The sequence below is a fragment of the Chamaea fasciata genome, unplaced genomic scaffold, assembly GCF_029207755.1.
Source record: "Chamaea fasciata isolate MVZ Bird 193981 ecotype frontalis unplaced genomic scaffold, bChaFas1.0.hap1 SCAF_10, whole genome shotgun sequence".
NCBI lineage: Eukaryota > Metazoa > Chordata > Aves > Passeriformes > Sylviidae > Chamaea > Chamaea fasciata.
In genome coordinates, this window is record NW_027094095.1 from 13581042 (window position 1) to 13725220 (window position 144179).

The 144179-nt window shown below is 39.0% G+C and overlaps 6 protein-coding genes across 14 annotated transcripts in view; 5 read left to right on the top strand and 1 right to left on the bottom strand.

The window, feature by feature from the left end:
* Nucleotides 1-1906: 1906 nt before the first annotated feature.
* Nucleotides 1907-21822, top strand: DPH5 (diphthamide biosynthesis 5). Its single transcript, XM_066192351.1, is given in 9 exon segments — nucleotides 1907-2094; nucleotides 2096-2230; nucleotides 2232-2379; nucleotides 5463-5587; nucleotides 8845-8953; nucleotides 18266-18386; nucleotides 19306-19345; nucleotides 20388-20491; nucleotides 21391-21822. Coding segments are annotated over 9 exon segments (1194 nt in total). The 3' UTR covers nucleotides 21615-21822.
* Nucleotides 21823-23847: 2025 nt separating this feature from the next.
* Nucleotides 23848-49478, bottom strand: SLC30A7 (solute carrier family 30 member 7). The gene is made up of 11 exons (XM_066192352.1): nucleotides 49360-49478; nucleotides 49103-49204; nucleotides 44910-45023; nucleotides 43392-43479; nucleotides 41597-41723; nucleotides 40496-40645; nucleotides 38897-38947; nucleotides 36863-36998; nucleotides 29133-29223; nucleotides 28090-28239; nucleotides 23848-27286 (listed from the first exon to the last, which is right to left on the bottom strand). Exons 1-11 carry the CDS (start codon nucleotides 49437-49439, stop codon nucleotides 27239-27241), a joined length of 1137 nt encoding a protein of 378 aa, XP_066048449.1. The 5' UTR covers nucleotides 49440-49478; the 3' UTR covers nucleotides 23848-27238.
* A 134-nt stretch (nucleotides 49479-49612) lies between these two features.
* Nucleotides 49613-58791, top strand: EXTL2 (exostosin like glycosyltransferase 2). 7 transcript variants are annotated; one of them, XR_010722443.1, is made up of 6 exons: nucleotides 49613-50104; nucleotides 51763-51834; nucleotides 53755-54182; nucleotides 54725-54825; nucleotides 55544-55614; nucleotides 56198-56214. XR_010722443.1 is itself a non-coding variant. In XM_066192358.1 (6 exons), exons 4-6 carry the CDS (start codon nucleotides 53789-53791, stop codon nucleotides 56687-56689), a joined length of 957 nt encoding a protein of 318 aa, XP_066048455.1. In that variant the 5' UTR covers nucleotides 49613-50104; nucleotides 51763-51834; nucleotides 53384-53467; nucleotides 53755-53788; the 3' UTR covers nucleotides 56690-58791. The 7 variants fall into 7 exon arrangements, 5 of the variants coding, with proteins under 5 accessions (XP_066048455.1, XP_066048450.1, XP_066048451.1 ...); XR_010722444.1 differs by having other exon boundaries at nucleotides 54735-54825; XM_066192358.1 differs by lacking the exon at nucleotides 54725-54825 and adding an exon at nucleotides 53384-53467 and having other exon boundaries at nucleotides 56198-58791.
* Nucleotides 58792-61460: 2669 nt separating this feature from the next.
* CDC14A (cell division cycle 14A) lies at nucleotides 61461-111641 on the top strand. Of its 3 annotated transcripts, XM_066192359.1 has the most exons (16): nucleotides 61463-61875; nucleotides 62264-62354; nucleotides 71435-71510; nucleotides 78009-78101; nucleotides 80338-80417; nucleotides 85541-85607; nucleotides 87716-87778; nucleotides 90353-90440; nucleotides 92014-92244; nucleotides 94351-94489; nucleotides 97078-97234; nucleotides 97874-97986; nucleotides 99039-99086; nucleotides 100104-100232; nucleotides 101150-101468; nucleotides 109830-111641. In XM_066192359.1, the coding sequence occupies exons 1-16, from the start codon at nucleotides 61770-61772 to the stop codon at nucleotides 109857-109859; spliced, it is 1830 nt and encodes a 609-aa protein (XP_066048456.1). In that variant the 5' UTR covers nucleotides 61463-61769; the 3' UTR covers nucleotides 109860-111641. The 3 variants fall into 3 exon arrangements, with proteins under 3 accessions (XP_066048457.1, XP_066048456.1, XP_066048458.1); XM_066192360.1 differs by lacking the exon at nucleotides 101150-101468 and having other exon boundaries at nucleotides 61461-61875; XM_066192361.1 differs by lacking the exons at nucleotides 61463-61875; nucleotides 71435-71510 and having other exon boundaries at nucleotides 62268-62354.
* A 2437-nt stretch (nucleotides 111642-114078) lies between these two features.
* GPR88 (G protein-coupled receptor 88) lies at nucleotides 114079-115834 on the top strand. Its single transcript, XM_066193107.1, has one exon. The coding sequence runs from the start codon at nucleotides 114764-114766 to the stop codon at nucleotides 115832-115834; it is 1071 nt and encodes a 356-aa protein (XP_066049204.1). The 5' UTR covers nucleotides 114079-114763.
* A 20614-nt stretch (nucleotides 115835-136448) lies between these two features.
* Nucleotides 136449-144179, top strand: part of VCAM1 (vascular cell adhesion molecule 1) — a 21456-nt gene continuing 13725 nt past the window's right edge. Inside the window, exon 1 of the mRNA XM_066192366.1 lies at nucleotides 136449-143352. The gene's annotated coding sequence lies outside the window, so the exon portion shown is untranslated. The remainder of the gene's footprint in view (nucleotides 143353-144179) is intronic.

Sequence of the window (144179 nt, forward strand, 5' to 3'; positions counted from 1 at the left end):
AAACCACCATCACAAATACCTTTTCATTACTGAAGCTTGAACAGGAAGAAGAGATATTTTTGACAGAATGCTATTCCAGGGTGTTGTTGCACTCTCTTCAGTAACATGTTCTGGCCAAGAAACACATAACCTGTCTTCTAATTCAGCTCTCAGGTACTACAAAAGGGGTTTCATCACCTTGGAATAACTTGCAAAGCTATCTGAGCTGCCTTCCAGGTGACACAATTGGAGAGTTGAAACCATCTTTATGCATATTTAGCATATTTATCTCTCTGAAGCTTTCAGAAAAGTTCTCTAGCAACAGAGGCAATATCTGTATCTATTAAAGTTGTCTTTGAGGGACCAGGTAACAATTATGTCTGCATGTTTAGAGGGGTAAGAAATGACAAATCTTAAATCTTGCAGGAAAAGCATTCTCATTTAAGAAAGTTTGCCTCTACATCATACCCAAGTAAATTTTTTGCACTGCAAATATTAGTTAATACAGTAAGACTGTAACAAAAATAAGGCATTAATGTGGAAAAGAGAAGTTAACTGAGAACAGCTACCATAAAGATCCCATTGTGCTGCATATGTTGGGGTGCATATTGTGGTATTTACAGCTTGACCACAAATGCAAGCAGGGCAAGTCTTCACCTATTTTTCTCCCTTCTTTTCTTAAATTCTCAGCATTTTGCAGCATATTCCAAGGGTTCCTTAAAACGACCTGACTGCTTCCTATCTATGACACAATCCTCAAAGATCTGTAGACTGTGTAAAGCAGTATGCAAAGTGTTACTCCAGCAAGATAAGTAAGTGACATCAAAGAACCAAAGCCTGCTCATGACAACACCACCACTGTAAGTCAAGAGAAGTTCTTTGAAAGTTAAGAGAAGTTCCTGGAAAGCCATACCTGGCAGAAGTTACTGGGCCAGAAAAGTTCAAACTTGATTTTCTTGTATGCCACTATCCATTTACTGTGGTATGAATTCAGGAGTAATAAGAGACTGCTCAGAACTTTCCAATACAGCAAAAGGACAGGGAGCAGCTACTGTGGAGAGTACAAAGGAGTCTTTGTGCATGTCTACTTTCTAGTCAGTTTACTCTTCCCATAACCCAAGAAAGGTATTACACCCTCCAATAAAAAGGTGGTTCTGTAGACAGCCTGACACACAGTTCAGCGTATTCTGAAACAATGGACATAAGACAACAGAGTCCGTTCTCTAAAAAAGACTAGTTACATAATGTGTTCTTTAATTTGAATTTAAAAAATCTCCAAGAAAAGTATATTGGCAGTAAGAGTTACAGGCCAAAATGATCAACCAAAACACAAAAGAAAAAAAAGAAAAAAGTAAGTTTTGAACGACATAAGCCATTTGCTCACTACATAGTGACTGTGTAAGAGACAGCAGCATCAAATACTCATCATCATCAAGCACTATTCCCTTGTGCTTCATAGATGCTGAGATTCCTACACAGGATCCCAGTTCAACAGGTGCAGTAAGGTGAATTCTGTCAGGAGAGTCTGCTCTAAAGAAAAGTCTGCTCCCAAGCCTGGTAAGAAAACACACCCAAACCCAAGCACGGCACATAGCCCCGGGTGAGGTGGGAGGGGAGCGGCTCGCAGCACACCGCCAGCGCTCCCCAGCAGGCCTGGCTGGTCCGTTTGGCAGGAGCACGAAGCTTCACCGGGAACACCGGGGCTCTCGGAGGAGCACCGGCCCGCCCGGCCCAGCGCGGGCAGCTGGGCAGGAGGCTCCGCTCCGGGCTGCCCCGAGGCCAGTCCGGCTGCGGGCCAGGGGCAGCGCCGAACCGGCCGAGCCGGCCAGGCCGGGCCCCGGGGTGCCCCCCGCCCTGTCACAGCGCCTCTGGCAGGGAGGCGGGCTCTGGACGGGCCCGCCACCACTTACCGAGCCCCAGCACCGGGATGCTGTGGCCGCTGGCGACCGGCACCGCGGGGACACCGCCCGGAGCGGGCCTGCCCGCCGCTGCCATAACCCGCCTGCGGCCCGGGACTACAACTCCCGGCCGCCCCTGCGCCCCGACCGCGCCGCGGGCAGCCGGGAGCCGGGCGAGAGGAGCCGGGAAGCGGGGAGCCGGGAGCCGGGCGAGAGGAGCCGGGAAGCGGGGAGCCGGGAAGCCGGGGGCCGGGCTGTCCCCGGAGCTGCGGCCGGGTCCCGGCGAGCGGTGGGGCGTGCGGAGCCCCGGCTGTCCGCGCTTCCGTTTCCCTGCCCGGGCCGGTGTTGGCTCGGGCGCTGCCCCAGCATGCTGTACCTGGTGGGGCTGGGCCTGGGGGATGCCAAGGACATCACGGTGAAGGGGCTGGAGGCCGTGCGGCGCTGCCGCAGGGTGTACCTGGAGGCCTACACGTCCGTGCTCACCGTGGGCAAGGAAGCTCTGGTAGGTCTGGCCGCAGGGCCCGAGGCCTCCGGTGCCGGGGCCGTGTGGGGCTGGGGGGTCCGTGGGAGAAATCAGCGGTGCCCGCTCTCGGGAGAAATGTACGTGACCTTCACGTACTGTGTTTTATAGGAGAACTTCTTCTGCTACCTTGCAAGAAGACTGCAGCAAAAATAAAATGTTCCTTTCTACCAACTGTTGGCACTAGTTTTCATCTCAAAACCTACCAATATGTGCAGACCGTGACATACTGGAGGATTTGGTTAGAAAGTGTCTAATCTGTTGAAAAACACAAAAAATAAACCCCAGAAGTCATACCAGAAAAATACATGTTTTGAAGGCCTACGCCTCTGTATCAGCCTGAGGTGTTATGGCATGCCTGCTGGGAATGACAATTTGATTGTCTCACGTTTCCACGTGGGCCAAGCTGCCTGAGCATGTTGGCATTCCCAGAACAGGCACAGTCAGAGATGGGCTGGTGGACAATGGGGAGATAAAGTTTCCATCATGGGAGACAAGGGTAGTAAAAATGAGCAAATTGTAACTCTGAGGACGGTCATAGAAGGATGACGTTTAATGCTGAAATAATACCAAAAAATAGCATAGCTGCCCACAGACCAGAGATGTTGCCTCTGAATAAGCTGATGCTCTCTGAGTCTTGGGTGCTGTATGGCCACAGTGTACCTGTATGCAGAGCTGCATGTACATAGAGCATGTGAGACTTTCAGCTTGTAATCAGCATTTCACGGTTTCCATGTAGAGGGTAGGCTAGAATGCTTGGAGCATCTCTGGCCTATCTGCTGTGTGAAGACATGCTCTGTGGTTTATGTTTCTTTTCAGTGCATTGAAGTCTAAATTGTAGTCAGTCCGTTCAAAACAAAAGGTTCTTCTCTGTGGTTGTTTGATAGTTGGAAAACTGCTAAATGGAAAGCATCACTTGGAGATTTTTACTTTTCAAAATGAGCATTTGCTATCAAAAGAAAAATTAATGGATTCCTATCCATCTGAAAATAAAACACTGAATGGCAGGAAAATGCTAACAATTTTTGATGTGGTTATTTTGGATTTTCTTGTCATATATTTCTTACTGCTTTAAGTCTTTTGCAAACCTTGAAATGCCAAAGATGAGATAACTGGGGAAAAAAGATCAATAAAAACAAAGTAAAAATGTTGTCTTACCTAAAACACCTAAGAGGGAATATAGGAGTTAATAACCAAGTAAGTGTTTATAATACAGCCTGGTTTACATACAAGTGACAGTGCTGAATAGTTTATTTACTGATCTGAAGGTCAGTCTCTCCTAAGTGCCACGAAAAATTAGATGAAAACTCTCAGGAAGTAAAGAGCACATCTTTGCTTGCAGAGACTTCCCAGAAATCCTCCTGTCTTGATGGTATTAAAATCAGGTCATAAGATTCAAATGGCAAGGCTTGCTTGTTTATTGGCTTGGCCTAAAATGTTTGTTTAAAGTTACTTGATGTTGACCATCCAAGTTGGCCCTGAGTTTGGTGAAAGACCTGTTTGGACCCGGTAACCTCCCAGTGAGCCCAGATATTACTTTTTATGTATTCTCTACTTAGCATGCTTTGATTAGCATTGTGGAGCAGTCTCAAAGCATGCAAATAGATTCCCTTGGATGAAGGCAAGCTGTGTGTTCCTGGGACTGCACCCAGTCTGTTCTGGAGCATGCGTTTGCTCACAGCGCTGGGCCAAAGGCAGCCTGCTGCAATGGCAGCTCGTGGAAAGGGATGTGTGGTGTTGTTATGGAGTGCTCTCCCCTTCTGCTGATGTGCATCTGGGCTGAGGTGATGAAAACCTAGTGCAAACCTGTGGGGCGTCAAAATTTGCCGTAGTTGGCTTAGTACAGATCTCTGCATTGCTCCAGGGTGACTGCCAATGGTTCCGAATCACAGATGCAAGATTTGCTTACACATTTATTTGGTCCCCTCTCTGGCGAATCTGTACAGGTTGCGGTCTGTTTCACAAGGAAAATAATATCCTGATTTTATGGAGTTAGGAAAACCTACCCTAAAACGGGCAGAAACTCATATTTAGGAAAGGGAACTTGGTAACAGAAGTCCCATACCTGTTACTCTTACTATGGGATGGATTTTTTTATGGAAGCACCACTCCACTTCTGTACAGGTATGATAGTTACTCTTATCAATTCACTGTTCTGAAGTCAGAGAAAAACCTTTCTGGGCAGTTTTATCAATTTATTAATATTTGTAATACCACATGTAATTGCTTACTACTACTTAGAACAAAAATACCTTTCTTGGTCTTAGCCCTGGAAAAAAACTTTAATCATGTAAAGAGCATGTAAAATACATGGTGACACAACATGGCAGATGTTTTCAGTGTGATCAGACAACATGTTCTAGAACTAACTGAAGTTTCATTTACATGTGCGAAGTTGATTCTGGAAATTTAAAACATTTAAAATGTACAAAGAGACACAATGATTACTGAGGTGCTGAAGAAAAATTAAGGACATGATCAAATACATGTTTACCTGTATACTTGGTAAAGTACTTCTTAAAGAGAACTCAAGATGAAGGATTAATATGAAGTCATTCCTTAGATGTGGTTAGCTAAAACGTACTAAGGAAAAATCTGAGAGAACAGGTTGTGGTGTAGCTAGTGAGGTATTTTTATCTGGTTTGGTGCCAGTATTGTAAGTAGCCTAAGACCTGTGCTCAGGCTGTGAGAGGAGATGCCTTACAGCAGCAGGCTAAATTAACTCTGCCTGGAGTCCACCCAGGTACCCTCAGTGTGCAGGTGTGGCTGAGCTGCTTTAGGTGCAGCTCCTCAACTGACACAGAAAGCATGGAAAACCAAGTCAGTATCAGGAGAAAGTTCACATTCACTATTTTTTATCAGCTCAGGAGCTGCTTTATGGAAAGCTCAGGTGTTCTTGCAAGCAGAGGTGAGGTTCTCCAAGACATGGGGCAGGCTGCTGTGGAGAATAAGGAAGTTACCCGTTCCAGTGTCCATTGGCTGTGTTCCTCAGCGAGCTCCCAGAGAGATACAAAAACATTCCAAAGTGTCTTATTTTCATGTTTTTTATTAATTTCAATTTCTAGGAAGAATTTTATGGAAAAGAACTGATTTTGGCTGACCGAGAAATGGTGGAACAAGATGCAGATACCCTTTTAAAAGAAGCTGATGTTTGTGACATCGCATTTCTTGTGGTTGGTGATCCTTTTGGGTAAGACAGCAATGCTTTAATTATTGCTGTAGCTTCACCACTCCTTTTTTTCCAATAGGAAGAAGCCAACTCTGCAACTGTAATTCTTTATAAGGAAATTGATTTTCAGACCAGAAACACTTTTTATGTCTGTATATTCCTTATTGTATTAAACATATACTTACAGTTGTCTTCACTTTATCTTGCTTTAGAGTTTCCTTGCCCAGATGTCCATTATAGATAGGAATGTGGACCCTCCAGGATTTATGAATCTCCTTATGCAGATACTTATAATTTCATTTATCATTTTATTCTCTGTGCTACCTTTTATAACAAATGCTTTGCCTCATGATTTGTCTGCTAACAGAAGAAATTCTATATTATCACATAAATAAGAAATGTGCTGTTTTAGGGGAATATTCTTTTTGTTCCTATTTGTACTTATAAACTGCAGCATTTATACTCAGTTGTTTTAGAATCAATACAGATTATTTGTTGTATCATCTGCTTTAATATATGCTAGGTTTTAAAATCACTTATGTCGTTATAAATGTCTTCTCATGTTGGTTTATTAGGTCTTTTGTTTCCACTTTTTATTCCTGCTGGAAATACAGTCTTTTTCTATGAGCAGAAGGATCTCCTTCTGTCTCTTTGGTCAGGCATCATCAATCTGTAATGTCAAGCCATGCAGAAGAGCTTTTCGTCTCCAGCTGGTGATGCAAGATTTATACCACAGTGTTAAGGGGCACAAGAAAAATGAAATCTGAGCACCTTATTTGTGAGGGAAAAAATGGAGTTTATGAAAAAAGGAGCAATGTGCACATCTGTCAAAAGCGGATAATTTATGTAATAAATTAATACAGGTTGAAGGCAATTGGCAAGAGAATATTATATTAAACTAATTAGGGGCACATGACCCTGTATTTCAGAAATGTTAATTATACTTGCAGTCCATAGTTACATTAAAACTGACATTCATGCAGATCGTGGAGCCATGTTACCTGTACCCTTGTGCTCTGCTCCACTGACTGATACAAGTACACAAGATGAAATAAACAAACTACATGGACTGAAATGTAGCTGCTACTTGTAAGCAGTACTCTGATCTGCCTCAGTTATCATTAGTTTCAATGTCAAAATACTTCACTTCTGGTCAACATACTACATAACGGTTAAAAACTACCCTTTTTTTGGAATGATTTGCTTCTCTCTAAATGTTTATGTTCTTAGCTCTTACTAGAGCAGCTAGAACTGCTTCTGTGCTCACAAAGAACCCTAAGGATTTAGGAGCTTGTGAGGTTGCTAGGACAGAGTACTGAATGTTTCTGTCCTAAGAGAGGCCAGAGGGCAGGAGGATAGAAGCCACTTAGCTGGTCACAAACTTTCAAGTATATTTGCAGGTGAGCAGAGTACTTGGCAGCCACAGGAAATGCCAGGTGTTGGTGGTTAATGGTTAAAGCAATAAAGCAGGCTGTGCCCTGTCATCCTCACTGTTCTCTGCAAGTTTTTATCTGTGTATGTGGTAACACCCATGGATGTGCTACAAGAGCCTGACAACTTTAGTAGTACAGTGGAAAATCCACCACTCTAGGCTGGTGTTAATATTCATATTATTGCTACCCATAAAACTTAATGTCTGTGTCAGTGACAGAAAGTACTGCTGTAGTTTTGGCTGTGGAGGGATGATTCCATGAAACTTTTCCTGGTATTAGCTGAATGCTCATAAGGGCGCTTCTGCCCTTAGCTACAGTCATTATAGACAGATCTACTGGGGGAAAAAAAAGTACTGGCTGCAGCAAATTTCAGTGAATAAAGCCAGCTGATCCCTTGGTCAGTATTAGCATAACCACAAAATCCTCCAGTGCTCCTTGTCCTTTGTTTGTGCAGGGAATAACACAGCGCTGTAAAACCAATCTCCTCTTCTCTTAGAGTAGACGTTCTTAAATCACCTTTGCTTCTGGAAGTCAGGAGCAATGTTTGTGTAGTAACTAAAGTATTGGCTCAGATCACTTTACTGCCTTCTCCTAGGTCTAGGATCCTGTTTGTTTAAGGGTTTCAGATTTCCCAAATTCACATTCCTCATTTTTTTTTTCTTCCACTGAAATTGATTTCTTTTTTAAAATATTGATCTTTACAGCCTTGCCAGCTGCTGCCGCATTTGTGTTCCAGTCTGAAGCACCTGATCTGCTGACTGGGTGCTGGTCAAACACACAGCATCGAAATTATCAGGCTAAAACCAGGGGAATTCTGCTAGAGTAACTGAACAAGGCCAGGGTGAAAGCAATTTTCCTAGTTCATTGTTCTGATGGCCATATGTTGTTTCTTTCCTTTCTTCTTTGGAATGGCTACACAGAAGTGTGTGGTATGTCTTGGGAATGGGATGTCTAAGGTCATTGATCAGGTTTGATAAATTTAGGCAAGGGTAGGTGCATTTTCATATTTCACATACAAATAAGCATACATACAAGCAAAATACATATGTAAACATTGTTGCAGTTCAATTATTTGCTCAATCTGTGTGTACTGACCATTTTAGAAGGGCTCCAATCTCAACTGCTAACTGCAAACCCAGTAATTCTTGCAGCAGTCAATTACTGCAAGGTGTTTATTGAGCCTTAGACCTGGAGCTCTGTTTGAAACTACAATATTCTTAACTCTTTCTGAATAAACTTGATCACTCAGATTTAGGCATTGTTAATTTAAGTAATCTGGGTTAAATATTATGAAAATTGATTCAGTCTAAGGCTGTTTTTTCTAAGTAAATGTGTAGTTCACCTCTGTCTGTTCAGAGTTCTTGTCTGTGCGTGGGCTTTCCTGGCACACACTGGTGCAGACGGGAGAGGGCCTGGCTGTGCAGCCAGTAATGAAATCCTGGAGTTTTGTGGAAGTTTGTGCCAAACAGAGTTGGCAGTTCAAGGCATGTTCAACAGACACCTGCAGAAGACAAAGGATACATGGAAATTTCCTTTTCAAGTACTTGCCAAGGCTACTTTACAAAGTAACAGTTGTAATAGTGTTACAGTTTTAAAGATGCCAGAAAGCGGCAAAGAGCTGTACCATGCTGAGGTTGCGGACATTTCAGCTGGGGAGGATGACATATGGAAGCCTTACTGGAGTTTTTATTTTCCTGTAACCACTAGGATATTGTTGCCATTTTGCCACCTCTGCATTGTCCTTGTTGTGAAGGGTTTAGTTTTATTTCAAAACAAACTATAGTGCTAGTAACACTTGGTAACATCATGTTTTCAATGTTTAATTCTTTCCTTTTCTTGCCACAGGGCCACAACACACAGTGATTTAGTGTTACGTGCAGTAAAATTGGGGATTCCTTACAAGGTCATTCATAATGCTTCAATAATGAATGCAGTGGGCTGCTGTGGTTTACAGGTAATATTTTTGTGTGTACATATGTTATTTTACAAGTGCTAAGCTTAGAATTGGTGAGCTCTTCAACTGCTGTGGCAGTGCATGTTGCAATCCCAACTTTGAAGATCTGCACCAACTGCACACTTAATGTTACAATTTTTTAACACTTCCTTTTAGCATGCCACATGTCAGCAAAAGCTTCTTTTGATGAGCTCATATGAAAATGAATAGTAACACTTGTGTTCTTCTCTGCTTTCTGACTTCCTTCTGCCCCAGGAGCCTTGGGTGTTTAAAGCTATTTTACAGATAAAGTTTTGCTCATGTAGGCTTCCTTCTACTACTGATGGTAGCATCAGGTATCAGGTAATACTTGATGTTTATTCTTAAATAAGGTTGTTACCCTGTAGAGAACTATGCTGATCTTGTCATATAAGAAATACATGCACAAGGCTGCATATATGTCCAACTCAGATCATAACTAATTCCAAAGTCTTGAATATGGTGCACTCTTTCTCTAATAAATTTGATCTGTCCCCACATTCTGCCCATGTGATGAGGGAGGAGAGATTTGCCTAGCCAAGGACTTGTAAAACAAATGACAGTTTTTGTGCATCTTGAATGGCTAAAGTAGAAAAGGCCTACTGTTCCCCAAGAAAATACTTCCTTTTACACGTGTAGGTCCATTATTACTTTTACTGCATGAAAGATATTGTGGCAGTGTATCAATCATAACTGATCACATATTAATGAGATGATGCTTCCCCCTCTTGTTTTCATTCATCACTCTAACATAGAAGCTGCCCTCCCAAGGTTCAGAATGGTTCCCTGTGTATGTAACCCCTAAACCAAGTTCCCGCTTTATGAAAGCCAAAAGCAAGCACAGGAATGTAAATGTACTACAGACAAGTTGGGGGTTTGAACAATAACTTTCCATCACTGGAGGAGGAATTCTTTCCTAGCAGTACACAAAAGAACACAATTTATTTTAATTTCAGCAAGCGCCTGGTACCTTCAAATTTCCACTGACTAACTCAAATACTCCAAACTCCATTCAAATAATAATGCTGGCCAACAGCAGAAAATCTGTTGTGATGAGTTTGGGTATTATGTTTGGTTTTGATCAGAAATCTGAGTGCCCTCTTTGACCTGGCTCAAAACCAATGCACTGACACCTGTCCCGTTAGCTGATGCTAAATGGAATGCTGCACATCATTCACACTCTTTATAATTCTTCTTGTGAGCACTTTCTTAGTGATACCTGCCTATTGCTGCAAGACTTGGGCAAAATTGTCTTTTAGGAAGGAAATAGGCTTCTTGGTGTCTAAAATCTACATGTACAGCAGACAGAGAGCAGCTGTCGCCCGACTGCACCTACTGGGGTGGGCAAAACAAGAGTTGTGGCTGGGGCTCACCCTTCCCCTTTTGACTTGATGGTGGTGCCAAGTTTGCTTCTGCTGTCAGGCTGTTGACAAGTAGTTTCCACTACTTGCTGTCTTTTTTACTGTTCTCTGACATTCATTAGGAAGGAAGATGCAAGGCCCAAACAGTTTTTAAAGTTTTCTGGAAGTTTGCCTCCCCCACAATTCAGCCAGGCATAGGAAGGAGGAGTACAGAACTTTTAGGTTAGTTGGAAACCTAATGTGAGTATACTATAAACAGTCCATAAGGTTATTCACATATGCAGAGTTTTGAAGATTAGATTGCTGTTTCCTTATCCTATGCTGAAGGGAGCAGACCATAAAGGAAATGTGATGTTATTAACTCTGGCATTAGTCCCCTTTTCCATTCTGGCTTGGGAGGGGCGGCCTTCTCCTAAGTCAACATTCCTGTTGTCATATAAGGCATTTTAGGAAATGGTGATTGTGTTACCAGGCAGAATGTAACCAGTTGTATGTTTAATTCTTGATTGCTCCTTACTGGCATGAACAGCAAGTGAGGTGTATCTTACAAAAATACAGCCTTTGATTAGCTTGAGTTGTGTTGGAAGTTTATAATTTCTTTCAAAAGCCTTTGAGTTTATGACTGTCTCCTGCCATCAATTTAGTTTTGGAGTTACTGTGTCTCAAATTGTAAAGTTCCTGTCTGGTATAGGAGGGATTCCTCTTTTGCTTCACCACAGAAAAGGCTTTGCTTTTTTTTCTTGTTTTAATCTGATTGTGATACAAACTCTCTCTCTTTCTTAGTAGAGAAAAACAGGAAACACCTTTATACGCCGTTCAGAGAGCCATGTGCGTAGTGAGCTGGAACTGCTGATTAGGCCGTCAGTGAAATGCAGCTACAGCACAGTCTGGTCACAAAAGAGCCTCTCTGGTCAACAGAGCAGTGTTTCTGTGCAGCCAACAACACTCTGGTACTGTGCAGTTTTCCTGTACAGTGATTCAGTGAAGTTGGTAGAGCATCAGTGATGGTTTGTTACCTTCATTCCATAGCTGTAGTTCTTGCCAAATAATAAAGAGGGCTGCATATCTAATTAAAAGTCCTTTATTTGAATTATCTTACTCATGTAACAGAATTAGCAAAGCTCTTTTGGAAAACTGCAAAAAGAGTGGGGTTTTAATTTTGAAAATTTAACTTCTTGGAAGCTCTCAGAGATTGATTAACTGTGATGGGACAGTATAATTTAGCAAAGTGGTAGTGTGACTGTGCATAAGGCTCTGTGACTTGCTGTGCCTCTCTTACACTGTTTTTGCTGTGCTTCACTGTACCAGATTTTTTCTTTCCAAGGCTGAAGAAGCTGTTTTCCCTTAAAAACAAATGAATATGATTATGGTAGAGAAGCCAAGAAAAGTGCTCCTGTGTCAGTGCCTCTTAGCATGTTCTCTGCAGGTTCACCTCCCTTGTCTGGAGTCTGCCATGTGGGTGTGTTTGTCACTCTGACTGTTTGTTGTAGTGGGGCACAACCACCAGTGAGAACAGTCAGGCACTTTGATATCTGCACAGACTGCCAGGGGTGGACAGGCTTTACCTGTGCTCCCCGCTCTCAGTTTTTCAGAACAGGGCTGACTGCTAAGGCTTTTAGCAGTAGAATAAAGAGGCAGGAGACTGAGGATCTCTAATTTGCATATTTCTCCTTCCTTTCTAATGTGCATGACACCTGGGTTGGTTTGGGAAGGTCACTGGCCAGAGTGGTGCTCTAAGGACAAAATTCTCTCTGACCCAGTGCTGGTAATGTGTCTTTGAGGTAGAACTATTGCTGGTGAAACACATCCAGAAGATTCTGCAGCATGCTGACCTGTGGTGCATGTGAAGGAATGATGCAACTTGAAATGGCTTGAGATCACAGCATCAACATAAAGAGAAAAGATTGAGAACTGAAGTGCAAAGCTGGAGGCAAGTCACAGGGTGAGATAAAAGGCTAAAATGAGATGCTCATTTCTGAGTGGCACTCGTTTTGAAAGCATTTGGTTGGGTAGCTAGGAAAAAAACATGTTATAGCAAAGAGCTGCCTTTGTTTTAAGATGTACCCACTTTCCACCTGAATAGCTTCAGAACAAACATCTGCATGTGCCCTTCTTTCTTTCAGTGACGCATCTCGGGTTTTTTACTTGCAGTCCACTTAATTCTTGTAAGACAATTACAGTTATAATAACAAATAGCTTTTCTGCTAGCAGGTGATCACTTAAATGCAAAAGCAATGCTTACTGTGTTATTTTTGAGTTTCTACTAAACAGGTGAGTACATTTCCAGTGTCAAGTTGAAAAATACTACTTAAAGATGAAGCTGAAGGATGCTGTCATTAATTACTGTGCTCATAGTATAGTCAAATAGAAAACCTGCAGTGACTGCAGGAGTGGAGCCTCTGAGTCCCACCCCCTCTGTGTGCCTTAATCTTCAAAAACACTCTTTGCTCCAACAGGAGGGACTTTACACAAAATGACTGTTAAATTGTTTTTCCATCACTGATTTTTTTTCAGTTACTGCCAGCTTCTGAGCCTTTAAGAAGTTAGTATTCATTTCTCAAGCCAGTTAAAGGTTAAATCAGTGCTAGTCACACTTCTTCATTATTCACCATTGCTGTCCAACTTAGTGCCATTTGTCTCCAGCAAACATGACCTAGAAACATCTATTTAATCAGGTTTGGGGTTTTGTTTATTTTTTTTTTCTTTTAGATATCTTCATTCCATATAAGTAACCTGAGTCACCTTCAGGGCAGGAAGGAAACATTGCTTGATATTGATGGAAAGACTCTTAGAAGGTTTTTAAAGATAAGGTGACATTACCTTGAGGGACAAATCCCCTCCTATTCAAGTTTGCTTTCTCAGTATTTTGATAGCTGAATTTTGTTCTGCTTGTGGAGTGGCTGTTTCCTAAGCAGATCCAAGAGGCAGCCAAAGCAAAATATGCTTGTCCCTTCAACTGATTTGATGTGATCTGTCTCAGCTGCCTTCTGAAGACTGCAGTGACATGGAGTGGGTTTCCCTCAATCAAATGTGTTTTCTTCACAGTTCCTTTTTCTCTGGCATGTACTAAGGGGACTGGAAGTTTTTAGGACAGCTGGGCCAATCTCTTGGCTTGCAGTACACAAAGGAGTCAAAGCCACATATATGTGAATGGTAAAACATTTCAGTTTCATATGGAGGTTCTCATGAGAGGCATTTGAAGTTGCCAAAAGCCTGTGATACTAAATAAGGTAGTGTAAAGAGCTAGAGCTAGGCTTGTGGTTGATTCATATGACCAATTCCAAGCAAAAACAAAGATTGAGTGATTCCTGCTACCTCTTTGTTGACAATCACACTACTTCTTAAGCTGCTATCAAGCAACAATATATAATACAGAGAACAGTAGAAGCCCTTTTATTTGATGCATATGGTCCGGAGGGTTGTTAACAAGTTAGGGAGAATAAAGGGAAAATCCTGACTCAGGTTCCTTATCTTTGAGGATGGACATTCCATAGCATCACATCAGAACCCCTATGACAAAGATAAAGTATGTCGTAGCTTTTCTGAGTGTGCTGATTGGGATCTATTGGGCAGTAACCTGGGATAATGCAAAGTGCTCTGCAGCCTCTAAATCCTTTGAGCAATAGTCTTAGGAGAAAAAGCCTGTTAGTTCCTACCAGTGGCTTGTGATTAGGCTGAGAAGAATCTGAATTTCCATAACTCGCCTGTGCTGTGAGAGCTATCTGCAGTGTAACCTGTGACCAGAACATAGCTCCGTGGCATTTCAGCCCTACAGGGTCTCAGGTGTTTGGTTGTGTATGGTGGCAGGTCTGAAGAATGCAGTAACTCCTTTTTTTGGGGAAGAATCCCAGATATGTGACCAGCTCTGAAGCTATTTGAAATGTTAGAAAAGGAGGTAGGTTCATAAGTGAAAAATTGCTGTGTCACCATTGAAGCTGATACAGCAATAATTCTGGTAAAGATGCTGTAAAAATAGATGTCTGTGTTTTGAAATGTTTGCTTCTTGGTTTCTCTGCAGCTGTTGGCTAACTGACCTTTAATATTATTTTGTGTCTTCTCTCCTGCTTGCTTTAGTACTTTTTAGAGGGGATGGTGGATCTTCCTTTTTTAATTTCCCTATTTAGTCTCAGCTTGTTCCGTCTTTTGTGCCCTAAATTTTTGTGGTGATTAACCACACCACTATTTCAAGTGAGGACAATTGATCAGGACAGTTTCAGATATCTGATATCATTCAGACTGGTCTTTAACAAAGTAGCTCAGCACTTCCATTGGAATTCCACTTTCATGAAGACTTTCCAAGGTGAAATCACAGTACAGCACCTTTTCGTTCACAGTTCATTCTGGCCTCTCAATTTGAAATCAATTCTGCTTGTATAAACAAGAAGTAAAATAAGAAATACCATTAATAGAAGGGTTAGAATACTAACAGAAATGAAGCACCCAAAGTTGTCAATCATTCTTTCATATCATGTGTGTAAATAAAATAGGAAGGTGTATCTTTTTCTGAGGTGATGTAACTGTGAGTTGAAGAACAGCTTTCTGCAGTATTTGGTGAGGCAGAAAACTCTAGCAGCAGGGCATTGCCTCAGAGTAGAGAGTTCTGGCTTCCTTTGCTGACCCGAGCTATTGCATTGCTAAATTTGAGTGCACAAAGTTTTGCTTAAGCCAGTTACTACTTGGGGGGAGGGTGCAGAGAAAGGGGTATTTCCAAAGACTGAGGTCTTTCAAAATTACCTTTTGAAAGTTTTCTGGTTTTGAGCAGAAGTTTGCTTTCCAAGCTGAAAACACAAAGTATCTGTCCAACCATTTCACTGCACCCCTTTGAAATTCTGGCAATTGTGCCTGACAGAATGTAGGCACTCTAACAAATCTGCTGCTCAGTGCAAGTGCAATGCCTGAGATGTTTGGGCTTGTAAAGAACACACATTGCCCACTCCTAAACCCCACCTGCTTCATGTAGAGTGCAGCACACACAAGTTTGCTGTGAAATTTCATTTGCTGTTGCCTCTTTAGAGCTGTGCCAGCCACTGTACAGCCTGATCCTGTCTCTGCAAACACACAGAGCTCATCTTCTTACTGAACTTGGGAACAGTCTCGAAGCATGGCAGTCATCCTTAGTTGTCTTGTAACACTCCTTGGATGTCAGACAGTCTGTTTCAGTGGAAAGCATGATTCCTGGAATTTTGGGACCCTCTTCGGCCTTTTATGGTTGGTGGAAAGAATGCTTTTTCATTTCAGTGGGTTTTGTCTTTAGTGGAGCTGCAGTCTTCTGTAACTCCTGAATCCTTAGGACAGTAGTGCAATTCTTGGCATTTACTGCTCTCTGTGCTGCAAGGCTTTTCTTGAAAGTCAAATACTTCATGCATGAGTTCAAGAGGTTGAAATTAGAACACAGCAGAGGAAACTAAATTAGGAACAAATTGAATTCTGCATGAGGTACAGGGAGAGCGTTTAAAGTGTAAGTTCTGATACGGTCATGTGTTCCTTCTTTAATGCAAGCTTGCCCTGATGTAGAGCAGTTCCTTTATTTGCTTAAATGTCACACATCTGCAGAGACCAAATACTGGATGAGAAAGAAATATTGGTTTGTGTCTGTAGAAGCGTTTGTAAGGTAACTGGTTATAAGTATTCAAGCACAATAGAGGTATCAACTTACTACTTCAGTTCCTCAGCATTTAGCTTGATGGTGTACCAGGGACTTTCCAAAGTAGTATTCCCCCTTTTTTAATTTTAAGTAAAAATATGTGTGCATTAATCCTAGGAAATCTGTTCTTCACAAGTTTAGTTAGTAGAAGGATGTAAACTGCAAAAGCACTTCTAGGAGGTTATTAAAATATGTCCCACTCTTATCTTACTGGTGTAGAAACTACTTCTATGCTTTCCAGGTGCTAAGAAAAGGGGTGTAATTTTTTGAGATTGTAAGTACAGTTTTCTGTGGTATCAATACTTCATGAAGGTGTTCTGAAGGTATTTCTACTGAATAGTCAGGCAATTTCCAACAAAAATGTTTCACCCTTTTTTGACATCCAGGCTTCAGTATTAATGCAAAACCCAGTAAACAAAGGGCAGATCAGTGAATGACTGGCAGGGCTTGTACAAAAAAGGATAACTTGCTTAACTTCTTGTTGGCAAAGAGGCTGGAGAATCTTTGTAATGAGTAATGGAAAAGAGAACGATAACAATCGGAACAAGCATGGTAGGGTATGAAGTTGAATGTCCAACTCATTCATAACATGTGGCAGAGTGGTTTAGGAGTTCTAATTCCCAACAAAATACCTCTCAGATAATAGTATTTTTCCCATTTCTTCACATCCTTTCCTTTCCTAAAGGGCAGAGGGAAGTTTTTCTTCCTTGGGTTATCAGAATACCAATGGGACAAGGTAAGATTTAAGGTTAATTGAGAACACTTTCTGTCCTGAACAAAGACTGCTGCTTTAGGGAAGTGGCTGCAGTGGTTTCAGGTGCTGATGGGAAGCACTTAGGTTGGTGTCAGACATTGCAGCACTTGTGGAAGATTGCAGGAATGCTTCCAGGGAGATTCAAGGTATCTTACTCCCAGATGCTCTAACAGTGAAGGGGAGAAAGAAAAACTTCTTGTACTAATAGTTTTTCTACAGATTTGGTACAAAATGGGAACGAGTTCTAGGCAGCCACATGAAAAACAGGCAAAGCATAGTTTGATTTTTTCCCCTCATTTTCTAGAACAGCCTTGAAATAGCTAGTAAGTTACATCAGGAGCAACTTAATTGGTTCAACCTGTATTTACTTTACTGGAAGAACCTTTAGGTTGTGAAATGTACACAGTATGTTCTTGTCCTTGTGCTAGAGTGAAATACTTAAAAGAGGAAATGTTTTCAGTTATATTCCAGGAGTCTTTGAATAAATTTTATCAGCATGAATGGTTAAAATTTGAGCTTTTGAAGGTAAACCTGTTTCTGCTGTGATTGAAGTTCTGCTCTACCAGCATAAAGGAGTTAAAGCCACAGCCTAATGCCACAGTAACAGAAGAATGTATAGGGGAATCCCCACATGGCACAGGGCTGCCAGAGCTGCTTCTACACTGGGTCCTCTGCCAAAGCATACATAGTGCCTTTGTCTCCTGTTGTGGGCTTGGAAAAGCAGTTTTTTCTTCCAGGAGTACAGAGAAAGTGGGAAGGGTAGTCCATGTAGCTGCTGTTTCTCTGGTGGGCTTGAGCAGACAGAATATTGGCAAGCTGTAAAATCCATCTGGGGTGGCCCCATTCCAGAGCTAAACAGACCAAAAGTGATGCATGGTTTTCCCCTGTTTCAGGGCAAAAACTACTTCCAAGCCAAATACTGCCTTAAGTTACATATGACTTTCACTTTTGCATCACCAGAGACGATTGGCAAGACTGTTGCTTCAAATGTCTTCATCAAGATGAGGGATTTACACTAAGGAATGTGTTAAGACTGAGAATAGAGTCAGTGAGTGTGCCTGACACAGAATCTGCTAGTAGCATTCTGCTAGCAATATTTTTACCATATGTGCATAGACCATGTTGTACCTCTCTGCTTCGTGCACAATCTGTCTTCAGATCTTCATATCCACTGTCTCCTTAGACTGTAACTTCTTTTGTCTGCTGGAGCTTCCATCTGCAGCATTTTAATATAAACACTACTGTATCAGTAGAATCAAAACATTGAATTATGGCATTATTCAAAGCTGTCTAACCTTAACCAAAGTAAGAAATAACAAATAATAATTTTGGTAATCTTACAAAGTTTTTGCCTTTAAAAGGACTTCAGAATTAAGTAACAATAGAAAGTTTATTTAAAGTTACTAATTATGCATTGTTAAAGTTACTGCAGTAAAATTTTTACAGGGAGTTAATGTCTTGGTCTTTAACATTATTGCATGCTCTTATTTTTTCTTATTGCACAGGTGTTTTACTGCATTTTCTCTGTTTTACAGTTGTACAATTTTGGAGAAACGGTTTCCATAGTGTTCTGGACAGATACTTGGAAGCCAGAGAGCTTCTTTGACAAGATTGAGAAGAACAGGCAGAACGGCATGCACACCCTGTGCTTGCTAGGTGAGCAGCAGCCACTCTCCTGCCTTTTAGTCTATGTATTGAGTGTTTACCCAACTGACCCGATCACCAGATAAGCAAATGTGACATTACAATGGTTTGTGCTGATAAACTTCTGAACTGAAAGTGACTTCATGGACGTAGAAGCAATTTGGAAAACTGGGCACTTAAAATCTTGGGGTTTTGCATTTTAACCCCTTTCATCTGAGTCACTTCGGTTTAGAAGTTGATTATGTAACAAGGAATACTTATTCAAAGTTAAAATGTATCCAGCTTTCAGCATGATAGTTTGGGGGTGGGGGGCATTTGAATACGGGTAACATTTGAATTCCTCTTGGAAAGATTATGGTCAGTTTGTTTCATAAAATTGCAGCTATGAGGACAGAGTCTTACCTACCTGACCCCTTCTCTATTTCAGTTTTGCCCAAATCCTTTTTTTTTTTTTTCCCATAACAGAAGCTTGTTCTAAATTTTGATTGGGACAGGAAGGAAGTGCTAACGAAAGTCAGGTTCCTGCATGGCAGTGATGTAATCAGTGTCGAGCAGTCAGACTGTTTCACCTTCTGTGATGTAATGTGCTCATAATTTAAGAGTAGTCCCATTGAACTGGTGTGCTCAAATGTGCTAGTATTTACTTATTTTATGGTACAAATATGACTATTTGTATATTTACCAGGGTTTTTATTTGGCTGTGTTGCTCTGGAATCTGTTGTTGGGTAAAATCACGTGCATAAAGTCATTGCAAAGGATTTTGAAATTAACTAACAGATGAAACAGTACAGTGTGATCCATATTCTAATAGCTAAATATAATAGTATTATAATATTAATAATAGCTAAAATGTTGTTAAAGCTTTACCTACATAGAAAACTAAGTAGGACACTTGTAGGGAACCTGTGTTTTAATGTGTTTTGTTCTACAGATATTAAAGTGAAGGAGCAGTCTCTGGAGAATCTCATGAAGTGAGTCACCATTTTGAAAATGCATAGAAACACACAGTGCCCATACAAAGGTTTTTTTGTACAAGCAAAAAAGGTTCTTTTCCCCTAATCTTATACTGATTTTACCTGCCTTCTCCTCTCGTGCTTCTTGATGGCCACTGTCTTTTGCTTCTTACAAGGAGTGAAACTCTTTTGTTCCTTGCAATAGGGTCTGGCTTTATTTACAGTAACTGAATGGAGTTGCAGCAGAACATGATCTTTTTTTGTGAGAAGCACTAAGTCAGAAAGGGGTAGGCTTTCCTCTTGGTGAATGAGATGTTATTTCTCTACTGTTCTGTCACCTCCTGAAACAGATTAATACCTGAAACAGTGTTCTAAATTCATTCTTCTGTACACTGGCTGGAACAGTGCAAAGTGCAGAGTACATAAAACCCTTCTTAAAGAGTTAAATAAGCAATATGCAGAAAATACTCTTATCCTCATTTAACTGTATTCAAAAAGCTTTTGCCACATCTTACTCATCTCTGCAATCTGTATGTTTTGACAGTGGTGAATATAAATGGCTCCTTTATACACATGCTGTAACTGGTCTAAATTACCATTTGTGAAGTCTCACAGTATCATTGAGGTTTGTTTATTCTGGAGGTTCAAAATAAAATCTGTTTGACTGAACCCACAGTTGGCAAAGAAAGCAGCATTTAAGAATATATTTCTAGTCTGTAATCATCTGTCTACAGGGCATTTAACAGAAAAACAGTTGTATGCCCTTGATTTAAGTCTAATGCATCCTTCAAGAGTAGCTGCAAAACCTGCATCTTCCTTCTAGCAGCTGAATTTGCTTTTAGGATCTAAATGATCTGGCAGCTGGAGCCCAGCTGTTTCACAGGTGTGGTGAGAGCACAACAGATTTCTGTATTCTTTAAAAATTTCACTTGAGCCTGGGAGCCTAGACCTGTTTAAGTTCAACCTGCTGGCCTACAGGTCTCTTGAAATAAGCTGTAGGATTGCTGGGGATAACAAAATGGGTTATATGTGAATTTTTTTTGCTTTTCCTTCCCTGCAGAGGAAGAAAGATTTATGAGCCACCACGCTACATGAGTGTGAATCAAGCTGCCGAACAGCTTCTTGCCATTATTCAAAACAGAAGGCTCCAAGGAGAAAAACCAGGTATGACTGCACTGCTTCTGTCCGCTACCACCCCTCTCCAGTCACACCTCTTGATAAGCCTCTGAACTCCCTTCCTCTGACTCCCAGAATTCTGCTCTGCAGTGGATTTGGGCTGCCTTAAATCCTGGTCACGAGCTGGATTTGGCCAAGCTTGAGCACAGCACAGTTCAGTGAGCATCCATGAAGGTGCACTGATGGCTCCAGTCAAAGCCTCCATCTGGAAACCCTGCATTGTTTCTATCCATGTGGAACTGTAAGCTCTTTGAGCCATTAGAGTTGCAGGAGGCAGAAGGATTCTGAGCATTTTAGATCAGTCAAGCTTCAAAAAAATCTCAGCTCTGTTTTACTTAGACTGGTCACACTCTGCTCTATGTGAACACCAGCAGGAACCTAGGTTAACCCAAAGGTGCAGAACTGTGATTGTCACCTTGAAGTCTTAATACTAGTCAAGTGCAAACTGTGAAATATCTATTGAGACCAAGGGTAAAATCACGAGGGTAAAAGGGTAATAAAGATGATAAAGGGTAAAAGCTAATAAAGATGATGCAGCTGTGTCACAGAATATTTTTCTAACAAATTCAGCTAGGTCTACTCCTCATTTAAAAAGTTTATTCCTTCAATACTGTTAGAATGAAAATCCCTTAATTTTCTCCTTTACATAGAATGAATCAGAAGCAGCAGTTTCCTCAAAGTGAACACAATTCCTGAATGAATTATTCTTTATGAACATCTTTATGCTTTATTTTCTTTTAAAAGCAAGTTTCTTTCTAGGCCACTCCAGTAATTTAATAATTGGAGCTTTAAGAAAGCAGTGTTAAGGTTTAAGCATTTTGAGTACTTTTTCCCTTATGTGAGGACCATTAGTCAATAAATTAAACATTTGATCTTCTTTCTTACAGGAATTACTGAAAACACAATTTGTGTTGGCCTTGCTCGTGTGGGTGCTCCAGATGAGAAGATTGCTTCAGGCACACTACAGGAGATGTCCACTGTGGAATTGGGTGCTCCACTACATTCCTTAATTGTTACAGGCACTATGCATCCTCTGGAACTGGAAATGCTTAAACTTTTCTCTGTAGATAGTTCCAGTTTTGAAAATAATGCATGTCAAAGGACTACTTAAATAAAAATGAGGCATTTACATTTTTATTCCATCTTTAATTCCATACCAGCATAAAAACTTGTCTAACTGTAGTTAGACTCTGTATTGCTTCAGAGGACAACGCTGCAGGAACATGGACCTGCTTTTACCTGAGGCTGCAAACTGCACCTGCTGCTATCAGCTCCTAACCTGCAGATACCTCAGAAACTTCTAAACCTTTGATTCAGGTCACTGACATCCACACCAGTCTTGGGCTGCTGACTAGGATGAGAAGAGTACCAGGTATCTGTGTGGCATCACTTGCTGTACTGCATTAACCAAACCTACTGCATAGATTGTTGCAAGTGCATTAGCTGTTAAATTTTGCCTTTCAACTTTGCAGAAACGCAGTTCTCTTACCAATGGAAAACATTAGTGTGCAAAACCTGTTAGGTGTGTGTCCATCTTTGCCTTGGGGGAGTAAATACAGACAGATGAGAATGCTCTAAACCGGTTTCCCTTCGGACAGCTGGTGACAGAGGGCGAGAAGCTGCACAGAATTTTGTTGCAACTTAAAATAGAATTGCATTTCTTCATATGTTAATGCTAGCATCTATGAAGGGCTAGACTCAACTGCGGCAACCACAATTAACCTCAAGCCAAGTCTCAGCAAACAGACTGCAAGAATTCTCTTTAAAATCAGCTTGTAGATGATGGTGGTTGCTATTTCAACTATTCTTCACAGTATGATGAAAACAAAGCAGACCTGTATGCGTATTTTTTTTTTAAACTGAAGATTTATTGGAAAGAAATTTGGTCCTATATCCTTTCAGCAATATAGGATATTTAACATTTTATATAGACTGTATTCAAGTAGAAAAGATTACATTAAAAATTTCTTAATATTGCACTTGGGACAAGCCGTGGCTAAGCTACTAACATTAGCATTCCAGAACAAAATCATACATAGTCTTCAGAATTTTAGTGAGCTGCCTTGTGTTACCTGCAAGATTTCTTCACAGGCACCTTTGACACACTTTGCTATTCAACTGAAGCTCACTGCTAAGAGTAATTCCTTAATTTAAGCTGTATGCTACCAGGAACGATTTTGGCAATTGCTTCATTCACATTATTTCACACTGCAGCCAAGATACTGTAGCTATTCACTTAACTCTTGTACAAGATCCCAGCATTCATGTGAGAGGCTCCAATGCACATGGGAGGTGAAATACCCAGCTCTTTTTACACATTATTTCCGCCAAATTACCACATAGGCAGGAACCTTTTGTGGCTCACTGAAACAGACAAGTAGGTTGAGCACTGTTTGCACCCAGCAAGACTCAGTCTTTGCATGCCAGGCATAGCATGCTTGGCATCGCTTCACATTATAGCAGTGTCTGGCCAAGGAAGTCCCCACAGGGATGGGCATTGCAACAAAGCCTCCACAGGGGACAAATCCCAAAAGGAACCCCAGCAAGCTGCAGATAGGGATTTTCACAGAAGTGTAAAGGAGGAATTAACTACTGAGTCAGTATTGAGGATCAGAGAGATTATTAAAAAAAAAAAAAAAAAAAGAAACAAAAATCCTGCTTAAAGGGATGGGATAATCAAGAATCATAGCAATCTGATGGCTGCTGCAGAAAACATGATAGGGTTTAATTATTAACTAAAATTGTTGCTCTGAACTGGTATTTAAAGATTTCGTGTCATGAAGAAAGATAAGGGTTTGCATTTTATAAAAGCATGCAACTGAAAATCTGCACTGTGCAACTGCAACTGAAATCTGCACTGTGAAAGAAAAGCCATGGACTTTACAATTTGTTTGCACACTATGTGCAGATGATGGAAAACTGCAGTTCAGCAGCAGATTCTCTCCTCTTGTATCTTGTTTACATTCCCAGAAGAGGTTCACTTACAATGAGAAACCATTAATTTTCCTCCACCTTTAAACCCAGCTTTACTTCTTTAAAAAAAAGTAAATTAAGAATGTTAAATCACTAAGGTCCATTTTTTTAATAGCAGCAGCTTCAATTTTTGTGTAAAAATAGTGTCAGCAGCTTTTACTAATGATGCAACTAAACTTTCGCTTTAGTAGGCATTATTACATAAAAAGCAGAGTAGTTTATTTACTTTTCATCTTCGCTTAGCAAATCACACGAGTAACTCAGCTCTCTGTAGGGGCCCTCCTGATGAAAGGAGCCAGTCTGTCCAGAGCTGTACACTCACCAGATTGGCCTATAAAGGACCAGTCCTTATTGTGCATATTCATAAGAGGAGTTTTCTTCCACAGTTGTTTAGCACAAAAAACATTGAGGCATTTTAATACAGACACTCTGTAACATTTGTTTTATCTTCTTAAATTGCTGTAGGTGTGGTAAAAATCATGCATTTTGCAGGCTCGGTCTTCAGAACAATAGTGCTGCAAGTTACTGGTTTCAGTCACAGAAAAAAATAACCCACAAAGACAGAGCAGTAACTCCATGGTAAATATCGGCTACATGAAAACATGAGGAAACCACACTTTGAAAACTTGATTCAAAATTCAGAAGTGGATACCAGGAAGCTGAGTGTTAGCACGTGATCCGCAGACATTGACTCATCTCTGGATGTCCATCATTCACACAAGTCTTGGTTTAAATCATGCCTTGCATCTCCAGTCAAGTGTCAATAGCCAAGTGTTACATAAGCAGCCAGTGTTCAGTAATTAGCAAAACACAAATAATGGTGATTTGGCTCTCAGGATAAGGAAAGCTGCCCTTTTGCTTTCTACTGCATGGGTTGTACTGTCCTAAAACCTGAGTGAGTATCCCCTTAGGAGGTGAAAAAAATCAAATGTCCCTCATTCACTGACACACTACATGTGACTGCGTAGAATTTTGTGATGCTTATCCTTTTTCAGAAAGCCTAAAAAGTCTATTTTGAATGTGACTTCCTCACACTATCCCCAATTATATTTGACAAATGATACATTTCTTAGTATAAAAGTTTAAACATAATGAAGTGCTATCTTCCTTGGCTAGAAAACTCAGACTTGAACATATGCTTCCAATAATCAGCTAAATCATAATAAGCAAAACATTTATCAAAAGTTATTAAAATCGTTGTATAATAGTAACAGGTTTATAGGCTTTTTCATTTCCCATATTAAAAATTTGGTAGATGTACGTTTAAAAGAACACCATCATCACCATCAAACAAACAGCCCCTCTGCCAGGTTCTCACTTGGAAACAAATAGTAACAGTTGTCTTTTCATTAAAAAACTAAAATAGCAGCCAAGCTCAGCAACTTGGGCAGCACTAGAGTATTTCAACAAGTCCTGGAACAATCAGTCCTGAAACATGCTGGTGTAAAGATGACTTAAACCAAAGCCTGCTCTTGGATCATGACACAATTGCAATGGATCTGTCTGGTGCTTGCCTTTAAAGTTATATCAACCAATCTTCTCTAGCCTCAAATAGCAGTAATAGTAACTACTAAAAAATGAGGAAGTCCTGCTGGCAGCCAGCAAGCAGCAGTCTATATGCACCACACTACAAAACAGAACCTCCACCCTATAATCACGACCGGATTTTCACCCCCGTGTCTGTGAGCACACATGCACGTGGTATCTTTAAACTGCAGCACTCAAATCTGCTCTGCGGATTCCTGCACCCCAGCCTGTGCTGTGAAACTTCCATCTTCCAGTCAGCAACTCAGTGCCTGGCACAGCATCTGCCAGGTGGGACAGGGAGAGAGCCCAGCAGAGTGCCAGGCTGGAGGCCAGGAAAGAGAGATGTGGAAGGTGCAGCTGCTGGGCGGGCACTCTGCCCTGCGTCCCCAGGGAAAGCAAACAGGATTGGAAATGGCAATGGAAGAGACAGCAAAGATTAAAAACAATATTGTAGGTAGCTTTGTTCTGCCATTTTTTTTGCACCCAGTTTCCAGTTCCAAGCACAAGAGTACAGCCCCGAGATTTGGACAAAATCAGCATTCACGTTTCAGTATCTCAACTGGGAAATTCAGGAACCACCACCAAATCTGGCAAGTGTGTTTTCACATAAAAAGAAATCAGGTGTTAGACAGGAACAACAGAATGAATGCAAGAAACTCTTCATTTCTGTGATGGGTTCAACAATATCAGTGGCAAACAAACCATTTCTGCAGATCAATCTTCAGTAATTTCATAGTGCCTAGCACTTACTATACAGACACTGTCAGCTTCTCAAGGCCTTGATTTTACTATTACCTCTGACAGGTACCAAAATAAACATAAAATCCATACCAGTCAGTGGCAGCTATGATTTCTCAGAAAAATGTCTGTTTACCTTTTTACGTCGCCATGTTCTATTTGTAAAATGTCTCTTAAAAAGTCTTCCATTACTAAGTGAACTACTGCAGCATAGTGGAACTATCATCTGTAATACCAAACACAGCAGATTGCTTTTGAAAGTGACACTCAGATATCTGAGTAAAATGATTACAAATGCTAGAAAATGTATGACAGAAGAATGTTTCTGAAAAAAAAACCAATCCAACAACCCCTACTGCACTGAGAACTTTCTCCCCTGTGAAAACAAACAAGGCTACAGTAAAATAGTCAAAGGTGTAAGATTTGTCAGTCTGGGAAAAGCGTAAGCTGAAACAGCATGAAAAGGGGTCCTTATTTCCATTTCGGGTAGAACTGCCAGAAACAACTGTTTTCAATATTTGGAAAGGCAAAATTTGAACTTCATCACTTTAATAAAAATTATAACAACCTATTAAAATCAAGGAGACTTAAGCTTTCACAATCTCAGGATTTAGTTTTTTCCACCACATAATTTGGAAAATAAAGAACTTCAAGCATTGCTTCCATCACCAGCATTTTCCTTCAACTACCCATCGTTTAAGTGACTGAACATGAGCAGCATCATGTAATGTCTCATTACTCTCCACAGTATGAAGAGACCAAGAATTGGAGTTAAATCCAATATTTGGACTAAAGTAATTTTCACAAGATATGTGCAACAAAATACCCAGCTTGTCTCAGAAGCAAGTCTCTTCACAACAGCTTTGTCTTTTACATTTAGAATTTTTCTGTCTGGTAAGATGCAAATATAATGGAAGTCTAACATCTACACAACCCCCCCGCATACATCACTAGTAAATAATCAGACTGCATACAAGATTATTTGTAAAAGTAATAAAACCCTTTGATGCTCCATATTTATGCTGGCAAATAGCTGTCCTGATATAAAAGGCACTTTGAAAACCCAATATGGTTTGGTTCATTAAGTTTGCAAAGTACAAACAATTGTACAAACATACAATTATATTGAAGCATGTCAGCCATTGTGACATTGTCTACAAAACAAGTTTCCAATTGCCGATAACACTGGTTTTATGGGAATGAGCAGTGGTTTCAGCAGCTTTACTGAAGACATGACAGGGTTTCCAGTACCACAATCTTATTAAGTAAAAACCCTCAAAAACGTACAAGTTTAGGGGCCCCCAAAAAAACAAGACCGAAAGTCCATAACATTCATTCAATATTTACTCCTTAGAAGTGAACTCCCTCTGTAGCCCGAGGGCAGAAATCTATTCAATTGATTCCAGATGTGGTGCAGGCAGGCTCTGTCTCAAGAAGTGTTGTTACACCAGTACAGTACTGAAAACTTTGGTCCAACAGCACCATTCCAGAAATTGACTACATGGCTGCAACATCAATCTGTATGTAAAGCTGCCTTACTCCTGCCTGTGGAAAAGGGAAGAAGGGTTAAAAACGCTGTAAAGCCAAAGCAGTTTCCTGTCCTGAGCATCAGCCCACATCAGTAAGTGACCTAGCAAAAAGCCTTAACATCTTATTTTTCTGTAATTCATCTCCACATTTAGCACATCACTCAGAATACCAGATGAGTAAGGAGTTCTTCACACAGTCAAGTGCACACACATAATGATGTATTAACATTAGCTTTGCCACATTACCTCTTCTGATTCATCCTAAATAACGGCCACATGTGAAGCTGCACAAAAGCAATTCTTACTTTCTTTTGTGCCAGTTAAAATTCCTGAAAATCAAGCTGCTTGAAGAACTGTCAGTTTAAAATGCTAAGCACAAGAGCGTAACATGGGACTTGTGGTTTCAAACCAGTTCTACATTATGAATCTATCCAGAAAGCCGTCACACGTGCAAGCTGCCAATGCAGTGAAAAGCCTGAGCAGGTCTAGTCCACGGTGAGAAACTCTATCCCAAGAGAAGCCTCATCTGCTTTCTTAGTTCCTTATAGGTCAATATAGATCAACCCCATTTGATAAACCTGAGACAATTATATCTGTTATTTCCATAAAGTGGCATAAAAAACTAATGCAGAGAGGTAGAGTAATTCCACCTACACAACTGAGTATTTTGAAATTGTTCGATACAGCTGGAGCAGGGAAGCTTTTCAAAACAGGTACCAAACTCAGAAATACTTAACCTTTCTTGATAAGAATAACAGTATCACATCACATAACAAACAATTTACACCTTGAGATGTGATTTCCACTGGTAAGACATACCTGAGTAAAAATATTGTGAGTCTGGCTTAGAATCCACCTTCCATCAGCATCAGGAGCTACTAATAACTTCAAAGTCCCTATGTAAACATCAGTACAGAGGGTCCAGAAGTGTGGATCATGTAAACTGTAGACCCCTTGCAACTGCTGCACCTAAAAATAGAGGCAAACTTTAGAAAGTGTATTTCAGAAAATATTTGTCTGTACTATGGTTTTTTACAGAAAGTATTATAAAAGCCAATGCATTCTTCTAGTTCACTGTGCATTCTTTCTTATTACTATCTCAGTTATTGTAAGGAAGATGAAAACGTGGATTTGCGTCTGTTGCAATTTTCTGTATGTGTTGTGATTTTGTACCCTGCTGCATTTACATTCTACATATATTTTAGTGAAACCATTTCTGAAAATAGAGGTGTTCATGAGAGAAAAGTCAGTTATTGGATTTGAGATGGCATCCAGTTAAAACTGCCCTTTTAGCAAATGTGCAAATTTTGCCATGAAACAATTAGTGAGATTCCAACTTTTACAAATACATTCATTTACAATTTTGTGAGGGCTTAGATGTGTCCTGACAATCCCTTTTCTTTTCCTCTTTCCCCTTCCAGCAAACCCTCCATGTGATGATTACAACCTGTAACTCCCAAGGAAAGGCAGCACTCCTTCAAGTGCATTGTAATAACTTTGCAAAGGCACTTCATGGCATGCTAATAGAAAAATTAAATAGAACAGGTCAAGTCCAGAGTAATCCTTGCATTCATACAAATACACTTCCAACATTAGTATAAGCACAAAGCACTTTGGGAGGAATAGCTTCAGGATCTGCTTTTCTGAACTAACAGAGGAAATTTTTAAAACACAAACTGAGATGAAGCTACGTGCAGTTCAGGACTCTGGGACAGTATTAATTAAACTGGTACCTCCAGTTGTGTATTCTAAGTTACCTTTGACTGCACTACTGGAAAAACATCATAAAATATCCTCATACACACAGCTGAGGCTCAGTCAGTCAGCAGCCTGATGAGAGCAAAAACAGCGGAAGAGCTCACCCTCTGGTAGCACTGAGGCAGGGCATTTTCCAGGGAAGGAGGAGTTCGCTGCATCAAAATCCCAATGGACTCTTTCAAAAGTGGAACAATACTAGAAAGACGAAAGGAAATTAGCTATTATTACATTTTCAAAAGGTGCAAGGAGCAATCTAAGATTCTTTAATGCTGAGAAATTTTTCTTTAGTTCTTCCACCAGAAGCTGAGAAAATCACCATGCAAACCCCATACAGAAAATGAAAGGATTGACAAACTTGCTATGGTGTCCTATCAAAGAAAAGATTATTTCTCCTCCATGGTTTCCAGAGTCAACTGGTGGTCAGTCACAAAGGATTAATAGTTTAATCACAGGATTTGAGGTGAAATCTCTTGGTGTCTTGGAAGTTATATAACAAAGCAGCTGCATAGCCCAAAACCAACTTTAATGGCAAATCATTCACAACCAACCATAAAAACACTCAAATGAAATAGGGTTTGCTTTTGCGTTTGGTTTAAGGCGTATTTTTCTTATGAACTAAGATAATAATGGGGTAATCATAAAACAAAATTAGTGTGGAACAGTCCAGCTACAACAGAGTTATTTTGTCAGAAACACAGAACTTGGCATATTCTTGAAGTGAACTAAGTGTAGGGCCTCATCCAAGCTCAAGGGTTAAACATTTGGAAACAATTAGAGGTTCCCTCCTGGCCAAATGGTCTTGTTTAATCAGCAAACTAAGGAGACATTTAATACCCTTTTTTACTTTATTACTTTTTGTTTTTTAATAAAACCAGGAGACCACTAAGCCTATACCCTGAAGCTACCACTAATAGGTTATACTCTTACCAAGTATTCAGCATGGTGATTTTTTTTGTTTAGGAGCAGTGCATCCTGTCTGGATCAGTAGAGCATTCTAAAATTTTCAGGTGGATGACAAATATGTGTACCCCAACAGCAAAGCCTAAATAGCAATTTAATTTCAAGAGCATACACATCACGCAACATTCCAAAAGTGATTATACATTTGAGAAACTGTTCACTCAGAGTTCAGCACTGGCATTGCAGCTGCAGTACATGCAGTTATGGGATTAAAAGCACACCTGAAACATTTGCAAGAGATTAACTGGACCAGTTGTTAAAAGACACTGCAGGACCTTTGTTTAAAATCTCATGAGGTGATGTGGAATGCATGGCACAGACCAGCTGTGTACTTGCAGATGTGAACAAATGACCTAATCCTTTTTAAAGAAGTGTTTCCATTTGAACATGGGGCAGTGCTGGCTAATGCTCAGCTCACTCCCTGGCTAAACCTTGGCCAGGGTGGGAGGGAGCGAGAGGCTGCGTGACTCTTGTCTAATGAACCCCTGGAAAAACCACCACTCTAAAATTAAGTCTTCTTGCAGGCACAATGGTTGTTCCAGCCAAATTCACTGCCCTGGTGCTCTCCAGCACATGGCCTCCCACGTTCGCACTGCCACCAAGGCATCGGTTCAGAAATAGGAAGAAGCAATTAGGGGCAAGCAGGAGTTGCCTAAACTAGACCTGTCACCAAGACAAACATTTAGCAATGTAATAACTGTCAATCTGTCTAAAGGAAGCTTAATTGGAGTGTCACATTCTACAGTGGATTACAGAAGTTTAGGGAAAAAAGGTTCTCTTATTAATGGACCCATCTCACTAAATAATGTCCATGTCACAAGCATTACATCAAAGGGAGCTGGAGCTGCCAACACACCCCACTGGTGAATTGATTTCAGTTTAACTCCCTATTTAAAATGCAGGTTTGCATCTTAATAAAAACCTTGAAAGACCAATACACAAGTTCAGGATGCAAAGTGAATGCAAGAATTTTGAACGCTACTCCATGCCCATAAATTTAACAAGGCCTCTCTAGCATATGCATCTAAAGGTTCCAAAAACCACACACATAGAGGCTGCATACTCTTCCCCAGGGAAACAACTAAGGGAATAGAGAATGTAGTAGTCTGCCTTTTTATTGAAACATACCACTAAGAGTGAGAAAAGCCATGAGAGAAAGCTAACAGAAATGTGTAATTTGTACAACTTATTTAAAATTTGTACAACACTATTTAATAAAACAGATATACATCATTACGGAAGAGAAATTAATTGTAACGTAGATTTGAAGAGACAGTCTATGAAACAAGAACATCTTAAAAGTCCAAAGGATAGAGGTAAATCAGGATGTGGTTTGATACTGTTGATGAAAGTTGAAGCTTATCCCAGGTCACACCTTCTTCTCTTAGAGCCAGTGTTCAGAAACAAAGTTTATCATTTGCAAAGCTGAAAAGCCAAAAGACAGCTGCAGTGATGTGACAGGCCCTCACAAATGCTGTTCAGAGCAAAAGCAGCTATGGATGCCTCTCTGCATCCTAAGGGATACTAACTCACAAGGTATCTTACTGTAAGCTAAAGTGAACCGAAAAAACAACAGAATCCAGTTTCGTGATGCCTGATGTTTTCCATTGTTTCATGCATACTACTGAAGTACAAAACCTTTAATTTAAAAACCAGAAGTCCACAGAGTATGCTCTTTTCTCAAACATTAACTAAAACCAGTATTACTTAATCACTAGGAGGCACTAGAAATATCCGTTCCAATTCACGTGACTGAAGAAAACATAAGAAAACATTTTAAAGATGACAAAACCAAGCTGGCTGAAAATAAAGTTAGAGATTTTCACCAAGCTTTCTCTTATTTTCGGCTAAGTCATTAGTGGAAAAAAAAAAAAGAAGTGGCTGCCTCCACAGCAACTATTGCACTGGTGCCTTCCCCTTCTTGTTTGTTTGAATTTATAAGATTATTGAGGAAAACAAATAACACTGAATTCTTGCCAAGTGGAAAGCTTTCTCATGCATAAGCAGTCAGTAAGCTTTCCTATTAAAGCAGACAATTCCATTGCTTTCTCATTATCAAGCCTTAAATCTAAAATACTACGCTCTTTTACAGCACATCACATTTGCACATACACTGTTACAGAAGAAGTGGAAGGCGTTCAAACAAATCAAAACAAACTAACGACATAAATCTGATAAATCCAGCCTGCCACTACTACACATGGATTGATTAAAAATTAAGAGCGAAAGCATCAGAGTCTTATTTAACCTGCATCACAGTCAGATAACACTCATGCCCATTGCAGTGCCATCCTGTTTATGCCACTGTTTTTGTAGGCATAGCCAGCAAGACCCCGGCATTGTCATGACCTTGGACTGTGAAGCTGAGAACAACTCTGGGGGAAGAACCCTTTAGACCGGCATCGCACTCAGAGCGCAGCAGGAAATTCATTCAGTGCTCTCAGCACTACAGAAAATAGGGGGTGATCCTGACAGGTTTTGTGGAAGGTAAACAAACATTGCTAAGGAACAAGATCAGCTAGGGTTCTTCAAATACCACAGCTCAAAATCTACAGCCAATTTTCCAGATTCTGGGGTTTTTTCCCAGCCACCATCCATATCCGCAGTGTGAAGACTGCTGGCCTATTTCAGAACTTTAATAAAATTTTTTTATTAGGCAACAGCAGTTTTAATCAGACTGCAAGCTTTGCTCAAGACAAGGAGCACAGGTTTAACATTTGCTTTACTGATTTTGAATTCTTTGTTCTCCTAACAATGTAGCACCTTGATTCTCAGGCAAGGCTGGCAGGTACCAGTACCCTGTAAATAAAGGTAGTGCTTGACATTTAGCAATAATTTCTTAAAATAACACAACAACAAACACACTAGTTTGGAGGAGTTTTGCTGTAGAAAATTCCTTCTGAATCTTAATGAATGCAGCATTTAATTTTAAAAAAGTAATTTTTTTTATACTGCTATGCTCCAAACATGAAAGGCCTCAAAGGTTACTGGCACACCCTCCCTCAAAGCTCTTTCGTATTATATCATGTTCAAACAGCTCAAGGTTTTATGCAAAAAATTATATAACCCATGGAAACAACTTCACTGAATGACTGAAGTAAATTGCCTCATTTCTTTGACCACTTAATATGCAGTCTGCATGCTCTGTGCAATCTAGTATCAGATTTAGTCTACTGTGCCTTTCTAGAAACATGTGGGTCTAATAGTGGTTTAGGACAAACTTGATTTGTACCAGAGCTGTGGCTTTTGCATGGTGACTAGTTTCACATAGCTGACTGAAATACTAAAATTGCTTCAACATTTTAGAATAAGGCTTAGAATACTAAGGTTAAAAACTAAAGGAGTATTTAGTTTTAAACATTAAAAGCAGTATAGAGACTTGGGAAATTGTTTACTGATTCAAGGCACACATAATTATGTGGACAACACTTTTGAAAAAACTTGAAGAGTGTCAGCCTAAACTACAATGAAATAGTCAAGCTTTTGTTAAAAAAAATTTAAGTGCTGGTATAGCAGACTTGTCTATTTTAAGCCTGCTCTATTTATGCTTTACTTGCATGAGACAGTACAGAGTAATCAAGGAAAGAGTCATTAGATATTAGTGGCTGCATCCAGGAAAATTCAAATCCCACACAGGATTTTCATTGTCAGTCAGAATGTTCTGTGCTAACTCATGAGGAGTTAGGCAGAGAATGTCACCCTACAGCACCCTTAGCCAAGGATCAGGGGAGCAACAGAGCAACTGTGTCAGCAGCTGACAATTTGCACTGATTAGAGATGTTGTCTACAAGAAGGCTCAACCATTTGATTTAAAAGCACTGCTTGACTTCTCTGAAGAAGCACTGCTTAACCCTTCTGCACATGCACAACGCAGAACAGCTACAAAGTGGAGTCTGTAGAGCTTTACACTGCACCAGTGAGCTTTTTAGTCATCTTATACAGGTATTTTTGTGATTTCTTTGGCAAGTGTGGCCATCATTTCAGAAACCTGAAGATCCACTAATAGGAGCAGGCAATCCTCAAATAAACCAGAGAGAGCTGCCCAACACTGAAGCAAGCAAACACTCAATATAAAATGAATGAACAGTTATCTCACATAGACACAAGCAATCCTGGATTAAAAGCAATGGTTTTCCTCTGCATTCCCATGCAATAGCTTTGATATTCTATCACCAGACATAGTTCCATAAAAGGCAAAAAGGATTTCTGTTCTGCCTTTATTCCTTCTTTGTGTACAAAAGTATCATAGAAAGAATAGATATTTAAAAACAAAAACAAACCCCCAAACAAAACCTAACTAAAACAAAACCCCACAACAACAAAACACCCTAACAAAACAACAGAGAAACAGAAGTCCTGGATCTAACCTACCCCCTACTCATACCCTACAGACTCTGTAAGTCAAACTCAGCCCATTAAGCAATACCTCGGAGGATACAGTTCTAATTAGGGCCAAGTCCCCAAAAACCATTAAAACTTTTGAACAACTGGCTTTTGCATCTCTGGCACAAAACTGTGCTTCTTTATTACAGCCACAAAGATCCTGATTACAGAACACATCCTGATTTTTAAACACACATGAATGGGGTCTGCTTGTTGGGGCACACACATACTCTTACTCCACTTTACCTTACCTTGGTTTAACAGTAAGAGGGACACAAACAAAATCGACAAATATTCATTTGAAACAGAAGACAGTTATGTAATCTGAAGCCAAATTTACCCCAAAATTATTTATCAAGGTTTCAAATTGGCCCACAGAAACTGACAACAACTCCTGTACTAGAAATTGAACATCCCAGTCCTTCCCACCTCAAACCCACAAGTATCCCATGAGCGACAGACAATTAAAAAAACCAAAACAAACAAACCCCAAACGCCAAATATCCAGCCCCTGCCTCACCCTCGAACTAGACACAGCTCTTGCCATTTTCAATTTAAAGTATTTCTGCAAAGTTATTCCCCTCAAATTCAAATTTCACAGAACTTCAGTAGCATTTTTCTCTGGGTTAGATCTAGGTAACTTTAAAAGATGAAGTACAAAACTGTTATATATCCTGGCAAGCATCACCTGGGCTCCCATATTACTGTTACAGAAGACGGCTGTAGAGGAAAATGTGAAAACCCTTTAGCACTAATTCTTAAACGACACTTCAAACACAGCATAGTGAAGAGTAAGGCAAAATTAACAGTGGTTTTATGTCCAGAAGTGTAAATGAAGATTACTAAAGTCTAACACCACAAAAAGGGACTCAAGTTCTCAACAGCCACCTGAAAATGCCAGTAATCTTATTTATGATTTTAAAGTGCATTTCAAGCAAAACCATCAATAGTTAAGTCTGTTGGACTGCTTAGAAAACAAATAAAATACCAACACAAAACCACCCAACCCTGCAATTAGTGTTTGCTCCACTGATGTGCCAGGATGTGTCAGTTGGCAAGAAATGCAGGCCTGCTTCTATCAACTATGATGCAGCTGACTGCACTGATAGCAGAATTATTCTACTGATCATTTATAGCATTGTGGACCAACAAAATAGTGTTACAGGCTGAAGTCTGGGACCAGATCAAAAGACACATCCAATAGTGAACTTCTCCAGCATTTTCAGCATAGAACAGGGGTCTCAAATGTTCCTTCTACCTGTGCTAGAAAACCTATAAACAGCATTAGTATGACACCTCTATTATGGCATTCAGTGTTATTTCAACTGCTGTATGAATGGAAGAAAAAAATTAATTGCCATCCATGTGGTATTTTCTGCTGCACTCTTTAAGCTGGACCCTTAAAATACAGTGTACGGAAACAGTGTTTTACTCAGCTATCACCTCTGCCTCAGCAGTAGTTTCTTCCTCCTTGGAAACTTGCACATTTTCTTTCCCATTTTTTGAGATTTCAGTACTAGAAATAGTTTGTAAGAATTTGTCGTTTATGAAATCTCAGAAAGTTGAAGTCAAAGTCTCCAAAGGTTAAAGTGGTAATTTGATGGTGATTTCTAGCAGAGACATTTCTGTGGGCGTTGTGTCTGAAGCCTGCTGCCCTGCTTTGACTAACAGGGAGATTCACATCAATAATCCTGTGAATGCTGCCATGCACAAGCCATAAACATGCCATACATGGTATGAGCAGCAGTAGCTGCAGTTCATCAGATGACACTCAGCACTACTGAACAAAGGTGTTCAGTTCTTAGGTTGTAACTGGAGTTGTGGCACACTGCCCTATGGCACCATTGAAACTGCTGCCAAAAAAAAAGCCTCATAACACCACTGAATGAAATATTTGCTTGACCAGTCTAATTCAAATAGCTTCACATTCACAGTGATCTTGGTAAGAAACAATTGTGAAATCCAGAAGTACATGAAGCATTTCTATCAGCTCTAACAGGAATAAGGACGTCTCAGAGTGCAAAGGAAAAGACAATTCTTGTCAAGATAAGAAAACAAAATTAAAACCCAGCAGCCTTGATTTGTCAAGGACAAGGGCACATCCTGTGCCAGCAGTCTCAACTGTGTTGCCCTGAAACCATTCTGCTCCATTTACTGGAGTGCATTGGTTTATATAAGCATGTACTAAATACAGAGATGAAGCTTTCTACAGTTTGAACCTGAAAGACATTTTTGTAGTATTATGCAAAGAAGGACAAAACACACAGATTTAAGAGTGAAAGTTGTAGCTGTAGCAAAAGGAAAGAAAGATAACTCATGTAAGAGCTCACCAGAATGGCTGCACAGAACAGAGGTATAACACACCACTCTTGGAAAAAAAGGAGATGTTGTAAGTCATTAGCATAACAAACCCCCTTTTTCTTCTGAGCTGCAATTTCTGCTGTAACTAGCATCAAAAATCCTACCAAATACCAGTGACAGCAACACTTACCTTACACCTATAAGTAGTGCTATCAGCATTGAACAAATAGGATCTGCTATCATTAGACCATAGTTCTGCATCAGTAGAGCAGATATGATTACACCAATACTTCCCAGCGTGTCTGCCACAATGTGCAGAAATACACCTGTAAGAGATCAAGTGATGCCATTACAACTTGCTATTCTTAAAGCTAATGGAGCATTTCAGAGATGTTTTACAAAAAGGAGTTTCAAGAACTAGATAATATGATCTATACTTTTTAAATTTGTGGTCAGATTTGGGTCAAACACACAAAGATGTTAATGTAGGATACGGGTCATTTGAAGAATTTCTTCATTCTGTTATGCACTTAGCAGTAATGGGTATTTCATATCAAGGCTATTAACTTGAACAGTGATTAACAGCTACAGCTGGACTTTGTTCAGTACAGAAACTCATATTCCCTGACGTCTACAGTAGTGAGTTCTGTATAAGATGGACAGACTGTTAACAGAAACAGTTCTGTAAAGCTTTGACACGTGCTAATGTTTAATTGACACCACTATCTAGAAGTTATTTGGCAAAGAAATCCAAGACAAATCGTTTTGAGAATTAAACAATACTGTAGACATCAAAAGCCTTACTCTTATTCTGAAGAGTAACACTGCCTTCAAGTACAAAGAAATACATACTTTGCAGCTAGTCAAAGTTTAGCCTTTGGAGCTCTCTGCTGGCAGTGACTGGAAGTCATTCACAAACCGTTTTTTGAATGCAATTCTCCAGACAGGTAATCCCCTCTTGTAAAAGCAACACACGACTATAAAGCAGCTCTTGGAGGATTTCTCCAAGTCTACATTTGTACTGGGGCAGAGCTGGGTTCCTACACAGCAGCCTGCATCAAGGCCTTCTGTTTCTCACGATCCCACAGGAGGAAGGCTGGGGTGGACAAGATGCTGGGAGGGCACACAGCCAGGCCAGCTGATCCAAAGGGAGCAGAGGGACATTTCATACCATCCAACACCACACTCCCCAAGAACACTGGAGTGCTGCCTTTCCCAAATAGCTGCTGCTCAGCCTTCCCTGGGCACTGATCTGCTGGTGGGATGTGATTGCTTGTGAGTGATTGTCTTGATGGTGACTGTCTTTGCATCACTCGGTGGGGTTTTTCCCTCAGTATTGAAAAATTAAAATACAATCAGGTATTTTTAATATGCTTCGATTAAAATGAGTCTTTCATGAAAAGACAGATATCAAAAAAGATATTTCAAATATCTTCAACTGAAGTACTGAATACACATATACACAATATAGTGTACTGTAAATCCTGGAAGAACTTGTAAGTGTTCCTTCTCAAGGACTACAAACAAGCCAGAAAAATCATCTGATAAGAAAAAACCCTATGTATATTTGGGTATGCCAAATAATTACTACCTCTTACATCTCATAATTGTCTCCCTTTAACTTCTGAACATTTAAAAAAGCAAAATTAAACCAATAAACAGCCAATCAAAGCTCAAAACCAACATCTAAATTATCCATAATTAATGCTCAGGAGATCAGAGACTCCAACACTACTTCAAGAAATTTAGATGCATTACCATCTGCTCTAAACCAACTCTAAGAGCTTGATGAAATGCAAGTTTTAAGCTCAGGTACTCTTTAATAACTATATCAATCTGCATTATATCAATCTGCATCTTCATGTTCCAGAATATATATTGCAATTAGGCTCCTTAGGTTTCTGCTTTTAACCACTCTTTCCTAGTTTTTCATCGATTTTTCAGCATCAAACAGAAGCTGAAGACCAGCTTTTGGGATGCCTCTTCTAAATGGTGTTGACACTGCATTACATTTAGACTTCTGTGAATGTCTCAACACCTAATCATGCACAGGATACAGCAGAGCTGTTTACAGGGGGAATGAAATTTTAAAAAAAAAAAAAATAGCACCTTTGAGAAAAACGTGGCATTTATCCAGAGGAACCCTCTAAAACAGATGTGTGACAGACCCAGGCAGGCAGACTGCGATAAAACCAATAAACCATCATACTTATTCTTATCCTACCTTGTAAAATCTGTTTGCTGGACCCAGGCATTACTTCAAGGGAATGGTCATCTGTGAAGACAATTATTGACATATTAACCTAGACAAAGGTTCTCTCTAGTGATTCTTCTGTTACTATCTTCCTTTCAGCAATGTCTTGGACAGACAGGCTGCTCACAATCACCAGCTTTTAGTCAACCTACTGTTTTTTAATGCAGGAATTAAGTTAAAAGTCTTAAAATGTTCTTTTTAAAATATAACATCACTTTACACAATAGATTTCTACATAGGTATTTACAAAAATAAATGATCTACATTTGTTCTTAATTACAACAAACGGAGAGGTAAGACCTTTTATATAGCAAAGTAAGGTCCCTCAAGAACCCAAGTTATGAATGCAAGTGAGAAGAGTAGGTTCAAATAAATTTGCTAACCAGAAATACTTCACTTAAGCAAGCATTTATACCTAATGTAAAAAATGAGGATAAGACTTGGAGAATGAACAAGTAAGTAAAAAATCTCATCCAAGCAGATTAATGCCACCATAGCATTAATCTGAAAGCTATTTTAAGAAAAACTTGTTAAAGGATAGCAAAAGGCTTCTAGTGAAGATATACAATAATTAACACAACAGCTGATTTGAATATCAAACTGCACAAGACACATAGCTACATTCACTGGTCTACAAGGGTGGGGGTCTGTGGAAGGCAAGGAAGAGGCAGAAGCAAGGAGCTCCTGCTTTCCAACCAAATTTCAGGAGAACTACTGGAAAATAAATGCCAATTTTCTAAGAATAGCAAGGAAGGGACAAGTAAATACTTTTATACTGTTTGTCACCTCCTGTCTGCCAGTTCCCACACTATTCCTGCTCTGAATGTGCACATTTTGGGTCGTGTCAGATCTCAGTTTATGGCTTAGGCAGGAAGGACTGATGACCCTGCACTACCACAATGCTTTCATTTGCATTGTTTCAAATAGGTGGCACCTACACAAACTCTTCTCCCATAGTGAAGGCTACTGACCATATTTTACATGAATGTCTCTTCTCAGATTGTTTGCCTTCATAGAAAAGATTCAGCATAGCTAACATAACAAGTATCTTTTCCACAACCATCTTAAAACAGATTACAACTACTCAAAATACGTAATGTCTTCTTTGAGATCACAAACCAAGTACAACTAACAAGTACCCAAAGTTCACTGGTTTATTTTTTCTAGCATCTTGAGCCGTAAAATTATACAAATGGAGAACTGTAGCAAAACAGCTCAACTTTGTAAATTGATTTTATTGAAAAAATTGAAACAAGGCACTTGATAACTAATTTCACCATATTGCAATAGCATAGAGCCCTTCCACCTTTTGCCAACACACATTATAGTGTACACTCAAAAACCAAAGGTAAAGCAAAATCTTTAAAAACTAACATTGAAATTACTGCAAGTGAAACTCAAAATGAGTCACAAAACACAGTGGTGGCAGAGAATACCAGATATTTAATGAAGCTACTTCCACGTATGATCACAACAAGCTGACAACACGCGCTTTTTATTTCTCAGTAAGTTATTAATTAGGGATTTAGAGTGAGTCAGGAAGGTCTATGATATCAACTCAGTACTTACCATGACAATAATCCTGACCATGAGAGTGTCCATGGCCGTGACCATGAGAGTGTCCATGGGAATGTTTATGTTCATGGCTGTGTCCATGATCTCCGTGACTGTGCCCATGGCTGAGACCACCATTGAACAGGGAATGGCTGTGCTCATGCCCTATAAGCAAACAGCACCATCAGAGTGAATTTATGAATACGTAAATGAGGAATAAAGATACATTTGTTTCTCAGCTACTCAAAACCTTTTAGGTTTCATCTTTTAGGTTATCTTAAGGTATGGCTTTAAATAAAGAACTTAACACAAGGTGTGTCATCTACAGCTCTGCTAAGCAGACATATCATATATATATATAAACATAAAATACACGAGGTTTGAGAAGTCAAGTGCTTTTATACATTCCCACTTCTGAGACCTGTTGTGCTAGACTTCTAGTACAATTTGAAAAATGTACACTCCATTAGATATAAGCACTTTAAAAATAGCTGTTTTAAGAAAGCAGAAATTGACTGTCATTTGCAATTAAAAATTCAAGCTTGGATTGCTGCTTAAAGACAAAAGACTATGCTCTTCCACCATTTTATAGGTTAAGTTTATATGTTAAGTTCAAAGAGAGACCCACAGGCTTTGCAGAAAAAGCCCCAGAGTGTTTACCATGTGTATTTAGGCAAATAAATTCTGCATTTCGATTCAAAAGACACTAAGTTGAGAAGCACCTGAAGCAGAATCATTTCACGCTTAAAATTTGGTTCAAATACTGTTTTAAAATTTTCCAGCCAGAACCTTGCTTATGCCCAGCTTAAATTTGCCCAAAACAATGCTCTGCAAATCTCTTTCAATAAGGTGCAGGAGAGTGCATGAACTCCAGAAAGCAGCTTCTGGACTCCTAAGTGCTCCAGTTAATGGATATTAACGTGAGAAGTACAACAGTGGCATACCAGGGCTGGTAATAAAATACACAAGTCAACAGAGCAAGAGGTTACACACACATTTGGCTAAGATTGCCATTAACAGGACATCAAATGTAGTACTGGGGTTCTCACTGGGGCATAATAAAGCCCTGGAATAAGGCTGCCAAGAAAGGAAACAATACTGGAAGTTACATCCTACCAGAGCCGTGTGAGTGCCCATGACCTCCATGCTGAAAAACAAATATTCCTATAAGATTTACAATGAATCCTAGTATAGAAACAGGAAGAAGTCTCTCATGATGCACATCAGGAGGCTCAAGTGCTCTCTAGAACAAAACAAAACAAAAAAGAAATAAACAAACCAAAAGCAAATGTAGAGTTTTACAATCCCTTTACATTATTAAAAGGCACCACAAAATTACTTAGTTACAGAAACATTCTCATACATCACATATATATATATATATATGTGTATATATAGACATAATTAAAAATTACTCAGGACTTTCAGTTTTTGGGATGATACACAGACCAATTTTCAGTGTCTGTAAATAAAGTTCAATTATTAAAGCTGTGAAACTTCAGTAGAATATTCTGAGAGTCTAGCTCAGTTTTATCATAAGATTTGGTTACGCTGTGGGATGTGGCTCAACACAATCTAAATATAGTCAGGTTTGTTCCAGTATGTGGATTGCTTAAGTCACCTATAAGACTCTAAGAGGCTAGAATGCCATTTCTTCTTTACTCCTTAGAAAGGTGAGGCAATGAGGGGAATAAAATGAAGACTCAGAACAAATTATGACATTTTCTAGAAATTCTCAAATCTAGATTGATTTTCTCAATTTTTTTTTACCCTTATTTCTCTGGATTTTTTTCTCAATGAGACATTATAGACCTAATACAATTTGCATCTGAAGCTAAGTGCTGATGAGTGTAAATTACTACTGACAGAGGAGAAAAACATTCACCATCTCTCCATAAGGATTAAAGAAACGGAGTAAATAGCAAGACAATAAAACATTTATCACAGTGAAATTTTAAAGTAACTGAGAGAAAGAGAGTCACCGTCACAAGCAAAGAGAATACTTAGCATGGGAGCTCAGATCAGCAGGAAGAGAATTATGTTTCAGTATTACCCTTGACCCTGTCATGGTTTTTAATTTTTCTAGTCAGTTTTGCTCCTGTTTCTAGATTTGAAGTTTTCCCAGGCTTTTAGCCAATTTCAGCCCAGCTTTAACTGATTTTGAAGTATTTACAAGCTTATAAATCTAGAAAAATGTTCAGTGTAGAAAAAACCCAATTCTCTGTTAATAAGAGAAAAACTCAATAGACTTACTCTGAACCAGAAGTCTAAACAAATCTGCAGTGTATTTCTCATTACAAAGTAAAAGCATTAATTCAAGCTGATTAGAAAGACGTATCAGTTTTAATCCTTGATGTTGCCCTCAATGTCTAAATTTCAATATTGAAATTATTACCTGAACCGTCAGGTAAAAAAAAAATGCAAGAAAAGAGCCCTTGTAAATGTTTAAGCCCTTACTACTTGGCATTTATATCAGACTTCAAGATTTGGAACAGTGCTCTTTCTTTAACAAACTGGTCCAACTTCTCAGCATGTTACTTATGACTAACTTCTCTGAATGACTAGCTTGGACCTTTCTTTCTTGGCCTCATTTGTTCTTTAACAATGAGAAGTGAAGATCTTTCTAACACATCCTTAAATGGCTGAAAAAAACCAACAGGCTCCATCTCACAGAATCTTTACACATAAACAAAATACACTATATAAGAAGCTGAAAAAACTGGGTTTCTCTGTCATGAAACAACAATTTCAGATGGCCTTATTCTCTGTTCAAATCACAGACTTTTAGTCAATTATGAACACAATTTAAATTTTCAACTCATTAATTTCAATAACTTATTCATATTAAAAACAGAAATGTTTATCCATATTAATTATAGAATGTAATAGTGTAATTGATTGCATAACATACCTCAACACCTTCAGAAAAAATGAAGAATGCTGTAAAGATGAGGAATAAACCATTTACGAAACCAGCAAGTACTTCTGCTCGAACATAACTGCAAGAAACAAAAAAAAGTAATAGCAGATATTACCACTTTCTTTTAAATGCTGAAAATTAGAACTTGAGAGACTGGAGTGCAATCTTCTAGTTCTCAAACAGTTACATTACACAGGAATTTGCTAAATGGAAGATAGCATATAAATTACAGATGAGCATATAAAACTGACCATGGTGTACTTTGACAGAAACCACCTGATCCAGATCAGCCATTCCCTGATCTAGAGGAAAGAAATCTTTCAATATGTCAAAATCTTTACATTTAAGATTATGTCTACCAAAAGTTATGGTACAAATGTATTTTGGAAGCCACAAATTAAGATAAGCATGCGAAATCTAATCAAAGTTTTCTGGTGTTATGTTTAATATCAAACTGACATGTAATAATTTGCTTCCCCTTTAGAAGGTGGATTTTCAGTAAAAGTTTTAAGTAGAAATTAATTATTTCAAACATCAAATTTTGACAATAACTAACTGCCAGGTTAGAATAGTATGTAATTTCAGTGTAGCAAACATCAGATTTAATAAAGAGTGGCTGTTCTCTGATAAATGGAACACCAGCTGTTTAAATGCTCAGCAGTAATTAATACAGAACGTGCTTTCGCTGCAATTAGTTCATGGTATGATTCTCTCTAAATTGATTTCTATGCACACTGGAGCTTCCACCTAAATTAAACTGCGCCTTAAGTTTCAAACTGTATGATTCACACTTAAGCAAGGCAGCTGAAGCTAAATGCTGACATGTCAATAATGTTATGGGGAATGCCCATGCTGCACCTCAGCTGTTAATCAGTATTACCAATTAATAACACTGTACCACCAGTATTGTTTTATAGGGCACAACTGCCATGCTCAGTGGAACCAAGTGCCTGTCATTGCCAGCTGCAGCAGGTAAATCCACCAAGGGCAGTATGGGATGACCCACCTCAGCCTTGCGGATCTGTGTTAATGGCACTCACAGCTCCCGAATCCTGCTGCTTCCAAGAATCGTGGCTTATAATCTCCAATGCAGCATCACTGAGACTTGGCTCCTTTCAGTTGTAACTTTCTGTTCCAAAGGAGGAGTGGGACACCAGCAGTCTGGGAATCCCTGTAACACTCCTCACTGCACTGTGAGGACAAATCCGGGATGTGGCTGCTTGTTCTTCACTGCTGGCATTAATACATGGCAATGCAGGGCAACTTTCTGCTCTCTAACTTGTTTCCAAGTATGATCAGAGAGATCTTGGAAGTGATAAACCTTCCCAAAAGCAATGCCTTCATATTTGTATTATTTCTATTAACTTAGATGTTTACATAGCTCACCTTAAAAAAACCCCTCACAACCTAGTTTTTCCACATTCTGCAAAAAGCTTTGGTTTGTAAGTGAAAAATGACTACCTAAGCATTTACTATAATACGTTACGGTAACAGCCTGAAGTTTCTTACCCATATGAGAAAGCATCATTTGACCTCCATTTTGAAATAACTGAAGCTGCTAATCCAGCCAATAGAGCAGTACAGTCAAAAAACATATGAAAAGAATCTGATATTAGACCTAAACTGAAAGAGAACAGGAAAAAAGTGTTATGTTCATATGCTACATGTTGAGTATGAAAAAAAACCCCACAGACATTTATCTTTTACACACTAGCAGAATACACTGTGTTTCTGAGCTTCAGGCATGGTTTTGCTATGGACAGGAAAAATCCACACTGCATCACCAACAGAAATATGATGCCAAAACTGCTTTTGTCAGCTTAGAGAAGGCACTTTGGAAGAGTGCTTGGCAAAAAGTCTTCCTAGCATAGGATTTTGGTGACAGTGAAAGGTGATTTCAGACACAAACCAAAATCCCTGGAGTAGATATACCCACAGCCACATCTCTCATCAACATAATTCAACTTTAAATCTTTGCCTTAGCAGTGGCAAGGCGCTGACTAGGAGATACACACCTCCGAGATCTAGAGGCTGAAGAATCACCACATCTTAAATGGCTTATTTCAAAGACCAATGCATAACTATTTGTCAATCTTGATTGAGAAACACAGTTAAAGTAAACCAGCATGCTAAAAAGTTCAAAGCAACTTAAATTAGTCCATGAGTTAGCCAGTCAGTAGAACTCGTATCAGTCTGTAGTCTATAGGTAAACTGGGGTTAACACCACACACAAGCATTGCCAAAGTTTACCAAATTACTCATGAACAGGTTCTGTAAGTCTGCAGGGAAGTGCTTGCATTGAAACAGAAAAAAATCCTTCATATTTTTAAAGACTTTTGATAGTGAGGTACTGTTGAGCAATTGCTAAACAACAGTCCCAAAAGTTCCATTTTCCCAGTTCCTTGGTTATCTAAGAATATTTACATATACAGCTCAGTTCTTGGAAACTGAAGCACAAGAAGCAATTACTGGTTTAACCAGTTCGAGAGGATAGACACATATTCAGGTTGAAGTCAAATACAAAGTCTCATTAGTCAAAGTTCCAAACACTTCACATTAAAAAGCCAAACCATTTAAGCCTTACTGAAAACAATTACAAGATTAATCTTAAGTGTTTCAGATGAAACACTCAGCAGTGGAAGAACTGGGTTTGAAGTAGAGGAAAGACCAAGTGTCTTGCTCTATATATTTATATCTATACTTTATGGACACATACTGAGTTATATATACACACAACTGTAACATTTAAGGCAGAGAGATGATGGCATGGTATATTGTCCTCAGGTGCTGTACCCACCAAAGCAGGAGAGGTGAAGCTGTTCTGAACAAACTTTAAAACAAGGCCCATAGGCTGGATGCCTATGAAGCAGCAAAATGGAATTCACTATCAAATTCTTGAAGGGTTTTGATGACATCTTCCCCCTCCCCAAATCCAGGTAACATCTTTAGGGAAACAGTTTATTTTAGGTTTGGTTCTGAGCAGTTAGGAAGATCAGTGAGGAAAAAACCTCACCACCAATCACATCAAACATTCAGGTGGAAGGAAATTAGTGACAGTAACCCTAAGATGTACTGATTATGAAATGGAAGGAATAAGTATGGATAAGCAGAGAGAGCTACTGCTTTCTGAGGTGTTTGGCGTTTCGGGGGGGGGGGGTGTTCAAAGTCTTGGTTTTGTTTTTTTTAATAGAACCTACTGGGAAAGAGAACTGTATGAAGACTGCTAGTCTAACAGAATCCCATACAAGTTCTATAACCAGAAATCATGCAGCAAGTTACCATGGCACCGTACTCACACCTGCAAATCTCACTAGGGCGAGACTTACCTTAGGTGCAACAGCAATACAGCTGTGCAGCTTTCAAGACCTAAGCTAACAATTCCAGGCAGCCAGAGGCACGTGGATTAATCAGCAGGGATCAGCAATGCAATTCACCTTGTGGCATAACTGTGCTCTGTATTATAGGTACAGCTACAAGTGACTGAGCTGCACAAATGGCAGGAAGCTGGTAAGAGACCAATCTCATTACATCTGAGGCTTTTTTTTAAGTGACCTGTAAAGTAACAAAACCTTAGAAAAAATGGGTGCAAATCGATTACTGATCAAGTGATCCTGTCAACGACCAGCAACAAAGTGAACCACCAGCAACATGGGAGGCATGCAAGAACCAAACACATCAGGCAGTGTATAAACTAGTAGAAATCCTTTACTGAAACACAGTGTCTAAATAAAGACACTTCCACAGCTGATTCAGTTTAGCATCATATAAACAAATGTGCATATGTAGCAAATTTCAACCTCAAACAAGCAAACAAGCTCTCAGCCAGCAAACTCGTGACCAGTGACAGAACTCGAGGAAACAGCATGAAGCTGAGTTGGAGGAGGTTTAGATTAGACATTAGGAAAAGGTTTTTCACCCAGAGGGTGGCTGAGCACGGGAACAAGCTTCCCAGGGAAGTAGCCACATCACTAAGCCCGACAGAGCTCAAGAAGCATTTGGACAACGCTCTGTTGTGAGTTCAGGAAACAACCTATGCGGCAAACAAAAGCTCCGGAGAATCTCTCATGTGAGGAGCAACAGAACTGTGTCTTCAAAATGACAAAATGATTCTCCCTGTAGGGTTCTTTGTTTGCTTGTTATGTGTTTGCTCTTCCAAGGTATGACCTGTCTGCTTCGACTGAAGACATTCCTCATCAAATCCTCTGCTACCTCTCTCTACTAAACAAATGCTTGCTAAGACATTGTTTCGCTCTAGTTCAAAATCTAGACTTGGAGATACCCAAAACCAGCGACTTGAAATATAAACAAAAGGTTCAACTACAGGCTATCCAGTAAATCCTAATTCTTAAGTATGAACAAAAATAAATACCTTCTGAATTCCAACATGCCATATTCTTCAGCGACAAAGTTCTGTAAGTGTCATTTGAGTTTTTCAGTTTAGCTATCTTATACACAGGACTTTTTAGGGTCACACTACCAAAAAAATTTGTTACATTTAAAAGACAGACATCAGAACAAAGCTACATGAATACAAAGCTCTTTGTATCAGAACAGCTAAGGAAAATATTTACATCTGCTGAGTTATTAAAAAAAAAAATCCATACTCAAATAGACAGATTATGCATACAATAACCCTCATACAACTGCAAAGTGAATCAACATCAAAGCCAAAACCAAACACAGCCAGAACAGTCTGGGTGCTGCCAAGACAGTCTGTGCCCATGACAGCACTGCATGCTCACTGGTGCCACATTAGCAATTACTGTAATCAAAGTTGAGGATTTTATAGTGTTATTTGAGAGATTCAGAACAACATGGCAAATATTAGGATGGAACCGTTTCCAAATCCACATCACTGCATTCACTCAGGGCTTTTAAGAACTCCAGTAATTTGTGTCCGTGTTACAGCTTTTGGTAAGGAGGACACTGCTGGACTTAAATGACATTTCCATGCCAGTCCACTCTGAACTGACCTATTAACAGAGACTGAAATATCATCACAAAACAACTTCTCTATCACTAATGAAGTGTGACAGAAATACTAGCACCATTTCTTGCTCTCTAACTTTATACTGCACACCAGTACTGAAGTTATTCTGCATTTCTTCTTGTATTTTGCTACAGGTTTTTCCGTAGCAATTTAGTCAAGTCTCTTCCACTTTTTCCACTCTTGTGAATTTTTGTGCTATGTAAAGTACCACTCAGCTATACAAGGATGTGTCAAATCTAGTTTCTCCCTCGAGACAAGGATGTTTGAGGCAGCGATATCAAGGTATCAACCTACGGATGAAGCCACACTCTCCAACAGAGAATCTCTGTGGCAAGCAGCAGTGATCAACAGCCCCCGAGTCCCGCAAATCGGGCCAAGGCCAGGCTTCCTCTTCAGCAAAGCACCGAGCACAGCAGCAATTCCAAACAGCATTCCTCCGCAAGGCGCCCAGTCTCGCCCCCCCGCCAGAGCGCCTCCCCCGCGTCGCCGGCACCCGGCGGAGAGGACGGCGGCGCCGGTCGCTGCCCACGAGAGCGGAGCCGGCCGGGGGAAGCTCTCCAGCGGCCCCCAAGGCTGTGCCGAGCGGCGGCTCCGGACGGCGGGCCAGGAGGCCCGGCCCCGCCGAGAGGAGACGTGGCACTGGCCGGGCGCGACGCGCCGCTTCCTGCGCGCTGCAGCCGCGCTCGCCCCGCCGCGTCCCCGCCCCGGTTACCTGTTACTCCAGATGCCGTAGAGCAGCTCCACGAAGGCGAAGGAGAGGTTGAGACAGAGGAAGGAGAAGAGGTTGCGGGAAGTCTTGTCGGCCAGAATAGACCTGCGCACGGAGCACACCGCGGGTCACCGGCCGCCGGTACAGCGCCAGGAGGCCCGACCCGCTCGCCGGGCGGCCCGGGCGCCTCGGCACCAGCCGGCACAGCCCCTACGCGGGGCTCGGCCGCGGCGCCGGCAGCGCCCGGTCTGGCCACTTACCTGAACCAACCCGACACCTTCCTGAGCAGGTTGAGCCTGGGCGGCTTGTACTCATCGTCTTTGATGGAGAGGGGCAGCATCTTGCCGGCGGCGGGGCCGCGGCGCGCCGGGGCGGCAGGACGGGCAGGCGGGGCGGGAGCGCTGCCCGGCCGGCCCACACGCCGCTTCCGGCCGCCAGCGCGCCTGCGCCGCCGGCCACAGGGGCTGAGGGGGCGCGCCGGGGGCCGGGCCGGGGTGCGGGGGCTGCCCGGGATCGGGGCTGCGCCGCCCGCTAATGAAACACAACACGCCCCGAACGTGAACGCTTCTCCGTCCCGCGCCGGCCGCTCGCTCGCGTCCCGCTTGCGATGCCGGCTGCTCCCGGGGCAGCTGTTGTGGCAGCGCTCGGCACGGGGCGGGGGCAGCGGAGCGGCGCGCTCGGCGTGTAACAGCCAGAGCCGCCGGGGCGCTCCGCCCGCCGCAGGAGCCTGGACTACAACCCGGAGCCTGCCGGGAGGAAGCGCAGGGACGCGCCGCAGGAAGCGGGGCACGGCGGCGCCGCCGTAGCGCTGCCGCGGTCCCGTTCGGCCGCCCCTGAGTCACCGGAGCCTTGTGCGGGGCCGAGCGGCGGGGCCGGCCGGTACCTCCTCCGCCCTGCCCTGCGGTGCCGCCGCTGACCCCTGGGGAAGCGCAGCCCGGCCGGAGAAAGCGGCGAGAGAGGCGCCTGCGGAACGTGAGCGAAGCTGTGGGCGAGGGGCGGCGAGCGGTACGTGGCATGCTGCGCCGTGCGGCGCGATGCCGTGCCATGCCATGCAGTGCCATGCCATGCCATGCTTTGTGGTGCTGTGCCGTGCCATGCTGCGAGATGCTGTGCAGTGCCGTGCCATGCCACGCTGTGCTGTACCCTGCTATGCCCTGCTGCTGCCTGGCTGCACCCGACTACTGCGGGGTGCTGTTGAGAGGCGCTGCCCGCCAAGGGAGGGGACCTCATTCGAGAACTCTTTTTCTTGGAACGAGTGTTGAAATACTGGTCTTTGATGTAGGGATTTTATTTTCGTCAACTCTGTGCTTTCTGCAGGTAGTGTTGTAAGATTTTTAAAGAGGTCAATCTGGCATTGCAATTTCATAACGTAATTGGCAGAACTTATCTGCATTTGCTTGTTAGAAAGTGCCATGATGCTAATTTTAAAACACCTAAATGCACGTTTATTTTGAGAATATGTAATAATATCATCATTGCCTATCACTGCACCTATTGTAAACACTAGAAGGTATGGCAAGCAAAATCTCATAAACAGCAAACAGTATTTATATTTGCGTTTTAAATTTGCTTTTAAAGTTTAAATAATCATTACAATAGCACTGGTAAGTGTTGCGACTAGGTTGCAAACTGCCAAAAGAGGATCTGAAGCTCACTTTTTCAAAAGCACATTTGATGGGGATACAGTGGACCTCATAAATGCTGTGTTGCCACTGCTGCTAATAAATTTTAGAAGTCGGGCATGATTGTTTGCTCCTATAAAATGAAGCAACCCGAACAAGCAATTAGCTTCTGGAAATCATTTCAGTGACCTCCTGTCACAAAGTAATAGTGGGATTCGATCTCAGATTTGGAAAGACCTGTATATGTGGATATATTCAGACTGGTATACACACAAATGACAAATCTGTAGTTTTAAGAAGCAAATTTATATAGCCCAAACAAATTACTCTAATGGAATTTCACAGAGGTTCAATTATTCAACAATTCCAACAAATTCTTGTTCTCTAAGTTTTCATAGTACCATTTTCAATTCAAAATTAACAACTCTTTGGTTCAGCCAGTTTGAAAGGAACAAAAATCTCTCCAACAACCTAGGGGCACAGCTTTCTTATACTGCTGTCTTGCATCCTGCATATCCTTCTTTTATTGCTTACACTCGTATTTTTCAAGCTGCCAAACCTCATGAGAAGACCAAAATGCTGTCTTGATAGTCTTGGTGAAAGGAGAGTGTAAGAGGGATGACCCAGAAAATAAAATATTATTGGGATAGAATTTTATTTTATTTGCGTGACAGTGGTAGCCAAATATGTATTTTAGTGGTGCCTGGTGAACAAAGGAACAGCTATCGGGTTCTGGAGACCAACTTGTAGCTGAAGTTAAGGATGGAACACAGACACTGCACTGGCACAAAGCAGCAATTTTACAAGCAGAGAAACAGACTGTTCTTTTCTTTTTAACCATCTGGTGTAATGACTTCTTTGAGGAGTGTTCATTGAAAGGCAGAGATAATCATTCAACTGAGCAATAGGAAAAGAAATGGGATAATTGCCATGAATGCATATGTCAGTCAATAATTGAGAGGAACTTTTACCAGTAAAAGAATGCTGAGTAGCATGTGGATAACTGCTGATCTCCAGTTATAGAGTCCCTTTAATTTCCAGCAGATTCAAAGATCACGAATAACTGCCCTGTAAAAACAAGCTGGGAAAACAATCCCACGTGGCAACAATGAGGTAAGTTGCAAGGCGTGTTAGACTCAAACAATTTACATTCACATTTTCAAGCATGGTATTTGCACTTTGGAAAAAAATGATTCAAAATGCTGTGAAAAAAACCACACAGATTCTCTGTTAGAAATTGTGCTTGTTTGGCTGTCCTGGATCACTGAATTTGATCAGAATTCCCTACTGAAAACTTAGAAATTACTCACAGAGTAACGTGAATAATATGCATAGATGAGTAATGGTGTTACAAAAGTAAGTGTAGATGAGTTAGTAGCAAGCTTAGAATGTTCATCTTCTATTCAATTTGTACTAATCTTGCAAGTAAAGAAGGAGAAAAGGAAAACTGTGTGAAGTGCTACAAAGACAAGTGCCAAATTCTGCACCTGGGATGGGGCAACCCTGATGTACAGACAGACTGGGGAATGAGAGGCTGGAGAGCAGTGCCACAGAAAGGGACCTGGGGGTCCTGCTCAGTGGCACACTGGAGCAGAGCCAGCAGCGCCCTGGCAGCCAGGAGGGACATCCCTGTCCTGGGGGCACCAGGCACAGCATCACCAGCCAGGCAAGGCAGGGCATCGTCCCACTCGGTGCTGATGCAGCCTCACCTCATGGTAGTTCTGTGCAGTTTTATAAGAATACAATATAAGAAGGATGTAAAGCTGTTAGTGTCCAAAGAAGAGCTACAAAGATGGTGAAGGGCTTTGAGGGGAAACCATCTGAGGAGTGGCTGAGGTCACTTGGTCTATTCAGCCTGGAGAGGAAGGGTCTGTGAGGTCCCCCAGATGTCTACAGCTTCCTAACTAGGGGAAGTGGAGGGGCAAAGCTCTTGATCTCTGCTGACCTATGACAGGACTTGAGGGAATGGCATGAGGCTGTTTCAGGGGGTTTGGGTATTAGGAAATATCTACCCATCTTATCCAGAGGGTGGTTGGGCACTGGAACAGGCTTCCCAGGGAAATCATCACAGCACCAAGCCTGATGTGTTTGGACAGTGCCCTCAGCTACACGGTGGGATTTTAGGGCCTTTCCTGTGCAGAGACAGGAGTCTGACTTCAATGATCCTCATGAGTCCTTTCCAACTCGGGGTGTCCTGTCACTCTGTGAAGAACATTTGAGGGGCTATCTTTCTACAAGCTGCTTTTTAAGACCTTCTGTTTAGTTCCCAGATCACGAGGATCCAGAAACCTCTGCCTTAAACTAAATCTGCACTCACAGTTAGCCGATAGGTAGCCTCTGACATAACCATTTTCTCAGGAGTTCCAGATGTATCAGTTCAGCTGTTGCTCAGATTGTTGCGTTCCTGTATTACTCCATTTGGCATGTTTCTTTTGCTCCACCTGTGTGTTATAACCTTAGTATGATCAGCATCACATTTTTTGTACTGATTACCATTATCAGATGGCAGATATACAAACTATTGACAAAATGTCCAGCAAATCAGTTATAAAGATTGTTCCTTCTGTGTGGTGCCTGAGCAGCAGAAAAAGAGTGAGCATTTTATTTCCTCCTTCCTGCCACAGCTTTTGAGAAGGCACCTTCTCTCCTTTTTGCTTCCCAGTTAAGGTAGAGCTCCTGCAATACTGAAAACACTGAATCTCTGTACAAATTTGCTTTCTCCTTTCAGCTGGATAGACTTGGCGAGGTACGTAAATGTTTAATGAAAAATGTAGTACTAAGAAAATAGGAAACAACACTCTAAAGAACTGCTCTAGATTTATGTTCACAAAACAGTGAAATCCAGAGTTAACTGAAAAAAGTGAAAAACAAGTAAACACAGAAACTGAGTACCAAAAGTAATTTGCCAAAGTGCTAAAGTCCTCCTTATTTGCTTACTTAAATGAAAATGTACTTAATATTTTGGGAGTTTTGATCAAGAGAGAAAACTGTACATGGGTTTAATGACTTCCTTTCCTGTTACTTGTTTTAAAGGTGTTTTCACTTCTGTAAGCTTCCAGGAAGAGTTATGGGAATCCGCCTACTACGCTTCACCTCTGTGGTGATCATCGTCTTGCTTCTTGTGGCAGGTGCTTTAACAGCTTTGCTTCCCACTATCAAAGATGACAAATTGCCCAATTCGAGAAGGGAACCAAAAACCCAGAGCCAGTCTGCCTTGGATTCATTCACTCTTATTATGCAGACATACAATAGGACTGACTTACTGCTAAAGCTTTTAAATCATTATCAAGCAATTCCCCACCTCCATAAAATAATTGTTGTGTGGAACAACATTGGTGAGAAGACACCTGAGGAAATGTGGAATTCCTTGGGGCCTCATCCTGTCCCTGTTGTCTTTAAAGTTCAAACTGTAAATCGTATGAGAAACAGACTGCAGAATTTTCCTGACCTGGAAACAAAAGGTAATCAGCAGTTCATATCACTACTACTAATATTATTTTCATGCTTGAAATCTGAATGCTAAAAGAGAGACGGTTGAGTTGTACTGTTTAATAAATCAATGGATCTTTTGGACCACTTAACAGAGTGTGGTTAGTATAGAGGAAACCTGTGTTATGGTATCAGGTGCACACCACCACCAGGCTGTCAGTGAAGAGTAAAGGAAAAGAAAGAGGAATGTCAAATGCGTTTCAAGGTCTTTTGCAACAGTTCTCCATTTCTTTTGTGAGGCAGACATAGGTAGTTCAGCTTCTCCTCCTTCTGTAGCATAAACTGAAGTTGAAAATGCACATATTTGTTGAGTGTCTGCACTAATCTGGACTTAACTCATCTGGTAAAGACTTGATTTAGTCTGTTCCTCTTAAGACCAAGTTCTCAAGCATGTTCTGCTCTTTTGAGAAACCCCTCCCTAGCTGTCTGGCTTTTCTATCTCAAATTACACACCCTTTTATTTAAGAGTACTTTCCTCAGTCTCTTGGGTATTCATCTAAATATTCTTCCTAAGCTCTTTCTAGGAGGTGTACAACAATAAATCCTGTTTGTTTCAAGTGGAAAAAAGCCCCATATGTTGCATTACAGACCTGACCTTACTCATGATTAGTAAAGGTAATTGTATTTACTGCCCCCTCTCTATCATGCCTACTAGTCCAAACATACGATTTCTAGGAAGACACTGGAATCTTCAACTTCCCAAGTGTTTTACTTACTGTAGTAAGATCTGTGCTAAGTGTAAAATTTAAAAGTTTTAATGCATCTCTGCAGTTCAGATCTAAAAATACCCTTCTTTTTCTACTTCCTGGTAGTCTTTTGTCTAAAACTTAAGGCAAAGAGTCTTCCTTCTGTAGTTAATAATACTGAATGTTGCCTGGACAATTTAACTTGTGCACATAGTGAGATGAGTAAAATTTTATACTAAGAATCCTTTGTAAGTCTCCTATGCTGAAGAAAAGTATCTAACTCTATTCTAGTTGTGTCTTTACACAAGATTAGTAGAATTTTAAGCTGCTTTGCCAAACACTCCCAAGTTTTCTAACACATATTTCTCCAGCTGAGTTTTGTAACAGCCTGGCAAATAATCTAAAACTAATCTAAACAGGCAAATAATCTAAAACTTAGGTTTGCTTCCAGTTACCACAAAGCTGTAACCTTGCTTTAGCTTTGAAATCTAATTACGTTTTATCAATCTACTTTCAAGGAATTGCAATTCAGCTTAATAGTTGTAGAATTTTTCTATTTCATTTGTCAAGTATTGTGCTGCATACTTTTCTCATGTGTTTAATCTTTTGATCAATTAAAAGTTTTTCTCATTTTTTCCACCCTTCAGCTGTTTTAATGATGGATGATGACACACTAGTCAGTGCTCATGACCTTGCTTTTGCCTTTTCCGTTTGGCAGGTAATGTTTTGCATCTTGGCAGGTGATATTTGTGAGCTGCACTTGAGATTAATAGTTTTAATTAGAGCAATACTGTAGCATACTGTTTTACCATTGGTTTTCTAGCTTTAAAGTTAAATTTTAGGAAGTTTGAAGTGTTAAATAGTAGAAACTGCAGAATTGTTCTTTAGTAGTATCTACATCTGTAATCCATAACTTTAACATCTTAACACTTACTTTACAAAACCACCAAGTTGCTAACTGATTAATTTATTTAAATGTGTATTAGTCTGTGTGATTTGTTTTGCAAAACACGAGAAATTGTCTGTAAAGTTATTTTCAGTGCCAAATGCACAGCTGCCAGTTGTGGGTAGATGTTTTGTTGGCACAATGTGATGTGGAATGAGGCAGACTGTCAGTTTTGTGAAACTGTATTTAATTGAAACATTTATGCAGATCAAAGGGCCATATCCAACAATTTAATTCTTTCTTGGCAATAATGTTGTTCTCCTTTCATTTAAAAAATGCATAAATCTCTCTTATGAATGCACTTACGTGAACCCCACGCTGTGAAATGTATGTTGAATTTCTCTTTTTCTTTCAGCAATTTCCAGAGCACATAGTGGGATTTGTTCCTAGAAAGCACATTTCTACTCCTTCAGGCGTATACAGTTATGGCAGCTTTGAATTGCAGAACCCTGGATTTGGGAATGGAGATCAGTATTCTATGGTGCTTATCGGTGCAGCATTTTTTCACAGAGGATATTTAGAAGACTTTCAACAGCAGCCAGAAGCAGTTTATGCCTTAATAGATGAAACCCAGAATTGTGATGATATTGCCATGAATTTTCTGGTAGCCAAGCATACTGGAAAACCTTCAGGAGTGTTTGTGAAGCCTGTTGACATAAGAAATTTAGAAAAAGACACTAACACTGGCTATTCTGGAATGTGGCACCGAGCAGAGCATTTGTTACAGAGATCCTACTGTGTAAATAAATTGGTTAATATTTATGATGGCATGCCCTTAAAATATTCTAATATCATGATTTCTCAGTTCGGTTTTCCTAATTATGCCAATCACAAAAATAAAATGTAAGCCAATGAATTTAAGGTGTTAAACATTAAACAATACTCAGTGAATTGTACTGAGTTCAAGGAGAGAAGAAGGTGTAATTACTGCATCTTGGCCATCCCTCTTTGTAGCCTCTGATTTTCCTCCACTAGGCTTTTTATGTATTTTCTTTCCATTCTAACTAATTCACAAAGGTAAGTTTGGAGAAAACTTAAAGAATATATAGTCATGCTTAGCCATGATAAAATCATCCTCTTTCCTTAAAACCTGAAAAGCTTCTCTAATTAGGCCAGTTCTTCAGAAACACGCAGACAGAAATGCACTCCTACTCTTCAGATCTTAACGTTTTGGATTTTTTTTCCTTGAATATACATATCCAGTCAAATGAGGTCTAGGCATATTTTTGACTGTTATATGTTGAGATGCTTCCTTGCCTTCCCACTCCTCACCTGCTCCTACCCAGTTTCCAGTGAAGCTGTAGAAGAGCTACAGTGAACTGCTGGCCAGGCTTCTGGCCTCCTGTACAAAACCCCTTTGAAGTTTGTATATAAGCTACTTGGTGTTCTGAGATGCTCTTGAAGCTGCTATGAAAGCCAGAAGAGTACCTCACCTTAATCTCAGTCCTTAAACTATTGCCTACAGTATCTACTCGTGCTGAGTTAATGGAAAACGATCTCTGATGTGGCTTTTTTTTTTCTATTATTGATTTTCCTAGAGTTGCTGAAACACTGCAAGCAGCTGAAAGGTAAATCCTAGTGGTTGGAAATATAAGAAACATGAATACATGAGATATGAAACTTATAGAAGCAGCCAGAAGAGTTGGATGGAATGTTACTTATTAATATTCTCTTTAGTACTTAGTGTTATTTTGATATTCTGCATATATGCTGTTACAAACATGCACCCAGGAAAATACTCAATTTGTTAAAAATTTCTTATTTACAGTTCCTAGTAAGAGCAGGGTGTTCAACATCTAGTATAGTGTACATTTTGTAATTTTACAGGTCTACTGTTTTTTTAGCTACTTTTTCAATGAGTATTTACTTTTTAGTTCCTATTTTCATCTTGTTTTGGTGGCTATGACAACAGAGTTAAAACATACAACAAATGGGTAAAGCATTATGAAAAAAAAGTATTTTAAGATACAGTGATATTTGACAGGGATGGACTCTTATCAGTCTCTGAATTCCCTGACTTTATTTAAAGCAAGAAACAGAGCTGCTGTTAATGGCTTTTGTTAGGTTGGGACTCTATAGTTCTGGAAACCTTCTATTGACACAGACAGGGCAAACCTTTTCCAATGAAGTTGCAGAAGAGTTGGGCTTTTTTTGTGGTATGGAGGAGAGAATAAAAGAGAGTGATTTTCCTGGATCACAGAATCAGGCATCCAAAGCAGATTTAGTTTCATCTCCATCAGCTTTTAATTGATTCTTAGAATCAGTTCAAAGGTAGCTGTGGGCAACCAGTCACAGCTAATACCTAGTACACAAATAGCATCTGCACAAATGGAGTATAATTTTACCACTTTTTGTAATAAGTTAGCCGAACAAAGAGTGAAAAATATGACAAGTTCTTTACAGCAGGGTGTGAGTCTTTGGGGGGAATGAAGGATTCTTTTGCCTTGTTCTATCAGTATTAAAGGATTTGATTTCTGTTCAGTGAAACTACTTTTGTAAGATTTAAAGGGCAGAATCTTAACATGGCAATGTAAATTCTGCTTAATTTTGTTGTAATAGTGAAAAGTAGTTTTTAATTATTGTGCTGTAGTGCTAAGTAGTATACATACAGATCTATGATCTTTCCAGAAATGCAGATTTCCCAGTGGCAGTTTACTGTATTTCATTTACTTACTTGTCTTCCATGATCTCTGTTCTGTGCAGTATCAACTAGAGTTGTGAAGACTCACAGTTGTTGTTTACCTTATTTTTGAAATGTGACATGAACTATCAAGTCAGCCAAATCTTAGTATTGGGCTCTTTGTTGGAACAAAGGAGTTGTTTTGGTTTTAGGGGTGTTTTTTTGTTCTTCTGTATCAGTGAAAGAATTAATGGAACAAGCTTTTAATGATACTGTTAAATTTAATTTGCACCATTGTAAAATAAAATACAGAATGCAGACTTGTGATATATTTATTTTCAGATTATTGACCCAATTTTTCAGTGTTACGATGTCTAAAGTAAGCTCACAGTTTGCATACTCGTGAGCAGCATCAAGATTTCTATTTTTTAAAAAAATGTGTACTTGTTGGCACATACATTCATTTAATTTAGGTAAGGCCTACTTATGAAAGAAGATATAAACCAACAACCTTAATCATTTAGTCTTAGCTGGCAACGAAAATACAAAGGTAAGACTTAAGCTCCAGCCATAATTGATTGTACTTTGGAACCAAAAGGGGTTGTTTGCTTATTTTTTAAAAGTGAATTTTTAATTCCTTGGTAGTTAGAAAAATGCCTTAAGATTCTTTACTGAAAAAAAAACCCCAAAAAAAAAATTTAAACAAAACAATATGCATGTGATAATTTCGTTTGAGAATTATCCATATGTCATTTGCTAACATTTTAGAGACATTTTAGAGTCTAAACAGAATCATCACCACCTCTGAATGTTCTGTTGAAATTACTGTTAATGCAACACAGGATTTTAAACATGGTATCTGAAATACATATTGGAAACAATCCGTGATAAAAAATCAGGATATAGTGCTAAAATGATACAACAGCACAAGAAAATTGCTTCTTTACAAAAAAATGCCACAAGATGTCACTGCAGCCTTGATATTGGATTTTAAATGTTAAAACGAGTATATAATATTGATTAGAATAACTAAGTTGTACTAGCTGCAAATATTCTTAAAGCTAGCATTTTACAAAGTGAAATTCATTAAATAATCATACTAATAGCTATGAGACACAATACCGGAATTGAAAAAACACAGAGGTTATTTTGCACGTATTTTTACAGGGAAGAAAAGAAAGGTTAGTTTATTTCTGATGTTTACAAAGGCTGCAGCTAAGTGCCACAAATGAGAATTCTTCTGCAATGAAAACTGTATTTTTAGCTTTGCAAAAGATATACAAGCAGTATACAAAAAATTGACAGCTGAGCTTCAGTTTCTAGTTGTATCTCCCTCCTAGATTAACCAGTCTAGCTGCATGGGTTTACATATCTTAGGCTTTAACACAAACTGTTTCTATGGATTCTAGATACTGGATAGTGGGCTGTAGACTGTTCCCTCTTCCCTTCTGTTGCCAAAGAGCTTTGCTAAAGCTATTTCGAGTATGATCATTTAAACTCGCCTTAAGCAGAGTGCAGCGCTGACTTAGAAATGTGTTACACTGAACTGTAGTGAAAGTCTGAGTAAAAAAAGGACCTTAAAAAAACTGCGGTTCTGTTATATACCTTAATACCCCATCTCTTACACAGGATATAGTACCCCTTAGAGAACTGCTTGTAAATAAAATTAAACCAGTGAAATACTTGATTTTTGTTAAGGGTTACACACAAGTGAAAGTAATAAAGAACAATCTAAAGAAAAACAAACACTGATTTCCATGAAAAGCAACTACCTTCCAACAACCTTTATTTAATCTGCTGCTACGTAAGACTGCAGTCTCATTCTTGTAAGCATCTTGTATGGAATAGTACTTACTACTGAAAATGAGGTTTTCTCAGGTTTCAGAATCAGGCACAAACAGGGTCATATTTAGCGTATTCGTTTTGGAGCTTTTCCAAAAAAGTTGAAAAAAAGCAGTGTAAGAACATAGGTACAAAGCATTAGAATCAACGCAAAAATTAAATAAGCAAATACAAAACCAGCTGCACTGTCTCTTCTGTAGTCCTTCACCTGACTTGTAAAGCTTTAAAGATTATCCAGTGCTTATGACACCAGATTAAAAACTGAAGCGTCAGAAATGTTTCACACTCGTGCTTAGCCTCATCCGCAGACACACCAGGATTAATTATATGAACTGGTGGTTACAGTAGGTTATTTATAGCGTTAGGGAAAGCCGGTGGTACTAATGTGAACCTCAGGGCTGCATATGGCTTTGTGTTACAACATCTTTTAAACGTGTTTCAAGAGTAGAATTGTTTGTTTGGGGGAAGAGTGACTTTTTTTACCCCCTTTTTTTTCTCTCCTCAAGGAACCTCTCCTTTGCAGCCTTTGCTTTAGTTTTAAAACTGAGACGGGCAGTCTGCCCTGTTTGGCACTTACCAACTGTTTCTAAAGGGGAGAGGCGGAAGAATGCGCCCAGCGCTCGAAGCAGCGCGTTGGGAGAGCTCCGGGCCGCAGGCGTGCTCGGCACCTCTGGCTCCGCCAGCCCCGTGCCCAGGGCGGCCCGCACCGCCCGGGCGGGAAGCGGCGGCCGCGGGGGCCTGGGCGGGGCGCTCTCTGGGGCGCCGCCAGCTCATTGGCTGCAGGCGGAGCAGGGCGGCCCCTGATTGGTCAACCGGCTTGTCTGTCACGACAAAGGGTGCCCCAGGTAGATTAGTGGGCGCTCCGCCCGTTCCCCCGTGCCTGAGATGGCCCCGCCGCTCCGCCCGGAACCCGCCCGCGCTGCTGAGGCAGCGCTCCGGCTCAGCCCCGCTCCGAGTCCGCGACACCCGCCCGGTGCCCGTGGGGCGCTCTGCCACGGGCCGCCTCCGGGCGGGGAAAAGCAGCCCCAGTGCAGCGGGGCGCGGCGCCGCTGCCCGGGCAGGCGGGGCGGAGGGCGGGGCGGTGCCGGGCTCAGGGCCGCTGCCTGCCGGAGCAGGGGCGCTGCCGGGCCGGGGAGCGCAGGGGGCCGGTCACTCAGCGTCAGCCCTGGGCCGGGCGACACAAAGGCTCCGTAACGCGGTTGCCAGAGCGCCGCCGGTCGCCTGGTAACCGCCCGCTGCCGCTTTATCCGGGGGCGTCCCCTGGCTGGGGGCGGGGTGGAGCTGGAGTCCCTGTGGGCGCTCGCCCGCCGTGTCCCGGGGGTCGTTCTCGGCTCCGCTCCCGCTCCTATGCGGGCTGTGGCCGCCGTGCTCGCAGCACCGTGGGCCCTGGCGGGCGGCCCCTCCGGGCAGCGGGTCGCGTCCCTGCGAGCGCGCCCCGGCCCCGCCGGCGCTGCCCCGGAGCGCCATGAGCTCGGAGCCGCCCCGCGCCTCGCTGCTCCGCACCCTCTTTAAGATGGAGCCGCCGGGGGCCGCCTCCGAAGTGCTGGGGGGAGCCTCGGAGTTCGTGAAAGGTGAGAGCCGCCTCATCCCCTGCCTGCGGGGGTCCCGGAGCCACCCCCAGAGAGGAAACCCGCTGGCTTCCCTCCCGCCCTGCCCCGGCTTTGCTGCCCGCCCGGCTCGGCCCTGGCCGCTCCGCCCGGCGGGTTTCGCGGGCGCCGCTTTCCCCGCTCTGCGGCGAGGCGCGGGGCCGGCACCTGTTGCTGCGCGCTGCTGCCCGGGCGGGAGCCGCTGCCCGGGGCGCCCGGCGGCGCGGGGGGCCCGGCCCGGCGCTCCCGCCGCCGCTCACGCAGCAGAAAAAGGAGCGGCGGAGCCTCTTCCGCCCCGCGGTGACAGGCGTGCCCCGAGACGGCGGCCGGCTGCCTGCGCTGTCCGACGCTGTGCCTCTAATCTGTCTTTCAGATCGGTTGTACTTCGCTACTTTACGAACTAAACCGAAAAGTACCGTAAATACCCACTACTTCTGTACCGATGAGGAGCTGGTCTATGAAAAGTAAGTGTTGTGGTTTGCATATTCAAAGTGATCACCTGAGAGTCTCCTCAACACACTTTGATATATTCTATAGAATATTTTTTGCCCTATTGAGGTACTTGCGTAGAATATGAGCATGAAGTTAGTCCGAATGTATTTATTTATTAGCTGAAACTAGTCTAACAAGGTGACTCTCAAAAGAGAGATCCATAAAAACAACTACAAGGCCAGTTAAATGGCATAAATTGTGGTTGAGCTTGAAGAAGCCCTGTAAGATTGTTTAAAACACGGAGGTCTGTTAGGACTAATCACACTTTATTGAATGGTGTCTTAAGTAGAAGACTTATTTGTTACAAATAGATAAACAGTAGTTTGTTTTATGTTTCCTGTATTATCCTGGATAGAAAGTGTGAAGCTTGCAGTATCATAAGAATGCCATGTTTAAATGTGCTTATGAAGAGCATCTGCAACTTCCTTTATTACTCTGGTTTAATCAGAGTGTTTTGAGATAGCACTTTTTGATGGCTTTTGTATCTTCAGAACAGCAGAAAAAATACTTTCTGTGAAGTAAAAGGTTGATGCTTGTAAGACACTTTACATAGAAGGTAAAAAAGTAAAATTGATTATAGCTGTGAATACTATTTAAGGACATAAAAAAAAAATCAAACACATAATTGCTCTGGCTAAAAAGTTGGTGCTCTGGGTTGCATTCCGAGATCAACTGTTTCCTGTGTGATGGGATATACCTACCTGCTTGACACAGGGTTTGCTGCGGCAGAAGTGAAACAAAAATTGTGCTCCTATTTTAAGTATAACTTGCTTTCCAAATGGTTTGAAGCAATTGTGAGCATCAACCATTCTTCCCTCCTTTCTTCAGTGACCAATACTGCTTCTGTGAAGATGTAAACCAATATTCCTTGATTTTTTGCTTACTTTCTATGCACAGCTTGTAGTTTTCAGGGTATCTTGTCTACACGTTTTCTTATCTTACGCTGTGTGTCTTCTGTTGGAGTTCCCAATGATTCATTGCAAATGCTGACTTTTGTAATGGGCTGGTTGGGTTGCCAGTAAGTTCTTTAATGATCATTAAGGAATTTTGATTGCCAGGGATCTTTGAAGCATCCTAGGGGAGGGTTAACCTAGTACTGAATGTGAAACTCAATTGGGGAAGGTCCTGAGCAATTTGGGTGGTATGAAAGTGTTCCACTGCGTTAAGAAAGGAAACTTGTATCTCTTCCAGACTTCAGTATTATGTTTCAGTTCTTATGTGCTTTTAGGAAGTGTGAAGGAATCTTATGAGGCATTTGATCTTGTGGGTAGGAAGGGGGAGCAGTTCTGTACTGTTGGTTGCAGATGGCTGTGCTAACCAAGGCCTGTAACTGAGGTATTTGTGTAAGGACAGTGTCATATTTAAAAAAGAAAAAGTACTGAGAAATTTGAGGAGGGTGAGGAGGAAAGTAATTTTCTATAACGTGTACAGGAAATTCTGTATGTATATTCCTTAACCCAGTGTTAACTACATATGAGGAGGGTGTAACCTGATACCAGGTATAATTACCAGGTAATGGAGGGAAGCAAAGTGTCCTTTATCTTCTAGGGCACATCTAGAGACTTGGAACATGTAACTCCTGGTGTATTTTCTGAACTGATCTGTTGGGCCCATTTTAAAGTTGTTGTCCTGTATCTAATACCATAAAGATACTTTCTCTTTTGTGCTCAAAAAATGCTAGAATGTGATATGAAAATAAGTGACAGTTCCCAGGTGGTGCCAAGGAATTTTGCAATAACCTTTTACATATCATTGCTAAATTTTCCCCTGGTATTTGTATTGCAGCACCCGTTCCCTATCAGTGTATGCAATATTTGGTGATAAACCCATGCCTGATCTTAATTCCCCCCCCCCCCCCGCCCCCCCCCCTTATATCCAAGGAAGTTTATATGGTCTCAGGGAAGTAAAGGCAGGTGTCAGTAGGGTTACCATGTTACATATATTTTTAATATCTTTCTGAATTTGGAAGGCTAGAAGTAAATGAGGAATAGAATGCAGGACTCAGTTCTTGGGGAAGTGCTAATTTTACTGTAGCTTCTCTTATGCTCATTAACAAGCTTCACATCAGTCTGTTGTGTTTCCCAGGCTGCACATGAAGTGGGGACCTTACAAGGCTTTTCTGTAAGTAGTGGCAGAGTGTAACTTCAGTGCAACAGATCAGATGGTCTGCTCACTTCCTCAAAAATGCAGTCTTCTTTCTGAGAAAGTGGCTAGGAGTGTTTGTTGCATGATAGCAAAATAAATACTTGGAAGTGAGTTTTGAAATGCTGTAGCTCAGAACAGTGGTTTGCAGTCTTCATGGAGAGGGCCTGCCTGGGTGATTCTTGTGGTCAGAATTCCACGGCCACTTTTCCTTTTTAATCAAATGACTTGTTCAGAGAGGTCCAATGGAGGGGGGGGGGGGGGGGTTAGAAGTCTGCTCAGGCATGAAGTCCTCAGCACCTGTGAGGTATGTAAGTAATTATATTAATACAATTTTTTATTGATTTAACTTTGCTTAGATGCATCATTGTGACAAGACAAAGATACTTCATTGTGCTTGGAACTAAACTGCTTTTATTTTGACTCTTTTCTGTTTAAATTGCTTTTCTTTGGGCTCTTAATCTGTTAGCTTGTTACAGAATTTTATTTGGCCGACTTTACAGAGGTGTCAGTTTGCTTCACTGAAGCAGTATCTGATCTGAAAACCTCATGAATATGTAGGTTTGGAGTTGCTTGATTACAGAGACCCTGTTATTGGATCACGTAGTACTTAAAAACTCACTGCCTTGCTTCCCTTTTTGTCCCCCCCACTCTTGAAGAGACATAAGGAAGCAATTTTTGCATTAGTAAAATATAAATATACCCCATTTATTAAACAAAAGACTTAGTGCTAGCTCTGATGGTTTGGGAAGTTTGGGGTTGACTTGCTCCTGTAGCTTGTCACATGATTAATCACTGAATTATACACAGTGTGGTTATGTAATCTTGAGCACTTTAGCCTTCAGTTCTCACTTGAAGTTTTGAACTGTTCTAATGACTTCGTAATACTGTCTAACTCAAACATTCACACTAAAAAGATAATAAAGATGTTCTTAAAACCATTTAAGCCTATCTCAAATGCTATCTGAGTAGGAACTTCCTACTAGAACTGTCACTATTTTAGTTAAATGGCTGCAATTTAATCTTGAACCTATTATGCCAGAGAAATTATATACAAATGCCACAGTTAAGAGAACAGGAAACCTGGATGGAATGACACAATTCTGAAATCTCTTCTTTGATAGTTCTGTTTCTGTAAGATTTTCTCAGTGTCTTTCTGAAACTCTCTGAGGTTCCTCCTGAGAAAGTCTGCACTGTTTCTTAAAAGGGGACAGAGTGTTTCAGGATAGTGTAGTACAGGTAACTATTGCTTTGGAAAAATGGAATTAATGAGAAACAATCCATCTTGATGAAGATTGTCATTTGGCAAATAGACAAACCTTGCCTTGGCACGACCTCAGTTAATGAGTTAGGCACTAGTAAGAAGCTTTTTATTCTCTAAGAATAGCGTCTTTCACGTTTCACCTTCCAGTAAGCAGATCTGAGTTGAGAATACTACACTTGACTGGTTCACTCAGCTTTCACATTATTTTATCAAAGCAACTTTTAATGTCCTTTTTATTTCTGAGTAATTTTCTCAAACAAAGTCAGAATTTAAATAATGTGAAAGAGGAAACTCTTACTGATGAATTATAATGGCAGCCTTCATAAATCATAATGGTTTTTATTCAGTCATTTGTTCTGCCTTTGGATTCTCTTGTATAAACAGCGTTTGCAGATCTAATCTCTGACATGGTGTAAGCAGCTGTAGAAGTAGTAAATAGGATAGTCTCTGTAAATCATGCTTTACACTGAAACATTCTTTCAAGCTATGGTATGTTCCTTGCCCATTTCATGAGAGCTACTTCAGTTAGGTAGCAATAGAGCAAGACTCTCAAGTGCTTAGCTACAACAATATTAAATGAGGACCGTTTCTTCTACTGTATGCGTATATGCAAAGAAGCAGTTTGTCTTTCCTGTGAGAAGAGTAAGGGTTAGCTTGTTTTGTTTTGGTTAAATGCTGCTTTTCTGTGGCTCTCCAATAACAGTACTTCCATAGGAAACCTGAATTTCTCAATCTTTCAGTGGCTTAAATCATTTGAAAGCAAAAAGAAAACTTAAACTTAGCCTTGTTACAACAACCAGAGCTGTCACGTCACACAGAAAGCAGGGATTTCTTTTTTCACATCAGTAATTTTGAAGACTCAACTTTGACTACTGGATGACCAAGATAACTTAATAAGTTAATAAGTCCAAAATTAAAACAAGGAAATTTCCCTACTTGATTTTATACATTGCTTTACCATATCTGTCTTTGCTTTTTCCTAAGTAAAAGATAAAAGCATTTGCCAGTAGTACTGAGGAGAATTTTCTTTTGTTTGCAGTAAAAGGGTACCAGGATAAAAGAGCAGCTTTCTAAGCTCCAGTTTTTTGTTGGATGGGAATGTAGCTTGTCTAGCAAATCCCTTATGTGCTTCTTGGCCTCTGTCAAGATGATTTTTTTTCCAAAGGTTTTAGGCTTCTGATATGACCTGAGGTTCTTCCATAGGACAGCTTTTTATGGGAGAACCTCTTCATTGTTAATTTGTTGTTGATATCAAGGAGCGCTGAATTAAAAAATCGTGTATCTGGAATAATTTTTAATTATCTATCACTTGAATCTAAGAGTTGTTGAAGAATCAGGATCTTGAGGAGGATTTGGAACTTCGAAGAGGGAATGGATTTAATACCTGGGGGGTTTTGCATAATCCAGGGCCTCTGCATTATTCCTGCCTTCAGATATTTGCAGTTATGTTTGCTGTATCATCCTTCGTCTGTTCAGAAGCATGCAATCCTTAAGTAGCCTTAAGCATTAGGAATTTTATCTCAGCCCAATTAAGAAAGCTCCTGATAATTCACGTGTTACTGGAATCAGTGGGCTAGAGGACAAAAACTGTGCTCACCTCTTTTCATGTGCTTGAGAAGTGGGGAGGAGAAACACACTTTAGGAAACTGGAGATGGAGAAAAAAAAGCCTGAATAGGTAAGATTTCCCAACCAGCAGTTAGGTTGTAATGAATATGCAGACTGATCCTCTCTCATCCAGAGACTTTGTTGCATTTGAGAAGTGTTCAGCTTGTGATTTCAAGCAAGTAGCTGTATAGTCAGTTGGCCACTTCTGCAAATGGTTCTAGGAGTCTGTTCTAGGAGAAAACAGATACCAGAAACTTACGCTACTATTTCCAGGTGGCATCATGATAGTATTTTTGAAATAGAGTATTTAAATTTTCAACTAGTATATTCTGGGGTTTTGTTACTTGGTTTGAGAAGTGTAAGGATAACAAGTCTCCATGGGATTAGGGGGAAGAATAATTTAAGGTATCATCTAGGCACTTGATTAAAACAAAATATAATAAAATGTTAATTAATACCATACCTGCCTTCTGTTCCTCTGGTTTCCACTTCTGTTGTAAATGACTTTCTCTCTTAAATGGCTTAACCTTCAGAGACGTTCCAATTTCTCTTACTGTATTTAAATGCCTGGTTAAAACATCTAGATGTAGAGGAGATGGAAGTACAAAAGTACTGGATGAATTATCCGTGACTATTTGGCTTTTCTTAGGTTGATCTTCAGTTTTTGCCAAATAAAATTCTTCATTCAGCTGGTGACTTGGTGTGTCATTTCATCCCCATTCCCTATACCCCGCCCATTTCCCATGTTCCACTTACATTTACTTAAAATTCTGGTCTTGAGATGAAAATCCTTTGGGTGAATCAGGATCAAGTGTCACTAATTCAAGTATAAAAATGACCTTTTGTAGAAAAAGTAATGAGGGTGCATAGAATTAAATCCTTCTGCTTAAACACGTCAAAAACTGTATTTAGGTCTAGGGATGTAAATTAGAGAAAGATTTTGTAGATCAGGGTTCATTGACTTCAGTGCAGAGCCTTGTATTTTCTTTCAAAGAACTCTCTTGATTTGGAGATTTGTAAAGCACTTGTTTTACTTGAGCCCCTCAAAGAAAGGATAATTAACTTACTCCAATTTAGAGGTATAAAATGGACAAAGGTTATGTTACATGCATTGTTCTAACTTTCTGCCTCACATTTCAACCGCAATGTTTTATCAGCAAAGGCAATAGCTGGTTTGTGCTGCCTCTATGGTAGCAGGGAAGTAACTTGGGAATTGGCAGTGGTTTTGTGTGTGGGTAGTAATGCTGATGCAGCAGGGACTGAAATGCCTCTCCTTCGATTGTGTTTGGATTCTGACAAATATCTTGTTTCTGCAGCACAGACAAACAGGGGTAGTACCAGAATCTCAAACACAGATGCTTCTATCCCCTATTCCACCGTGTTAAGAGAAGCACAGGATTCTTAATGGTAACCAGTGATGGAGAAATAGTCAAAGATTGTGACATCTTTAACTTGGGGGCTGAGAGGAGCTGAATGGATTGATTTTGTAGAAAGACAATTACTTTCTGGATAGACTCAAATGTATTTTATCCTTATACCCACCAAAATAGTAATTTGTCCTGTGGATAAATTTGTAAATTGATTTTTATGTACTTTTCCTACACTACTGTTTTATGTACTTTTCCTACACTACAATTTAATCAAGTGGAAAAGTAGAAGTGGATATATGATTTCATACTGATGTACTTCTAGCAAATGAATTGTGATAAATCTTATCATAAAGCATGGCTGTACTTCTCCAGTCCTTTAATGAACTGTGTATTCAGTTACATCTTTGATACTTTGCTTACAGTGTTTTTTAAAAAAGTATTCTGTAACTATCCCGTTCAATATTTTTCCACAATACTTTAAAAAGTATTTTTCCAAAATAATTTAATTTTAATATCATGTTTTACTCTTCCATCTTATATTTAAGTGAAAGAATGCTCTAACATTGATGGAGTAAGATAGGGTGGGGGTGTTTGATTCATGTGTTAGTGCAGCAATATGAGAGGAGATGTTAGGAAGCCTTCTATATGACTTTCCTAGTAGCTACATTCACTCCAGTGTTGTTAGAGCTCCAGTTTTAACTTCTTGTCTTAACTCATAGTGGTGCTTAGAACATTTTTTATTTAATCTTTATGAAAAACTGTATGGAGGGTTTTGTTTAAAAATAACTGTTGACCGTATCTGGCAGACTTATCTAAGAGAAGATGATGAATTCTGAAGTTAAATGCTGCTTTCCTGGGGCTGCAGTTTTCTTTGATTTAGTTAATTTCAGTCTAACCTGCAAATTAAGTTCTGGTAGCTGGACAGCTTGGTCTTTTTCCCAGCGAATTAGCTTCTGTAATTACATCATAAATGTTTTGTGCTGAATTGAATCTTAACCAACAGTTCTTACTTGATATTGTGAAGTAGGTGATACTGAAATAGAATTAGTGTGGCAGGAAGGCTACTTGTCTTACAGTGATCAAACCAATGTGATTGTCTCTTTTTGCACTGGTCTTGGCTTTCTTGTTTGGGAGGGTATCAATGATGTTATAAGCGCTAAAAAGATGAAGATCTCCTAATTTGTTTGTGTCTGTGTAGAATGGGTGAAGCAGAAGGCACCTCTGCAGATGTGTAATGCAACCATGGGCTCAAAGCATGGTTGTCAAGAGCAGGTTGTTCAGATCCTTGTACAATTTGGCTGTGACTTTACAACCTCTCTGTGCAATTGCTTCCTAGTGTTTAATTGGCCTCAAAGTGGAAGTTTTCCTTTTATGTTCGGCTGGAATCTAATTAGTTTTCCTGAAGAATAAACCCTTTTGCGGGGGGGGGGGGGGGGGGGGGGGACGAGGGGTAGAAGGCTTGATAGGTACTGTCATCTATTCTATTGTGTAATTTCAGTACCTTTTTACTCCTTCAAAGATTGTAAGTCCAGAACAGCTTTTTCCTTTGTGATTCCCCAAATAGAAAGCATTCGAATGCCCATGACTTGCTTTATTTGTCAGTAGGCAAGAAGCTTCCTGTCTTTTTTATCAAAAAGGCTTAAGGCAGATCAGATTAAAGCAGTTTAAGTAGTAGTCCATTCTCACTGTAATTCGTAACGTGTGCTTCAATATATTTGCATAGGCCATCAAGATAAGGATTTTTATATACAACAGGAAGATTACTGGAGGAGATTTTCAGCTTAAATTTTGACTAGTTTTGCACAATTGAAGGAGAGGGAGCTCTAGAAGAGGTTGCTGTAAGTCGCTTGCATAAAGGCTGCTGTTGTTTGTAAAGGTGCCTGTGTAGAGGGTTTGCTGGGAAGAGCACTGTGAATCACTACAAGGAACTCCTGCTGTGCCATTTTCCTGTACGGATTACTGCTACTGGCTCTTACCTTAAGGCCAGAGATTGTTGTTCAAAGGTAACACAGTTTAGAAATGTAGAAGAGAGGAACAAGAACAATGAGATATATTTAGAGCATGAAATAAATAATAGATTGGAAGAACAGCCTTGAGGCAGGAGGATTTGGGGGACAAAAGGAGCATAACTAGATGTAAAGTGTGTATGTAATATCTAATCTCTGAGATAGTGAAGGAAGGGTTATGAAGAAATGAGCTTTAACTTCAGAGATCAAGACTAGATGTTATTAAATAAATTTTTTCACCCATAAGGAATTCTATTTAGCTTATAGTAGGTAATGATATATTTTCATCTTAAGCAGTTGTAGAATCTTTAGGATGACATCAGCATGGTTTAAATGTATGTCATGTCTTCAAGTTCTTCACTCTGTGGTTTTGGCCAAAACCAGACTGGCTATCATGGGATGATGGAAATAATTCTGTAGTTAGTGTGCGTGTATAATGGGAAAAGTAAAATAGTTACTAGACTATCATAACCTGAAGCTACAAATAAGTTTAAATTAATTGTTATTATTGTCCTTTTAAATTAATCAATAAAGGGCTTATCTGTTGTTCCATGTCTGTTGGCTGCTCAGTATCCTTGATTTCCAGCTTTAATTATCAACAACATGCACGTTGCAATTTGCATAGCTCTTTTGTATAAATAATACTGGTTTGGTTTTTTTCCAGTTTCTATGGAGATTTTGGACCTTTAAATCTGGCAATGTTATACAGATACTGCTGTAAACTAAATAAGAAATTAAAGGTAAGCTTCATTTAAAAACAACGTTCCTATATTTTTGTATTTTCAAATTGAAATAAAACTAGCCAGTTTGAAAGTATTTGTTAGGTGCTCACTAGCCAAATGGTTATTGCTAAGCTTTAAGGATATTCTTTGTTCTGGGGTTTTTTTTCCTCTGAAGAGCGAAAGAAAATACAATGCCCTCATTTCGGTTTAGGTGATGAGGCAGGTGACTGAGGGCTGCGTTCACCTTTTTGCATAAGCTTAACAGTTTCAAGACAGTAGTAACAAAAGCTGCTGGTTGTGTCACGGGTTTGCAGCTAATGAAGTGTGTATGCTGGTCTGAATAACCGAGAAAACAGGTACTCAAGGAACAAAGCATGGATCCTAAAATCCCACTGTTTAAGTTTCAGTGGAATAGGGGAAGGGGGCAGAGAGAGAAACAGAAGACCTTGGGACTATGACAGCACTACTTAGCAGTGGATAAAACATGAGTGTGTTATCAACACAGTTTTGGTGACAAATCTAAATCACAGCATCGCAATGACTGCTGTGCCTAAATCCCAGCGCTATCCCAGGCAGACCCTTGGAACTTATGTACAGCTGCAGCCTTCACTTTCTCCAAATACCTGTGAAGAAGTGATTTGCAGCATCTATAGAAAATCTGTTAACTGCAAGAAATGGAAAGGATGTTTTAATTCCAAAATGCTGATTAATATAGCTTGTGGGCAGATAGTGAGGAGACCCTTCACTATATATTTATCTTTATAATGTAAAATCTTATAAAAAATCTTTTTCATATGAAATATTAGACCCCTTACTGACAGAAGGGGAAGATGGGACAACAGATGTGATTGCTGTGGCCACTGTTAAGAGGGTCCCTTTATTGAAAATGACATTATTTCTAGGGGCACAAGTGAAACCTTTAGTTAAGTTGATTCATGCTACCTGCTGCTTTCAGGGGTATGCTGAATTCTGTGAATTCTTAAGTGGAGGTTCTGCAAATTGAGGGGCTAGTAGAGTTGCTGCAAATTTCTTGGAAAAAAAGTGGTTCTAGTGAAAATTTAGATTGCTTCTTACTTTAAAAAGATACTTATAAAGATAAAAAGTTAAACTATACTATTTGTAATTTTGAATGCCTGTGTTCATATTGAAAAAACGTTGGATTTGCCATTTGATAACACCAGGCACCTTATAAATACATTATCACCCTATTTTGCAGTGCCACTGTCCATTCAAACACACGACCAATTATTCTTACTCAGTAAGAATCTAATTTTTTTCACCTTAATTCTGCTGGTTTTGGCCTTATATGTGCATTATTAAAAACCGTAGAATGCTTGCTCTGTGAAGCAGTTACTCCGGAGAAGAACCAGTAATAAACCTACTCTTCTAACTTCACTGTGCCCATGGGAATTAGAGAGATCAGGTCTGTCATTTCCAGATTCAGATTGTGACTGTGATCAGTTTGGGACCTTAATACAGTCTCATATATTACTGTAAGCCTTCAGTCTTGGCCCTAGGTACCACGAGTTTCACCCAGAAAATAAGTATGCAACTATTAAATATCTCAGGGGGTTTTTTAATGGTTCAGGTTAATGTTAATGGTTTTAAACAGGGACGTGTCTGCAGTCTCTATTCTTGTACTAAGACCATCACCTCGCTTATTGAATGAGGCAAGCTAATTTTCTGAAGTGTCTTGTAAGCATGGTGATAGATTGGATGTTATGATGGGAAAAAACCAAGGACTGAACTATTAATTGGAACTGAAATATTAATCCTGGTATTTGCAGGGTTGGTTTAGCAAACTAATGTCAATTTTAATGTAACTTCTTTATTTTTTGAGAAGAGTCGATGTCCTTGCACTGGTGGATGTACTTGTACAGCTGGCCAGGACCAGAACAGAGAGGTCTCCACTGGGAGGAAGTGCAGTTTGTTGCTGCTAGCTGGCCAGAGGCTAATTGCAAATACGTTAAATTAAACCCCTAGTGCCTAAGAGAGAAGAGTAACCTGATAGTGCAACCACTTGAAAGTAATACCTGGACTCAAACAGCTAAAGCCTGGAGTGCTGCCAAAGTGGTATAGAAACTTCCATACGAATGGACTCCAGTCTGGCTGATTGGCACTACCCTACTGCTAATGTAATCTTTGCTCTTCCAGCAGTTAAAATCTGTGCCACACAGTCCTAATTTAGATGCCATCTGCAGTGGGTAAGGAGGCTCGTAAGACCCAGGGCTGAAGCCTGCCTCTGCCATGTGTATTTACATGCCTCAGAGGAGTTGCTGTTGGCCTAGCTACAGTGGCTGCTGCTCAGCTTCCCCACGCGAGAGTTAGACACCATTTCTACACCTCATCTTCTTGTGTCTCTCCCTCACACATGTCCCCAAGAGGAGTTCTGGGGCCTGAACTAGGGTGTTTGCAGGTCCATGACCTTTGATTTACCTGCCCTGCAGCTGCAAAAGTATGGTAATTCTCATGTGGCACCAGGTGGTGTGTAAGCAGGCTGAGATGAGTGTTTCAGAGATGGGAAGTGCAGATTGGACTGAGGACAGAGAGAGAGAGCCCTGTTGGGAAACTGCTCCTTGCACACCCTTGCCTTAAGGGTGCCTTGTGACCAGCTGCAGGAGTTGTTTGATCACAGGAAGCAAAAGAGACTGCAGGTTATCATGGGATGGTTGCTATCGCCATACTGCAACACTTTTGGGACCCTGAAACAATAGTGCTTAAGCCCAGATGATTTGGTGTACTTGGTTGGGTAAGCACTTAATGTACTTTTCTTACAAAAAGAGTCCTTGAAGTATGGAACAAAAAGAAATTATTCAACGGTTTGGGTATGGATATGGTGTCTCACATTAAAGACTTGGGCTCCTTTAATTTTAGAACTTCTATGGATAGGAGCAGGAGAGTGGAAAAGTATAAGATCTCATTAAAACCAGAAAGCCCCAACAAGCTTCCCTTTCAAATCTTTAACCTATGTCTGTTTCTGTTTTGGGAGAGAAGTTCAACATGAGGCAGTATATTCTGCTTTCCCTTCTCCTTTTGTAGGGGACTGGTGAGGAGGGATACTGGTTTGAAATGTGCTAATGGCAGATCAACATTTTAAAGTAAACTGTTGTAACTTTATGCTGACTGATTTTTGTGAAACCTCTGTAAATACCTCTGTTCTGAACAGATGGAGAATTGATTCAGATATCCATTTACTGAGAAAATTTGAGGCAAAGTCTTGGCTGTGCCTTACAGGAAAACCCTTCGGACTTTGTTGTGTTTGTGATTTTTCAATTGCTGATTGGTGTGAAGCTGATTTTCACTGTCCAAGTCAACAGCAGAGAAAAAATGCTTGTCTGTGCTGTCTTCCTACTTGGTATTTGAATTCTGTTCAGGGGAAAAAATACTTGACTAAGCAGCTGGGCTTCATTTACGAAAGAAATATTTTTTTTCTTGTTTTTAAGCAGGCCTGATTTAATGAAAACTGCTTTTTAAAAACTGTTGTGTTTTATCTTTGCATAGACTTACACATTCTCAATAAATTAAGGAGCAGAAGTAATCAGGGAGTGTTGCTGATATAAATGATACAAGTATTGAAGATCAAAGGCAGGAGAGGAAAGGTACTGGCAGGCTTATAAACTTATAAATCATAGAGGGATTCAGCTTATTTTTTTTTTTTTGTTTTAATGTAAATAAACTGCTGTGCGTACACATGGAACTATAATAATTGCAAAACATCTCATTTAGGGCAGCCTAGATTTTGAGGCAGGGTTGCATGCACATGTTTAAATTAGTTGCTTTGTATTGTTTACCACTCTTGTTTTCACTTCCATTTACAAGTACATATTATCTCTGTGTACCCCTGTATATATATAAAAACAGAATTTGCATGGATCTAGGCTCATTAAACACATTGAAATAATTTCTTGCTTGAGCTGGGCAAGTGTGTTAAGCCATATCCATTATAGAAAATACTGTCAAATAATACGTTGATTTTACACAGCTATCATCAATCTGGTAATTGACCACAACTCTAATCCTGTCATCAATTCTCTGCAAGTAAATCTCTCTTGAGATCTACAGGGAACTTTTTTTAAAACAAAAAGTATAATCTTACCGTGAAAGTAAACATTCTGTAACTCTCTCATACACCTTATGAGTTAGTTTTACTACCTGAAGCAAAAACTGCTACACTTTCTGTGTATCCTCTGCTTTTAATTCACAAGGTTGTCTTTCAGTATGTTCCTCTTGACAGACACTGTTATGTTATACTGTTAAAATTTATCTTTTGATGTGTGAAATTGATATCATTTTCTCACTGGTAAAGAATTTTTTTAGTGCTTCATAGTGTCTGCACCTTAGTTTTGTTGTGGAAAAAAAATATTATTGGCAACTATGTTATCTGCAACTATAGTTATTCCCTAGATGACCTGTATTGAAAAAGTATTGTTCTTCAGAGTTGTGCAGTGCTAAGGGAACTAAAGCCCTGATCCATTCAGGTGGAGCTCTGGAGCTGTAAAAACAGTAACCTCCCAGAACTGTTGTGAAAGCTCATCATTGAACCTGGCCAGAGGAGTAGGTGTAGCTTATTAAATATGGTCAGAAAACTTTTTTTTTTAATCTGTTTTTTAAAAAATGGATTATATAGCTTAGTTTTGATAATGAAAGTGCACGGAGTTGAGAAATTGCACGTTAATGCAATGCACTGACATCAGATGCATTGCAGTGACAGTTCAGCAAACACCTACTATAAAACTTTATTTTCTGTAACTAATGTGTAAATAAAAAGTTATTTGTTTTGTAGGCTTCTGAAAACTTAAATTGTGCTGCTGTGTTCCACTGCTTGCTATGCTATAAGGCATTAATGTCAGTTTTCACTTTTGTGTAAAGCTTTAGTCAGGATTCAAAACACATTTAAATATTTCATATAACAAAGATTAAACCCTTACATTTTGAAAATGATGCAATAAAACTGATCCATTGTTTTCATCTAAATATTCTGGAAACTTCAGGTTATGGCTACTTTGGGTACAAAAGTGTCTCAAAATTGGAGTGGCTTGATTAAAAAATCCATTCTATAAAATAAAACAAGAAATATGGTCTTACTACATAGAACTTCTCACTAGCTAGCTTTACAGTTTAAAATAGTGTTTTAGGTGAACTGTAAACTGCTGCAAAGAACTTTGCTTTAAAATAAGTAGTAGTCAATAAGTTATAATTGAAGTTCTGTCACTGTTGCATAACTACTGTAATCTTATCCCACCTACACATCATGGGTGGAATTGCAGTTAGAGAACACTAAAATTAAAAAATTGAGGAGGGGGAAGAAGGGAGGAATCTTAAAGTACTGGGATTCATTTTGTCAAGTTTTAATAATAATTGAATGCTTCACTAATTAAGTAACGACTTGTGCTTTGTATGTTTGCATATACACTGAGAGAGATGTTGCTGTTGGCCTCAAGATACAACCTCTTCCAATCAACAGCAACCAGCAATTTCAGAAATTACAATCCCTTTTACACCCAGTTGCATTAACTCTTGCTCCTTCCACCTCTGGAGTTGTGGCTTGTAAGACCAGGCTGGAAGGTACAGTTAGAGCTGTGGCTGAAGGTGCTGTTTCTCTGGGGGGTGGGAGTAGGAAACTCTCTGTGGTACCTACATCAGTTTCTCCTCAGTTGATCGGCTATTTGATTTTTTGAAAAATTTGATTCTGTGGTTAAAACTGTTCTAAAATTTGCAATAAGTTTTGAGATGAGTGTTGACATTGACAGATTTCTGGAAGTGAAATACAGTTGGCACTACAAATGAAACACTGTTCTGCAGCAGTTACCTTATCTCCCCTTCCCAAGTGTCTACAGTGTCAGGAGTTAAAAACCTGAAGTTGGATAACAATGCTACTGGTTAATGCCAGGGCATTTTATATGACATGCAGCTTTTAAAAATAGGAAAACACTTCAAATATTTAGAAACAGAATCTAGTATATCTGTTGATGACTTCGTCAGAACTCTAAGAGTACTGTAAAAATCAGTCTGGAAAAACGTGCTGTAGTGTTGCAGAATGTGATGGAAGTGTGGCAATTCGTGAAGTTTTAAAAATTATTAATGCAGTAAATTGTTTAACTTGCTGTTTTAAGTGACAATATTGTCTCTCTCTGGCTTTAAATCGTTTTGCTGCAGCTTGTCATTATTGTTCTTTTCTGGTGATTGTTGATTTTGTTTTCAATGGGAGGTTTGTCCACAGGATTCTGACACAGGCTTTTTTTCTTGATAAAGAGACAAGAATTGCAAGTGTTACTAGTTTTGTCTTTGCCTAGCCTTCCCTTCAGACTTTTCTCTTATACAATTTTTTCTTTTTTCTTTTTACCTTTTTAAGTAAATTTTTACTGTTGAAGGTTTCTAATGATGTCCATCACTCCATTTTAAAATAGTATAGATGGAAGTGTTTAACTTATAAAATGACTGTAAGGTTGGTATTCTTAAAGCATATTCTTTTCTTAGTAAATATGCTGTTTTGTTTGTTTCTTTTCTTCTAAACAGTATTTCAGTCTATCAAGAAAGAAGATAGTGTACTACACCAGTTTTGACCAGCGGAAGCGAGCGAATGCAGCGTTTTTAATAGGTGCATATGCTGTAAGTATTTTTGATCACATGGATATTTTAACCTTCCTTAAGAGACTTCTGCTGTGTGTAAAATGGCTTCTCAAGGGGTGCTCCTTTAGGGAGGTGGGCAGATGGTAATTTCATTTGTCTCTACGCTGTCTTTGAAAACTCTGTTGTATGAGTTTTAGGGAAACCTGGTCATCATCCTTTATCTCCATTTATTTTACTACCTAGGGAATGGCTTTGGCAGATCCCCTGCATGTTTTTTCATGGGATACCATTTTCTTGAATGTTGAAAATCCAAATCACTTACCTCTAGTTGACCGTGTTAAGATGAATTGCATCTCATGTCATTGCCGAAGTTCAGACTGGGAAAGGGAACAGATTTTTCCCACAGCCTTCTTAAAGTTACTAGACCAGAGGCACAGTGATTATTGAATTGATTTCTTTTCTCATTTAATTTTCATAGCCTACCCAGAATAATAGACAGTATGGCACAGCTCTACCCGTGTTTGAAAGTTAATTAAGGAAGTTTGGTTTATTTGTCCTGGTTCCTGTTCCTTTTCCTTATAGGTAGCAGATGGACCAGACATATTTCTTTCTCATGATTCCTCTGAGTTTTTATTTTGGTAATAAGATCTTTTATTAGATTTCTGTAATGCCAGTGAGAAAAAGCTGTTAAGTTCTTAAGTTTGTAGTTTTTATGCAGCAAATGACCAGGTAATAGCAAACTACTATAGCATGCCTAGTTATTTGCTTGCAGGAGTGTTTTTTCCTAATTTAAAAATTAAAATTATACATCTCAGCCCTACCTGAAACATGAAGAATTTATTTGCTGATAATCTAAGTAGCTCTAGAGGGGATCTGTTCTATATACTTCTTATTTGTAAATGGCAGGTGCAGGTGGGAAAAACATAAATCCAAATTGCATTTGAAATACTGTGGATAAATGTTAAGGTGGACTTGGAAAATACGGATTCCCTTTTTGTTCTGTAAGCTTTTTGGGAAATATGAGTTTTCTTGAGACAGTGGGTACTTGGGGCCAGTATTGCTACATGTCATGTGCCTGTGCAATGGCCTAACTGTGGGGACTTTTAACCACATCATCACTCAGAAGGTTGAGAGCATAAAAATGAAAACATCAGAGGAAAAAAAAATTAAATGTTCAGTATTTATTGAATCTGGGGTTTACAAGTAGGAGTTCCACATAGTTAGAGTTACAGCAGTGACAGTAGGGAAGAGGAAGAAAACCTTGTCCCTTGTGAAAAAAAAACTCCTGGAAGACAATAGTTACTATCTATAAAGCAAATTTTTAAGCTTTTACATTGTTTTTTAGATACCAGTTCAGTTTATCCAAACTATTCACAAATCAGCTTTTAATGTTATTAGAGTTTTTTATTGTATATGTTGCAGAATGAAAGCACTCTGAAGATTCATCGTATTAGATTAAAAATGAAGCTAAGTTTTGGTTGCTGACTTTTCATTGATACAGATGAGTCAGAAAATGTCTCTTTGATTTTCCTTAATGAATTCACTACTTTTTAGGTGCTGAAGACATACTGTAATGTTTTCCTCTTCATTTCATTAGCCTTCCTCCTTCAGTTATTGCATTGCTCTTGACATCTGAGATACTGCTCATTTTTTCAGGAGCTTGTTCAGTGTTTCTTTCTCTCTCCTCTTTCCTTTTGTGTTCTTAATATATTTTTTCTGTTTCCTCCTGGTGTCTTTATTACGAGCCTTTATGAGCTGTGTGGACAGACAATGACCAGTGTTCAGTTCAAAGGGTCATGTGTGCACGGCTTTGAGCAGACTCAGCTTTGAAGGGCCAGAACTCCTGTCAAATAAAACCTGCAGTACTGGGAAAATGTGGTACAAATTTGCCCCTACTTCAGATTCACAATTCCTTGATAAGATGGAAACTCATATTTTTCCTGAAGTTCTCTGAACTACTCTCTAAGGATCTTTTGTCTGTAAGCAAGAATTTAGGCTTTGGATGTAAGCAATTTTACAGTAATTCATTCGTCATTGAAGTCTCTCAGTTACAGAAGAATGTGACGTTTTTCCAGTTTTCTTTTTTTAAAGTAAGGGACTGACACCAAACAGAATGTTTATGTTGATACCTGAATCTTTTCTTTGTTTAGGCATCCCTTTTTCTGGTCTGTGTCTCGAGAGTATAACATGGATTAGTGTAGTGTACAGGAGAAAGTTACTATCTGGTTAAAGACTTTTCAGGCTCATTTTTTCCCTCTTCCCCCATCCTTTCTAGGTTATATACTTGAAGAAAACACCAGAAGAAACTTACAGGATGCTTTTATCTGGATCTAATCCACCATATCTTCCATTTAGGTATGTGAACACAAGCAATGATGAGGATACCTTCTCTGTTTTGAAATTTGCTAAAAACTTGGGGTTTAGATTGTCTCCCAAAAAGGAGTTTCATGTCTGATACAGGTAGTGTATCAAAATGACTGATCTCGAGAAAAAATATTTTTTACCTCTCATGTAATTACTTGCTGTTTGTAGGAATAATAAATCATTTAGACTGGTATGTCTTAAATAAGACTCAGTGAGGTATTGAAAACAGTCCTTAGCATGTTTGAGATTTAACACTTAAACCTTTTCTTAATAATGCATTGTGGTTTACTGTTTGGAAGTCATTAAAATATTTGAAATTACCCTAGCTAGTGAGACTTAAAGGATTGAAGGGAGTTTCATGCTGTTACATTTTCCTTATTTTACAGAACAGGTACTGAAATTCAGGTTATGGAATGTTTTCAGTGAATCATAGATTGATAGAAACTGCCTGTTTTTATTCTCTGTACTAAGGTCTCATTGAGGCTTGAATCTAAGGAATTTTAGCTATCATGCCTATCTAATAGAGAGACTTCCAAATATTTTTCATGGTGGCACTATGAAATGCCCTTATGCTTTATTAATGAGAATACCTCATGGTATTCCTATTCAAACACTGGCAATAAAAGGCAACTGCGGGAAGGTCGGTTTCCTCTTTTAGGGCAATCAGCATTTTGCAAGTAGTGTTCACTGTCACCCAATGAATTTGTAAATGCAGACCTACCTTGTCTATATCAAATTCCTCTGATTCTTCAGCCCCTCAGCAAAGGAAGATCACATTGTCTCTTCTCACACTTTGCACAGAAACCCCAAAGATGCAGTGTAAACTGTTGGGGTGGTAGTTTTTTTTTTTTTTTTTTAATGTCAAGACCAGTTTAACTAGAAAATTTTAAACCATCAGCTACATTTTAAAAAAAGGTATTAAATCAGTGATAACTTTTATTGGCAGAGAATTTATACACTGACCTGGTCATTGACAGCCCTCCAGAGCCCAAGAAGTTTACTGAGCTACTGGTATCCATATTCTTTTCGGCTGATTATAAAAGATACTTGGTACAATGCATTAAAAAAATCAGTTATTTTAAACATGCCAGCGTTTTTTAACATCTCCAAATTCTGTATAAGATATGGGGGTCACAGTCTGCATTAAACAATGTCTTGCACGTGTCTTAGCATTGCTTCCATGAGGATCTGCTCCATGGTCTTCTTGCCATGCACAGAGGTGGTGCTCACCAGCCTGCAGTTCTTTGGCTCTCCCTTTCTACTCTTTTTTTAAAATAGGATTGATGTTTCCCTTTTTCTGGTCATTGGGGACTGGGCCTGTCTGGCGTGACTTTTTACATGTGATGGAGAGTAGCTTTACAACACCACCAGCCAGTTCCCTCAGAACCCTGGGATACATCTCACCAGGGCCCGTAGCTGAATAGCTGTGCCTTGTTGACCAGTTAAATAAATTTACTCTTTGGATTTGTAGTAAATTGATATTTCTTTAGGTTTTTCTCACCCCTGCCAAGGTGAAAATTGAGGTGTGTAGAAAAGAGGTTTTGACAAAGTGAAGAAACTTATTTGTCAGATCCCAAAATTGTAAGACAGAAAACTTGGGAGGCATAGAGTGTTTGCAGAACAGTCTCACAGGACCCTGTTTGCTCCAATCAAAGGCTACAGATTCCTGCCTTGCAACTAATTCCTTATAACACTGATATTGATAGCAATGATAAGAAAAGTCTGTTTCTGCTTGACTGGTAAGGTCTAACAAAGAAATTCTCTGTGATTTCTTGTGAGGCTGATTGGGACCACAGTAACGAATTAGCTGGAAATGGGAAAGAAATAATTTAATCGTCCTCCCTGATTTTCAAGGCTTTTGAGATATTTCCCCCTCCCCCCACCACATTCCAAGGCATTTGGACCCTCTCTGTTGCAAAACATAGCATAGTGCAGAGGCTCAAGCAATGGAACCTGTGCTGGAAGCAGTAGCTCTGCTTCTTAGGTACTGGCTCTGCTTGGCCTCAGGCTGTCCTATGAAGAAAGAAGTTGGTGCTATGAGGAAGTTTGCACTCTTTCCACACCTTTAGTGTTTTGAAAAGGACAAAAATAACTCTTGTGTACAATTGAAAGCATAAGCCAAATGCCATACCTCTTTCCTCACGTTCTAAGATCTATGAAGGAAATAATACAGGGATATTAAACGTTGCCATTCAGTATTTATTGTACTGAATTTATTCTTGCAGCCTGGAACTTAGATTTTACATAACTTCTGTGGTATAGGTCGTCTCTGTTTAAATAGTTTGAGTTTGTCAGTGAGCAGTGATCAGTTAAGTGTTAAAACTGGACTATTTAACAAGTTGGTTGATACCTGAAGTGTCCTCTATTTGAAAAAACTAGACAACTTTGAATAGGGAGAAGCTGCAGCATTGTCAGATTCTTTGTGGAGTACTGAGGTAGGTTTACATGAAGTGGTCACTGGGAAACTGATCTACTTTCATGTAGCTGAGTGACCTCAAAAAGCCCTAATCAGCTTAGGTCTTCAGCTGGTATTTTCATTTAAAGACAGCTTCAGCAAATACAGTTCAGGGGTGGAAAAAAATCAGATCACTCCTCTTACAGAATTCATGGAAATTTGTTTTGTTTTGTTTTTATAATAGAAAAGCTAAAGATAACTTGGCAGGATAAGGCACTACTGTCTTTGAGACGCTTTTGTCTTATTTTTGGCTGATTCACTGTCACTTGGTGACGCTCTAGTCTCTTGAAGATCTTATACTGTATCTTCTCACTTCCATTTAAAAAACAGTGCTAATGCCATTTAAAATTGTCATGAATACCAGTTGCCTATTGAGAAGCAGTTTCAGATTTTTTACCTCAAACTACTCTGTATTGATGAAAAAACAAATAAATTTTGATATTATTATGTTCAGTCTCTAAATAATGACATGTATTTCAGAGATGGATTTTGATTTATAGCTTCTGGGGTTTGTTTCATAATTGACAAGTGCTGGGGAAATGAACTGTTTTGTTATTGACATTATTTAGAGGTTTGGTGAAAGGGAAAGCATTATCCAGTATTGAGGTCAGCTGCAACAACTGTGAAATCAGATGTGGGATATGCAGCTCTGTAACGCCAGCTCAGATTCATACTAAACTTGTATCTCCTAGAAATACTGACATTTTTTCACATTTTGAAAGTGAATAAAGTTCTGTCACTATTTGAAAAGTAAGATGGTTATTCATTTGGGCATAAAAGACTGTAATAGTACTGTAATGCAACATAGCAGCAACCTACTTTAATGGTCAAGTGCACATCAGCAGAACTGAGACATTTGAGACATGGATGCTGAAGGCAATCCATGTTAACTGCCAGCATCTGTGTGCAGGTCACTGGTAACAGCTGGCTGTAGGAGCTGAGAATACTGTACACCTGGAATTGTACATCTAGGTCAGCCTCACCATCCTCCCTCCCTCTTTCATAGTATTTCTTACTAATGGATTAGGGATTATGTGGAGTTTTTCCCCAGCGTAGTTTTTATGTACAGCACTATCAGATGACTTATCAGTCAAAGAAGTAATTATATACACACAGATAAAAGTTGTATTCTTGTTACAGCAAAATAACATATAAAGTAGAACTTTTCTTCTACAACCACATCTTCTGTTCGTATTTCTCTAAATATTTAATTTTGTGGTTTGCATTTGTTTGGATTTTTTTTTTTATCAGCCCCTCCAGAAAACTGGTACAGCTTTTAAACCCTTTCTGCTATGTACATGTTCCCATTGGGGCCCTTAATTTTTTTTGCTCACAAGACCTTTTTGTTTGCTAGAATAATTTTATGCTAAAATGATCTGTTATCATGTGATGTTCAAAATATTAATGTTAATCCATTATCTGTCAAAAATGTATTGTCTGTAAAATTAAATACATTAAGTTTTTATATGTTCTGCTTATTCAATGTAATGAAAATACTTTATGGCTTCTCATTTTTAAAACTTCTCTGTTGCATTTGGATATGCAAGATTCATACACACTTCAAAGTTCCCATTCCAGAATATTATGGCTAAGTGTGTTTTAATAATCTAATAATTTGAAAGCATTTTTAGATTGGCCTGCCTGCAATATGACAGCACCAAAATAGTAGCTTTTAATTTTCTTAAAACCATTTTCTGCACACACTGTCTGCTCAAAACTGCTAAACTTATTCTGCTCTTAAAGAGTAGGGGAGAATTTTCTACTCTTAAAGTACTTGAGATTGGAGGAGCATATCACAAACTTCATACTACTTATAGCAAATTCTACCAAAAAAGGAAAGTTTTCAGTGAAAGATTGAAATTTTGAATCACTTTTAGATTAAATATGTATCTGTCTGAATCTAAAATTTTATTATTCTGATAAATTGCAGTTCTTAGGACTCTGTCTAAGATGGCTAAGGGAAAAGCTATGAAAGATTTCCTTAATGAGTGATAAGGAAATAATCTGCTCAGGCAGGATTTTTCTAAAATCAAAGTGGTCTGAAGCACATTTCAAAAAGTACTTTTTCATTTTTCCACGATGCTTTTTTATGATGGTGTGTGTTTGGTGATGAGACTCACTTCATCTTTTACAGACAAGATGTAATTTTCATGTGGTAAACTGAGGTTAAGTAATTTTAAAGTTAATTATATCGGGATAACTTTAAATCACATCTGTAATCAGGCATCAAAATGAAAGCCTGTAAATTAATTCCAAGCTAGTAGTCTTATTTGCCTGCCCCTATTAATGTAACTCAGTTAAGACTTGACTAATGGTTAAGCAAGCTTTGCTTTATTTGCTACTATCTTTACACAATCCAGAGAGGATGCAATCTTTCCTGTTCCAGGATAGTATAAATAATTTTGTAAAGAGCGTGTAGTTACCTGGTGTAAAATATGCGCCTAAAGTAGTTTGCAATATCTAACTGCATTTAGTCTGAGCTACATCGTGGGTAGAGGAGTACTTCTTCCTGAACAAGCTTCTAAAAAGATGTCTGAACTTTAATTCAGAGTTCTCAAAGGGGATTGAATAGCTTGAATATATTCTGTTGTGTTTTGCCTTTCCCCTAGTTCTTAAAATAATTCTGTGTATATTAAATTCATTTGTATTACATCTGTAGGGATGCATCATTTGGGAACTGCACGTACAATCTTACGATCTTGGACTGTTTACAGGGAGTAAATAAGGTAATAACATTTTTTCTTAGCAAAACAGGTTTAAATTTATTTTTAAAACATGAAGAAAAGTACTGTTAAAATAGATTGTAAAACCTGGTTTCAGGTGAATGAGTAGTGATGAAGCCTAAGTTACTGAGGACTGTGTTTGAGTACTGATGGCAGAGGAAGGTTGCACTTTGACCTGTCTGGCCTGGCCTTTGACATCTTTTTGAACTTCACCTCATGAATTGGAACATGCAAATGCCCCACCCCTGGGTGGGGACAGCTCTTAATGCAAGACATTGTGCTAGGTCTGCTAAAAGATCATTTACAACCATTGGTGAGAGGGAATGACAGGTGGATGAAGTCAAGTGAAACAGATACCTAGGTACACTGATTTAATCAGAACAATTTTTCATGTGCTTGGCCCCAGCTTTCCCCAAAACACGTGGTTCAGTGTTTGACACTGATCTTTCCAAAATTGTTTAAAACCAATGAAAACTAATGTATCTTACTAGCGGTTTGATGTGTCATTTTAAGTAGTCCTGAAATATTAAGCTCCAGTATTGCTTTTTAAAAAAAATTTCTATCAGTTCTTAACGAGGGGCCTTGAAATTTTATTTCCCACTGGTCTTTATGAAGGGAGCAAGCTATAGGAATAGTTCTGTGCAGACACTCTATAGACCACTTGTAATTCTTAAAAACATGGCAAAACAAGTATTTTTTAAAAATTGGAAAAAGAGAGATCAAGCTTAATATTTTTAGTTCTGTGGGGGTGGAAAAGGAGCTGTCAGTTACCAGCAAGACTGTAATTTGTGAGGCATTCTACAGATTCTGAAGATCTGAAGTAGTCAGTGCAGTCACTGTAATTTATCTGCAGCTAATGCATCAAAAAGACGGTGAGAATCACTTTTTCCTCCTTTGTTCTCATAAAATTTATTATTGAATATTTGTCTAGCTCACAGAGGTTAAAACACTTTGGGCAGAAAACATATGCCTTAATTGAAAGTACTCTTGGTTTACCTGGATAAATTGGGTGTTTGTATGTGTGTATGTCATATACATGTAATTCAGGGGCCCTGCAAGTTCAGGAGTGCAGCTAGCCAGCCATGCTTCAATGAAACATTTTTCAAAATCAGCTGTTCAGACAAACCTCTCAGTACCTTAGGTTTCATGACAGGTCCAGTCACTGAGCCTGTGTTGTCTATAACAAAGCTATTTTTCATTTGTCCTAAAAAGGTGCTTTATATGTAGCAAATAATGGCAGTCTGAGGATTATTGGTTTTGAATCACAGGTCTGTGAGGTGTTCTTATCACACCTTAATTCCAGAATGTTGTGCAATATCTGTATTTCTCAGAATGCAATAGATTCAATGTAAATAGACGCTGCAGAAATGTCTTCCACCAATTTGGAAAAATATTGGCTATGAATTTCATATTCGTAGAATTGTTTTCAATGTGGTTATTATATACAAATTTTTAGTACAAAAGTGGTATAATTAGTAACAGTACAGTAATGGAATAAAAACTTCTTTCAGTCCTGTAATTAATGGTGTCTAATGTACTCTAGTGGACTTCATTCTACCTGTGAAATGGGTATTAAAAGAAATAATAAAATAGAGATTATACATGGCACTGCATTCTGTATATGCCATTTCGCCTTGGTATTATGGTGGTAAAACCAGAGTATCATACTAAGTGCAGAGAATCAATAAACACTCAGTGTTCAGTGTTTTGTTATGTCCAGCTGCATGAAAATACATTTGGCAAAGGAATCATTAAATGAGTGTATGACAAAAAGGGAATTGCTTTTTAACTTGTCATCTGCCTTACAGAAAAAAACTCCACATGGTGGGGTGTGGAGAATCAATGTTACGATTTAAGTGATATGCAACAACCTTGTGTCCCATCCTCATGTCTTTGGAGGGGAAGTAATGACCCTGACACGTTCCAGTGACATTGTTGGAGTTTTTGTTGTCTGCGTCATTAATCTGTGCAAAATGTAATGTTGTTTTAATGTAAAAGCTTCAATAAGCCACAACCACAAACAATTAGGGATTTAGTTTTGCTCAAAAAATATTATAAAATGAGATTATATATTGTATTTCAGTGTAAACTGACACCTTGTTGCCTTTTAGGCCTTGCAGCATGGATTTTTTGACTTTAAGACATTTGATGTGGATGAATATGAACACTATGAGGTTTGTACATTTAATAATGCATTGAATATGTTTGGGCTACCTAAAATAAGAGTATACAGTATCCCCCAACTTAAAACATACTGGAAACATGTTTTAATTCTAATAAAACCCAGTGTTCATATGTAAGGTATGTACATGAAAACCTATCTGGTCTTTGTGAAGAGCATGCAGGATTACTATCCTTGCAATTTCAGTGCATCATATCATAAATCTACTGCTTTCTTGTAGCCTTTCTAGCTTCTGGGTTTTTACTGAAGTCGGTGACAATCATTTAGTTTATTGGACATTGTCTTTGGAACACCTATAAATTCCTGTACTTGTATTGGTTAAGGAAAAAGATATATAAACTAGAGGTGTATTTAATATTTGAATGTAAATTTAACTCTCTTTTTAAACTTGTGTTGCTTTACTGTAGCAAGTATTCTTCCCACATTCTTCCCCTGTAGGGCAATTTTCAGAAAACTTGGAAGTAATGAGAATAAAATTGCTAAGTTTGAAAATCTCCGTTTTAAAAGCATCTTCTGTAGCTGTATGTATTTCAGATACATACTGAAATTCTTCATAAATGTTCAAGAAAGTGAAGTCAGAAGAGGAATAAACAATGGAAAAAGTTAATTAACAGCACACCTCTACAGTAGCTGTCTGCAGTTGGCAGTCTGCGACACATATCGGCCTATTTGACTAACCTTGAAAGCATCTGTAGAAGGATTTCTGTATCCTGCAATGTTCAATAATGATTAGGTTAAAAAAATTGGTATAGCCTTTGCAGAATTACCAAAATTAAATGAACAGGAACTAAAATTTAAAATATGAAATTGCTGCTTTTGCTTACTTTACATACCAAAAGAAAAACATGTTCTAAAAGCAATTGGTAGTTTGGAATTCTGTATGTGTAGTAGGCGTTAGTCTGCCTGAAGAAAAGTCTTAATTGACTAAAGCTATCCCATTTTCTTGTTTAAGGCTTAACATTATTTTAGAGTGTGAAAAGTATGTACACGTGAATGATGTTTATAGTATGCTGCTTGCTGAGTTTAAGAAGCAAGAATTTGGAATCATCTTTAATTTTTTGTCCATTTTTTGGTATGTCTTTTTTTTCACACATTGTGGTCAGCTTCGTGTTTAGTTATGTCCCGTGCTATATTTCAAAACCTTCAAATGTTACAGGTTTTTGCTATGTTAGGTCTTCAGATGTGTGGTTATATAAAAAAAGTTGCATACGACTTAAATGGAGCAGGCTGAAAGGAAATTTTTCATGTTAAAAGTTCTTTCATCTTATTATGTTATCAAGGCAGCTAATTCCCCTTTTGTTGGACTGGAAGTAAATTACTGATTGGGTTTTTTAATAATAATGATGTTTGCATGTAGTGTCGAGCACACACACATATATATACATACATATACACATACATATACAGAGATACCTGTAGTTCATATTGATAAAAATTGAAATTATTCACCGTGGCTCCTGTAACAGTAGAAAACTTAATCTACAAATAAAACTGGTGATACAAATACAAAAATATTTTTAGCTTACTGAACAGGACTTCTTCCCTGAAGGGAGTGGGGTGCTGTAGTGCTGAGAAGTCAGTCTGTGATACCAATGGGGGGCAGGGGTCTTGGCTTGGCACTGAGGTTGGTTCTCTAGTCCTTATGCAACCTGGGTAACTTCCAGGAGTTTCCATTGTGCAGGGACATTGGGAGCAAGCCTAATGGGCTCAGCTAAGCAAACAGTTGCTGAATTGATTACAGTGATGTCCATTATCAGAACCTTTCACTCATTAGGATGTTCTGATGAGCTGAGAGCTAAAAACACAGGCTTAATAATGCAGCTGAACCGAGTGCCATGTCCTTAAAAGTCATGCTGAGAATAACTGCATTGCCAAACAAGGAATGAGCAGTCTTCAATTAAAGAAAGAAAAGAAGGCAGTTTAGAACTGCAGTTGATGTTAAGTATTTCCAAAGAAGCTTTCATTTTCAGCAGTGACAGAATTTGAAGAGCCTTTTTTGGTTTTCATTTAAAAGTGAGCAAGAAATACAAAATGTCATAGTTTGAAAATTTATTAAAATCTAGTCTCTTTATTTAATTTACACTTTTCTTCTGTGATTACTGGCTCATCAGAACTTATGCCAATATGTAAATTTCAGTTTCTACAGGGAAAGGGTAATGGTTTTGAAAGCTAATTGGTTTTTAATTTGTTTCCTGTGAATTGGGGTTTTTAGCTAGTGCTTCACAAGGAAGCACTTTTCCATAATTTTTGATTAAAACATAGAAGAATGTTGGTGTTTGTCAGTGTTATTAATAGGTGTCCTGAAACACTGAACCCTCTCAGGGAGAAATATCTTGCATAAAGGATCTTTCTGCTTTTATTGGAAAACTTGAGCAAATTTTGTTTACATTTCATTTCATTTCATGGACTTATGATTAATTAGTCCCATATAGTAAAGCTAGCTAATTACATTTGAAGTGTTTGATATTATTGCAACATAGTAAAGAGTAAAATAAAATCTTGAGCAATTCTTTTACCTTGTATATACAGCGATTAAAATGTTTTTTCTCTTCTGAAATTTTTGTAGCGCGTGGAAAATGGTGACTTCAACTGGATTATTCCAGGAAAATTTTTGGCTTTCAGTGGACCACACCCAAAAAGCAAACTTGAAAATGGTATGGTGTATGTTTTAATGCTGTGCTATATTATTTTTCCAGCATGTAATACCACCACAGCAAATGAGCAGAAGATAATAGGGGGTTTTAGATCAGTTTTAATCTTCAGAAATAATCATCAAGTGAGCATTTTATATACGCTCATAGAATTTAATTCAAAAAGTTTTGGAATTCTTCTTTGCCAGAAGAATTTCAATTCTTCTAACAGTCAGTGACTTTTCATCCTGTGACAAAGTGCCTGAGAGACTCAGGTCTTTTACTGTTCTCCTGGAACCTGACACCTGATACAGTAATTGTGCAGAATTAAAGGTGAGTTGCATTAAACCCAGAAGACTGTTAAGAGTTTTGTGACACAGACCAGGGAAGGCTTTGAAAAGAAGCTTGCCTCTCCTTCTGAAGATGATTGGGGTAACGTGGAGAACGTAGGGAAAGTGATTCTAGTGGAATTTAAAAAAAAAAAAAAAAAAAAAAGGGAAACTTGACTGCTTGACTGACAGAGGGAAAGTAGAGATTTGGTCCAGCTAAAAGGAAAACCAGTCACTTAAGTACTACCATTAGATTTTTCCTGAATTTGACTGTATTATTTGTGCCGTGTCCTGTTGTTTGTGAGCATTTTTTCTGAATGTCTACCTTCCCTCCCCATCCCCTTCTCCTGCTCTCTCATGTTTCTTTTATGATGACCACTGAAAATTTAAACAAAATCCAGAAAGAAAATACTTTGGTTGGTTTGGGTTTCTTCCCCAATCATTGTTGCAGCCCTTTCTTGAGAGTGTTTTCTAAATTTATTTTAGTTTTTCCATGGAATTTGGAAAACCTGTGTTTTGTTTATAACATGTATAACTGAAAATTATTAAATTAACACACTTAAAATCCAGTTATGAAACTATAAATAACCACCTCCCAGGTGATTGCAAGTGCACATTACATTTTGCTTATGTTGTGATTCGAATTGCATTTAATAAAGCATATATGACTTGTCTTAAAGAGCTGTCTTGTGGCTGGTCATTGACCTCCTTCCCTGTCCCCCCATCTTCATCAGAGGATCCTTTTGTCTGTCAACTGAGAATCAAGGCAGTAAAGCTCCCTTACTTCCCGGTAGGACAGGAATAATTTTGGTACTGCAGTTTATCCTTTGACTGTTTCTGTTGCCCATAATAGAGATGAGCAATGTGTTTTCTTTATAAACAGTGTTTCCTCTTCAAGCATGCTTTTATTCTTTGATCTGCAGCTTGACTCTAGATAAACAGCTGTTGTGAAACATTGGATTCATGTATGTCCCCAGGTTTATGCATAAATTCCTTTGCAGAGAGGAATAGGGGCTTAATGGGAGACAGTACAGTGTTTCATAAAGACCCTGTTTTAGCTTTTTGTCTCCTAACACATTTTATAATGAAAGTGATATTAATGAGCATTTTTTGGACAATTTTTCTTACAACACTTACCATGTCTATTCTGAATTTTTAGTATTAGCATGTCTATCATTCAAAAAGGTTTTGGGGCAATTTTGATTAGTGGGATTTTGAACTTTATGAACCGAGGATATTAACTGTTTGTGGCTTTATGTTTTTAATAGGTTATCCTCTTCATGCACCTGAAGCCTACTTTCCCTATTTCAAGAAGCATAACGTCACATCAATTGTAAGACTAAACAAAAAAATTTATGAGGCAAAACGCTTCACTGATGCTGGTTTTGAGCATTATGATCTGTTCTTCATCGATGGCAGCACACCAAGTGACAGTATAGTGCAGAGGTTCCTGAACATCTGTGAAAATGCTGATGGTGCCATTGCAGTACATTGTAAAGGTGTGTGCACCTATTCATTTCTCAGACTGAAATTCAAAATAAGTATAAATCCATAGAGTTTATCCCAGAAATACAGCACTTAAGAACACTATCAGATTGTGAGAATAATAATGCTTTTTATGGTGCTTGACTAAATATATGCCAAATATTTGTTATTTTCCTATGTACGTGAAATCCTTACATCCTACGCTGTTACTTGCAGGAACTGACAATCTATTGTTCATTATTCTGTGGGGTTTTTTTAATATGACTTGAAAACTTGAGATTTAGTTGATGCAGGTTTCTTTTTTGCATTATGCTTTCACAGCATTATGATAATTGGCTAGGAAATGCAAAACACTAAAAGGTTTTCTTTGTGCTTTTTGACTGTTCTACATTTTTCTGTGGAGTATGAATTGCACTTTTCAAGTTGATGTGAGTTATTGTGATGCCAGCATTTCAAACCAGCCTAATTCAGCAAACCAGCCATAAAATGCACAAAACATGCTTAGTCAAGAGAGACTAACAAAGGCTTTTAAGGGTTAGGCTTGATTTATGTTTAGAGTTGTGTATGGATGTTATGGAGATGAGTGTCTGGCCTGATCAGAAGAATAACACGATCTGTAATTTTCCCATGAACAAGAAATATGCATATCAAAGATAAACAGGTTTATTTGCCAAAAAGTTGTTACTGTTGCTAGAAGCCAGAAGTTCTGGCGTTGATAAGCTGGGCATCCACTAATTGGCTAAATAAGAGTATAAACTATTGATTAGCAAGAGGTTGTTAGTAAGTTATTCTCCAGGCTTAGCTGCTAAAGGAGTGTAACATACTTGGTAGTGAGTTAGAGATGTACTTTCTGCACTGAAGTATTTTTAGTCTTTTGTCTGACCATTTAGTAAGCAAATGAACAATCTTGTTTTTAGTTTTTACACCACCCTAAATAATCCTCTACCGTGTTAAATCAACAGTTAACTCATATTGCAGAGGTGTTCTGAGCACAGCTATTACACTAGAAACTGCTTGTCTCCGTTGAGATAGAGCAATTAATTGCAAAGGATTGTAATGGAAAGTTTGTACATTAGCAGAATGTTGGAGGAAAGAACTGAAATCAATACTTTGCCTTTTAAATGAGCCTTCAGAGCTTGTCTTCCAAGCTACAATTATGGAACCTCACTATGAGTGAACTTCTGCCTTCATCCTACCTACATCAACTTCACTTTCAAAAAAGTCAGAGTTAGTTTTTGGTTAAATGTAAGGCTTGTACTTGCGCATAGAATTGTCAGTAGAGATGTCTGGCTGCTTGGAGAGTTTCCATTTGGATGGTTGTTGGTGCATAAACAATAGTAGGGTACTATGAGACTGTAAATTGCAAATACTGTATTTGTGGGAAATATGGTTTAAATGGGGAAACACTTCACTAGTAGATGAGACACAGGGCTAAAAAGAGATTAATTCTCACTCTCTAGTTTGAGATTTTGCTGATAGTTAAAGCTAATTTTTCTGCGTCTCTCTTGTCCCCTTAAGAACAGGATTAGTTTGGGATTTGCTGGGCAATGGGTTAAATTGTTTTAATCTATGGATATCTAAAATTATACAGTGGTCAACAGTCATCGCTTTTATACAGATAGCAGTGAATAGTTCTATGCGCTGGTTTCACAGTGAAACTGATTCAAAAAGAAAAACCCACTGAGTTGCTCTCTGTTGAGACGTGGCATGTATTTGCACCATGGTTTTTAGGTATTTGTGTTGGCCTCTCAAAGGTGCTTTGATTATGGTTTTTTACTGGTATTATAAATGTGAAGTTCGTATCCAGCTTGATCACGGCTTTTAAAAAAATATTAGCCTTTTTTTAAACAAAGTTTGGAGTAGAATTTTTCAATTTTTCAATGAGTGCAGGTGTTGTTTTAAACATTAGCATTTCCTGTGTGTGAAATATTTATCCCCATATCTACAGCATTGATATTGAATTATATGATAAATGAGACACTGAATCAGAAATTATTTCTTCAGATACTAATACGGTGAATAGCATTGCATGGAAATTTTCGTATATCCCATACTTTCATTTGATAACTCTGGAATGCTCATCCCTTCATATGTGGCTGTTGATACTTCTGTTTCTGTAGCTGGCCTGGGGAGAACAGGAACACTGATTGCCTGTTACATCATGAAGCACTACAAGTTCACACACGCTGAAGCCATTGCTTGGATAAGAATATGTCGCCCAGGCTCTATTATAGGACCCCAGCAACACTTCCTGGAAGAGTATGTATATTTATATATATCTCCTTTGCTCCCCTCCATCCCTAGCCACCTTACACTATTTATAGGATCTAATTTGTCTACCAACGTTTGTAAGTTATTGCCTCTTCAATATATGTAAGGTTAGTTAATAGGGGATTGAAAACTGAGTTACTCAGAAGCAGTCAGCTTCTCTGGAGTTCTATGCATTCTGTCCCCTTAAAGGGGCACAAGGCTGCATGTTTCTGTTCTGGGGAATTTAGGAGTTAGATGAATGTGTTGGAGTGGGCAGATGTGGACAAAAGATTAAATCAACAAATAGTACATATTAAATTATAACATCGAGAGAATAGTCTTTAAATACTTGATACACCGTCTGTGGCACTTAAAATTAATCTTTAAATGGTATCATTTGTATAGTTTTTCTTCATTGTAACTAGAGATTGACTAAGTACTTGGTAGAAAGCTTATGATCTCCATCAGATTTCTCAGCATGAGGTATGAAATGTTTCTCATTTGGAGCTAGTAGTTGTAGACAAATGTATGGTTTTAATGCAGCTTCAGATTTGATCCTGACTGTTAATGAATGGCAGTGATGCAGACAGCAAGTTTAATGTCATAGTGGTTTCTGTGTTGTGCATTTACTATTGTAGCAGTTATGCTGATATATTTGAGTTGATGGCATGATGATACTTATTGGAGGCTTTTTCACTTTTATGGGACAAAACCTTTTAAGAAAATCCACTACAAGTAGGAAAAAGATAATTCATCAGCTCTGTTAGATACCGTGTAAATACTGTAAAAGATGCACTCACTTTGCATCTTAAAATCCATAGGATATTGAAAAGAGGTATTACTGTAATTAAAGAGAAATAGAGCATGAACGAGGGGTTTTATTTATTTTCCAGTGCAACTAAACAGACACTCCTCTGTTTGAGAGGTGGCTGGCTATTATTCCAAATACTGCAGATCACAAACTTGCTCAAACTACAGGTGTTCACTGGAGCCAGATTCAGGCAGTGTTGATGCTTGGATGATACACCCTTAAAAATGACTTGCACAATAGAGTAAAATTGCAAGAAGGGTAATAGGTAATGTGATAGTAAGTGCTATTTACTTACAATATAGGAAATACTAGGGCCTTGTCTTTTTTTGGTTAGACTGAAGGAATACTTGGCTTGATCTTATAGACAGGCAAAGATCCTTCAGGTCTACCTACATTTGTCACAGCTGAGAGCTGTAGTGTTGTTCAGTAAGAATTTTCTACTCTCCTAAGGGTGGTAGATACCTGTTTCAACAATCAGAAAAAAGTCAAGCAATGTCACCAGTGGTGTCAAAATGGGGTAGGGAAGGTTTCAGTGACATCTTTCTAATATAAAATGTCTTGCCCTCAAGGCTGCAAAGTTGCATCTGACAGAAAGGTAGCATCTTGCAATTTCAATCTCCCAAGCTTCATAGGTGTCAGAGCCTAATCTCTTAGGTTCTTTGAGGTTTGATGAGGGAGGTTTGACTAGTTTAGGGTTTTTTTTAATAGAAACTCTTTCACTTAAATGTGTGTCAGATCACTTTGTTACTGCATATGCAATAATCTTGAAAGATTTCAAAATTAAATATTATTTAAATTTAAATAATAATATTTAAATTCAAGCATGTCTTCTAGGCTACTTCTGTTAGGTGGACTAAGTGGCCCTCCCTCTTACCCATTTGTTCTGCCTTCTCACGATGCTTACTAGGGATATAGTGATATTTTTCTGAAGTGCTTACCTTTTGCATTTATTATTGAGCAAGCCTAGGCAGTTCGCTCAGATCCCTTAGCTCTGAAGGTTTGCCATAATATTTTGTTTCCAAGCAAAAGTTGGAATTGAAAGTGTATTCTGATTTAATTCCTCATGTTTTTCTTTTCTGTTCAATGTAGTAATTTAATGTTGTTTCAATAGTATCTAATAGGGCCTCAGTTCTTAGATGGAACTAACATGACTGGTACCTACCCAGCAAACTTCCTTTTCAAGGAATAATGCAGCCTCATTGAAAAAGTCTGCTCTGCCCATGCGCATTGTAGCAAAGAAATAGGTATTACTCTACCACCTGTGTGAAGGATATATTCTTCCAGTTTCTGAAAGTCTATATTAGAGTCCTGGTGAACTTTGCATGAGTACATCCATTCGCACTGCACAGGTCAGCTGTAGTTTCACTGCACAATATCTGCATCCAGAAAACTCATGCTAGTAAGTTGCAAAGTTCCCTGTCATCAGTTATGCTACACGTGATGTATATGAAAGCATTGCTTTCTATTATTTTTTAAGTTGTGTTTGAAGAGCCTTTAAAATATGATTGCAAATTCCTGTTTAGTTAACCTCTTTCCCCAGAAGGATTTGATAAAATGAAGTTTTAGTACTGTGACTACAGACTACTTTGGTGATTCTGGAGGGGGTTTTGTTGCTGTTTTTAATCATAAAAATTTTTCATGGTAGACATGTAAATTTTTTTTTGAGATAAAGATGTACAGAAGTTTCAAATGTTGGCAATCTGCAAGTGTGGCATGTTTTCATATAGTTTTTTTTAAATGTATGCAAATTTGTTGTTCTGAATGGCTTTGGCTTTGTATCCTGAAGGAAGCAAGCAATGTTATGGCTGGAGGGAGATCTCATCCGATCAAAGCAGAAACAGCGAGGAGATGATGGAAACATTAACAGAGTTCTTTGTGGCTTGAATGACATTTCCATCAGTGACAGTCTGAATAAAGCACAAGACTTGGATCAATGCAAGGAGGTAAGTGTTCTTAGGAAAAATTTCAGACGAAATGAAGCTGAGCTGTTAATAACTAGCTATAGATAACTCTTAGGTTTTTTGGCTTTTTTAGGTTTGTATTGGTATTAGGTTGATTATTTTTCCTCAGATTAACTTTTTTTATAGGTCATAATTAGAACAAATCTCCACTTAAAAAATAAAAAAGATCAAATAATATTTAAAACTGTTACAGGTATTTTTTTCAAGCTTTAAAAGGTTTGCATTATTTCAAGCAATTCTCTCAGGATTTTCAGTTGTTTTCTTGAGAATGAAGGGAAACAAAAGGTCAGCTTTCATCCAGGAAACAAAAAATCTGCTTATTCTACATTTTTAACTAATAATGCAGTTGTGTATAAAGGTCCAACAGACTTCCTTGAAGTAAATAAATGATGGCATTAGGCTTGAGCATAGTGAACTGACTTTGAGGTCAGATTCTGCAAAAGCCCTATGTGAGTGTGTTTGTACAGAGGTACATTTAATGTAGGAGAACTATGCAAAGGGTGGTGGCAGTAGATCAGCCTTCTGGATTCTGATCTTTGTGAAGGAGATGCTCAGTGCTTTGAAACTACACTGCTCCTAGGATTTGATAGATCCCCTTGCTTGCTTGCTTTTGTTTCCCAGAATGATTCTGAAGACAAAGATTTGGAAGCTCAGAATGGGATGACGCAGGGAGATAAGCTGAATGCCTTAAAAAGTCGGAGACAGCCTTGTTCTGTTCCAACTGGAGCTCTGAGGTAATTATACCAGTCTGAGGTTGTAGTAATGCACCCCACACCCCAGCAGGTGCTTCCAAATAGGGAAAGAGTTTCAGTTTACCTTGAGACATGTTAGGTAGTTTAGCTAGAAGATTCTCATTGTAATTGTGGGTTTCTCATTGTAATTGGCTCAGAGCCAGCCCAGAAGTGTAGATTGGACTCTGAGAATGTAACTCAAAGACTGTTGTTACTCTCATTGGGCCAAGGGCCAAAAAGCCCACCTAAGCTGTTAGGTACTAAAGAGAGCGAACAAAGAAACTCCAGGCTTTTCAAGATGTTGTAGCAGGGTGTCTGAGGTTTCTCAGGCACCTATGCACGGCTTATTATTTGTTTTCTGTTGCGTTTGTTATTTTGTTATTTTTCTTTATTAAACCTTTTGATTACAAAACACCTTGGAGAAGCAGTCTCGCTCAAATTAATCACAGCCGCTTTTCTGCCAGGCTGGCCCTCAGAGTGTGGGTCAAACCCACATGAGGTATTTTGCAGTTTTAAATTCACTCCATGCTATCAGATCTGTGAGGCAAGTACTTGATCTTGTTTAAGGCAGTGGTACTACTTGTACCGCCTGCTGTGGTGGAAACTGCTCCAGGTATGTATCTATTAGTTGCAGATTTGGTTTGTTAATTTCTTTTCTCTCCTTTTTTTTCCCTCTGTCTCCCTGTTTAAGGATGCCTTCTTACTGTATAGTAGTAAAAGATAATGTAAAATAATACTTCAAAATTTTCAAATTTATATCTAATATTTTATAACTTACGACTTGAACAAAATATTCTTAATCGACCTTAGTAGTCTATAATTACTTTTCTGTACTCCTTACAGAAACTTAGAATTTCTCAGAACCAGTAAAAATATGAACTTTGAAATTAAACCTGAAGTATCTCTGTTCTTTAACTGTAAATTAAAACACTGATTGTCAGTAATACTAACTCTTATTTTTATATTTTAAGCCAACCTGAGACACACAGATATGACTTGGCAGAGGGGAAAGCTTTTTTATCCTTGGATAAAGATTGCTGCTTTTGTTTCTTTAGGCTGCAAGACATGAAACTGCACACCAGGTCAATTTCACAACCTTTCAGGTACTGACTTTAAAATTCTGGTTCTAAATGTGTATCACTTGATTAGGGTCTTAATTTTCAGTGTTCTGGATCATTGCTAATCAATTGACATGATCACTATTTCAGACTTCTGAGCATAGGCAGGTAACAGGCCTTTTTAAACACCTGCAAATTGTATGCCTTACCCCATTGAATCTAAAATACAATATGTAAGACAAAATTTCTGTCATTATCAAGCATTAATACTGAAAAGAGCACTTTTTTTTTCCTGTTTTGTGACCTGAATTTTTGAGTTGAATTTCTCCAGATGAGTAGCATTGTAAATGAATGCTTTACCCTTTCTGGGTGTGTAATTAAAGCTGCTCAATGTCATTTTTCTTCTGTGCATGTAGTTGGAGATCTGTACCCAAGGTTTTTTCATCCTTTCAGGGGATAAAACAATCAGACCCTATCTAGGGTTAGAGGAAATTAATTTTTTAAATTAATTAATGTGGACAGCCATAACAGTAACAATTTGAGTAGTCTAGTGTAACATACAGACAGCTCATTATCAACACATGAAGAATTTTGTTATTAAGAATACCAGCCAAGAAAGAGCTGCATGTTCTGTGCAACTCTGTGAAACTTTTCATTTGGAAATGATGCTGACCTCATGAAAGGTACAATTTTGGGTTTTTCTACTCATGCTTGCTTTGTAAACTCAAAAAGTACTCTTAATCAAATTTACATTTAGAGTTCTAAAATTTATGATAAAACTTAAAAAATGGACACTTGGTCTTCATCAATTTTCAAGGTGAAAAGTAGCCTGTAACTTTTTAATACGGTGCAGCAGGGGAAATACTTGGAATGGATATCTGGAAAGTTGTTTTTAAAAATATGTTTAAGCTGGCAAACTTGAGTTTTTGCTGTTGAGTTCTCAGACTTGAGAATTCACACTTTTTAAAATACCAGTCTATGTACTGAAAGACTCTTTGTGTTGGAGATGTATATTTTAACTATTAAATCTTGCTTCTCACTGGAACTCTGCACTCTTTTTAGGCTGAACACTTCAGGTAGCACAGAAGGATCCATATCTCCTCTGAAGGCCTCCAGAGTGGTAGCAGTTACTTCACCATCTGCAGAAAGAATAAGCAGACTTTCCATGTCCTCAGGCTCTAACCTTAAAAGGTTTTTTTTCTTCTTCTCATTTTGGTACAAATGCTTACGGTAGTATCCTACAGTGGTTGTCAGTACATCTACAGCTTGCTGCTCTGGCTTTAAGAAGACTTAAAATTACTTACAGTGATTTGCTGTTCCACTAGCCAAACTTCAGTTGCCTACAGATTTAAAAAACAAGCAAAACCCAAAATCTGTCCTGCTGGCCTGAGAGTTTTACTGAGATTGCGTCATCAGAAACAGTTCTGTGGGTTGTTAAAGGTTCTTTCAGTTATCTCAGTTTATAGATGTTCTGCAGATATTGCCACAACTCTATATACTATTACTCTCAGAATACTGAGTGCTAATTAATTTTTTATGAACCCTTGATATATTACTGTTTAATTCCATTATTACTATTGTCCTAAGTAATTATATATATTAAATGACACTCAGAATGATTGATGCATTTTTAATAATATGCACAAATAATTGCCTGAACAGAGTAACCAGCTTGAGATCTTTCAGGACACCCTATTTCCAGTCTCAAATTTTGCCATATTACTTGGTTACTTGAAGGTTTGTATCACAAAACTGATTGCAAGAAGCAGAGGAGGAGTTCTTAAACTGTTCCATGTACACAAAGGGCTTCATTGTAAATCAGATGCTGCCTAAACCTTTTAACACCATCTCCTTCATGCGAGTATGGTTTGACAGAGGTGAAAGCTGGCCACGGTGTAGTGCTTGAGTAAGCAAAACTTGCAAAGTCCTTACAAAGAATTCTGGTTTTCGTTACTTAGGAGCTAGAAAATGAACCTGTGTGCAAATACAGATTGTTTCAGAATGGTCTGTGTTATTCACCTAGTGTCTTCTTATTGTCTGTTACATTTTTGTGTATATCTCTACATACCTTGTGTATATTTTTTTCCCTGCATGTGTTTTCCATTCAGCGTTTCCATAAACTCCAGACTAGCCAGTTCTCTAGGGAACCTGTACGCTGCTTCAGATGATGGTGAGAGCAAAATGACATCATTGTCCTCTAGGACAGGTTTTTCTGTAAGCCATATCTCCAGTCACCTGAATGGCAGCTTGCAGCTGCCACACAGAAAAAACCATGAACTGAACAACAACTTATACAACAGAAACAGCAGTAGTGGCAACAACCTGAGCAGCCAAAGCAGTTTTCACAGCGCCGTGACAGATGAGTACGCGCCAGCCTTCCTTTACGGGCCTTACAACTCCTCCAGCTCGATACCAGAGTCCATTCCTGTAAGTCACAGTCACAGCAGCATTTTCAGGCAGCTCACTGATGCTTTTCTTCCTTGCTTCTCTGAGTAAAATAGTTGCCATAAAAAAAATCTTAACTCAGCATAATTCTCCCAACTTCCTCTAATGTTTCTGAACAGCACCTTTGTCTGTTACCTATCATTTCAGCTGCTTTTTTTCCCATCTTTTCTAAGCACCTGTTACATGGAAGCTTCATGAAAATAAATCGTGCCTGAACTTTACATCTTTTCTGATAACTTTTTTTATGGACCTTCTTACCCTTTAGATTTTATTTCGAATTATCCATTACACACACAGTCTATGAAGTAATTATGTGTCTTCATCTTCCTGCAGTAACAGATTTTAAGACGCCTTTGAATGTATCATAGTAAACAGAAGGTAGAACATCTTTAAAGATAGGGCTTATTTGAACAATTAGTGCTCTTGACTTGAAACCTTCTCCTTTTCTAACACCAGATGTGGAAAGTATTACAGGCAAGATATTTCTAATGGTCTCACACTGCAGCTTTCATTCCTCAACAGCTTTTCTGCTTTGGGCTTGTTTTGTGCTCTCTTTCTGTGTAAAAGAGTCTGTATAAAGAGGATGTACAGATAAACTAATGCAACTTGAAAGTGTTTCTATCCAAAATGCAGAGAAGAGAGACTAGAGAAACTTCATTTACCAAATCAGAAATAGCTTCATCTATTCTAGGGAAAAATAATCATATCTACTACTATAAAACTAAAACCAATTTTAAAATACCTGGTTTCCAAGGATTTGATAGCCTGCTAATTACAAAAAATATTACACTGTTTTTAATAGATTTTGCCTATGATTAAGGGAGCCTGTCAGCCTCTCTTGACTAGTTCTGACAGTTAGGTTGTTTTTTTTTTTACTGGGTGGAAATAAAATTGGGTTTGTGTAAAATTAACTGCAGAGTATTGCACATCACTCTTCTGTTTCCTTACCACTGATAAATTGTTTCAGTACGAAGGAAGTTCTGGTGTTATACCTGCTAGTGGTTTTGAGTGTGGTGAGTCTGTTTTAAAACAGCTAATAACATACATTGCATGTAACTAGCATGTCGTGGGAAAGGTCGTTCATGGGCTGTGTTCTCTTCTTCCTGCAGAAGTGGAGGACCTACCCTCTTGTTAGCAGCACAGATGTGGCACCACTCAGTTCAGAAGCCACATCTTTGTAGCTTGAGTGTATGAATTGCTATTTCTGAGGATAGATGATAGTAGGAAATAAAATCTCATGGTTCCATTATGGAATTAAATTGCATGTGTGAGTGAAACCTAATCTGTGTAAACAAAACATTGAAGTTAGTTGAGGGAACATGATTCTGTACTCTCTAACTCAGTGAGTTCTTCCGACTGTGGTAGGTTCTGCTTGACCTAAAGCAGCTCTTCAGAATACTTGATGCTTTCAGACTCCTTGTTTAAAAAAAAAATAATAAAAGCTTCTTATCCACTACAGTTTATCTGTAAATAAATGCTGATATTCCATGATCTTAGAATCACTGCATTGAGTTTAAAATTGAGTTTAAACTTTACTTTAAACAGCAACAGTAACTTGTTTGCAAGGGACTTCTTGAATGTTGCCACATCTTCATCTTTTTAATTTTACTCTGTTTTTCCCTACTACTTGGGATTGTAATAAACTATATATAATTGAGATTTTTCAAGTGAAATATAGAAACCATAACAGTTTTTCTGTGATGAAACAAGTTCTAGAACAAAGACTGTTCTTGTTTTACTAATTGTATTTAATTTCTTTAGGCACAGAGATGAGGAGAGAGGTGAAAAGCTGTATAGCAGGTCAGGAATGTTTGTTTGAGATACATTGATGAGTCTTTGATTTGTTCATGCATTCTGATTGCTCTGGAAAGTCATCCTTTTTAGGTGTTCCCAGTCTTTAATCCAACATGCTTACACAAATTCAGTCCTCAGGAGTTCAGTCCTCTGTTTCTATTGAGTATACTGGAACTAAAAGTCAGTATACGAACAGTGGGTGAGAGCAATTACTCATCTGAATAATAAGTGGTAAATTGGATGATTTTTTGGTTTTTTGGGGTTTTTTTAATGTCTCACTTTCAGTACTGTCTCATATTTAATGTATTGAACAATAATTCTTTGGAGAGTCAGCCGATTACTATTCTGTTCAGTAGTTTCTTTTGTAAATTATATGCTGCCAGCAACATTTTTAGAGGGTTTTTGCCCATATTTTCCTTACAGCTATATATTACGCATAAAGCATATGCATGTAAACTTACATGTAGCACCCTAGGGGGAAGAAACTCCTTGTAACTGTAATATGACTTAGTCATGAAAATAAGTTGACATAATTCACAATAGGTCAGAATTTACAAGGGTACCAAATGAAAATGTAAAGTATTATAGAAACAGCAAGCTTATTTTCCTTGAGCAACTTAAAAGGTTGAATGTAAATATAGCATCATAAAAGCCAGGAAGTGTCACCTCCTTTGGAGAGGTAGTTGCTGGAACTTAATGCTACAAATTATTTTTGACAGTGAAAGCCAAGTTAGTGGGCTTGTTCCATAAGCATAGGACAGAAAATTAAGTATTGCTGACATTTTGGGGGGGTTTGTGTCTAGATATTTACAAAATTCTAGGGTAGTGCTGTGTTTCTCCTTAATCTCACAAACTCTCAAGGTGCAACATAGCTGGCATTGACACAAAAATTCCCCAAACCTATGTGGGGAGAGGAGGTGGTTTACAAAGTGTCTTCCGGAATTGTAGCATGCCTTTCTTTCTTAGAAAAGGATGAGTTAGGGAAAGGCAGAAAAGCAAGGAATGCTGGTTACTGTGTAGTTTAAGGAAGAAGAATGAAGCAATTCATGAACAGGTGAAATAGCCGTGTTGACAGCAGAGAGGTGCTTACAGCTCTGTGCATTGCAGTGAAGAAGGAAATTAATTGTTGTCTCTTTGCAGTAGAACTGTTGAGTGACTTAAAACATTGATTTCAGTGGAATATCTTAGGCGTAAGTGTAACGCCTTGGGTTGAATGGAAAACATTTCTAACAAAAAAAACATTTCTAAAATGCACAATTCTCCTGTTTTAAGAACATCTTTAATTTTCTTCCTATCTTAATGACTTAGTAAATGCATGGAAGGATATAAAGGATATAACCTTTGAATAATTCTTGGCTTGATATTGCTTGCTCCTGAGGAGTAGAGGTTACACACAGTCAAATGCAGCAAGATCTCTAAGCAAGATTCTATCTCCAGTCTTCTCTGAAGAGTGAGGTGAGCTAAAAATACTCTATTTTATATATTATATGCTGTGATGTGAGAAGCAGCATTTCTTAGCAAGAGTCATGCCATGCAAAATCTACATAGCAAAGTGCAAGTTTCTGATATACCTGTGAAGTAATATTCTTTCAATATACTAATGGCTAAAAAGTGTTCCTGTTTGGAATGTTTTTCAGGTGTGTTCTGAGTAATACATTTGCTTCTAAGTGTACTCTGTAGCCCTGTGCATCTCTCCCAGTCACAGAAGAGTGTACTAAACTGTTACCCATTTAATGCACAATTGACTGAGTGCAGTTACTGGGATGTCCTGAGGTTTAAGAAAAGAGTAGGTTTTTCAATCCTTTGATCTCTGAATGCTTTCTGTCTGGTAGTGAGCAGCTCACTGGCAAATACAGATGGTTTACTTTGAGAACAACATAATTTTTCTGAAAGATCAGTCCCACTGGTTGAACAGTCATGCTTAAAACTATTTCACTTTTAACCTGAAACTTTCTGTATCTCTTTATTATGTCAGTGTTAGAGCCCTTTGTTATCTTATCTTCTTGTTGTGGAGATATCTCATGCTACTCATCTCAGCTTGATTTTCTTTTGATAAGCTAAGTTAGCTCAAAATTCCTTTTGGAAAATATTCAAGTTCTTTAGTTTTTTAAAACCTTTCTGGTCCAGAAAGCTGCTACTCAGTGCTGCCCTGCTTATAAATACATAGCTTCTTTTATTTTCTTTGACTGTAATGCGCTGGGAGCTGAGGGGGGGGGGGGAAGAGTTCCTGCCATTGATGACAGTGACTTCTATTTCTTGTATTTAAGTCCCATGTCCTCTGTTCCTCGAGGGATTTTAGGTTTGGTTTGGGATTTTTTTTTTCCATGTGGAACTCTGTGGAAAAGCATCATCTCTTTTCTTTTTATGTGGTCGGTTTTTTGTTTTTTCCTCCCCCTCCCTTCTTCTGGGACCAATTAGCCCACCAAGGAAGATTGTTTTTTCCTTACCACCTCAGCCCCTGACATGCAGCTCTTTTGCTTTTGGTGGCACTTACCAGTGGTCTGAAGCTCATCAGCAAAATACAGAGTAGCATCAAGCTATCAAGAATTCTGGCAGAATTCTTTTAAAAACAGAATTCTGTTTAATCATTTCCACTTCACTGCTTTAGATGCTGAAATTACTTGAAAATCGTGACAGCCCAGCCTAGGCTTGTTGCAGTGTTTGTGTTCTTTCTAATTGGAGCACATCAGGTGATGTACCTGACAGAAGTCTATTACATGTCCTGGTCCTTTGTTTATTCACTTAGCTCATCAAAGGACTCTTGAATGATTAATTTCCTTTCTCTTAATTGACAAAATCTCCCTTCCTTGAGTTAGATATCAAGGTAACCAGCTGTAATCATGCAGTACTTTTATTTAAGAAAATCACTTCATCACTCTAACTTGTCTATCTTCGTTAACACAAGTGGTTCAGGAGCATTTGGAGATGGCTAGGATAGCAATTTCTCAGTTCTAGTTTATGTTCACTAAACTCATTGGTGAGTTTTTCCCACAGTATGGAAGAGAAGGTTATTCAGTGATTTTTTTTTCCAATGTTTTGCAATGAAACAGCATCAATGCTGCTGTTCCACATTCCACTTAACAAAGAGGAAGAATAAAAAATAACCATGACTATAACTATTGTTGTCACACGTGTATTTTTCTCCAGTGGTTTTTGTCCTTCATCAGTGCAAGCTTAAACACTTGATCGTGTTTATGCTGATGAGCTAGAAGAAAAGGTTGATTTTTCAAAGAAAAGAAACGAAAACGTACTGTTCCAGCCAAATAGAATAAATGCTTTATTTTACCAAATGCATGTTTTGATTAAATAGAATCTCTCACAATAACAATTTGCAGAATTACTCTCTTCAACTATAATCACACTTAAGATACTGCTATAAGATTTTTGCTTTGTTTGTACAGTAGTTCTAAATCCAAATATTGCTCTTTAAAATGTATTTTTATTGGAGAATGTGTAACTGGGTAGTCTTAAGATGAGTCACCTTTTGCTTCTATAGCTGTCATGGAAACTGGCAAGATGGAAACCTTGCCAAAAAACTGAGAAGTGTTGGCAGTGTTTTAAAATTCATATACATCATCTTTACCTGTAGCATGGTTTTTCTTAATAAGAACAATAGTATTATTGAAGATAGGACAGGCTTTGCGAAAACAAGACAAACACTAGTGCATCCTGCTGATGTGTAAATTCAGCAGACCCACAGGGTCACTTGATGTGTGTGTGCATTTTCCCTGATGCATCCTGAGTTAGTTTAGTGTGGCTCCTGTGTATTCACAGTGGTTCTTGCCTGCAGCAACACTCTATTGCAGCAATGTTTTGGGAGAGTTGATGGACAATTCAAAAAACTGAAGTTACATTTTTGCAATTATCTGGGGAAAAAGCATGTTCAAATCCTAACAAATAGTCCTAATGCTATAGGGTTACTCTGTCTTGAAACAGAATTCAAATTCAGGCTGACTTGGTCCTGCAGTCGCATGTCTGCAAATACAGTTCTAGTGCCTCAGTGGATTTGGTGCTTTGCTTTCTGTGCTTCCTCTTGAAGAAGAAACATGAAAGTGATCTAAGCAGTTGTTTCAGCATAAACTTTATTAGATATCCTTAACTGTAGTGAAACTCTAATTCTTAGTCTTTTCTTTAAATGTCTGTTACTTGGTATAAAATGGCAAGCTTGAAAACAGCATGAGACCACTGTAGGAATACACATTGAGGTTTCTTCTCCATTAACTGATTTTATACTCTCATCTTCGCAATTCAGCAGTCAATTTTCTTTGGCTTTTCTTTCTTCTATTTTTAACTCTATATTAAATAAGATTTCGTTAAATCCAGAAAATTACTTGTAAAGATGGATTGGGTTTTTTTGTTTTTAATAAAGCTTTCAGAAGCAAAGGCCATACTTTGAGTCATGGCAAATGTAAATTTTAAAATAGAAAACTCCTCAAAAGATTTAAAAGAAAAAAAAAAAGAACCACAATTACAGGCTTTGAAACTTTGCAGTCAATCTCTTCAGACATGTGAAGAGATTTAAGAGTACAAATTACTTCTCTGAAAACACAAAAAAAATCAAAACAAGCCTCTCCTGCTATATTTAAATTTTTCAAACTCAAATGTGAGTCTCTATACTTTACAGTAGCTCAGTTGCTACAGCTATCACCATGTTTTTTGTGATAGAAATTTATGTGAAGTCACATGGATAAATCTGAAAAAATGCTGTTTAGATTCAATTATTTCCCTTTATTCAGAAAAGACTTTGAGACATTAGGAAGAAGTCATAGGGATTTGAAGTAGAGTTATGATGAGGGTGGGAACACACAGAAAGATGTATTTCTCCATTTGAAAGTAAATAAACTCTGACTACGCATCTGTAAAAAAAATAACCGAAATATGCTATCCTGTTTCTAAACAATATATGCTGCTGGATATTTGGGGTGTTTTTATAGGTTTTCTTGATATTTTTTCCATATTTTTTGTAACTTGGATTACTAGCAGTTTTAAGAACTACAGTTTAAACTTCAAAATCTTTAATTTATAGTTTGTTTTTTTTCATTGAAATCATGATGTAGAATTCCTGGTTGCTGCTGTCTGCTGAGTGAAGGGCTAGTGGTCTCAGTTCAACTAACACTTGCTGGTTTTAAGAGTGTACAGTGCTTTCTGGTCATCTTTCATCTGTCCAAGCTTAAAATAGTCTAATATATGAGAGTATATAACTACATTTCATGCCTTTTAAAAATATTTATTAATCAGCTTTGCTCAGGATTCAGTTTTGATGGATCCATTTCAAATACTGCACTAATTTAAGTGTAACCATCTTCCCCGTTGTTAAAATACACTTCTGAAAATGAGAAGCCTTTGAGAATCATTAAGAGAGAAGTTTCAAGTGCTCATTAATGAAGGGCTATTCCTTCTGCTTTCCTCGTACTAAAACCAGACCTTTTTTAGTCAGTGGTATTCAAATCTCTGTGCTGACAGCACTTTTTCTACCTAGGGAAGAATATCCAGATGGTCTCAAATCTTTGAGATGTGAAAATGCATTTAAAAGACAACTTTGAAAATATACACTGCGACTTAAAATATAGGGGGAAAGTAGTTGTGTGATGTAAGTTAGAGCCATAAAGGTATATATAAATGTATTATGCACTTCTTCTAACAGGTTGCATTATGAGTGCCAAGGAGAATTTTCTATAATGACTAGTTAGGAATAGTGGGAAAATGGAAGAGAAGACTGTGAGGGTTCAGTCTGTTTTAGGGGTCATGTTGGTCTCCAGTAGTTCTCTCTAATTCTGAAGACTTGATGCACTTTTAAAATATGTTTGGGGGTTTTATTTGCTATTTATTTATAACCATACTAATCTGGGACAGCTAATCACTATACAAGACTTATATTCATCAGAATGACTTCTTAAACACATCTGTATAAAAGCCAGTAAAAGGGTTGGATACTGTCTAAGATGATTAATCAGTTTGTAATAAAACTTCAGGCTTCAATAGAAACAGAAATGTAAATAAATACAGTGTAGAGCCGGTTATGATTTTCTCTTAATTATACTGACTTGTTACTAATCCAGAAGAACCATTTGCAGTGCTTCATTTTCATCTGGTTTTGGTAATCATACATAAATTCATCCATCTGTAATTACTGATGTAGCTTTTTTCCTCAATGAGCTACACCATGTGTTTCCTGTATCATTATCTGAATCAACATCTAAAGTAAGCTGACTTTTACAGTAGCAGTTGGTTTCTCACTCAGGATAAATGTAAATAATTCAATTACAGTAGCAGTGGTATTTTAAAGGACTTGTAAGACTTTCTTTAAGAATCTCAGGAAACTGATTTGGGAAAATAAGTGTAGGTACAGGAAAGCTGATGGACTTTACTATACTCAGATTTTAATTTCTTCTATTTTTTTCACCTTTACCTATGTAGAGATTCAGGTCCCCCTCCAACTGTTTCTTTTTCTCCTTTCTGTCCTTCCTCTAATCTTTGGGTGAAAAATACATGTTATATGTAAATAAAACCTCTCCAGTGAGTTTTAATCAGTTTTTCTTCTCTGCACAGTCCCTTCAGTCTGAGTATGTTCAGTACTAAAGCCTTGCTGCTTTGGTGAAACCTGCTGAGCTCTTCAAGTCCATGTCCTTCATGATGGAGAAGAACTGAAGAAAACAAGCTGCTCATTAAAAGGAGGAACCTTCAATACAAGATGTATTAAAACCTTAACACCAAGAGAAGACTTCTTAACAGGCAGAAATTTATTGTTAATGACTACTGCAGATGCACTGAAGTTGAATTTATGGAAATTACTACCCCATATTATATACAAACTTAAATTTTTTATGTTGACACAGCATGAATATATTTCTAATGAGTTTCATTAAGACGTTTATTAACTTGTGTACAGTGTTAAAATATGTATTAAGAGAATATTTTGGTAAACTATATATAAAAATTATGTAAAAAGTAGAATATATTTTAATTTAGGGTCTACTTTGCTACAAAAATGTGTATTTTAAATTTGTACATGTTTATCAAAGAAATTTTTTTATGAACAAGAGATTTTTTTCTTGTTTTATGGGTCCATCACTATTGCTTAGAGCCTAATGTAATTTACTTTTTTACTAATTTGTCTTCTGGTAATTTGATGGAAGTCTAACTAGTGAGAGACTTGTTATTACAATATCTACTAAAAGCACTTGATACATAGTCTGCTTTCCACTTCTGGCTGCTAATGTTTCTTAAGGAAACACTACGAGAGAAAAATAAAGGGAAAATATTTGTTGAGATGTGATGTAATTACATCTTCTACTGCAACAAAAAAGTAATTTATGTGATGATTCAATTGTACAATTAACACTTTCAGTTTTTCTTAAAAGATTTGTTTTCAGTGTAGAATGTTAACTTTTGCTATGCAATATATGCTGCAAAAATGAAGGCAGACCAAACTGAAGCTGGTAAAAATGTACAATAAATTAGGTGGCACTGCATACTTGCATGCTTTTAACCTACATTTGGCAGTAATGTGTACAATTTCCTTAGCAACACAGTACATGTTAGACATAAAAATTTAATTTTTATCTATCAGTTGGATGCCTCATAAACCTTTCCATTTGTTGCTAAGCATGTGGCTGAGGTGGCTCCTGTATCATGGAAGGCTTTGTCCTGGTAAAGATGCTCCACGCTGTGGAATGTACAGGTCAGTCAGATGTGATTAGGAATGAGGCTTAGGATGAAATGGTGTTACAGGGACGTGCTAAAGATCATGTGTAAAATTGTCAGAACCTACAAGTACAGGGTAAGGAAAAGAATATAAACAGCTGTGAGGATTTGATTTGCCCCTCCTGTAAAAGACAAAAACAAAACAGATTTGTTACCTGTTTGTTTTTCCAATATCTGCAGAAACGTGAAAATAAAACTTAGTTGGATTGTCAGTCTTTGTTCCTGAAGACCTGTGAACACCCTGCATTTGCTTTACAACTGAAGTTAAGTGCTACATCATTTTTTATAAGAATCAGATCACAAATTGCTATGGAAAGTTGTACTGAAAGCGTTAAAAAGCAATACTGAGAGCAGCTATAAAAATCAAAATCACTGAATAAAATTTACATGCAATACTGTACAGTTTTTGCAACTGTGTATATGTAACATATACACACACTAAGTAGCATATGTGTGTGCATATATATACAATATGCTGTATATGAATTATAGATTAATGGTAAGGGAATTCTACCTCTCAAAGAATTTTCTCATGTACTTTGTTATAAATAGTTTTCCCTAATAAAATACTGATTAATTTTGAAATGTAGATATATATATATATATATATATATATATACATACAGCTAATTGATAATAAAATGCCTGTATAAGCCAGCTCCCTTGTTTCTTGGTTTTTTCTTATATCTTTTGATGATTTGATCTCTAATTGAAGATAACTCTTCAAAATCACTTTATTTCCTGTAAACCATGTAATGTACTTAAAAGCAGGATGATGCTGCAAAATGCCATTAGCATGATAGATACCTTCTTAACAATCTCTCTAAACCTTATACTTGCTTCGTATAATGCCAGGTATTTAATCAACATGTTGATATCATGATGATGGGGTTATATTTCAAAGTACAGTCATTTCAAAGCTGTGTCTGAACTGAGGAATCCTTCCTGGGTGAAGCTCCTTGTTACAGGTGTAAGATACCTTGACTTTTTTGCATGTGCAACAGGTCTCTTAGTCCCACCAACAGCAGGTTCTTTGTGCATAAGAATCCAAACAATTTAGGTTTCTTTAGCTTTTTGTCCTTCCTTCAAATTAAAACTAGTCACAAATGTTTCTAACGTTTAACTCTGTTGCTGTTTTCAGCAAATCTGTTGCATTACATGATTATTTATCTATTGTTCATTAGTGCTTAATAGTCCTGTCAGCCTCTCTTGCAATGGACGTGGACAGTGTGTAAGTGCTACACAGCCACTCAAAAGGAATGGGAAAGCTGGGAATAGAGCAGATGCTTCCCAAGTTGCCCAAACTCTGGTGACAGTCTGATCTAAAAAGGTAACAAAAGGCTTCTGCCACTGCATTTGGGTGAATAATGGATGGTGATTTGGATGTGCAGAGTAAATAATATACAGGAAGGACAGCTAATTAAAAGGTCTCTAGTACATCGGAATCAACTTCTTCCCTGGCCTTTTTCTAGACTTTTATTGATTTATTAGATGAAATACATAAATACCAGCTTATGTACAACTTCTTTTTTTATTATTCATAAATAAGTCAGTATTCTGCAACAATCAACTTCTTAACACCAGCTAAAAAAATGGAACAGTGAAAGGTCAGGAAGGTCTTCTAGAAACTTGTAGCTTTTAAGAAATAGCCTGAAATTAATTTCATATCCTGTGTTCGCTTGTTCTTGAACTTTACCATTTCTGTTCTTTCAAATATGAATATATCTGGTTCTGGGAGAACAAGCTGTAGCACACAAGATATCTAAAAACATGAGTGGATGGATTAAACAAATCTAAAGGTCTCTACTGGGCATATTATTCTGTGGTTAACATCTTATGAAACAGTTCATCATCATCATCTCTTTTAAAGTATGCTTTATGAAGCTTTTCAGTTAGGGAGGTATTTCTTGTTGCAAATTCAGAGACTATTTTTCAATTACAGTACTGCAGAAAGAGGAGGATTTTAGTTTCTATAATAACTGTTCTTTACTGACAGCTAAACAATGAAAGGCCTCAAAAGGTTTGACACTTGATTAGATCTACACTGTAAAGTGCAGCAGGCAAAAAATATGGTAATTAAGGGCCTGATGAATTAAATCACTGAGGAATGTCTTTAACCTTAAGCACATGAGCCATCTAATTAATTAAAAGTGAACATAGATACTCATGTTTGTAACAAATCCACCTTTGGATCAATATTTCTGTCAATTGTTAACATGAGCCTTTTTGTCAAATAAAAGATGTGCTGTATTGCAACATCCATTAACCCACACAAGGTAACTTTAAACTTGAAAATAGGTATATTGCAACTATAACTACCTCCTAATATATTATTTTGGTATTGCCATTTGTTAGCATCAGGAGTTTTAACAATATCTAAAAATGCCTCATGAAGGTCTCTGGTACAGATAATACCTTACAAGCTGTGATTGCTGGCTTTTGTAGCCTGTATCTAACCTACCTGCAAAAGCAGCTTTTTTCTCAAGTTTATCACAAAATTAACCAGCATTCCATATCTGAAAAGCTTTTCAAATAAATATAAGTTCTCTTAATGAGTTTCTTATTAAGTCTTCTCCAGGTTACGGACAGTTAACATTTTGTCCCTGTTTAAGCAAAGCAGGGTAGAGTTCCTGGGAGAATCCTGTGACTATTCTCCACCTGGGAATGGACTGTTAATGCCTACTCTTCAATCAGTTTTTAGTCCACCTCAGTAGCTGTTAATCATCTCTCCAGGTACTAATTTTGGCGTGAGACCGTTAAGAATACTACACTGATTGATTCTGTGTGCTCACCAACACCAGTGCTCACCTTTGGAAGGGTGGCAATGCAGGATTTTCCCATGAATTGAGACAGGCTGAGGTTTTTGAAGAGATGTAAAATGTTCAGATTGAGAACCAGCTTCTTCAAATAAGTACTGTCTTTAAAGGATTGTATCTATTGTGTTTGAAAGATTTCATTCGGAAAGTATATTGTTATAATAGGCCAGTTCTAAAATTAACTAAAATTGCAGAAGCATACTGAGCTTCCTCTTAAAAAAAAAAAAAAAAAAAAAAAAAAAAAAACAAACAGAAAAAAATCTGTTAAAAAGTGAGTATCCAGCAGAGGAATTTCTACAGTTTATGGACTGTATTTCAGACAGAAGTGATTGCTACTGGTTTAAAACCTTGCTTCAAATGAAAGTTTTGTAAATGGGTTAGACCCAGAAGACTGGTAAGGCACAGAGAAAAGAGTCAGACTGTGTAGTTGGCGTATTTCTGGAGCATGATAGGGTTTGGCTTTTTTTTTTTTTTTTTTCCCTTCTTCATTTAACAAGTTGAAAATCTGCTGAATAATTCATGAAGAGTGGAAGGGCTGAATCTTCCTGGAATGATATACAGTGTACGTACTGTGGCACAGGAGAAACTGCGAAGCTTTGTATCAGTTGCTGCCGTTTCTGCTGCCGATTGCAAGGTGCTGCTGCTTTTGCTGTTTTCACAGCTACAGAAACCTCGATCGTGCTCTGGTCTGCCAACAGCCATTTGCCTCCCTATGGACCCACCTTCATCAGCCACAATCTGTGGACTCTTGCTGCCTACCTGCCTTGGACACTGCTGGTTTTTGGATCGTTACTGCAAACAGCATTTTCTGCACCTTACAGCTTGTATGACTGAAACCTGCCTTAGAGTCCCTCAGCTGCACAGCCTCCCGTGTGCTTGGTGAGGACTCCTGCAGCAGAACTTCTGACCCAGACAAGGATGGGATTTACAGGGCAAAGTCAAAACTGAGCTGCATTCAGCGAGATGCCCAACGCCTCTTCCTGGAGTGCTAGCTCGCCTCTGCTGCTGCTCTGGGAGGACTCCTCCGGGACCCGCATTTTTCTGTCTCTGCTCTATGCAGTCTTAGCTATCTCAGGGACTTTATCCAATGTGATGGTCATATATTTAGTCTTCTCCTTCAAGAAGCTGCAGACAACCAGCAATGCCTTCATCGTGAACGGCTGTGCGGCAGACCTGAGCGTGTGCGCCCTGTGGATGCCCCAGGAGGCTGTGCTGGGGCTGCTGCCCCCCAATTCCTCCTCCCTTCGCTCGGCGGAGTACCGCCTGCTCCGAGGGGGGCTCCTGGGCCTCGGCCTCACCGTCTCCCTGGCCTCGCACCTGCTGGTGGCTTTCAACAGGTACGTGCTCATCACCAAGCTGCCCAGCGTGTACCAGGCCCTCTACCAGCGGAGACACACGGGCTGCATGATCGGGCTCTCCTGGGCCCTCGCCCTGCTCCCGGTCCCGCTGCTGCCCGGGCTCTGGACCCTGGGCTCTGCCCAGTCGGACGGCAGCTCTCGCTACACCGCCCTGCTCCTCGCCCTGGCCGTGCTGGGCCAGACCGCGCTGCTGCTCCACTGCTACCTCGGCATCGTGCGGCGGGTGCGGGGCAGCGCCAAGCGGGTCAGCGTCCTCAACTTCCACCTGCTGCACCAGCTGCCCTTCCCCGCCGCGCCGCCGCCGCCTCGCCGCGCCCAGCGCCGCCTCAGCAGCGTCTCGGTCCTGCTGCTCTGCTGCGTGTTCCTGCTGGGCACCCAGCCCCTGGTCTGGGTGAGCCTCCTGGGCTTCTTCCTGCGCCCCGCGCCGCCGGCGCTGCAGGCCGCCAGCTGGCTGCTGCTCTGCTCGCTCTCGGCCCTCAACCCGCTGCTCTACACGTGGCGCAGCGAGGAGTTCCGCCGGGCGGCCCGCTCCGTCCTGCCCCGCGGCGACGGCCCGGCCGCCGCCCCACGCCCCGCCGCCGCCGCCGCGGGCCCCGCCGGCGCCCCGCCCTGCCCGCAGCTGCCGCGGCGCCGGGGCACGGGGAGCGGCGCCAGCCCCGCGCCCGCGCCGCGCTGAGGGGCCGGGGCAGCGCGGGAACGGGCGCGGCCCCTCAGGCCGCTCCGCCGCCCCCGCCGGCCGCCACCGCCCGTCGGGCAGCCGAGCCGCCCCGGCCCCCGCCCCGGTAGCGCTTCTTCCTCTACAAATTCTCCTCTTGCTCCTTTCTGACCCCGCGCGCTTCTTGCCCGCTCCCTTTTCCACCGCACGGCCAGGCGGCGGCGGGTGCTCTCCCGAGGGACCGGGATGGACGCTGGGGCGGGATCCCCCGCCCGCCCGCTCAGCCCCGCTCCCCGCACGGCTGCTGTCCGCCCCCGAGTGCCGGCCAGGACTCCAGCCAAAGCGGTGGATTTAGGAAGCTGGGATAACCGGTAAATATGGCAACGCACGTAACTTGTTATGCTCTAAAGATTTCAGTATGAGACAGGCACCTAGACAGCTCTTTCTGAGACATATGCAAGTTTGTTTTTATAAAATCGATGTAATTCTTTCCGCATTTAAAGTAGTTCTTTGAAGTGAGCTCCCTGAACACAAGGTTCGTTTGTGGAGAACTGGCAGGTGTCTCACTCCACACACACGCACATAGACACCGGGAGCTGCTTCCTCTCCCCCGGTACACCTGATCTCTGTGCTCCATGCAAGACCCTCCTTCAGCTTTCTCTGGCAAACTTCAGGATGACGCTGTCTGTGGAAACTGTTAAAAAAAAAAAAAAACATATGCACCTTTGTGGTGGTCTGGTTTGGATATTTTGTTTTGAATGCTCTTTAAGGCCTGTTTTAACAAAGGCCTCTGCCCACGGGCACTCGATAAAATACAATGCAATATGAAGACTGGTGTTGTCCATCTAACCTTGTCACCTGTTCAGTTACCAGTTTGTTGTGTTTCTCTTAAATATATTATCGCAGAAGTATGATTTCTCAGCCTCTACCAGATACAAAATAACAGATTCTGAGTGGCATTTGGAAAGGAGACAGCTCCTCGCACCAAAACTGCGGCGGTGAGTGCAGCAGGCCCATTCCTCCCAGGAATGGCCTTAAAATCCTTGTATTTCCTTCTCTGTTGCTTGCCTTCCTCCTTCCTCTTTTCCAACACAGTTGCTGTTGTTCTCATGGTGATGATACTTAGTGCTGTGTTTGCCTTTTGGCACAAACGTCTGGAAGAAGGGAGTTGTTTTCTGAATCCGTGGGCATCCACAAGCAGTATCACCTAAATTGTGCTGTCTCGAGAAGAATGGACTCATGTGAACATAGGAAACTTTGTCTCAACAAGAGTTTGTTGCATTGCGTGACAAAAACTTAGAGCTCTCATGAGGAGATTTTAATGATTTTAATAACAAGGAAAAGACACACACAATAGGTAATCACATAAAAGGCCCTTCAGCCATATTTTATAATGCCCCCCACACTTTGCTCGCTTTACCTGATGGAGTTTGAGTTTCCACAGAAAATGCTTTAAAAGAAAGAGAATAATTTAATATTTTTACCAAGACTGAGACCTGTTAGGTATCTGTGATACAAAGATGTATCTAAAAGCCCCATACCAATATTTTGTTTCCCTGCATAAAAAAAATCTATCATCACAGATGAGATACTTACTAAGGTCAGGATTCAAAAACACAAAGATTGAAGGCCTCAAAACAATTATTTTTTTTTAATTGACATCCTGAAAATGTATGAACATCTTGAAAACAGCTTTAGCCACTTGCAAGGACCTGTGGAAAAGTAAAATAAAATTCCTGGAGTCTGAGGAACTAAGTCTGAAAAAGCTTCTTCCTTCATCTTGGAGACAGTGTTCCTCTGCGTGATGGCATCAGAAGGATGGGGAGGGCCAGCAAGGAAACATCGAACATATAAGATACGTAAGATTTATTTTATTAACACTGTGCACATATCTCAGAGAGTGAAGGAGCCACTATATCCTTGTTGTAGTATCTCATCCTAATCACAGTGGCTGTGCTTTAGCTGTCTTTGTGTAGCAAGTGGAGAAGGAAAACTGCTTTGAACTCACCTATCCCAGTACTGGAAAATATTCTGGTTCATTTCTGAAATAAAGTTCAACCAAAGGCCACCCGAGGGTAATACCCTGTTCAACTACAAAATAATCCTTAGGCCGGAACCCACAGAAGAATGCATATTACCATCCCACCATGTCTAAAGGAACTCAAGACACTTGGTAAAGCTCAATACTGGGCCCACAAGCAAAAAAAAAAAAAAAAAAAAGGGAAGAAAAAAAAAAATTCAAACTCTGAAGTAAAAAAAATTAAATAATGCCCCTCCCCTGTTTTTGGCTATGGAACACATTAGTCTGGAATTAAAGCAATAACATGTTTCAGAATTCAATGTCCAAACCATCAGATAACTGGAACTTCTGGTCTTCTTCCCTTGTAAAATAGCATGCAAGTTAGATCTGAAATGCCTGTATTTTATATAGACCACATTTTAAATGCAAACATGTATAAAATGCTATGATGTACAAAACTCCAGACAGCTATCCTTATGCTATGCATCAATTCCAGAAAACAACTGGAAATCCCTTGGAAAGTTTGATGTAATTACATCTGACTGTAAATCTTTGACTGTTTTAATATACTCAGGTGACCTAAAGAACATTACGCAGAAAAAAAATGAATTTTAAGTAATTAAGAAAGAGTATTTATCTCAAGATCAGTTTCTCTGTGAAATTACTGCTCTGAAAAGTCCTGTATGCCTTGTTCTACAGCCATAATCTTCGCATTTCCACTTTGTAAATACTCCGTGGTAAATTGCAATGGAAGCTCAGCTTGGCTCAAGTTCTCCTGGCTCTGTGGTACTGCTTCTTGGTTAAGGAAATGGATTTCATTCTCAGTTTTTGTCGTTCTATGCTTTAATTTACAGATGATTTATATGTGTCCTCTGGTAGCTCAATGGTGACTTTTCTTCGATGTGCATTTCTGTCATGCTCAAACAACTAATTTACGGATACAAGGGATATGTTGCCAATTGTCCTTTAAAATGTCTCAACCAAACACTCTCTCAAGAGGTGTAAATGAAGAAGATGGAAAATCCTGTAAGCAATTCAAATGAGGTTTCCTTGAACTGAGTTGCTCCTTTTCTCTGGTGGTGTGCCAAGCAAGTTGTCTGAGCATGGCCTGGAGCTGCCCTTCCTAGGTTGGCTGGCATTGACATGTATTAGTGGCTTCACTGCTCTAGATGGGAGGTGAGAGCTCATTAAAGCATTGAATTTTTGATGCAGTAGTGATACAGTAGCGCAGATCAGCCACCTTGTTTGTGTGCAACAATTGCCTATTCCTTTGCTTTTTTTTCTCTGAGCTTCTGGAAACAAGAGCAGGCAGGAGTTAGTAATAGTCTGGATGAATTGTGGCCAGTTGCACTGATGTGCTTGAAAAGTGCCATTTGGTGTATTATGGCCCAAATAAATCTGCCACTCACTTTGTGGATTGCCCATGGAGAAATAAATGTGGGACCTGCTTTTTGAAAGTAAAATTGTGATGCCTCAAAATAACACCCTGAGGCATGGGTTAGTTGTGAAAATTGCTTGTAGAGGCTGTTCCTGAAGTTAGAGTTTGGATTCAATCTTTTGAAGTCACCCTTAATTCAAAATAGTTATAAAAAGCTGTAGAGCTGCTTTGTGGAATTAGGTAGCTACAACAATATGAGTCTCCACCAAAACTGGGCAATCACTGCCCTCGAAAAAGGTGTGTAAAAAAGTACAGGCAGGAAGGTGAAGCTGGGAAATTATGACAAGGGGAGATGAAGAAGGCAGGACAGGGGCACTAGCAGTTTGATCCTGAGAAACAACACAGAGAAAAATCTGAAAGTCAAAAGAGGCCTGGGATTATGATGAAATTAACTATCTCAAACTCTTTGATTCTTTGTATGTGAGGCAATAGAATTCTATGTTTTTTCTTAATAAATAAAAACATGCACTTGTATTCTCAATTTCTTCCTTTAACAAAGCATTTCATACGCCAGTAAATTTTCTTTAAACTCTAAAATCAAAAAAGGTCTGAGTTGCATTAGCAGTCTTGTGGAGACTGCATTCAACAGCAGTGCTGGACTGACAAGCAGAGATAACATCTTAGCTAACCTCCAGATTCAGTCAGCCATAAGCACACTGTGAACCTTTTTTCTAACTACCAAGTTGATGCTATTTTTAAAAAAACCCACATACAGATTATTTTCAAATGAAGACATTTAAGTGTAGCATTTCATTAAAGAAAAAAAGTGACAACATATACTTTAGCTTTCTATTTCATCTTAAATCACATAACTAGATTATTGCAATATTCTTTAAATTCAGAAGTCCCTTTCTCAAATGGCAGCGAAAATAGCTTTTCTCGTGACTGTTTAACTTCTAAGAAAGCTACTTTTTTTTGCTCTTTTATGTCAATCCTTCCCATGCACTGTCATCATTTTACCAGGGTGATAGTCTATTTTCTTTCCTTCTCTTTCCCTTTCTTCAGTACCTTCTGTCATTTTCTTCACTAAGGGAAAAGTTCTTGATTCTGCTGATCAGGGCACAACTGCTTGTGCAGGGTAAGTTTTGAGAGACAATTGTAAACTAAGACTAAAGAAGTGATGGACAAATCCCACACACTTAAATTTCTGTTTAAAGAGTGAGTAGGTATTGAACTTGGGCTTTTACTGTGCAGAGCAGTGGACAAATTTTTTGTCTATATTTACAGATATTTGCATTTGAGTAAGGCTGTGTAAAAAAGGGGTAATATGAAAAAAAATCCCAAAATAGTTCGAAGGCTGGAGAAAAAACTCCAGCTCTTTTTGGCTGGAGAGTTCAATCATAGTAGCTTAACAAAAGTGACACCATTGCAGAATAAGGACATTTATGCAGATGTTCAAACCAATCTCTTACCATACATGGTGATCTAATGATCTCTTCTGGTGTGGAAAACATGACCTTGCAGGCAAATAGCTCTGCTTGAAGAGCATGGGCCACCTTGTCTGTTTCTTGTCAAGGAGTTCAATAAGGTAAAGGGTCCCTGCAGCCTTCCCTCCACTGAGTCTGGAAGGATATTCATGAAAATAAAGAACTGGAAACAATCCCGAGAAAAAAGCACTTGTGGCTGCTTTCTTGCCTGAGGCATTGGATTTCTGAAGAGGCACACTAACCACTCCAGGAAGGTTCACTGTTTGGTGTTCAGGGAAAACTGTAGGATGTCTAACCTGCAACCCCAGACATCAGGCTTGTCATCAGTTTAGAGCCAAGCTTTTGCAATTGTTCAGGAGAAAAGCAAACTGCCAGTTGGAAGGGGAGCTCAAGCCAATCAAGGGAGCTGTGTAGCACCTTAGACTTCACCATGCTGAACTTATCCTCTTGTAAGACAATGGTTGAAATAATGAATAATAAAAATGTGCCTCTGCCAAAATTTTTCAGCATTCTTTAAATGTCTCTTTTTTCTGTGCTTCCATGAGATTCACTCCTGCTTCCAAAGTTTTCCTGCTGCTCTAGAATTGACAGCTGATGAAAAACATAATTAGTATTAATTACTAGAGAAACACAAAGGAAGGAATAATAAATCTCATCCTTGCTGGACAGAAGCAGCTCTGGTGGTTCAAGAGCCAAGGCACACAGAACAAGAACAGAGCTGCTGTTATTGAAAAGCGTCACTTAAGACCAAAGATGCCTTGCGTTTAGGCTGTCTTCACCTGCTGTGTGACAGTCTCAGGGCACAATTAAAAGCACAGCTATGCCTCAGGTGAGAGCCGCATCCCTCCTGATCTGTTCTGAAGCTGATGATGCGATGGAGGTGTAATGTCAGTCGCAAAGCAACAAAGTGAGCATTAGCAGCAGAGGAAAACTGTAAAAGGGAAAGCTCGAGAGGCAAAGATGATGAATTGAAAAATAGTCAGTTTTATAAAACATTGTGCAAACTTTGCTTCATGTGCGTTCCATATCCTCTATGTTTTCTTCTGACCCCTTTTTCTGCCTTGTCTCTGTGTAGCACAGTGCTGAGATAGCCGGTTTCTTCTCAGCCTGGAACCTCTGCCACTGAGTCTGATGTAATTTCATTAAACACTGTTCCTGTGGTTCTTTGTAAACTTTGCATCTTCCTTTCTAAGGTTCAGTGAGATGGCTGTAGCAGTGTTGTCACTGTGGAGACAGGAGCACCAAGGTTTGAACTGAGTTAGTAACCAGAAATATTGTGAAGATATGTGAGTAGTGCTTCTTCATATCTATGTTTGAGTATTACTCCTCTGTCTTCTGTTGCATGTCACCCATGGCCATCTACACATACTGGAATAGCTTCATTTCAGGAGTGTCCTTATCCATAAAAAGATCTCTTTCAATTAATCCTGTTTTATAAAGGTAGTGATAAAATCCTGCAGGATTTGAAATGTTCAGCCATATTAGCTCCTCCAGTGAGCATAATTGTCTCTCTTTCATCCAACAGAGCATCTCCCCTTACTCTAGATTAGTTTTTCTCAGTTTGTGGCACTATTTCTCTTGGAAAGATTAAATGAAAGAGTTGGTACGTTGCAACATGGGAAAAAAAATAAATAGCCAGCCTCACAGCCTTACTACTGCTTCTATTTGATTCAAACAAAGACATTTTTATACCTTTCACTGTGGCTACTAGCTTTTTTTTTTTGTATGCTAATTAAATTAAGGCAGTAGAACTCTATTGTGTTAAAAATAGAAATAAATAAAAACACAAAAACTATTCATTGTATATAAAGAGTAAATATAAGCTCTCTGAATTTCACAGCAGATATCTTGCTTGGCTCTTTGTTGTTTAATGTAACTGTTACGTACATATGAACAGGATTAAGTCACATGCAGATTTAACAAAGGATGGCTCTGAGCTGAATTAAAGGCATGAATTAATTTTCTTTTATCTCATGCATCATTAAATATTGCTGTCTACTGATTATCTATATAATACCTGTCACCTGGTAGCAACCACGGTCGTTATGGTAATGTCAAGATTATAATTATAGTCCCTTCTGCAATGTAGTCATACTATGCTAAAAAAATCCTTGAGATGATAGTGTCCCATGCTTGGTATCAGCCCAAACACAAACACATTTTGAGACTGTTGAGGGGAACATATTTTGTTACTAAGTTATTGACATTCAAGAATTATATACTTACATGTACATACATGTCTATGTAATTACAAAATATGTAGTAATTTTGGACTGTGGCTTTATTTCATTTGAGATAGACAACACTTGTCAGAACTTCATATCCGTTGATGAGCATCTCTTTGGCTGAATTTGGGAATCTAGGAATATTTTAAAAATAGAGAAATGTTATTTGTTTGGCAGGATGTGTCAGAGCAGTAGATGAGCCCGTACCCTTTCACAGTAGAGCGTGTGATGTCCCAGGTGTTCTAGCTGCTCTTCCCAAGGTCTCTGCCCTGTCAGAAGCTGGTGAGCCCTAATGCCCAGAAGCTGATCTGGAGATCAGAACTCCTAGGAGACACATGTTTAGAAAACTGCTCAAGGTTGTGGGTGAAAGAGAGTGTGGCATCCCAGAGGATAAAATAGGTCTGATTTCTGTAGAATGTATGGCAGAACTCTGAGGAAAAAAATTAAGTCATTATCTGGTAACTTCTCCAGATTTTATTAATGTAGTTGGCCTATTTTCTTTTAGATTTCAGAGAAGATTTTCATTTCATTATAAAGAAAAAATATTGTCTCATAAGTATACAAATACAGAAACAACCTCTTCCCAAATGTAGGAAAGGTTCTCGGAAAAGCGTATTGAGGAATCCGTGTGAACAGAACTTGTGGAGCAAGTAATTCAGAATAAAACCCCACTACATGTAAAACTAATTGTAAACATTATCTCATTTAGTAACATCTAACACTATAAATATTATGTTAACCTAATGAATAAAGCAGCTGATTATATATTATTCTTATCTGTAATCTGAAAGTTATTGTGATCAACTTCATCAGGGTAGAATGGCCCATACAAATTTATATCTGTAAATGAGATACCTATAGAGATGCTGAAGTGTTCTTTTGTTTCTTATTCTCACCTCAAGGAATGTTCCAAGTCTCTTCAAATTCTGCTCCTTTGAAAGCAGAGATTTTTCTGTAAGAGACAAATGCCTTCAGCAATGTGTGAGGATTTAGCCATGTTGTCCTTGCTGTCCTGTGAAGTGTGTATTAGTATTGGTACGGTGCCAGAGCTTTTCCAAAGGCATTGGTAGCTTGCCTAGAGCATCAGTAAGGATCTTGATTTTCCCATTTTGAAGGGAAGCACTAAGACCTGTTCCAAAGGAAAATACATGTTTTTGTCGCACATTTGGATTATCAAAGAGGGGTTTATTGTCAGGCTCTCCAGATTCAACTGCATGTCTAGATGAATAGTCAGTTAATGTGACAATTCTATTAATGATTGTTCCCTGGCCATTCTTTTGCTGCATCACTCAACTGTTTGCACACGTGGAATTACTGAGGTCAGGAAAAGAGAAGCTAGATGGCACTATGGTCCAAAGGGATCATGTGCTGGTGATGAACAGGGTGAAGCTGTGAGTTATCTGGTCTAAAATGTCTCTAGAATTCAATAAATATCACCAAAAACAGCGTCAGGATTTTTGGAGTGGAATTAGGGATAGAACAGGCTGATACAATTAGTTACCTTTTGGGTTTTATAACACAAACAGGCTTAAACTTAAGTGTATAGATGTGAAAAAGAAAGCAGATGTAAAATGGCTATAAGATTGCCTACACAGATAAAGCTGTGAGAAATACTTTATGCATCATTGCCTTAACATAACTTAAACATATCTGTGATTTTTAAGCATATGCTCAGAGATTCCTGTTTATATACATTATTATTTATGGAAGTAGATAAGCTACGTACCACATGTGTGCAATTACAGGAAACCAACACACTCATCTGATTTGGTCCAGCAACCTAGGGGGGAAAAATAATCCACCCTGAAGCCCTCGTAAAACCTTCCTTTAATGACTTTAAGGATAGAGGTAAAGAGACCTACACTACCAAAGCATACATTTCACTCAGGCATATATCTGGGGTAGTTACTGTAAGACAGTCATTAAGTTGTCTTCATATACCTACATTTTCACTATGATATGTCAGTTTCTCTCTTGTCTACTTTTTACTATTTTGTAGTTAACAAATATATGTAATTCATCCATTTGTATTTTTATCAAAAATGAAAGTCAGACAAGAATATATTAATATAGTTTTTTATTAAAATTGTAAGGCAAACCAAAGCCTTTGCCTAACTAGTAATTGCTATTTAAGAGCACAAGTGGGCAGCTTAAGCTTAAGAACTCCTTAGAAAAATGCCGAAGTTATTAAAACACAGGACAAATAAACAAAAACATCTGGAAGCTTTGGAAGTCTGCACGAGTTGGCATTTTAAGCTTAAGAATTCCTTAGGAGAAAGTCAAAGTTGTTAAAACATAAAACAAATAAACAAAAACATCTGGGAGCTTTCGAAGTCTGGGAAGGTCTTAATTTATAATTAAAGTCTCATTATTTGAAATTAAATAGAACCCCGTCAGAGAAACAACTTGTCATGTGTAGTAAAGCCAGCCTCTAGGCTTTTCCATTTGTATCTTTTGCTTATGAAGTGAAGAGGTCTGCACTGCAGCAAGCTATGTTTGAACCAAGGTCTTTTGTGAAACAAAAAGTCCTTTTTTTTTAGAGTTCAATAGTTGTTGTCTTAGAAGTGAGGTATTGCTGTACAAATGACACAAATGTGCATCTGTCACGAAAGAGATGTAAAAAACAACTGATTTAGTAGGATTTTATCATGGCAGAAGGTAACCAAAAAATACCATAGTGTTCCTTCAGAGTTCAGCAAGTCATTCATGTGACAGTAAGAGGTATGGATGAGCATGTAACTACTTTGGAAATGCTAGGAAAGCACCATAGTTAGTAGTTGCTAGGAAGACACTTGCAGAAGTTCTGCAAATCCTGCAAAAAAAGGATAAGCAAGATGACAAAAAAGCTTAATATAATAGCAGAATTTTAATGCTCACACATTTGCAAGACAGCATATGAAGGTCAGTGAAGCAAATTCATAGAACTGCAATCCTACAAGGACAGTGTTAAGGAACAAGGAGGAAAACAAATTGAGCAAAGAAACAGGAACAAAGAGGAGAAAATGGGATCAGAAGAAATGGGAGAGCAAGACACCTCCTTGGAACTGAAAATGAGATAAGGACATAGTCAACACTGTCAAGAAAACAGGAAGTTTGTTGAAGAAGCTGCAGGAGAGGCTAGAGAGAAGGAATCATCTGTGGACAGAAGGCACAGTGGAGGAAGTTCAAAAGTTTGTATAAAGTGTGCAGAGAGGTAGATGCACAATAAATTGGGCTGTGGGATTGCAAATTTGAAGAACCTAAGGATATTAGAACAACCAGTAGTAGCAAAACAAATATCCTTTAAGTTAGCCAAGAGCAAAAAATCAGTTACTTTTAGCATGGCAGTCTGTTTAAAAATAAGAAAAAAATTATTTTCACAGCAATTTTTCTTTTACTTCTTTCTCCCATTTCAAGATACACTGAATTTTCCAGCTCCTGCTTTATTGTGTATTTGGTCATTCCAGAGTCTTTTTAAACTCCTGTATTTAGTATCAGTATACTAGAAGGACATACTTGAAGTTTAAATGGGAAAAATGATGCTTCCCAAGAGATGGAAAACGTAAAGGGTCTCCATCACCAAAATGATGAAGGGAGATTTAGGAATAAAATTCAGAGGAAATTATAACCAGTTACTAAATCTTTCCCTTCTATCAGCAACCTGTGAAAAAGTCTCCTTTCTGTTAACACCTTTTAGAGACAACACCTACTTGTTGCTCTTCCCATTTGCATGGAATGCAGAGATGCTGTATTCCATGATTACCCAGGAATGATTATGTACGTATGTAATTTTATATGTAGTTGATTATGTATGTAATCATCGTGTAGATGATTACCCAGGGAGGGGAGCAGCATCCAGTGAGAACTAGAGTGAGCATTCCTCCAACTTGTATTCAGACAGGGCAGATCAGGAGCCTTGTCCTTAGTTAGCTGTGGATTCCTGCTGCTTTATTAAAAACTGGCCATAATTTTTAAATTTCTTTTATTAATTTCTGTAGAAATCCCACATTGTTTCCTTAGTGGGAACTGTACCATGCAATTTGCCACTTGGTTCTGGACTTTAGAGAGCTGACTGCAGGTTTCAGCCTTCAAAAGCTCTAAGAAATACAGTAGGGCTGATACAGTACTTGTGCAGCTGGGAGTTCTGCCTTGTGCTGCCTCAGCAACAAGGAACAGGACTCTCTGACCTGGCAACATTTCTGTCCTTTTCTTTTTTTTTCTTTTTGCCATTCAAGTGTTTTCCCCTAGAATTCAAGGAAACTCATATTTTGTTTTTTTCTGATGATGTGTCAAATCCTTTTAAAGTAGTGTGGATGTTGGCTGAACCTTCTGCAGGTTCAGTCTGTAGTGGCTCAACTGAATGGAAGCCAAGGAGTTCTCTAATGTCTATTATAAGTCAAGGGTCATGTTGTATATGGAGCAAAATACATGTATAGTGAGAGGAAGCAGAGTTTTCCCTAAGTTTTAAATAAACAATAGCAGGTCCAGATTCTAGTTATTGGTGATAGGAAGATCTTTTTGTTCTATGAGATTTCTGTTTCCTGTGACACTCTATAAGGTACATCTCCTTCATGTTTTTGGCATTATTTGTGTTTTCTAAATGTGTGATGCAGCACATTCTTAAAAATAACTGTCAACTTTGTATTTGTTTTCAAGAAAATGCTGATACTAAATAAAGTACTAATTTTGGATTGCAGCAGCAGCTATAAAATAGGCACACTCAGCAAGAAATCCAGCCTGACTCTTTGTGGATTTAGTGTCATAGGTGAACTGAAGATAGCATGAGTTGATAAATCTAATATACTTTGAATCTGTGAATGTGTTTAAGAAGAAGTTGTAAACATTAGTATTTTTATATTATTACGTTATTATTATTTATATTATTACACATTGAAAGTGCTTATTTTACTTCACTATCCTTGTATGAATTTATTCACAAAATGGTTCCTCAAAGCAGTGTATTTTATGGGCCATATGTATATGTTTACTATAAGTACCAGGATAGTTAAATTTTGGCTGGTGACTGTTCCCAGGAAGTCTAAGCAGGGTCTGTGAAATAGGCCTAGAGCCTTGTGTGTCTTCTAGCAGAAGACATGGAGAGTACCTGAAAATATGAAAGTTTCTTGAAGTTGTTAATTGCTCTGAATAAATTAACAATTATTTATTACAATGAAGATTGTTTCTTGGAAATACCGGGAGTGCATTAGAAATGTACAGCATTCTAATGGGGTGTTGAATAGACTCTTTACTGACATGGCATTTTACAACGTACTGATTTGAATAGCACATCAGAATTTCAGATGATTATTATGAATACATTTATACGGCAGTAGTCACTTGAAAATCACTCTTCTGCCATAAAAATTAGTTTCTGGTAAATTAATTTGTTTAACATCCTTGGAAGGTGCCAGATTAGTTATGTTTATTTCAATCATCTGTAAATATGTGCTGCTGTATTCCATTGCAAATTACATGACAAATTCCCAGTGCTGACTCTGTTTCCAGAGACACTCTAAGTGTAATTCAGGTACAGTGTGTCACCAGGCTGCCTGCTGAGGAAGGCAGCCTGGAGCACAGAGTAAGAGCTGAGGCTGAAAGACCCTTTTTCTGCTTGCCTCGCTTTGGGATTCAAACCCAAGCCTGCTACTGCGTTTGCAGTTAAGGGACAGCTTGTGGAAAGACACATCCTCCTTTTCATCTCCCACTGCAACTGTTAATGTTGCTGTAATAGTTTATGTGCCAGTGACCCTGTCTGCCTGCCCAAGGACTAAATGCGGCTTCCCCAAAGTTCCTCACCCCCGAGCCTCCTCCCCGAGCAGCAGCCTTCCCTCTGGCACCCACGGTGTGGGGGAAGGACAGAGATTCCCCACTGCCCCTCACTCTTTATTTTGCTTTTCTTCTCTCTGTTTTCTCTCTGAGTGTAAGGCTTGACCAGTACTGAAGTTCTAAGCTGCAGTATTTTTATTATCAGCAGGAATGTCAAAAAGCAACTTGCTCCAGCATAGGTGAGGACTAAAGAAAAAGATGAGAACATTCATAACCAGTGTAATAAGCCAGAGGAACTGGCTCCCTGTGCCTGGTCTGGGCAGCATTTGCTTGAAGCAGGAGTTAATCTGACCACATACATTCGTTTTTCTTTCAGTTCTAGTCCAGTCTTGCGAAATACAAGAGTTATTTCAACATAAGTTAAAGTGACCAATATCTAAAAGAGATTAAGTTTTTGCCGAGAAAAAATAGTTATAAGCAGGAGATTCTGGAACCATATATGCCCCCACAGAGCCTCACAAAATATCTAGAATGGAAGAGGATTTTTCCCCATTCCTAAACGTTGAACTTCATCCATGACTATGATACTAATTTTATATAAAATATTTTGAAGTAATAATGGATGCAAAGGGGATTTCCATTTCCTCTCTTTTACAAGAGTATTTCCACAGATTTCAAACTCACATTAAACAGTGTCTTCTGTAGTATGTATGTACAAGAGATATTCAGAGCTATTAAGATAGCTATTAGTGATTGCTCTCGTTAAAGTTTGTTAGAGATATTTTCACACAAAGCGTGTGAGCCTCTGAGTTCATTGCTGAATGCTCTGCCAACTAAAGGGTTGGTTTCTTGCATTTTTATACCTCCATTTACAATTCTTATTTAATGACAGTAGGGATTCTTTTAGCAAAACATTTAAGCATATATGAGGCTTCTATTACATAGTTAACTGGAACTAATACCCTCTACTGATGTTATGTATATATTTCAGTATTTTACACAACTTATAACCAGAAATACAGACCTGTGAAGTAACATCTATTTTTTTTCAGTTTTGAGATTGTGCAGTGTGCTGAGAGCCTACACTGAATTTAGTATCAAGAGTATTTTTTAAATCCTATCTTGCTTTGTTTCATTTCATCAATACCACGTTTAATCCTTTTTTTTTTCTTTTTTCTTTATTCTCCTGGAGTAGGTTTCAGTTTCAATATCTCAGAAAATTTTTTCCATGTTTCTAAGTAGGTGGGGGCATTCCAACAGGATAACTGAAAGAAAGAAAGAATAGTAGGAAATCTTAAGTAATTGTACTGGTTTTGTGCAAATGAAGTAACTGAGTGACAGCAGGAAATATGTGGGAAAAGAACAACAGTGTGAGCACACAATACTAAGAAATAATATAGGCCTAGATTTAGGAAATATTTGGAAGCAAGGAGTTTGAGAATTTAGCTAGAACTGGAAGTTATGGGACATGCAAATAGGTTAAATGCCTGCAAATATGCCTGCTATAAAATATCTCACAGTTCTGCTAGTTTTGACTATCAGGGCAACTACAGGCTACATTCGGTAGTGCCTGGAACACTTAATGGCTTGTGGAAGTGTAGTCATCTGAGTGATATTGCTGCCTTTTTCCAGGTGCTGGTGAGGAAATGTTTGCAAAGGCATAGGAGAGGTGTTCAGCATACTGAATGGGAGATTGGCTGCAATTCAAAGTGTAAGAAACTGACTTTTGGAAAGACATGTTGCAAAGGAAATGAGAACATTTAGCATGTGATTTTGAGAGGACTGGAAAAAGTCCCAAGAGCAATTATGGTGATAGGAAATGTGAGACCTGTCAGTGTAGAAGAGAGTCTTTAAAGAAAATAAAAGCAGTTTTGGAGTTACCCTCTGATTAACTGGGAAGAGAAAATAAATATGTAAGAGAAGTGAGTGTGCTCCACACCCATTTATACCTTTAGTGTGTAAAGGTGCAGGTGATTTCATAATTAAGAAGAAAGATGGTCAAGCTGAACTACTGAAAATAAGATGATAAACTAATTACCAGAAAGAAGAATTTCAAAATAACTCTTAATTTTCTGATAGCTGAAAAGAAATTGAAAGAGGAGAGCGCAGGTACTTAAGAGATAATGCTACAAGAAAGCTTCAGAAGTTTTATATACCTGCTGTGACTTTAAATGCTAGCACTTACCCCTGTTCTACCACGGGAGAATAGCCAGTGTTTGGTATTTCACATATTTGTAAAGACAGAATGTCAGAACAACTTATCTTATTCAGCAGAATGTCTTCATTGTTCTAGGTTGTTGTTGTTTGCATGAACGAAAGTGCCCAACAGTTGCAGAGAACATGAGGATGCTGGGCCCATAATAATCAAGAAGGAAGTATAGATGTGTTAGTGAAGGAGGAAGTATTTTAAGTTCCTTTGAGTCTGAGAAGAGAACAATTTTTTTCTATCTGGAGACTTAAATGCTTGTGAGATCATTGTGCAGATACTTTTCAAACAGTAGCATGTAAGTTGTTTCAGTGTTTTGCACAGCTGTGCCTCCCTAGTTTTGACCTCACCAAAATAACTTGGGGCATATGCCATTGCAAAACTTCTTGGCAGAGAAGGAGTTTCCCAAGGGTGCGTTTCTGTTTGTAGCTATCTTCTCATAAGGTACAGGGTTTTTACATGTTTGTGCTCATTCGATATTTATACTGTGACTTCCTATTCTCCACCGCATCAGTGGAGATCACTGTTATACTTGGAAAGCATTTGCACAACTTCAGACAGTCCAAAAGGAGAAGAACAAAAGGAAATTATTGTACATAAAAATAAGTATGTTGTAAACCTGTTAAAAGGCAGGCTCTTATTTTTGTTATTGCATAATGTAGCTTATTGTTCATGGGACATATATCTGGCAATGACTGGTACCACAACTAGTTGCAGCAGAAAAGTCTAATGTGAGCAAAGTTTTTCCTCATGGCATAGGCCCATCTGAGTTTGAAAATGGAGATGATAGAGAGAATCATTAAGGTTAGAAAGCATCGCCAAGATGAAATCTAACCTTTGAATATTCTGATGCTTTTGAAACCTCCAGAGCATATACTTTTGTGTGTTTATTGTAATCTTTTTATGGTAAAAATATAAAGTTATCTGATGTTTAACAGGCCCAATTTCAGTACTTTTTCCCTGTTGTAACTTCATACTCCAAGTGTTACATCACACAACATCCCCCACAGTTAGGAATCACTGTAGAATCTAAATTCTGCGTGAGGTTTTTCTCTCCATAGTCTAATTGTTGTTCTTTGCTTGCTGAGCTCTCTGGATGGATTTTTAATGGATAACTGCAAGATTTTCTTGTAGGAGCCCAGAGGAGCCTGTGCTGTGGAGGTGCTCACAGCAGGCACTGCTGGCTGCTTGGGTTCAGGCAGCTGGGTTCTCCACAGGTGCTGGGCTGGTATCTGTGAGTCCCTCCTCATCCAAGCTTAATTGATCTCAGATTTATTGTGTTTTATAAGGTGGCTAGTCACAGAACAGTTCTTTATCAGGCCCATTTCTAAAAAATAAGTGCTTTCTTTGTGTAATCAAGGGATTCCACAGGTGTGCTGTTCCACAGACTAAAATCACAGTCTCTGCTCAGGGGTGTGATTTCCCTTGAGCTGACTGGAATTTAGGTTCACTTAGTATAGCAAAACTCAGGAACTTCTGTCATGGGAAATTGCCGTGAGGATCTGGGTCTTGCTTGGTGTTCTTTTCCTGTAGAATCAGAGGATCAGAGAATCACTAGATTGGAAGACACCTTCAAGACAGTCAAGTCCAACCCAGCCCTAACACCTCAACTAAACCATGGTACCGAGTGCCAGATCCAGTCTTTTTTTAAACACATCCAGGGATGGTGACTCCACCACCTCCCTGGGCAGACCATTTCAGTACTTTATCACTCTTTCTGTAAAAAACTTTTTCCTAATATCCAACCTGTACTTCCCTTAGTGCAGCTTGAGACTGTGTCCTCTCGTTCTGTCAGTTGCTGCCTGGAGAAAGAGACCAACCCCCACCTGACTAGAGAGTGATAAGGTCACCTCTGAGTCTCCTTTTCTCCAGGCTAGACAACCTCAGCTCCCTCAGTCATTCCTCACAGGGCTTGTGTTCCAAGCCCCTCACCAGCCTTGTTGCCTCCTCTGGACGCACTCAAGTGTCTCAACATCCTTCCTAAACTGAGGGCCCAGAGCTGGACACAGCACTCAAGGTGTGACCTCACCAGGGGCCAGGACAGGGGAAGAACGAGATCCCTGCTCCTGCTGGCCACACTATTCCTGATCCAGGCCAGGAGCCATTGGCCCTTTTGGCCACCTGGGCACACCCTGGCTCATGTTCAGCTGCTGTCACCAGAACCCCCAGGTCCATTTCTGCCTGGGCACTGCCCAGCCACACCATCCTCAGCCTAGAGCACTGCAGGGGGTTACTGTGGCCAAAGTGCAGGATCCAGCACTTGGACTTAGTAAACTTCATCTCATTGGACTCTGCCCATCCTTCCAACCATTCCAGGTCTCTCTGCATAACCTTCCTACCTTCCAACACCCCCAGCTTAGTGTCATCTGCAAATTTACTAATGAAAGACTCAATGCCTCATCCATGTCATCAATGAAAATATTGAACAGAACTGTCCCCAGTACAAACCCCTGAGGGACACCACTGGTGACTGTCCCCAGCTGGATGCAGCACCATTCACCCCCACTCTCTGGGCCCGGCCATCCAGCCAGTTCCTAACCCAGCAGAGTGCTCCTGTCCAAGCCCCGGGCTGCCAGCTTTTCCAGGAGTGTGCTGCGGGAGACAGTGTCAAAGGCCTTGCTGAAGTCCAAACAGACAACATCCACAGCCTTTCCTGCATCCACCAGGCGGGTCACCTGGTCATAAAAGGAGACCAGGTTGGTCAAACATGACCTACCCCTCCTAAACCCGTGCTGGCTGGGCCTGATACCCTGGCCATCCTGTAGGTGCTGCATGATGACACTCAGTATAAACTGCTCTGTTACCTTACTGGGTACTGAGGTCAGCCTGACTGGCCTATAATTACCAGGATCCTCCTCCCCATCCTTTTTTGTGAATGGGTGTCACACCAGGCAGCTTCCAGTCCTCTGGAACCTCACCAGTGAGCCAGGACTGTTGGGAAATGGTGGAGAGCAGCTTTGCAAGCTCATCTGCCAGTTCCCTCATCACCCTGGGATGGATCCCGTCTGGTCCCATAGATTTATGAACATCCAAGCAGCTCAGCAGTTCTCTGACTGCCTCTTCCTGGATAACAAGGACACCCTGACACCATCTACCAGCCCAGGAGAACAGCTGTCCTGAGGACAAGCCATCTTCCCACTAAAGACTGAGGCAAAGAAGGCGTTAAGCACCTCTGCCTTCTCCTCATCTGCAGTTACTAAGTTCCCTCCCATACCCAATAGAGAACAAAGGTTGGTCTTACCCTTCCTGTTACCATTAATATATTTGTAAAAACATTTTCTATTATCCTTTACAAAAGTTGCCAAATTAAGTTCAAACTGAGCTTTGGCCTCCCTGATTTTCTTCCTATATGCCCTAGCAACCCCCTTAAATACTTTCTGAGAAACCTGACCCTCTTTCCAAAGATGATACATCCTCTTTTTATTCCTAAATTCCTTCAAAACCTTGTTGTCCAACCAGGCTGGACATTTGCCTCATTGATTCATCTTTTGGCACACAGGGACAGTCTGTTCCTGTGCTCTCAAGATCTGTTTTGAAGCCCGCCCACATTTCCTGGACTCCTTTGTTTTTAAGGTCGGCTTCCCTAGGAACTGTGTGAGTAAATCTCCTAAGTAGGCCTAAGTGTCCCTTCCGGATGTCTAATGTAGAAGTCTAACTGATGTTCCTCCTGATTTCGAGAGGAACCAAATACCGGAAGTCCAATGTAAAAGTCTTACTGATGTTCCTCCTGATTTCACCAAATATCAAGAACTTTATAATTTCATGATCACCAAGCATAGAAGTGGTTGTGGATGTAGGAAATGGGGCAAAATGTTACTTCTTATGCAAAAAATGTTTAGAAGCTGGATATGGCCTAAAACTGTTTTTCTCTGCAGCTCTGTTATTATGTCTTGTTTTTTCAGTCTGTAATCTCAAAGCATTTCCTCATAATCATGAGGATATTACAGGAATTCCTATCAGTAACAGGATTTAAAACCTTCTCCTCCCTTGCAGCTTATTCAGTGGATAATAGATATACTAAATTGAACATGTGTGTCTATATTGTACCTAGGCCAACACACTTGATGTAGATCACCAAAACATGAAAGACAACTGCCACTGATTAATTTATTGGTGTTTTCTACCCACTTATTTGGAGCGCCTCAACTCTATTAACTTCGATTGCCTAAGTTAAACACCTGAATTTGCAGAGTAATGAACATTCCTTATTACTTTAATTAGGCAAATGACGGTGTTCAGTAACTTTAATTGTGGATAAATGAGACAAAGTGCAGATACAAAGAGTCTCCTTTTTAGTCCAGCCCCTCATTAGTTACCACAATAAGTTTATCTCTTCTAGTATAGAAATGGAAGGTTTCCTGGGGAAGAGAAAAGTATGTGGGAACATGCAAACATACAAACTTCAATTATCTTCTTTCCCATTTTATAGCATGTGGCTTTGCAACCTTAATAGCAACTTTAAATAAAATATCTCATTGCAGAAATTCCTTCATAGCATGTCATACTGACAGAGACCACGGGAATGCAGCTCCAGCAGACCAGCTGTGCTGTTGAGCTGCAGTGTAGGTGCATTTAGGACTATTGTGGGCTCCTGCAAGCAAGAGCTGAGACAGATTTATTTGCTCTGAAGGGTTGATGGGGTGTGTGTCTGCTCTGGTCATACACCATACTTGGATAATACCTCCATTTAGAAATGACTGGAGTTTTTGGTAAAAAAAAATTAAAACAGTAAAAATTTGCAGAGTTATGGGTGTTTTAAGGAGCATCTTAAAATAAGGAATGTGAACAACTGTATGTTTTTGGATGCAGGATATTCAAAATTATTTTGTAAGAGTAGCATTTGTACCATGACACCTACTGGGGGCTTTGCTATGGCTGTGTGTTTTTCATTAAATTTGCTAAAATACTGGTGATATAGTTTTAAACTCCAATATGGTTGAATGGGCAGGAACTGTAAAACACATTTTCTGCTGTATTTGTAAAACATGGATGTACAAAGACATTAATATCTGTAGGAAATGATCATGATTCAATGCCTAACAGATTGAAAAAAAATTAAAATATCGAAAGGAATGTCAAGTAGTTTCAGGATATGATTCCGTAGTGGCTTTTAAGGATGTTGGTAGTATGGAAAATTAACACAATCAAGTGGAGTTAAGAGTACAGGCAATTTCAAAATAATCTAAATTGCCAGAGTATGGCTCAAAGCCAAAAAGCCTTTATAGGAAAAATACAGCAATTCCCAGCAATATGCTTTATCTCATGAACTGTAAAGATAGCGAGTGATGCTTTGTATTTTCTGATTTAATTTTTTAATTTTTTTTAATAAGAAGCATGGAGCTTTCATCAAAATCTGAAAATCAGATCAGTTCAGTAATGCAGGAGTGCATGTCTAAGTGGATTTCATGCTGTTGCAGCCTGGACTTTGAAAACTATTGCTTGACATGTCAGGGAAAAAATAATACACTAAGCAAATTAAGAGATTCTAGAGATATTCTTATTTTACACCTATATTTAGAGAATTCATATTTTACAAGAAAAAAAAATCTGAGGTAATTTGAAAGTCTTCTGAGATCTTTGGATGACCTGGAAGGGCAGTAGTTCCCAAACAGCTATTCTCCAGGTTTCTTACAAGCCTGATTCAGTCTCTTTTTAACAAAGAGAAAAAACGGGCTAGAACAGAAATATGCCTTGGAAGGGACCCTGAGATGGATTATGTTTAATCAAATGATGTCAATACAGATTTGACTATGTAATTTTTTTTTGTTTCTACATATAGCTGTTGATGTGGGAGTTTCTAAGAAAGTGTTTTGATCAATAGTCATCTTCACTAGAACACGTTTGGAAGTACAAAGCAGTTCCATTTTATTAACAGTATTTGATCCGTGACTAATTGCTTTTATCCTGTGAAGCTGTGTTTCTGTAAATGTATCTTTATGGTTTTAATGAGTGTTTTAAAGTCTACAGCTAACCCTATAGCTATGTGAACAAATTCTTCAAGGACTAGAAGATGAGTTCAGTTCAGCGGTTCAATTTTCCTTTGTATGTGTTTTTAAGGCTTTTAATTATTCCTGTAGGATCTCAGAAACATGAGGTATCCTACAGTGAAAATGACAAGACAGGTTCTTAACTCAAAAAAGTTCACACCAGGCTCTAGTTTGGCATGTAACAGTGGTCAGTTTGGACAGACTTCACAGCTGGATGAAAGGTTAGTTTCAGTGACAGTTTTACAAACAGGATGTAGAGGCTGTAATGAGATGAGCTGCATTAAAGCAAATCTTTTAGCATTTAGCATCCGTAGCTGAGGTTTTGACAAACAGGAAACCATTTCAGGGTGGAGACTCCAAAAGCACCTAATGTTCTTTAACATAATTTTGTGAATGCCTGTGTTTCTGTAGCCATAGGTTTCTGTAATATAGCTAGGGTTTATTTTTTCAAATGGAAGGCCCTCCCTCCCTTTGCTCCCTAAAAGGCTACATGTAAAAAAATTTAGAGGGAAACTTCCATTGACTATTGCATTCTATTGTTTTTCCTAGAAAAGGCCCCTTTTCTCGGCAGTCATTCATAATTTTGAAGTCCTTCCAGAAGAAGACAGGGCACTTTGAATTGGTTCAAAAGAATCAACATTCAATGGCTAGTGCTAATCCTTGCCAATAATTTTCTGAAGTTATTGCAAATAAAGAAACTGCACACCTGATTGGTGGCACAATTTACAGGGCCCTCATGAAGAAAGACTCATGGATATTTGTATGGTCAAATCATTCTGGTTCACACATTTCTCCCTAGAAAAGCAAATAAGAAATTTTAGTCCCTCTCAACTGCCTTAATTTTCCCCCCAAATTAACAGTTGTTGTTGTTGTTGTTATTATTATTATTATTATTATTATTATTATTATTATTATTATTATTATTATTATCATCTCTGATGCTTTACTACATGACAATGCTGATAGACGTTTATATAAAATATGACTGGAATATAAACTAAAATACCCCAACTATAATAGTATGATAAGAAATAGAATGATTTACACAAGGCAAAAAGTCATCCAGGATATTGAAAGCAATTGGGTACCTGCATCAGGGTGATAAATTCTGTGTTCTGTTGGAGAGCACACATGACAGTTTCATCAAAATCAAAAGAAGAGATGGGTGAATATTTATTAGTTTTCAATTAAAAATGCTTTTCACCCATTTTCAAAAGAAAACTGAAATTGAGCATGACTTCCCTAATTGCTTGGATATGGATTTTATGTGCCCTGTAGGGAATACAGCACTTTTGAAGACTGATGTAATTCATCATCTAGATGCATTGGTTCAACATTTGAGTAGCCTGGAATGATTCCAGTAGAACTTGGAGTACTGAAGCATTTTCTCTCCTTTTGCTACTACTGATAGATCTTAAACTTTCCTGTGTAATTCATTCACAGTGTTTTCCATTCCCTTTGAGCTTATTAGACAAGTCAAATGACAGTTTCCATCAGAAAGAGTAGTCCTTGGTCTCCACTTGTATGCATGCAAACAACTTGGTGGTATTGGCATTCACCCGCAAACTTAGAAATATATTTTTAAATTAACTGAGATTTAAATATATCTCAGATGATTTGGGCTATGAATTCCCTGTTGTGTGGAGAATAGGACTAATAAATTAGTTGTTAAAATGAGTCTTAATCCTGACAAAAGAGATGCAAATACAGCGTTTTTGTGGCACCAGAAAAGAAGTTTGTGTTTATATACCTTTAATAAAGCTAGCTTACAGAAGACAGTTTCAGGAGTAATCTGCAGTATATATATAAATCACTAAATAAACCTTAAATTCCTTTTTTAAAAAACATCTTTTTATCTGCCTTTCTATAACTTATTTCAATTAAAGGTCAAATGTAAAGGTCACAGACTAAATTCTGTGTTCAAATGTTATTAATATCATTGCATAGATGAAATGAGGAAGATTACTTTTTTAATTTGAAGATTAGCATGAACTGTGATTTAATTAGTGAGAATTCCTCTCATTTCCAGTCAATGTTTTGCATTTCCTTGATTTCAGTGTATTGTGATTTCCGAAACTGATACAGTCTGATTATACGATAATTTGTAGGTGGGAAACTTTCGGGAAATTTGTTCCTGTCTTCAGGGATAAAATGTTCAAATTAGACAAATTTTTATGCACCAGTATTTACCAGTGTTTGTATGCATTGTTCATTCTGAATGGGTTTTGACTTTTAAAACAATTTTGTGGTTTTTCACTGTTGAAGGAATAATAATTGCGGTAAAGTACGACAAGCTAAAGAAGGAAGTCATACCTCAAATAAGGAGACATAATCTCAGCAAATAATGACATTATTTAAAGAACTGCACAGTGAACTTTGCTGGTTATGAGCAGTCTTTATCTTCTGCTGAAGCCACTGCTGTTAACTTTTGCTGTAAGTTAGATATTGGACCTACAATAAAGATACATGTGGGAAATGATCTGTTCCTCGGGCAGATTTTGCCAGAGCACACTCTAGTCTTGCACTTCTGCTCTGAGAATGATGGGTGTCTCTGATCAGGTGGCCAGCTTTGGCAGGATAATAAATCGATGTTCTTTCTTCTCTGTCCCAGAGGAAGTGAGGAGAAGGGAAAATGTCTTCCTTCCAGAGGATATTTGCCTTTGCCATAGTGGTAGAAAAAGCTGATGAATAAATCAGTCAGAAAAAAAAAAAAAACAAACAAAAAAAAACAAACAAAAAAAAAAAAAAAAAAACAAACAAAAAAACAAAACCACCAAACAAAAAAACCAAACAGAAAAACAGATGGGTCAGTAAACTTCTGGCAAAGGAAAAAACAGTGAGAATATTGTATATGTCAGGACTCTGGTTGCCATTTCATAAACAACTTTCTTCCTATTTTTGTATAATTTACTTGAACATCCTGTTTCTTTCTTTATCCTGTGTGTGACTTTGGGATTTTGAAGAGGGCTGAAGCCTTAGAAAGGTTTCCTCTATTGTGTATAGGGAGAAGGTGGAGGCTTCTCTTCTAAAATTGAGAAATGTTTAAAGAGAGAAAATAGATGCTACTATAATGAATAATGCCAACTTTCTCCCAAGAGGAGAATGGAAAGAAACACCACAGAAAGAAAAGTGATTTTGGTTATATGCAGTAGGGATTTACTATTTCATATATTTCATTTGAAACATCTTTGCATTTTGAGACCATATTTGACATGATTTTCAAGCTGTTTTGCGAAACTAACTTCCACTCTTCAAGTAAAGATTTGTATTCTTGTGATAAAATTTGCAAAGTTTTGTGCCGTGGCAAAGACAGCCTTCTGAACTACATCCATGCTTTGTGCTTGGGCCCTGGGCTGAGTGGCCCAGCATAGCAGGAGTGCTATAAATTATCATGTTACTCATTACTTCAGGTACACCAATCCTTGTTGCAAAGAAGCAAAGTAGCTCCTCAGCCTTTCAGTCTTCAGTAAAGCAGCAGTGCTGGTTTTAGAGTGGCAGAACAGAGCAGGTGATTCCTAGTTCTAAGTGGTGTTAGTCAATACTTAATTTCTATTTTTCTATGCTGTTTAGGATAAATTTTTAAAGGCTGCAAGCTTTAGAAATATATCAGTAGACTTGTATTTCGGAATCCCTTAGATATTTGTCAAATTTCATTTGCTCATAGGATTTTTCTTGTATTGAATTATGCTCTCAAAAACACAGATTCAGTGCAGAGACCATTTTTCTCTGAGTCCCTGTGTAAGCAATTGTGCCACTTGTGCTTCCACCATTCTGAAGATTTTATCTTTTAATCTGCTTTTGGCTTGTGTTAGGGATGGGATTCTGGCTTGAAAAAATTCTGACAGATCCACTGTAGGTACATTCTGTCCATCTCTGTCTCCTTGTAACGACTACACTGATGAGCACATCCAAACAGGATTTCAGTTCCAAAAGACTGGAAATAGGGGAATAGGAGTGAGATCTCAGGTACTAGCCAGCTTCTGGCCTACTTTCCGTGATTCTTACCAGGGTTTAGAGGAATATTGAATTTACTAGAAAAACCTTCTTTCTCTTGCGAAAGCAGACCTTTCTGTCAAATGCTTTGGGGTACAGTTGTGTTTCTTTTAATATGTGCTGGAAAAGATAATTAGCAAATCGTTCTTAATATAAGGGAGAAACAGCAGCAGCACTTAATTATGAAGAAGTTTCATTTTGGCAAAAGAAGTTTAAAAGTGTAACCTCCGGTGCAAAACGTGTAACGTGTTTTGTAATATGTGGAAGTAATAATTAGAGAATAGGAATATTCTCTATAATACTTTTTATCTTAACTGCATGTGCTAGCACCGTTTGTCCTTTCATTTGAGCTACTTCATAAGAAAAAAGTTTTCCTGAACCACATGAGATACTGAAGCAAGACAATTTAATAATGTTTTCAGAATTTTCCTTAATACCTACTTCCTGTTTTCCATATTTTCCGGGTTTTGTTCTTTTATCTATTTGCCTTATTTATTGTGTTTTGTGGAGCAATGGTAAGTAATTCCTGGTTTTTCAAGAACGATTTTAAGGTTTAGCATGGGAAGAACTTATGATATTTGAAAGAAATAGTTTTAACACTCTTTTAAATAGCCTCTCAAAATATGGACCCTGGAAATTTTACAAAGTTTGTGGCAGAGCCTGATATTCATGCATACCTTGAGTAGTAAGTTTCTCAGAGAAGAACCTATAAAATGTATCTCTCTGTAAAGCACTGTTACATTGGCGGGAATGGCAGATTTCATTTCTCTTTAACAGCAAGATTTCGAAGCTGCCTTGGGCTCCTGGGTAGTTTCTGCATATTCATATGAGAAGCATCAAGCTGCTCTCACTGTTACTGAACACTTCTGTGTGTTGTAAACCCAGACGTGACAAACCAGGCTACACTCGCTTTCCCTGCAGGCTCTTGACATTCCATGAGCTCCAGAGAGCTCTCTGAATAATGTAGAGACAGCCAGCAATTACAGCCAAGGTGAAACTGAAGTTCCAATCACATATCAAGTTAGGCTTGCACTGTGTTTAACCCTCAGTGACCAAGGAGTTACTATGAAATTGTTGCAACTGATGTCACTCTGTAAGCATTAGATTACCAAGAAGTCACAGACAACTTCTCACGTGGTTATACGTCCTATTTCTTCTAATTAGAGCCTGACGGGATTTCCAGTTATTCACAATGATTTGCTCTACAGCTATGTGCCAGAAAAGTGCTATTCACACTCAAGTCCCATAGGTACCTGTGTTTGCCAGTCAAAACACTAACGTGGTCGTCTGAGTTTTTGCTTTAGTTTTCTGTCTAAAACAGCCTTGGAAGGACAAACTGAATCTTAACTGGCATATTATAGAAATCCTTATGAAAACTGCTTAGTGCCATAATATGAAATGCATTCATGGAAACATTAGATTTTATTAGGAAGAGTAAGAAAATAAAAGATCAAGGTAAGTTTACATGTGATTCACAGAACTAAGACTAACTTCACAAGGAATGTTGTGCAGAATTGTCATCTCCCCATTTATTTATCTTTATAACCAGCTGCAGTTTTAGTCTGAATTAGTAGCATTTATCAGCTGTACAGTCCTTTCAAAAACTTAGAAAGCAGTTGTTTCTTTAATTAAAAAAAAGGAATATGGTGAGCTAGTAGGAGCTATTAAATAGTGCAGATTAATTTAGTTATTGCGTTCCTCCTGGGTAGTTATGGAGTTTTGAACATATACACTGCTTAATTTTTAATCTTGTGATAAATTTCTCTTCATTCTTGTAACCATTCTGTACTATAGACTTGACCTGAAAATTTGTCCTCCTTTATGTTAAATGTAGAAATCTTGTAGTAATCTTTACGTATCATTTTTATTTATTAATTTTCCAATTAATGAATTAGAAAAGTAAATTTAAATATTCCCATTAATAAATACAATATACAGGATAAAGGGAAACAATTTTTCATAAATAGTCTGAGATCCTGAATTGTTGATAGACTATACTTGCTATGTAACAGCACATTTTATGAAACCATGAGCTACAGAAGGATCCATATGCTGACCTGAGAGCTAGAATGAAAATCTCTTCATGCCACAAAAATTCAATAGTCATGGCACAAGACACCTGAAAGTGCAAGAAAAGCTAAGGCAGCAGCTGGATCTTGATGCCATAGCAGATGAATCAGTATAATAAAATGTAATAATAAATCACTTATAGGTTGATGGGTTTATATCAAGCACTTTAAATCAATAATATAGAATTCCTAGAATGTATTTCTTTTTAGTGTATGATGAATTCCTAGAATGTATTTCTTTTTAGTGTGAGATGCTTGTATTATATTCATTCAAATAATCTAGGAAACTAGGTGTAAGATGATTTGCTTAAAATCTTAATGAATTCACCCTCATACATCTTGGGAAATTCCTGTGCCTGGATCCTGATGGTCTTGCAGATCCTACTCACCATGCCACTGATATCCTGAGTTCTGAAAGGCGCTACAGAGGTAAGATTAGTCTTGAGCTCATGAGCCTATGAGAACTTAACTGATTGATCCTTGATCCACAAATGGATTCAACACTGTTTATGAAACATATATGTCTTCTTTATCTGTTGGAAACTGTGGGTTGCACAGAATTGTTCCCTTTCTCATTAGGATGTCCCAGCTACCAAGTGAAAGCCCAGGCAGTAGGTGCATGGTCACCTCCCTCGGTCAATAGTGATTTCATTCAGCTGCAAGTGAACCATGAAGGTTTGCCTGGAGCTGAGCCGTTGAAAGAGGGCTGCCAATATCTGTTCCTCATGGTGTGGAGCTAACTATAGTAAGAAATTAAGTCAACCTTTATCCAAACAAGAAGGTCATTAAATCATCTGTTACTTATGATTTGGTATTCACATACAATTCTTGGGAAATTTCAGGAGAGATCCTTGGCTAAGAAGTATCAAAATGTGGAAGTCAGGTGTTTCTCATACTCATTCAGCACAGACTTTTATCCTGCCTGAGAGCAATTTCAAACATGTGACACATTTCTCAAGCTGCCTCTCTTATCACTAGAGAGTAACATGGTCTGTGATAAAAGGTGACACAACTATGAAAGTCATTCTTGCTCAGTTGTCTGTATCAGACTAAAAGGGCTGGGGCTTTGATGCCTAGCCAAGTTATTGTCTGGGAAGGGGAAATAAATTCCAGTAACTCGCATCTTTCTTACCCTTGCCTGTTGAGAAAAATTCAGCTGCTTACGGTTTTATCACTTAGCCACTCCTACTTTGGCATATTCCTTTCATGGAAGTGTTAACAAACAAAGCAGTTAAGATGATACCTAAGTGTCTGGA

Excerpts from the sequence above, each read along its gene's own strand:
- SLC30A7 (XM_066192352.1), bottom strand. The coding sequence starts at position 49,439 with ATGCTGCCCCTCTCCATCAAAGACGATGAGTACAAGCCGCCCAGGCTC. Across the intron at positions 45,024-49,102 it reads TACGGCATCTGGAGTAACAG|TTTAGGTCTAATATCAGATT; the intron begins GTAACCGGGGCG and ends GTTCTCTTTCAG. Across the intron at positions 40,646-41,596 it reads TGGGCACTCACACGGCTCTG|GGCATGAGCACAGCCATTCC; the intron begins GTAGGATGTAAC and ends GTTTGCTTATAG.
- EXTL2 (XM_066192353.1), top strand. Across the intron at positions 54,183-55,543 it reads TCCTGACCTGGAAACAAAAG|CTGTTTTAATGATGGATGAT; the intron begins GTAATCAGCAGT and ends TCCACCCTTCAG. Across the intron at positions 55,615-56,197 it reads TTGCCTTTTCCGTTTGGCAG|CAATTTCCAGAGCACATAGT; the intron begins GTAATGTTTTGC and ends TTTTTCTTTCAG.
- CDC14A (XM_066192359.1), top strand. The coding sequence starts at position 61,770 with ATGAGCTCGGAGCCGCCCCGCGCCTCGCTGCTCCGCACCCTCTTTAAG. Across the intron at positions 85,608-87,715 it reads GTTTACAGGGAGTAAATAAG|GCCTTGCAGCATGGATTTTT; the intron begins GTAATAACATTT and ends GTTGCCTTTTAG. Across the intron at positions 90,441-92,013 it reads AAAAAGCAAACTTGAAAATG|GTTATCCTCTTCATGCACCT; the intron begins GTATGGTGTATG and ends TGTTTTTAATAG.
- GPR88 (XM_066193107.1), top strand. The coding sequence starts at position 114,764 with ATGCCCAACGCCTCTTCCTGGAGTGCTAGCTCGCCTCTGCTGCTGCTC.